The sequence below is a fragment of the Amblyomma americanum genome, chromosome 6, assembly GCF_052857255.1.
Source record: "Amblyomma americanum isolate KBUSLIRL-KWMA chromosome 6, ASM5285725v1, whole genome shotgun sequence".
NCBI lineage: Eukaryota > Metazoa > Arthropoda > Arachnida > Ixodida > Ixodidae > Amblyomma > Amblyomma americanum.
This window is the reverse complement of record NC_135502.1, coordinates 111,365,737-111,509,915: the sequence shown is the minus strand read 5'-3', so window position 1 is coordinate 111,509,915 and position 144,179 is coordinate 111,365,737. Positions and strand designations below refer to the sequence as shown.

General features: G+C 48.6%; 3 protein-coding genes across 4 annotated transcripts; all 3 read right to left on the bottom strand.

Moving 5' to 3' along the window:
- Positions 1-46,230: 46,230 nt before the first annotated feature.
- Positions 46,231-59,369, bottom strand: LOC144095450 (uncharacterized). Its single transcript, XM_077629187.1, has 9 exons — positions 58,927-59,369; positions 57,612-58,277; positions 56,403-56,525; positions 55,157-55,402; positions 52,412-52,523; positions 50,118-50,190; positions 48,885-49,038; positions 47,121-47,283; positions 46,231-46,762 (listed from the first exon to the last, which is right to left on the bottom strand). Exons 1-9 carry the CDS (start codon positions 59,222-59,224, stop codon positions 46,231-46,233), a joined length of 2,367 nt encoding a protein of 788 aa, XP_077485313.1. The 5' UTR covers positions 59,225-59,369.
- A 24,539-nt stretch (positions 59,370-83,908) lies between these two features.
- LOC144094917 (uncharacterized) lies at positions 83,909-90,018 on the bottom strand. Of its 2 annotated transcripts, none has more exons than XM_077628779.1 (5): positions 89,841-90,018; positions 89,483-89,566; positions 86,815-86,913; positions 86,224-86,300; positions 83,909-84,113 (listed from the first exon to the last, which is right to left on the bottom strand). In XM_077628779.1, the coding sequence occupies exons 1-5, from the start codon at positions 89,968-89,970 to the stop codon at positions 84,036-84,038; spliced, it is 468 nt and encodes a 155-aa protein (XP_077484905.1). In that variant the 5' UTR covers positions 89,971-90,018; the 3' UTR covers positions 83,909-84,035. The 2 variants fall into 2 exon arrangements, with proteins under 2 accessions (XP_077484905.1, XP_077484906.1); XM_077628780.1 differs by having other exon boundaries at positions 83,909-84,053.
- Positions 90,019-101,536: 11,518 nt separating this feature from the next.
- LOC144094915 (aurora kinase A-B-like) lies at positions 101,537-130,280 on the bottom strand. Its single transcript, XM_077628778.1, has 7 exons — positions 130,073-130,280; positions 123,371-123,488; positions 118,275-118,354; positions 116,585-116,723; positions 115,321-115,469; positions 104,527-104,758; positions 101,537-101,760 (listed from the first exon to the last, which is right to left on the bottom strand). The coding sequence occupies exons 3-7, from the start codon at positions 118,349-118,351 to the stop codon at positions 101,656-101,658; spliced, it is 702 nt and encodes a 233-aa protein (XP_077484904.1). The 5' UTR covers positions 118,352-118,354; positions 123,371-123,488; positions 130,073-130,280; the 3' UTR covers positions 101,537-101,655.
- Between the last annotated feature and the right edge of the window lie 13,899 nt (positions 130,281-144,179).

Here is a 144,179-nt window from a genome sequence, read left to right as displayed (position 1 = left end):
TATAAAAGGACGAGGCTCACCTGTGCCCCCCACACTTGCTCAGCGGCGGTGGCGGACGCAACATCGGCAAAGAATAACTGAAAATCCTTCGCTTTGCAGTTCTTGGCAAGGCCTACAGCGATACACCTGGTGAACTAAAGTGGCAAGAGCGACGACGATCGGCCCCGCAAAATAACGACACAAACAGCGCAGCCAGGAGCATATAAAAGGACGAGGCTCACCTGTGCCCCCCCCCCTCACACACTTGCTCAACGGCGGTGGCGGAAGCAACATCGGCAAAGAATAACTGAAAATCCTTCGCATTGCAGTTCTTGGCCAGGCCTACAGCGATACACCTGGTGAACTAAAGTGGGAAGAGCGACGACGATCGGCCCCGCAAGATAACGACACAAGCAGCGCCAGCCAGGAGCATATAAAAGGACAAGGCTCATCCTGTTGCCCCCCCACACTTGCTCAGCGGCGGTGGCGGAAGCAACATCGGCAAAGAATAACTGAAAATCCTTCGCTTTGCAGTTCTTGGTCAGGCCTACAGCGATACACCTGGTGAACTAAAGTGGCAAGAGCGACGACGATCGGCCCCGCAAGATAACGACCAAGCAGCGCCAGCCAGGAGAATATAAAAGGACAAGGCACACCTGTGCCCCCCACACTTGCTCAGCGGCGGTGGCGGAAGCAACATCGGCAAAGAATAACTGAAAATCCTTTCGCTTTGCAGTTCTTTGGCCAGGCCTACAGCGATACACCTGGGAAATAAAGTGCAAGAGCGACGACGATCGCCCCGCAAGATAACGACACAAGCACGCCAGCCAGGAGACATATAAAAGGACGAGGCTCGCCTGTGCCCCCCACACTTGCTCAGCGGCGGTGGCGACGCAACATCGGCAAAGAATAACAGAAAATCCTTCGCTTTGCTGTTCTTGGCCAGGCCTACAGCGATACAACCTGGTGAACTAAAGTGGCAAGAGCGACGACGATCGGCCCCGCAAGATAACGACACAAGCAGCGCACAGCCAGGAGCATATAAAAGGACGAGGCTCACCTGTGCCCCCCACACTTGCTCAGCGGCGGTGGCAGAAGCAACATCGGCAAAGAATAACTGAAAATCCTTCGCTTTGCAGTTCTTGGCCAGGCCTACAGCGATACACCTGGTGAACTAAAGTGGCAAGAGCGACAACGATCGGCCCCGCAAGATAACGACACAAGCAGCGCCAGCCAGGAGCATATAAAAGTACGAGGCTCACCTGTGCCCCCCACACTTGCTCAGCGGCGGTGGCGGACGCAACATCGGCAAAGAATAACTGAAAATCCTTCGCTTTGCAGTTCTTGGCCAGGCTACAGCGATACACCTGGTGAACTAAAGTGGCAAGAGCGACGACGATCGGCCCCGCAAAATAACGACACAAGCAGCGCCAGCCAGGAGCATATAAAAGGACGAGGCTCACCTGTGCCCCCCCCCTCACACACTTGCTCAGCGGCGGTGGCGGAAGCAACATCGGCAAAGAATAACTGAAAATCCTTCGCATTGCAGTTCTTGGCAGGCCTACAGCGATACACCTGGTGAACTAAAGTGGGAAGAGCGACGACGATCGGCCCCGCAAGATAACGACACAAGCAGCGCCAGCCAGGAGCATATAAAAGGACGAGGCTCACCTGTGCCCCCCCACACTTGCTCAGCGGCGGTGGCGGAAGCAACATCGGCAAAGAATAACTGAAAATCCTTCGCTTTGCAGTTCTTGGCCAGGCCTACAGCGATACACCTGGTGAACTAAAGTGGCAAGAGCGACGACGATCGGCCCCGCAAGATAACGACACAAGCAGCGCCAGCCAGGAGCATATAAAAAGGACGAGGCTCACCCTGTGCCCCCCACACTTGCTCAGCGGCGGTGGCGGAAGCAACATCGGCAAAGAATAACTGAAAATCCTTCGCTTTGCAGCTTCTTGGCCAGGCCTACAGCGATACACCTGGTGAACTAAAGTGGCAAGAGCCGACGACGATCGGCCCCGCCAAGATAACGACACAAGCAGCGCCAGCCAGGAGCATATAAAAAGGACGAGGCTCACCTGTGCCCCCCCACACTTGCTCAGCGGCGGTGGCGGACGCAACATCGGCAAAGAATAACTGAAAATCCTTCGCTTTGCAGTTCTTGGCCAGGCCTACAGCGATACACCTGGTGAACTAAAGTGGCAAGAGCGACGACGATCGGCCCCGCAAAATAACGACACAAGCAGCGCCAGCCAGGAGCATATAAAAGGACGAGGCTCACCTGTGCCCCCCCCCCTCACACACTTGCTCAGCGGCGTTGGCGGAAGCAACATCGGCAAAGAATAACTGAAAATCCTTCGCATTGCAGTTCTTGGCCAGGCCTACAGCGATACACCTGGTGAACTAAAGTGGGAAGAGCGACGACGATCGGCCCGCAAGATAACGACACAAGCAGCGCCAGCCAGGAGCATATAAAAGGACGAGGCTCACCTGTGCCCCCCCCACACTTGCTCAGCGGCGGTGGCGGAAGCAACATCGGCAAAGAATAACTGAAAATCCTTCGCTTTGCAGTTCTTGGCCAGGCCTACAGCGATACACCTGGTGAACTAAAGTGGCAAGAGCGACGACGATCGGCCCCGCAAGATAACGACACAAGCAGCGCCAGCCAGGAGAATATAAAAGGACAAGGCACACCTGTGCCCCCCACACTTGCTCAGCGGCGGTGGCGGAAGCAACATCGGCAAAGAATAACTGAAAATCCTTCGCTTTGCAGTTCTTGGCCATGCCTACAGCGATACACCTGGTGAACTAAAGTGGCAAGAGCGACGACGATCGGCCCCGCAAGATAACGACACAAGCAGCGCCAGCCAGGAGCATATAAAAGGACGAGGCTCACCTGTGCCCCCCACACTTGCTCAGCGGCTGTGGCGGACGCAACATCGGCAAAGAATAGCAGAAAATCCTTCGCTTTGCTGTTCTTGGCCAGGCCTACAGCGATACACCTGGTGAACTAAAGTGGCAAGAGCGACGACGATCGGCCCCGCAAGATAACGACACAAGCAGCGCCAGCCAGGAGCATATAAAAGGACGAGGCTCACCTGTGCCCCCCACACTTGCTCAGCGGCGGTGGCGGAAGCAACATCGGCAAAGAATAACTGAAAATCCTTCGCTTTGCAGTTCTTGGCCAGGCCTACAGCGATACACCTGGTGAACTAAAGTGGCAAGAGCGACAACGATCGGCCCCGCAAGATAACGACACAAGCAGCGCCAGCCAGGAGCATATAAAAGGACGAGGCTCACCTGTGCCCCCCCACACTTGCTCAGCGGCGGTGGCGGAAGCAACATCGGCAAAGAATAACTGAAAATCCTTCGCTTTGCAGTTCTTGGCCAGGCCTACAGCGATACACCTGGTGAACTAAAGTGGCAAGAGCGACGACGATCGGCCCCGCAAGATAACGACACAAGCAGCGCCAGCCAGGAGAATATAAAAGGACAAGGCACACCTGTGCCCCCCACACTTGCTCAGCGGCGGTGGCGGAAGCAACATCGGCAAAGAATAACTGAAAATCCTTCGCTTTGCAGTTCTTGGCCATGCCTACAGCGATACACCTGGTGAACTAAAGTGGCAAGAGCGACGACGATCGGCCCCGCAAGATAACGACACAAGCAGCGCCAGCCAGGAGCATATAAAAGGACGAGGCTCACCTGTGCCCCCCACACTTGCTCAGCGGCTGTGGCGGACGCAACATCGGCAAAGAATAGCAGAAAATCCTTCGCTTTGCTGTTCTTGGCCAGGCCTACAGCGATACACCTGGTGAACTAAAGTGGCAAGAGCGACGACGATCGGCCCCGCAAGATAACGACACAAGCAGCGCCAGCCAGGAGCATATAAAAGGACGAGGCTCACCTGTGCCCCCCACACTTGCTCAGCGGCGGTGGCGGAAGCAACATCGGCAAAGAATAACTGAAAATCCTTCGCTTTGCAGTTCTTGGCCAGGCCTACAGCGATACACCTGGTGAACTAAAGTGGCAAGAGCGACAACGATCGGCCCCGCAAGATAACGACACAAGCAGCGCCAGCCAGGAGCATATAAAAGGACGAGGCTCACCTGTGCCCCCCACACTTGCTCAGCGGCGGTGGCGGACGCAACATCGGCAAAGAATAACTGAAAATCCTTCGCTTTGCAGTTCTTGGCAAGGCCTACAGCGATACACCTGGTGAACTAAAGTGGCAAGAGCGACGACGATCGGCCCCGCAAAATAACGACACAAACAGCGCCAGCCAGGAGCATATAAAAGGACGAGGCTCACCTGTGCCCCCCCCCTCACACACTTGCTCAACGGCGGTGGCGGAAGCAACATCGGCAAAGAATAACTGAAAATCCTTCGCATTGCAGTTCTTGGCCAGGCCTACAGCGATACACCTGGTGAACTAAAGTGGGAAGAGCGACGACGATCGGCCCCGCAAGATAACGACACAAGCAGCGCCAGCCAGGAGCATATAAAAGGACGAGGCTCACCTGTGCCCCCCCACACTTGCTCAGCGGCGGTGGCGGAAGCAACATCGGCAAAGAATAACTGAAAATCCTTCGCTTTGCAGTTCTTGGTCAGGCCTACAGCGATACACCTGGTGAACTAAAGTGGCAAGAGCGACGACGATCGGCCCCGCAAGATAACGACACAAGCAGCGCCAGCCAGGAGAATATAAAAGGACAAGGCACACCTGTGCCCCCCACACTTGCTCAGCGGCGGTGGCGGAAGCAACATCGGCAAAGAATAACTGAAAATCCTTCGCTTTGCAGTTCTTGGCCAGGCCTACAGCGATACACCTGGTGAAATAAAGTGGCAAGAGCGACGACGATCGGCCCCGCAAGATAACGACACAAGCAGCGCCAGCCAGGAGCATATAAAAGGACGAGGCTCGCCTGTGCCCCCCACACTTGCTCAGCGGCGGTGGCGGACGCAACATCGGCAAAGAATAACAGAAAATCCTTCGCTTTGCTGTTCTTGGCCAGGCCTACAGCGATACACCTGGTGAACTAAAGTGGCAAGAGCGACGACGATCGGCCCCGCAAGATAACGACACAAGCAGCGCCAGCCAGGAGCATATAAAAGGACGAGGCTCACCTGTGCCCCCCACACTTGCTCAGCGGCGGTGGCAGAAGCAACATCGGCAAAGAATAACTGAAAATCCTTCGCTTTGCAGTTCTTGGCCAGGCCTACAGCGATACACCTGGTGAACTAAAGTGGCAAGAGCGACGACGATCGGCCCCGCAAGATAACGACACAAGCAGCGCCAGCCAGGAGAATATAAAAGGACAAGGCACACCTGTGCCCCCCACACTTGCTCAGCGGCGGTGGCGGAAGCAACATCGGCAAAGAATAACTGAAAATCCTTCGCTTTGCAGTTCTTGGCCAGGCCTACAGCGATACACCTGGTGAACTAAAGTGGCAAGAGCGACAACGATCGGCCCCGCAAGATAACGACACAAGCAGCGCCAGCCAGGAGCATATAAAAGTACGAGGCTCACCTGTGCCCCCCACACTTGCTCAGCGGCGGTGGCGGACGCAACATCGGCAAAGAATAACTGAAAATCCTTTGCTTTGCAGTTCTTGGCCAGGCCTACAGCGATACACCTGGTGAACTAAAGTGGCAAGAGCGACGACGATCGGCCCCGCAAAATAACGACACAAGCAGCGCCAGCCAGGAGCATATAAAAGGACGAGGCTCACCTGTGCCCCCCCCTCACACACTTGCTCAGCGGCGGTGGCGGAAGCAACATCGGCAAAGAATAACTGAAAATCCTTCGCATTGCAGTTCTTGGCCAGGCCTACAGCGATACACCTGGTGAACTAAAGTGGGAAGAGCGACGACGATCGGCCCCGCAAGATAACGACACAAGCAGCGCCAGCCAGGAGCATATAAAAGGACGAGGCTCACCTGTGCCCCCCCCACACTTGCTCAGCGGCGGTTTCGGAAGCAACATCGGCAAAGAATAACTGAAAATCCTTCGCTTTGCAGTTCTTGGCCAGGCCTACAGCGATACACCTGGTGAACTAAAGTGGCAAGAGCGACGACGATCGGCCCCGCAAGATAACGACACAAGCAGCGCCAGCCAGGAGCATATAAAAGGACGAGGCTCACCTGTGCCCCCCCCCCCCCCCACACTTGCTCAGCGGCGGTGGCGGAAGCAATATCGGCAAAGAATAACTGAAAATCCTTCGCTTTGCAGTTCTTGGCCAGGCCTACAGCAATACACCAGGTGAACTAAAGTGGCAAGAGGGACGACGATCGGCCCCGCAAGATAACGACACAAGCAGCGCCAGCCAGGAGCATATAAAAGGACGAGGCTCACCTGTGCCCCCCCACACTTGCTCAGCGGCGGTGGCGGACGCAACATCGGCAAAGAATAACTGAAAATCCTTCGCTTTGCAGTTCTTGGCCAGGCCTACAGCGATACACCTGGTGAACTAAAGTGGCAAGAGCGACGACGATCGGCCCCGCAAAATAACGACACAAGCAGCGCCAGCCAGGAGCATATAAAAGGACGAGGCTCACCTGTGCCCCCCCCCCTCACACACTTGCTCAGCGGCGGTGGCGGAAGCAACATCGGCAAAGAATAACTGAAAATCCTTCGCATTGCAGTTCTTGGCCAGGCCTACAGCGATACACCTGGTGAACTAAAGTGGGAAGAGCGACGACGATCGGCCCCGCAAGATAACGACACAAGCAGCGCCAGCCAGGAGCATATAAAAGGACGAGGCTCACCTGTGCCCCCCCACACTTGCTCAGCGGCGGTGGCGGAAGCAACATCGGCAAAGAATAACTGAAAATCCTTCGCTTTGCAGTTCTTGGCCAGGCCTACAGCGATACACCTGGTGAACTAAAGTGGCAAGAGCGACGACGATCGGCCCCGCAAGATAACGACACAAGCAGCGCCAGCCAGGAGAATATAAAAGGACAAGGCACACCTGTGCCCCCCACACTTGCTCAGCGGCGGTGGCGGAAGCAACATCGGCAAAGAATAACTGAAAATCCTTCGCTTTGCAGTTCTTGGCCAGGCCTACAGCGATACACCTGGTGAACTAAAGTGGCAAGAGCGACGACGATCGGCCCCGCAAGATAACGACACAAGCAGCGCCAGCCAGGAGCATATAAAAGGACGAGGCTCACCTGTGCCCCCCACACTTGCTCAGCGGCTGTGGCGGACGCAACATCGGCAAAGAATAGCAGAAAATCCTTCGCTTTGCTGTTCTTGGCCAGGCCTACAGCGATACACCTGGTGAACTAAAGTGGCAAGAGCGACGACGATCGGCCCCGCAAGATAACGACACAAGCAGCGCCAGCCAGGAGCATATAAAAGGACGAGGCTCACCTGTGCCCCCCACACTTGCTCAGCGGCGGTGGCGGAAGCAACATCGGCAAAGAATAACTGAAAATCCTTCGCTTTGCAGTTCTTGGCCAGGCCTACAGCGATACACCTGGTGAACTAAAGTGGCAAGAGCGACGACGATCGGCCCCGCAAGATAACGACACAAGCAGCGCCAGCCAGGAGCATATAAAAGGACGAGGCTCACCTGTGCCCCCCACACTTGCTCAGCGGCGGTGGCGGACGCAACATCGGCAAAGAATAACTGAAAATCCTTCGCTTTGCAGTTCTTGGCAAGGCCTACAGCGATACACCTGGTGAACTAAAGTGGCAAGAGCGACGACGATCGGCCCCGCAAAATAACGACACAAACAGCGCCAGCCAGGAGCATATAAAAGGACGAGGCTCACCTGTGCCCCCCCCCCCTCACACACTTGCTCAACGGCGGTGGCGGAAGCAACATCGGCAAAGAATAACTGAAAATCCTTCGCATTGCAGTTCTTGGCCAGGCCTACAGCGATACACCTGGTGAACTAAAGTGGGAAGAGCGACGACGATCGGCCCCGCAAGATAACGACACAAGCAGCGCCAGCCAGGAGCATATAAAAGGACAAGGCTCACCTGTGCCCCCCCACACTTGCTCAGCGGCGGTGGCGGAAGCAACATCGGCAAAGAATAACTGAAAATCCTTCGCTTTGCAGTTCTTGGTCAGGCCTACAGCGATACACCTGGTGAACTAAAGTGGCAAGAGCGACGACGATCGGCCCCGCAAGATAACGACACAAGCAGCGCCAGCCAGGAGAATATAAAAGGACAAGGCACACCTGTGCCCCCCACACTTGCTCAGCGGCGGTGGCGGAAGCAACATCGGCAAAGAATAACTGAAAATCCTTCGCTTTGCAGTTCTTGGCCAGGCCTACAGCGATACACCTGGTGAAATAAAGTGGCAAGAGCGACGACGATCGGCCCCGCAAGATAACGACACAAGCAGCGCCAGCCAGGAGCATATAAAAGGACGAGGCTCGCCTGTGCCCCCCACACTTGCTCAGCGGCGGTGGCGGACGCAACATCGGCAAAGAATAACAGAAAATCCTTCGCTTTGCTGTTCTTGGCCAGGCCTACAGCGATACACCTGGTGAACTAAAGTGGCAAGAGCGACGACGATCGGCCCCGCAAGATAACGACACAAGCAGCGCCAGCCAGGAGCATATAAAAGGACGAGGCTCACCTGTGCCCCCCACACTTGCTCAGCGGCGGTGGCAGAAGCAACATCGGCAAAGAATAACTGAAAATCCTTCGCTTTGCAGTTCTTGGCCAGGCCTACAGCGATACACCTGGTGAACTAAAGTGGCAAGAGCGACAACGATCGGCCCCGCAAGATAACGACACAAGCAGCGCCAGCCAGGAGCATATAAAAGTACGAGGCTCACCTGTGCCCCCCACACTTGCTCAGCGGCGGTGGCGGACGCAACATCGGCAAAGAATAACTGAAAATCCTTCGCTTTGCAGTTCTTGGCCAGGCCTACAGCGATACACCTGGTGAACTAAAGTGGCAAGAGCGACGACGATCGGCCCCGCAAAATAACGACACAAGCAGCGCCAGCCAGGAGCATATAAAAGGACGAGGCTCACCTGTGCCCCCCCCCTCACACACTTGCTCAGCGGCGGTGGCGGAAGCAACATCGGCAAAGAATAACTGAAAATCCTTCGCATTGCAGTTCTTGGCCAGGCCTACAGCGATACACCTGGTGAACTAAAGTGGGAAGAGCGACGACGATCGGCCCCGCAAGATAACGACACAAGCAGCGCCAGCCAGGAGCATATAAAAGGACGAGGCTCACCTGTGCCCCCCCACACTTGCTCAGCGGCGGTGGCGGAAGCAACATCGGCAAAGAATAACTGAAAATCCTTCGCTTTGCAGTTCTTGGCCAGGCCTACAGCGATACACCTGGTGAACTAAAGTGGCAAGAGCGACGACGATCGGCCCCGCAAGATAACGACACAAGCAGCGCCAGCCAGGAGCATATAAAAGGACGAGGCTCACCTGTGCCCCCCACACTTGCTCAGCGGCGGTGGCGGAAGCAACATCGGCAAAGAATAACTGAAAATCCTTCGCTTTGCAGTTCTTGGCCAGGCCTACAGCGATACACCTGGTGAACTAAAGTGGCAAGAGCGACGACGATCGGCCCCGCAAGATAACGACACAAGCAGCGCCAGCCAGGAGCATATAAAAGGACGAGGCTCACCTGTGCCCCCCCACACTTGCTCAGCGGCGGTGGCGGACGCAACATCGGCAAAGAATAACTGAAAATCCTTCGCTTTGCAGTTCTTGGCCAGGCCTACAGCGATACACCTGGTGAACTAAAGTGGCAAGAGCGACGACGATCGGCCCCGCAAAATAACGACACAAGCAGCGCCAGCCAGGAGCATATAAAAGGACGAGGCTCACCTGTGCCCCCCCCCCTCACACACTTGCTCAGCGGCGTTGGCGGAAGCAACATCGGCAAAGAATAACTGAAAATCCTTCGCATTGCAGTTCTTGGCCAGGCCTACAGCGATACACCTGGTGAACTAAAGTGGGAAGAGCGACGACGATCGGCCCCGCAAGATAACGACACAAGCAGCGCCAGCCAGGAGCATATAAAAGGACGAGGCTCACCTGTGCCCCCCCCACACTTGCTCAGCGGCGGTGGCGGAAGCAACATCGGCAAAGAATAACTGAAAATCCTTCGCTTTGCAGTTCTTGGCCAGGCCTACAGCGATACACCTGGTGAACTAAAGTGGCAAGAGCGACGACGATCGGCCCCGCAAGATAACGACACAAGCAGCGCCAGCCAGGAGAATATAAAAGGACAAGGCACACCTGTGCCCCCCACACTTGCTCAGCGGCGGTGGCGGAAGCAACATCGGCAAAGAATAACTGAAAATCCTTCGCTTTGCAGTTCTTGGCCATGCCTACAGCGATACACCTGGTGAACTAAAGTGGCAAGAGCGACGACGATCGGCCCCGCAAGATAACGACACAAGCAGCGCCAGCCAGGAGCATATAAAAGGACGAGGCTCACCTGTGCCCCCCACACTTGCTCAGCGGCTGTGGCGGACGCAACATCGGCAAAGAATAGCAGAAAATCCTTCGCTTTGCTGTTCTTGGCCAGGCCTACAGCGATACACCTGGTGAACTAAAGTGGCAAGAGCGACGACGATCGGCCCCGCAAGATAACGACACAAGCAGCGCCAGCCAGGAGCATATAAAAGGACGAGGCTCACCTGTGCCCCCCACACTTGCTCAGCGGCGGTGGCGGAAGCAACATCGGCAAAGAATAACTGAAAATCCTTCGCTTTGCAGTTCTTGGCCAGGCCTACAGCGATACACCTGGTGAACTAAAGTGGCAAGAGCGACAACGATCGGCCCCGCAAGATAACGACACAAGCAGCGCCAGCCAGGAGCATATAAAAGGACGAGGCTCACCTGTGCCCCCCCACACTTGCTCAGCGGCGGTGGCGGAAGCAACATCGGCAAAGAATAACTGAAAATCCTTCGCTTTGCAGTTCTTGGCCAGGCCTACAGCGATACACCTGGTGAACTAAAGTGGCAAGAGCGACGACGATCGGCCCCGCAAGATAACGACACAAGCAGCGCCAGCCAGGAGAATATAAAAGGACAAGGCACACCTGTGCCCCCCACACTTGCTCAGCGGCGGTGGCGGAAGCAACATCGGCAAAGAATAACTGAAAATCCTTCGCTTTGCAGTTCTTGGCCATGCCTACAGCGATACACCTGGTGAACTAAAGTGGCAAGAGCGACGACGATCGGCCCCGCAAGATAACGACACAAGCAGCGCCAGCCAGGAGCATATAAAAGGACGAGGCTCACCTGTGCCCCCCACACTTGCTCAGCGGCTGTGGCGGACGCAACATCGGCAAAGAATAGCAGAAAATCCTTCGCTTTGCTGTTCTTGGCCAGGCCTACAGCGATACACCTGGTGAACTAAAGTGGCAAGAGCGACGACGATCGGCCCCGCAAGATAACGACACAAGCAGCGCCAGCCAGGAGCATATAAAAGGACGAGGCTCACCTGTGCCCCCCACACTTGCTCAGCGGCGGTGGCGGAAGCAACATCGGCAAAGAATAACTGAAAATCCTTCGCTTTGCAGTTCTTGGCCAGGCCTACAGCGATACACCTGGTGAACTAAAGTGGCAAGAGCGACAACGATCGGCCCCGCAAGATAACGACACAAGCAGCGCCAGCCAGGAGCATATAAAAGGACGAGGCTCACCTGTGCCCCCCACACTTGCTCAGCGGCGGTGGCGGACGCAACATCGGCAAAGAATAACTGAAAATCCTTCGCTTTGCAGTTCTTGGCAAGGCCTACAGCGATACACCTGGTGAACTAAAGTGGCAAGAGCGACGACGATCGGCCCCGCAAAATAACGACACAAACAGCGCCAGCCAGGAGCATATAAAAGGACGAGGCTCACCTGTGCCCCCCCCCTCACACACTTGCTCAACGGCGGTGGCGGAAGCAACATCGGCAAAGAATAACTGAAAATCCTTCGCATTGCAGTTCTTGGCCAGGCCTACAGCGATACACCTGGTGAACTAAAGTGGGAAGAGCGACGACGATCGGCCCCGCAAGATAACGACACAAGCAGCGCCAGCCAGGAGCATATAAAAGGACGAGGCTCACCTGTGCCCCCCCACACTTGCTCAGCGGCGGTGGCGGAAGCAACATCGGCAAAGAATAACTGAAAATCCTTCGCTTTGCAGTTCTTGGTCAGGCCTACAGCGATACACCTGGTGAACTAAAGTGGCAAGAGCGACGACGATCGGCCCCGCAAGATAACGACACAAGCAGCGCCAGCCAGGAGAATATAAAAGGACAAGGCACACCTGTGCCCCCCACACTTGCTCAGCGGCGGTGGCGGAAGCAACATCGGCAAAGAATAACTGAAAATCCTTCGCTTTGCAGTTCTTGGCCAGGCCTACAGCGATACACCTGGTGAAATAAAGTGGCAAGAGCGACGACGATCGGCCCCGCAAGATAACGACACAAGCAGCGCCAGCCAGGAGCATATAAAAGGACGAGGCTCGCCTGTGCCCCCCACACTTGCTCAGCGGCGGTGGCGGACGCAACATCGGCAAAGAATAACAGAAAATCCTTCGCTTTGCTGTTCTTGGCCAGGCCTACAGCGATACACCTGGTGAACTAAAGTGGCAAGAGCGACGACGATCGGCCCCGCAAGATAACGACACAAGCAGCGCCAGCCAGGAGCATATAAAAGGACGAGGCTCACCTGTGCCCCCCACACTTGCTCAGCGGCGGTGGCAGAAGCAACATCGGCAAAGAATAACTGAAAATCCTTCGCTTTGCAGTTCTTGGCCAGGCCTACAGCGATACACCTGGTGAACTAAAGTGGCAAGAGCGACGACGATCGGCCCCGCAAGATAACGACACAAGCAGCGCCAGCCAGGAGAATATAAAAGGACAAGGCACACCTGTGCCCCCCACACTTGCTCAGCGGCGGTGGCGGAAGCAACATCGGCAAAGAATAACTGAAAATCCTTCGCTTTGCAGTTCTTGGCCAGGCCTACAGCGATACACCTGGTGAACTAAAGTGGCAAGAGCGACAACGATCGGCCCCGCAAGATAACGACACAAGCAGCGCCAGCCAGGAGCATATAAAAGTACGAGGCTCACCTGTGCCCCCCACACTTGCTCAGCGGCGGTGGCGGACGCAACATCGGCAAAGAATAACTGAAAATCCTTTGCTTTGCAGTTCTTGGCCAGGCCTACAGCGATACACCTGGTGAACTAAAGTGGCAAGAGCGACGACGATCGGCCCCGCAAAATAACGACACAAGCAGCGCCAGCCAGGAGCATATAAAAGGACGAGGCTCACCTGTGCCCCCCCCTCACACACTTGCTCAGCGGCGGTGGCGGAAGCAACATCGGCAAAGAATAACTGAAAATCCTTCGCATTGCAGTTCTTGGCCAGGCCTACAGCGATACACCTGGTGAACTAAAGTGGGAAGAGCGACGACGATCGGCCCCGCAAGATAACGACACAAGCAGCGCCAGCCAGGAGCATATAAAAGGACGAGGCTCACCTGTGCCCCCCCCACACTTGCTCAGCGGCGGTTTCGGAAGCAACATCGGCAAAGAATAACTGAAAATCCTTCGCTTTGCAGTTCTTGGCCAGGCCTACAGCGATACACCTGGTGAACTAAAGTGGCAAGAGCGACGACGATCGGCCCCGCAAGATAACGACACAAGCAGCGCCAGCCAGGAGCATATAAAAGGACGAGGCTCACCTGTGCCCCCCCCCCCCCCCCCCACACTTGCTCAGCGGCGGTGGCGGAAGCAATATCGGCAAAGAATAACTGAAAATCCTTCGCTTTGCAGTTCTTGGCCAGGCCTACAGCAATACACCAGGTGAACTAAAGTGGCAAGAGGGACGACGATCGGCCCCGCAAGATAACGACACAAGCAGCGCCAGCCAGGAGCATATAAGAGGACGAGGCTCACCTGTGCCCCCCACACTTGCTCAGCGGCGGTGGCGGAAGCAACATCGGCAAAGAATAACTGAAAATCCTTCGCTTTGCAGTTCTTGGCCAGGCCTACAGCGATACACCTGGTGAACTAAAATGGCAAGAGCGACGACGATTGGCCCCGCAAGATAACGACACAAGCAGCGCCAGCCAGGAGCATATAAAAGGACGAGGCTCACCTGTGCCCCCCCCCCCACACTTGCTCAGCGGCGGTGGCGGAAGCAACATCGGCAAAGAATAACTGAAAATCCTTCGCTTTGCAGTTCTTGGCCCGGCCTACAGCGATACACCTGGTGAACTAAAGTGGCAAGAGCGACGACGATCGGCCCCGCAAGATAACGACACAAGCAGCGCCAGCCAGGAGCATATAAAAGGACGATGCTCACCTGTGCCCTCCACACTTGCTCAGCGGTGGTGGCGGAAGCAACATCGGCAAAGAATAACTGAAAATCCTTCGCTTTGCAGTTCTTGGCCAGGCCTACAACGATACACCTGGTGAACTAAAGTGGCAAGAGTGACGACGATCGGCCCCGCAAGATAACGACACAAGCAGCGCCAGCCAGGAGCATATAAAAGGACGAGGCTCACCTGTGCCCTCACACTTGCTCAGCGGCGGTGGCGGACGCAACATCGGCAAAGAATAACTGAAGATCCTTCGATTTGCAGTTCTTGGCCAGGCCTACAGCGATACACCTGGTGAACTAAAGTGGCAAGAGCGACGACGATCGGCCCCGCAAGATAACGACACAAGCAGCGCCAGCCAGGAGCATATAAAAGGACGAGGCTCACCTGTGCCCCCCACACTTGCTCAGCGGCGGTGGCGGAAGCAACATCGGCAAAGAATAACTGAAAATCCTTCGCTTTGCAGTTCTTGGCCAGGCCTACAGCGATACACCTGGTGAACTAAAGTGGCAAGAGCGACGACGATCGGCCCCGCAAGATAACGACACAAGCAGCGCCAGCCAGGAGCATATAAAAGGACGAGGCTCACCTGTGCCCCCCCACACTTGCTCAGCGGCGGTGGCGGACGCAACATCGGCAAAGAATAACTGAAAATCCTTCGCTTTGCAGTTCTTGGCCAGGCCTACAGCGATACACCTGGTGAACTAAAGTGGCAAGAGCGACGACGATCGCCCCCGCAAAATAACGACACAAGCAGCGCCAGCCAGGAGCATATAAAAGGACGAGGCTCACCTGTGCCCCCCCCCTCACACACTTGCTCAGCGGCGGTGGCGGAAGCAACATCGGCAAAGAATAACTGAAAATCCTTCGCATTGCAGTTCTTGGCCAGGCCTACAGCGATACACCTGGTGAACTAAAGTGGGAAGAGCGACGACGATCGGCCCCGCAAGATAACGACACAAGCAGCGCCAGCCAGGAGCATATAAAAGGACGAGGCTCACCTGTGCCCCCCCACACTTGCTCAGCGGCGGTGGCGGAAGCAACATCGGCAAAGAATAACTGAATATCCTTCGCTTTGCAGTTCTTGGCCAGGCCTACAGCGATACACCTGGTGAACTAAAGTGGCAAGAGCGACGACGATCGGCCCCGCAAGATAACGACACAAGCAGCGCCAGCCAGGAGAATATAAAAGGACAAGGCACACCTGTGCCCCCCACACTTGCTCAGCGGCGGTGGCGGAAGCAACATCGGCAAAGAATAACTGAAAATCCTTCGCTTTGCAGTTCTTGGCCAGGCCTACAGCGATACACCTGGTGAACTAAAGTGGCAAGAGCGACGACGATCGGCCCCGCAAGATAACGACACAAGCAGCGCCAGCCAGGAGCATATAAAAGGACGAGGCTCGCCTGTGCCCCCCACACTTGCTCAGCGGCGGTGGCGGACGCAACATCGGCAAAGAATAGCAGAAAATCCTTCGCTTTGCTGTTCTTGGCCAGGCCTACAGCAATACACCTGGTGAACTAAAGTGGCAAGAGCAACGACGATCGGCCCCGCAAGATAACGACACAAGCAGCGCCAGCCAGGAGCATATAAAAGGACGAGGCTCACCTGTGCCCCCCACACTTGCTCAGCGGCGGTGGCGGAAGCAACATCGGCAAAGAATAACTGAAAATCCTTCGCTTTGCAGTTCTTGGCCAGGCCTACAGCGATACACCTGGTGAACTAAAGTGGCAAGAGCGACAACGATCGGCCCCGCAAGATAACGACACAAGCAGCGCCAGCCAGGAGCATATAAAAGGACGAGGCTCACCTGTGCCCCCCACACTTGCTCAGCGGCGGTGGCGGACGCAACATCGGCAAAGAATAACTGAAAATCCTTCGCTTTGCAGTTCTTGGCCAGGCCTACAGCGATACACCTGGTGAACTAAAGTGGCAAGAGCGACGACGATCGGCCCCGCAAAATAACGACACAAACAGCGCCAGCCAGGAGCATATAAAAGGACGAGGCTCACCTGTGCCCCCCCCCTCACACACTTGCTCAGCGGCGGTGGCGGAAGCAACATCGGCAAAGAATAACTGAAAATCCTTCGCATTGCAGTTCTTGGCCAGGCCTACAGCGATACACCTGGTGAACTAAAGTGGGAAGAGCGACGACGATCGGCCCCGCAAGATAACGACACAAGCAGCGCCAGCCAGGAGCATATAAAAGGACGAGGCTCACCTCTGCCCCCCCACACTTGCTCAGCGGCGGTGGCGGAAGCAACATCGGCAAAGAATAACTGAAAATCCTTCGCTTTGCAGTTCTTGGCCAGGCCTACAGCGATACACCTGGTGAACTAAAGTGGCAAGAGCGACGACGATCGGCCCCGCAAGATAACGACACAAGCAGCGCCAGCCAGGAGAATATAAAAGGACGAGGCTCACCTGTGCCCCCCACACTTGCTCAGCGGCGGTGGCGGAAGCAACATCGGCAAAGAATAACTGAAAATCCTTCGCTTTGCAGTTCTTGGCCAGGCCTACAGCGATACACCTGGTGAACTAAAGTGGCAAGAGCGACGACGATCGGCCCCGCAAGATAACGACACAAGCAGCGCAAGCCAGGAGCATATAAAAGGACGAGGCTCACCTGTGCCCCCCACACTTGCTCAGCGGCGGTGGCGGACGCAACATCCGCAAAGAATAACAGAAAATCCTTCGCTTTGCAGTTCTTGGCCAGGCCTACAGCGATACACCTGGTGAACTAAAGTGGCAAGAGCGACGACGATCGGCCCCGCAAGATAACGACACAAGCAGCGCCAGCCAGGAGCATATAAAAGGACGAGGCTCACCTGTGCCCCCCACACTTGCTCAGCGGCGGTGGCGGACGCAACATCGGCAAAGAATAACTGAAAATCCTTCGCTTTGCAGTTCTTGGCCAGGCCTACAGCGATACACCTGGTGAGCTAAAGTGGCAAGAGCGACGACGATCGGCCCCGCAAGATAACGACACAAGCAGCGCCAGCCAGGAGAATATAAAAGGACGAGGCTCACCTGTGCCCCCCACACTTGCTCAGCGGCGGTGGCGGAAGCAACATCGGCAAAGAATAACTGAAAATCCTTCGCTTTGCAGTTCTTGGCCAGGCCTACAGCGATACACCTGGTGAACTAAAGTGGCAAGAGCGACGACGATCGGCCCCGCAAGATAACGACACAAGCAGCGCCAGCCAGGAGCATATAAAAGGACGAGGCTCACCTGTGCCCCCCACACTTGCTCAGCGGCGGTGGCGGAAGCAACATCGGCAAAGAATAACAGAAAATCCTTCGCTTTGCAGTTCTTGGCCAGGCCTACAGCGATACACCTGGTGAACTAAAGTGGCAAGAGCGACGACGATCGGCCCCGCAAGATAACGACACAAGCAGCGCCAGCCAGGAGCATATAAAAGGACGAGGCTCACCTGTACCCCCCACACTTGCTCAGCGGCGGTGGCGGAAGCAACATCGGCAAAGAATAACTGAAAATCCTTCGCTTTGCAGTTCTTGGCCAGGCCTACAGCGATACACCTGGTGAACTAAAGTGGCAAGAGCGACGACGATCGGCCCCGCAAGATAACGACACAAGCAGCGCCAGCCAGGAGCATATAAAAGGACGAGGCTCACCTGTGCCCCCCACACTTGCTCAGCGGCGGTGGCGGAAGCAACATCGGCAAAGAATAACTGAAAATCCTTCGCTTTGCAGTTCTTGGCCAGGCCTACAGCGATACACCTGGTGAACTAAAGTGGCAAGAGCGACGACGATCGGCCCCGCAAGATAACGACACAAGCAGCGCCAGCCAGGAGCATATAAAAGGACGAGGCTCACCTGTGCCCCCCACACTTGCTCAGCGGCGGTGGCGGACGCAACATCGGCAAAGAATAACTGAAAATCCTTCGCTTTGCAGTTCTTGGCCAGGCCTACAGCGATACACCTGGTGAACTAAAGTGGCAAGAGCGACGACGATCGGCCCCGCAAGATAACGACACAACAGCGCCAGCCAGGAGCATATAAAAGGACGAGGCTCACCTGTGCCCCCCCCACACTTGCTCAGCGGCGGTGGCAGAAGCAACATCGGCCAAGAATAACTGAAAATCCTTCGCTTTGCAGTTCTTGGCCAGGCCTACAGCGATACACCTTGTGAACTAAAGTGGCAAGAGCGACGACGATCGGCCCCGCAAGATAACGACACAAGCAGCGCCAGCCAGGAGCATATAAAAGGACGAGGCTCACCTGTGCCCCCCACACTTGCTCAGCGGCGGTGGCGGAAGCAACATCGGCAAAGAATAACTGAAAATCCTTCGCTTTGCTGTTCTTGGCCAGGCCTACAGCGATACACCTGGTGAACTAAAGTGGCAAGAGCGACGACGATCGGCCCCGCAAGATAACGACACAAGCAGCGCCAGCCAGGAGCATATAAAAGGACGAGGCTCACATGTGCCCCCCACACTTGCTCAGCGGCGGTGGCGGAAGCAACATCGGCAAAGAATAACTGAAAATCCTTCGCTTTGCAGTTCTTGGCCAGGCCTACAGCGATACACCTGGTGAACTAAAGTGGCAAGAGCGACGACGATCGGCCCCGCAAGATAACGACACAAGCAGCGCCAGCCAGGAGCATATAAAAGGACGAGGCTCACCTGTGCCCCCCCCCCCACACTTGCTCAGCGGCGGTGGCGGAAGCAACATCGGCAAAGAATAACTGAAAATCCTTCGCTTTGCAGTTCTTGGCCAGGCCTACAGCGATACACCTGGTGAACTAAAGTGGCAAGAGCGACGACGATCGGCCCCGCAATATAACGACACAAGCAGCGCCAGCCAGGAGCATATAAAAGGACGAGGCTCACCTGTGCCCCCCCCCTCACACACTTGCTCAGCGGCGGTGGCGGAAGCAACATCGGCAAAGAATAACTGAAAATCCTTCGCTTTGCTGTTCTTGGCCAGGCTTACAGCGATACACCTGGTGAACTAAAGTGGCAAGAGCGACGACGATCGGCCCCGCAAGATAACGACACAAGCAGCGCCATCCAGGACCATATAAAAGTACGAGGCTCACCTGTGCCCCCCCACACTTGCTCAGCGGCGGTGGCGGAAGCAACATGGGCAAAGAATAACTGAAAATCCTTCGCTTTGCAGTTCTTGGCCAGGCCTACAGCGATACACCTGGTGAACTAAAGTGGCAAGAGCGACGACGATCGGCCCCGCAAGATAACGACACAAGCAGCGCCGGCCAGGAGCATATAAAAGGACGAGGCTCACCTGTGCCCCCCCCCCACACTTGCTCAGCGGCGGTGGCGGAAGCAATATCGGCAAAGAATAACTGAAAATCCTTCGCTTTGCAGTTCTTGGCCAGGCCTACAGCAATACACCAGGTGAACTAAAGTGGCAAGAGGGACGACGATCGGCCCCGCAAGATAACGACACAAGCAGCGCCAGCCAGGAGCATATAAGAGGACGAGGCTCACCTGTGCCCCCCACACTTGCTCAGCGGCGGTGGCGGAAGCAACATCGGCAAAGAATAACTGAAAATCCTTCGCTTTGCAGTTCTTGGCCAGGCCTACAGCGATACACCTGGTGAACTAAAATGGCAAGAGCGACGACGATCGGCCCCGCAAGATAACGACACAAGCAGCGCCAGCCAGGAGCATATAAAAGGACGAGGCTCACCTGTGCCCCCCCCCCCACACTTGCTCAGCGGCGGTGGCGGAAGCAACATCGGCAAAGAATAACTGAAAATCCTTCGCTTTGCAGTTCTTGGCCAGGCCTACAGCAATACACCTGGTGAACTAAAGTGGCTAGAGCGACGACGATCGGCCCCGCAAGATAACGACACAAGCAGCGCCAGCCAGGAGGATATAAGAGGACGAGGCTCACCTGTGCCCCCCCCCACACTTGCTCAGCGGCGGTGGCGGAAGCAACATCGGCAAAGAATAACTGAAAATCCTTCGCTTTGCAGTTCTTGGCCAGGCCTACAGCGATACACCTGGTGAATTAAAGTGGCAAGAGCGACGACGATCGGCCCCGCAAGATAACGACACAAGCAGCGCCAGCCAGGAGCATATAAGAGGACGAGGCTCACCTGTGCCCCCCACACTTGCTCAGCGGCGGTGGCGGAAGCAACATCGGCAAAGAATAACTGTAAATCCTTCGCTTTGCAGTTCTTGGCCAGGCCTACAGCGATACACCTGGTGAACTAAAGTGGCAAGAGCGACGACGATCGGCCCCGCAAGATAACGACACAAGCAGCGCCAGCCAGGAGCATATAAGAGGACGAGGCTCACCTGTGCCCCCCCACACTTGCTCAGCGGCGGTGGCGGAAGCAACATCGGCAAAGAATAACTGAAAATCCTTCGCTTTGCAGTTCTTGGCCAGGCCTACAGCGATACACCTGGTGAACTAAAGTGGCTAGAGCGACGACGATCGGCCCCGCAAGATAACGACACAAGCAGCGCCAGCCAGGAGCATATAAGAGGACGAGGCTCACCTGTGCCCCCCCACACTTGCTCAGCGGCGGTGGCGGAAGCAACATCGGCAAAGAATAACTGAAAATCCTTCGCTTTGCAGTTCTTGGCCAGGCCTACAGCGATACACCTGGTGAACTAAAGTGGCAAGAGCGTCGACGATCAGCCCCGCAAGATAACGACACAAGCAGCGCCAGCCAGGAGCATATAAAAGGACGAGGCTCACCTGTGCCCCCCCCACACTTGCTCAGCGGCGGTGGCGGAAGCAACATCGGCAAAGAATAACTGAAAATCCTTCGCTTTGCAGTTCTTGGCCAGGCCTACAGCGATACACCTGGTGAACTAAAGTGGCAAGAGCGACGACGATCGGCCCCGCAAGATAACGACACAAGCAGCGCCAGCCAGGAGCATATAAAAGGACGAGGCTCACCTGTGCCCCCCCCCCACACTTGCTCAGCGGCGGTGGCGGAAGCAATATCGGCAAAGAATAACTGAAAATCCTTCGCTTTGCAGTTCTTGGCCAGGCCTACAGCAATACACCAGGTGAACTAAAGTGGCAAGAGGGACGACGATCGGCCCCGCAAGATAACGACACAAGCAGCGCCAGCCAGGAGCATATAAGAGGACGAGGCTCACCTGTGCCCCCCACACTTGCTCAGCGGCGGTGGCGGAAGCAACATCGGCAAAGAATAACTGAAAATCCTTCGCTTTGCAGTTCTTGGCCAGGCCTACAGCGATACACCTGGTGAACTAAAATGGCAAGAGCGACGACGATTGGCCCCGCAAGATAACGACACAAGCAGCGCCAGCCAGGAGCATATAAAAGGACGAGGCTCACCTGTGCCCCCCCCCCACACTTGCTCAGCGGCGGTGGCGGAAGCAACATCGGCAAAGAATAAATGAAAATCCTTCGCTTTGCAGTTCTTGGCCAGGCCTACAGCAATACACCTGGTGAACTAAAGTGGCTAGAGCGACGACGATCGGCCCCGCAAGATAACGACACAAGCAGCGCCAGCCAGGAGGATATAAGAGGACGAGGCTCACCTGTGCCCCCCCCACACTTGCTCAGCGGCGGTGGCGGAAGCAACATCGGCAAAGAATAACTGAAAATCCTTCGCTTTGCAGTTCTTGGCCAGGCCTACAGCGATACACCTGGTGAATTAAAGTGGCAAGAGCGACGACGATCGGCCCCGCAAGATAACGACACAAGCAGCGCCAGCCAGGAGCATATAAGAGGACGAGGCTCACCTGTGCCCCCCACACTTGCTCAGCGGCGGTGGCGGAAGCAACATCGGCAAAGAATAACTGTAAATCCTTCGCTTTGCAGTTCTTGGCCAGGCCTACAGCGATACACCTGGTGAACTAAAGTGGCAAGAGCGACGACGATCGGCCCCGCAAGATAACGACACAAGCAGCGCCAGCCAGGAGCATATAAGAGGACGAGGCTCACCTGTGCCCCCCCACACTTGCTCAGCGGCGGTGGCGGAAGCAACATCGGCAAAGAATAACTGAAAATCCTTCGCTTTGCAGTTCTTGGCCAGGCCTACAGCGATACACCTGGTGAACTAAAGTGGCTAGAGCGACGACGATCGGCCCCGCAAGATAACGACACAAGCAGCGCCAGCCAGGAGCATATAAGAGGACGAGGCTCACCTGTGCCCCCCCCCACACTTGCTCAGCGGCGGTGGCGGAAGCAACATCGGCAAAGAATAACTGAAAATCCTTCGCTTTGCAGTTCTTGGCCAGGCCTACAGCGATACACCTGGTGAACTAAAGTGGCAAGAGCGTCGACGATCAGCCCCGCAAGATAACGACACAAGCAGCGCCAGCCAGGAGCATATAAAAGGACGAGGCTCACCTGTGCCCCCCCCCCACACTTGCTCAGCGGCGGTGGCGGAAGCAACATCGGCAAAGAATAACTGAAAATCCTTCGCTTTGCAGTTCTTGGCCAGGCCTACAGCGATACACCTGGTGAACTAAAGTGGCAAGAGCGACGACGATCGGCCCCGCAAGATAACGACACAAGCAGCGCCAGCCAGGAGCATATAAAAGGACGAGGCTCACCTGTGCCCCCCACACGTGCTCAGCGGCGGTGGCGGAAGTAACATCGGCAAAGAATAACTGAAAATCCTTCGCTTTGCAGTTCTTGGCCAGGCCTACAGCGATAAACCTGGTGAACTAAAGTGGCAAGAGCGACGACGATCGGCCCCGCAAGATAACGACACAAGCAGCGCCAGCTAGGAGCATATAAAAGGATGAGGCTCACCTGTGGCCCCCACACTTGCTCAGCGGCGGTGGCGGAAGCAACATCGGCAAAGAATAACTGAAAATCCTTCGCTTTGCAGTTCTTGGCCAGGCCTACAGCGATACACCTGGTGAACTAAAGTGGCAAGAGCGACGACGATCGGCCCCGCAAGATAACGACACAAGCAGCGCCAGCCAGGAGCATATAAAAGGACGAGGCTCACCTGTGCCCCCCCCACACTTGCTCAGTGGCGGTGGCGGAAGCAACATCGGCAAAGAATAACTGAAAATACTTCGCTTTGCAGTTCTTGGCCAGGCCTACAGCGATACACCTGGTGAACTAAAGTGGCAAGAGCGACGACGATCGGCCCCGCAAGATAACGACACAAGCAGCGCCAGCCAGGAGCATATAAAAGGACGAGGCTCACCTGTGCCCCCCCCCCCCACACTTGCTCAGCGGCGGTGGCGGAAGCAACATCGGCAAAGAATAACTGAAAATCCTTCGCTTTGCAGTTCTTGGCCAGGCCTACAGCGATACACCTGGTGAACTAAAGTGGCAAGAGCGACGACGATCGGCCCCGCAAGATAACGACACAAGCAGCGCCAGCCAGGAGCATATAAAAGGACGAGGCTCACCTGTGCCCCCTCACACTTGCTCAGCGGCGGTGGCGGAAGCAACATCGGCAAAGAATAACTGAAAATCCTTCGCTTTGCAGTTCTTGGCCAGGCCTACAGCGATACACCTGGTGAACTAAAGTGGCAAGAGCGACGACGATCGGCCCCGCAAGATAACGACACAAGCAGCGCCAGCCAGGAGCATATAAAAGGACGAGGCTCACCTGTGCCCCCCCCCACACTTGCTCAGCGGCGGTGGCGGAAGCAACATCGGCAAAGAATAACTGAAAATCCTTCGCTTTGCAGTTCTTGGCCAGGCCTACAGCGATACACCTGGTGAACTAAATTGGCAAGAGCGACGAAGATCGGCCCCGCAAGATAACGACACAAGCAGCGCCAGCCAGGAGCATATAAGAGGACGAGGCTCACCTGTGCCCCCTCACACTTGCTCAGCGGCGGTGGCGGAAGCAACATCGGCAAAGAATAACTGAAAATCCTTCGCTTTGCAGTTCTTGGCCAGGCCTACAGCGATACTCCTGGTGAATTAAAGTGGCAAGAGCGACGACGATCGGCCCCGCAAGATAACGACACAAGCACCGCCAGCCAGGAGCATATAAAAGGACGAGGCTCACCTGTGCCCCCCCCCCCCCACACTTGCTCAGCGGCGGTGGCGGAAGCAACATCGGCAAAGAATAACTGAAAATCCTTCGCTTTGCAGTTCTTGGCCAGGCCTACAGCAATACACCTGGTGAACTAAAATGGCTAGAGCGACGACGATCGGCCCCGCAAGATAACGACACAGGCAGCGCCAGCCAGGAGCATATAAGAGGACGAGGCTCACCTGTGCCCCCCACACTTGCTCAGCGGCGGTGGCGGAAGCAACATCGGCAAAGAATAACTGTAAATCCTTCGCTTTGCAGTTCTTGGCCAGGCCTACAGCGATACACCTGGTGAACTAAAGTGGCAAGAGCGACGACGATCGGCCCCGCAAGATAACGACACAAGCAGCGCCAGCCAGGAGCATATAAGAGGACGAGGCTCACCTGTGCCCCCCCACACTTGCTCAGCGGCGGTGGCGGAAGCAACATCGGCAAAGAATAACTGAAAATCCTTCGCTGTGCAGTTCTTGGCCAGGCCTACAGCGATACACCTGGTGAACTAAAGTGGCAAGAGCGACGACGATCAGCCCCGCAAGATAACGACACAAGCAGCGCCAGCCAGGAGCATATAAAAGGACGAGGCTCACCTGTGCCCCCCCCCCCCCCCACACTTGCTCAGCGGCGGTGGCGGAAGCAACATCGGCAAAGAATAACTGAAAATCCTTCGCTTTGCAGTTCTTGGCCAGGCCTACAGCAATACACCTGGTGAACTAAAGTGGCTAGAGCGACGACGATCGGCCCCGCAAGATAGCGACACAGGCAGCGCCAGCCAGGAGCATATAAAAGGACGAGGCTCACCTGTGCCCCCCACACTTGCTCAGCGGCGGTGGCGGAAGCAACATCGGCAAAGAATAACTGAAAATCCTTCGCTTTGCAGTTCTTGGCCAGGCCTACAGCGATACACCTGGTGAACTAAAGTGGCAAGAGCGACGACGATCGGCCCCGCAAGATAACGACACAAGCAGCGCCTGCCAGGAGCATATAAAACGACGAGGCTCACCTGTGCCCCCCACACTTGCTCAGCGGCGGTGGCGGAAGCAACATCGGCAAAGAATAACTGAAAATCCTTCGCTTTGCAGTTCTTCGCCAGGCCTACAGCGATACACCTGGTGAACTAAAGTGGCAAGAGCGACTACGATCGGCCCCGCAAGATAACGACACAAGCAGCGCCAGCCAGGAGCATATAAAAGGACGAGGCTCACCTGTGCCCCCCACACTTGCTCAGCGGCGGTGGCGGAAGCAACATCGGCAAAGAATAACTGAAAATCCTTCGCTTTGCAGTTCTTGGCCAGGCCTACAGCGATACACCTGGTGAACTAAAGTGGGAAGAGCGACGACGATCGGCCCCGCAAGATAACGACACAAGCAGCGCCAGCCAGGACCAGATAAAAGCACGAGGCTCACCTGTGCCCCCCACACTTGCTCAGCGGCGGTGGCGGAAGCAACATCGGCAAAGAATAACTGAAAATCCTTCGCTTTGCAGTTCTTGGCCAGGCCTACAGCGATACACCTGGTGAACTAAAGTGGCAAGAGCGACGACGATCGGCCCCGCAAGATAACGACACAAGCAGCGCCAGCCAGGAGCATATAAAAGGACGAGGCTCACCTGTGCCCCCCACACTTGCTCACTGGCGGTGGTGGAAGCAACATCGGCAAAGAATAACTGAAAATCCTTCGCTTTGCAGTTCTTGGCCAGGCCTACAGCGATACACCTGGCGAACTAAAGTGGCAAGAGCGACGACGATCGGCCCCGCAAGATAACAACACAAGCAGCGCCAGCGAGGAGCATATAAAAGGACGAGGCTCACCTGTGCCCCCCACCCTTGCTCAGCGGCGGTGGCGGAAGCAACATCGGCAAAGAATAACTGAAATTCCTTCGCTTTGCAGTTCTTGGCCGGGCCTACAGCGATACACCTGGTGAACTAAAGTGGCAAGAGCGACGACGATCGGCCCCGCAAGATAACGACACAAGCAGCGCCAGCCAGGAGCATATAAAAGGACGAGGCTCACCTGTGCCCCCCACCCTTGCTCAGCGGCGGTGGCGGAAGCAACATCGGCAAAGAATAACTGAAATTCCTTCGCTTTGCAGTTCTTGGCCGGGCCTACAGCGATACACCTGGTGAACTAAAGTGGCAAGAGCGACGACGATCGGCCCCGCAAGATAACGACACAAGCAGCGCCAGCCAGGAGCATATAAAAGGACGAGGCTCACCTGTGCCCCCCACACTTGCTCAGCGGCGGTGGTGGAAGCAACATCGGCAAAGAATAACTGAAAATCCTTCGCTTTGCAGTTCTTGGCCAGGCCTACAGCGATACACCTGGTGAACTAAAGTGGCAAGAGCGACGACGATCGGCCCCGCAAGATAACGACACAAGCAGCGCCAGCCAGGAGCATATAAAAGGACGAGGCTCACCTGTGCCCCCCACACTTGCTCAGCGGCGGTGGCGGAAGCAACATCGGCAAAGAATAACTGAAAATCCTTCGCTTTGCAGGTTTGTGTGCTTTCACTTATTGAAGTCATAAGAAACCTTCTGCCAAACGCCGCCGCCGCTTGAGTCTGTGCTGTTGCTGTAGTTGTTTTCTATTGTGCCGCATGCTTTTCCATCGCGAGTGCTATGGGTGATCCTGTTTGTGATATATGCCTGGTTTGTAATCAGTCACTTCCAGCAGAGGGCTCGTCCCTTACCTGCTCAGAATGCCGATATGGTTACCACTTAGGCGCTTGTTCTAATACGACGAAAACTGCCCACAAAGCAATGACAGATATCGATAAAAAAAATTGGAAGTGTCAAACATGCGTAGTTTCAGCTGCTCGAGGCTCAAAAATTGTAACAAAGGTACAGAATGAGCAGTCTCTGCCAGAAAGGATGCTAATGGAAATCAACAAAAAGCTCTGTGAACTACCGGAAATCAAACAGAAGTTAGATATCCTTTTCCAGGTCAAAGAGACAGTGGAAAGTATGGAAAAGTCTGTTCAGCATCTTTCAGATCAGTATGATGCAGTGCTGGCCAAAATGCAGCTTCAGTCGACTGAGATTGTCACTTTATCAAAAAGGGTTGAAAATATTGAGGCACAGATTCAGTCCGAGAACACTAACCCGGAAATCTGCAAACTACGACAGCAAATAAGCAGTCTGGAACAATACAGCAGGCGGAATAACTTGGAAGTACATGGACTTGCACAAACCAAAAATGAAAACTTGTTCCAAAAAATCAATGCTATAGCCCAGGACCTAGAGCTTCCTCAGTTGACTCAGCACGACGTTGAAGGCCTTCATAGACTGCCCGCTAAACGTGGCAAAACCCCGGCAGTTCTGGTTCGCTTTTCCTCACGTGTAACGAAGGACCAATGGATGGCAAAGAAGCAAAGTATGCGGGAAGCTGAATCCACAGTGTACTTTCTTGACAATTTAACAGCGCAGAACAAAAGGCTCATGTGGATGATGAAGACAAGGGCCACAGAAAAGCAGTACGAATATGCTTGGCACAGTAATGGAAAGCTTTTTGTGCGCAAGTGCCAGGGTGAAACGGCAATTCGGATCGCATGTGTTGCTGACCTGGAAAATATCATCTAAGCAGGCACCGCCACTACTTCGTCTTACTGATCAGTTTTTTTTATCATTTTTCTTTTATGGCATCACAAACAAAGCCTCTTTACTACGATGCTTTATCTTTTAACTCTACGGTGCGCAGTTGTCTGGTTCACGAAAATGACAGGATGTCAGTCTTTCATGTGACTATTTGAAGTCTAAAAAATAAGCACTTTGAAATGCAATCAGCTTTGGATTCCCTGAATCATAGATTTGATATACTAGCGTACACTGAAACATGGTTCACAAATCAAAATGATGTTATTTTCTTTCGTAGCTACAAGTTTGAAGGCGTGTTCAGAGAAAACCGTAGAGGAGGTGGCGTCGCATTGTATGTTAAAGAAAACCTTGACTATGAAGTTTTATCAGATTTTTCTCTTGTCGATGACAACTACGAATCGGTTGCTATAAAATGTCATGGAACACTGATCGCTTGTATTTATCGACCCCCATGTAGTGAAAGTGCCGAATTTATCAAATTTGTGCGTGATCTTCTTGAATATGCTTGTATCATAAATATCCCTGTTGTTTTGGTTGGAGACTTTAACATTGATCTTTTGACAAATAGCTCCTCGCGACGTCTCTTTTGTGAAGCCATTGATGCATTTCTCTGCACCAATGTTATTCAGTCACCAACAAGAATAACCTTAGAGAGGGACTCATTATTAGATTTATGTGTTACATATCATGAGTTATCAAGTGTGCTATCAGGTGTGCTTACATTTGATTTGAGCGACCATCTGCCTATATTCTGTTTTTTTCCTCGAGCGATAAGAAAAAGGAAGCAAGTACCACCTCCCCAGATAGTATATCGCAGTTTCAATCAAAAAATCTTAGCTAGGTTTAGATCCATGATGGAAAGCACTCCCTGGAGCGAAGTTTACAATGAGTTAAATCCTAGTATAGCGTACAATATCTTTCTTCAGTTAGTAAAAAGCAAATATGACACCGCATTTCCTTTGACAGTGGGAAAAACTCACAAAAAGTCTCGAAAGCCGTGGTTTACGAGAGAGTTATATCGACGAATTCAAACCCGTGACAGGCTTTTTGACAAATTCATCCAATCAAAAGATCCAGTCATACTTAAGGAATATAAAAAACTTAGAAATAAGTTAGGCTCTGATATTAAAAAAGCTAAGTAATATTCAGGCTGAGGCAAATGCATGGTTACAAGAATTGTCTTTATGGTTGAATATAAATAAACTAGAGTTAAATGTTAATAAAACAAAGCTTATTGTATTTAAGACAGGTAACAAGCCTGACAACAGTGAAATTAAGCTTACATTCAAAAATAGCGTAATTGAGCGTGTTTCTTCCTACAAATTTTTAGGCATAATCTTTGAAGAACACTTGAGTTGGACCCTGCATATTGATAAGATTCATGCCAGCATATCAAGGTCATTATGTGTATTGCATAAACTTCGAGACCTTGTTCCGAAATGGCTGAAGTGGCAATTATAATATACCCTAATTCAATCACATCTTCATTATTGTTTACTTGTTTGGGGATCTACAACGAAAACTAACCTCACGAGGCTGATAACATTACAGAAGAAAGCAATACGATACGTAGAAAACCTTGCATACAATGATCGTACAGGTTTTTACTTCTCTAAGCATTCTATTCTAAAAGTCAATTTGAGTTGAAACTGCTTTCTTATGTGTTTAACGATTTCAAACATCATCCCACTAAATATGTTCAATTAAACTCTAGTAGTGACGTGCCTTATAAACTAAGACACGTCAGTTACAGAGTACCATTCGTAAGGACTAACTATAGAACCGAAATGCTTTCATATTTAATTCCCAGTCTTCTAAATAAACATACACAGGCCATAGAAATTATTCAGAAATCTGTTTCCCAAAAGTCTTTCAATAGAAATGCTAAAGCTTACCTCCTTTCTCGTCCGAATAATTAAAGGGTTGTTCACGCAGAAATTTTTGATGTCCCTGTTTTCCGTCAACTCTGTGAATTTTCATGTTTTTCTTATTGTGATGTGCCTTGTAAACATTTACTTTATGATTATGTCATTGCAAGAGTATGCACCTTCCTCCTAGTTTTACCTTGTATAATTATGTTTTTTGCCGCTTGTCCTGAACATTGTATCGGGTGCATGGGCCCCGTCAAACAGAGTGCATCTGCCTTTTGCCCCTGTATCCGAGACCTTGTTGTCTGAAATAAAGATCTATCTATCTATCTATCTATCTATCTATCTATCTATCTATCTATCTATCTATCTATCTATCTATCTATCTATCTATCTATCTATCTATCTATCTATCTATCTATCTATCTATCTATCTATCTATCTATCTATCTATCTATCTATCTATCTATCTATCTATCTATCTATCTATCTATCTATCTATCTATCTATCTATCTATCTCTCTATCTATCTAGCTATCTATCTATCTATCTATCTATCTATCTATCTATCTATCTATCTAATCTCTGTCATGCGGACGCACCTACATTAATCAAACAGGGCGCTGTTTGAATGAACGGCTTCGAGAGCACAAAAGATCCCTAAAGGGCGCCATCAGCAGTGAATAGCAAAACATTGCAGAGAGCATGAATGTGACCTGCAGCTTAGCAACACAATGGCCATCACGTCATATTTTGATCAACGGACCAGGGAGATTGAAGAAGCCTTCAACAATCGACAAAAGAGCGACGTATATGCGTCAGCATATTTTCGATAGCGTTAATTTCGTGACAGCGAAATTGATGATCTGCGTGCGTTGTCCTAATCTTTCACCACGTGTACATCTTATGCGTTTGTCGTGCTTCTGTTCTTTCCTTATTGCACGAGCAAGATGTATATATTCGATCGAACGTGGATTTAAAATCTGGTTGTTAGCGTTGATTCCCGCCGCTCTTTTCTTTGTTTCGTGCTGCGCTGCTCCCGCCACAAGAACATTAAGTGTGCCAAAATTTTACACCACCAAGGAAGTATGAATTCAAAAAGTCGCCCGATCCCGCCCATATAACAGGAAATAGCAGCGCAATACAGATGTAATTTCACCTTATTAGATGTGCTCTTTGCATTTAAATGAATACAAACAGGAGACGCATATGTATGCACCATTTAACACACAATGTACGGAGCACTACGGCACCAGCATATAATAATGGCCAATTTTTTCTCTAGCTCTGAGAAATCTGAAAAATAAAGCAATACAAACATAATACAGGTTGAAAGTTGATGCACCTCAAGCAAACATTCTAAAGGGTACAGAAGCATATATGCACACGCAAAAGCAAACTCATGTAAAGAGCAACTTGGGTGCCAAAAGAAAAGACAATATGGGCGTACGATACAGATACGCGGTTTCAGGTCACGGATATTCTGCAGGGTGAAACCTCCCTCTGGCTTTGCCTCTCGCACGAGCCTCGGAGTAAGCTTGAGCGTGTTAGAGAGAAAAAAAGGAGGAAAAGAGGAAAAAAAATTAATTCTACGAGGCGAAAATAAAAAAACGAGCATAAACCAACATACCTTGACGACGTTGCCAACGGAAACCCGGGGATGAAATAAAATGCTGCAACTATATACATGAATTCAACGCAGCCTTCTGTCCTGCGCCTTCTCACTGCACAGCGAACGCTCAAACATACGCCTTACATCCTCTTTACACCCCCGTTTTATTTTCTTGTGACTAAGTGTGGAGATAAGACTGCTTGGAGCCGGATGGAAAGGGGGGACGTCTTGAGGTAGGAGCCCTGGCGCGCCGCACCCATGGTATAGCAGACCACGCGTGCGGCACAATACGGCGTGGGAGGCGAGATCAAGGGGATCAAGCACAGGTAATCCGGTGAGGGCGGGTTGAAAGTCAGCGACGCGAACGCAACACAAACTATACCGCTGCGACAGGACGGCAATGTAGGTAGAGCAGGTTAATCCATCGGCTCTCGCAGTCTGGTGGGCTTCCGAAGATCTCTCCCGCCTATATGACCGCAGTGGACGGCCACGCTGCCACCAACAACACGCCACAGTCGTCGGAGGCGCTGAGGGATGCAGAGGTCGCGCTAGGAGTCGCCCATTGCCTTGAAATCCGCTGCCGCGAACGACGCCTGTAAGAGCGCCATTGTGGTGTAGGGCCGTGAACCTGCGCAAAAGACGCGATGCGCCGCGCGCCGCTGCATCAGTTCCAAAAGGAATTATGTGGGCACGCCGAGGTGCGTGGGAAAGCTGCCATGAATCTGTAGCTACGAAGTCCTCTGCAATGATTACCCGCGCGCTGGGGTTTGCGCGCGAGCGGCTAGGGGCTGCGCGAATACGTGTGCGCAAGATGGCTTCCGTCCAGCGAGGAAGCCGGACGAGCGATGGGGGGCCATTACTGCGCCTGTGCTAGACAGCGGCGCAACGAGGACTGCTGGTAGTTGGAGATGCCTGCAGGGACCGCCGCACCGTGCTGAAGTTGGAAACACTATAGTAGACTGGCACGTTGGTGACCGCCGCTCCCGGCGGTGCGATGAAAAGGCAAACCGCCGTCGCCTGCCTGCAGCATGGAGCCGAAGGCCCACGAGAGAGATGCGGGGTGAAATGCGCTTCCTTCGGCTGTTCGAACAAAGCTGCTTGATCTATCAAAACGGCGAGTGCAAGAGCAAAACCTCTCCCCGTAGCTTTTGGCACGAGGGAGAGCGAAAAGGGAGCGAGGAGTCAATTTGTATTTTTTGTTGAAAACCATTGGTCCCAAAAACGTGCTCCCAGTTACCTTTCTGGGACCAAAATGCTATTTGTTTTTTTTTCTGCTTAACACGCTCGAAAAAACTTTCCTAGGACATTAGTGGGCGCACTTCCCTTTTGCTTGTTTCTGTGTCCTGCCTCTACGTCCTGGAAATGTTCGGTAAATGTTTTACTGAGACATTCCATCCTTTCTGGGCGCACCTGGAGGTACGTTGTTTGCTGTGATCAGGCTATTTCTCAACCTCAGCCTGTAGGTCCACCAGCATCAACATCACAGCAAGCCTGTGCTCAAAGTTTCGTTGCCACGTCGTCACCCAAGGTGCCGTATCACGTTCTGCCTCTCGACTGTAAGTCTTTCTCGCGACATTGTTTGCACTGATGATGTAGAAACGGCTTGTCCTACGCAGAAGCGTCGTGCTTCAACCTCTCCTTCTAAGTCCTCAGTTCCCCAGGTCAAGAAAAAAAAGGGCCTTCTAGAGTGTCTTTCAAGTCAGATACAAGAGGTCATTTGAGCCTCTATTCTCGGATAGGCATCATGGCGGCTACAAAGGTTCCCCAATGAAATTTCCGCCCTACTGCATCTTCTCTTCCTGATTTAGAAATCCTTTTATCTTCTCATAACCCAGATATTGTGCTCTTGCAAGAAACTTGGCTCTCCCCTGTAAAGTCATGTTCTTTAAACAGGTTTCGTGCTTTCCGAGCGGACCGCATGCATAACTCCTAGGGGCGGCGGGTTGGTGACCCTAATTTTGTCAAAATTGTGTCACCGGGCATTATTAACTAAAAATGTAATGGGTTCTGATTCCGAGCTTCTAGCTATAGATCTCACTTAGCCGTACTGCGCTACTGTCACTGTCGCAAACGTTTTTTCCAAATGGAGTATGCAGATCAGACCACCTAGACAGCTTACTTGCAAACTCTAGCAGGGTAAGCATTGCAGAGGACTTCTACTCACATCACGTCGTCTGGGGCTCCTGTACTGATTCGCATGGAGATATATGTTATGGGCATGTATGTCAGAAAATTATGCGCGGTGCTGCAATTCTTGGGCAGTCAGTTTACACATCCGTTTCCCTCAATCAGTTTCCACCGCAGTTCTGTACTTGGAGGCTCGTATTCCGACCTTGACTCCCGTTTTCACCTTTTAACTGTCAGGACTTTCTTGCGGCCATTTGAGTCGGCTCCTGGCGTGGCTACACCTATTTTCGTCTCGCACCCAGCCCTCTTTCTCACTCCTCATTGGCCAAGGTTCCGTGTCCTTCAAGTTGTTTTTATTCAGAACCTTTAATCAAACATTAGTGTGGATCTCAATTTTGTATGCAGAGTTGGTTCGGCAGCGTCCCCTGTGGATATTGCTTTTGATATTTTCCCACCTAATGCGAAGCATCTGCCTGCAAGGACATTAACTGGACTCCTCTTTGATCAGCTTGCCAATTTCCCGCACCATACTGTGATTGCTACAGACGCGTCTGAGCGGCACGGGAAATATAGGCGGATGAACTGGGCTGCCCGTAAAGCAGTGTCACAAACGGCGACAGCAAGTCTCGCCTGTTGGCAGCTCTACCAGGTGGCTCCGCGAAACTCGTTGGTGATCGTTCCCAGGCCTGCCGTCAAGGATTGCGCGGTATGGACCCATGGGTGTCAGCTGGTTCCAATTACCGAGCTTGGTCCGGTCGGAGTGTGGGACCCGAAAGAGCGGTGAGCTGAAGTTTGAGCTCAACCCCTTTCTGAAGTCTCTGACGCCGCCTCAGTTAGCAAGTGGTCGTTATCTTCTCCAATCGCCGTGATTATGTCGGGGAACTAAAGGGGCTCGTTTCCCGCGGCTCTTCGGCGTATTGAGCACCGCGGCGGGCTGGCGATCATCGGCCCCAACCATCACAGGCACCGCAGGACAAACGACCACTTTTCGGCCCCTCTTCCCGACCTTGCTCTCTAACGTTGCGCGTCCGTCGCCATCTAATGAAGAACAGGTGTCGACAGCACGTGGGAACCTTCGATTGGCAAGATAATATCGCCTTCCGCAGCCGACGTAAACCCGACGGCATCCTCCTCACTCCCAGGCTCAACATGTGACGTGGGCGTGTCCATACGTTCAGTGGTGTGAGTTTGTGGGAACAAGTGAAAGATTCAGGCCACTCCCACCCCGGCGAGGGCGTCCTCAACCTGGGGAATCTAGGGAAGATGAACGCTATAAAACTCGACAGCGAGTGCATTCGAATAGATACTGTTTTGCTCTCACGCTTGTAAAAATGTAAACAAACCTACTGTACAGTTTCCTCCTTAACGGAGTCCGACAAGATCCTTCGTAGACAGGACCTGCGGTGCTGAACGAGTCAGCGTACTCAAGGGCCCTTCCGTCTTCAACTCTGGTGGCACCAGTGGCACCAAAGCGCAATCCCCAACACTGGTGGCCTGCGATGGGCTTGGATTCCTATCCCCAACCGCACTAGAAGCAGCAAGGAACGCTTTCAGCGCTCTTCAGCAACAGGAGAAACGATCCAGGGTGGCGGCTCCTAAAGCTGTGAAAGCAGCCAGGGGGCTCATATATGCGCGCTGCCGACGTTGAAGACTACAAGCAAGTGAAGGCAGCGGCTTGTCCGGCAGCCTTTTGACCTGGCCGACACTCGAGTGCGGCTAACGCCATCTATAGGGCGTCTTACGCCATTTCTTGCAAAGCATTCCATCTTGACGGCGAGATGTACTACGAATTTTTTATCGAGTACCTCGCCTGTACAGCGGCCATGCACTCGCCAAGTCGTCATATTGTTCCTGACACTAGGCAGCAAACGTAGCCGTGTTCTATGATGGAGTACTTGTCCACAGCCATCTGGACACTACAATTCCTGGCGTGTATCTGTAGGGGAAAGCGCAACAAATTACGAAACGCTTACCCGAAGGCTATATGACGAGTTATAAGTGTTCGCTGGTATGCGAAATGATTAACGCATTAACGGTCCTTACATTACACATCGGCGCTGTGTTTACATTTTGCGACGTTTTGAAGAGCGCTTTATGTTTTGAGAAATCTGTACACACGAACTTGGAGGATTTTGTCGCACAGCGCGCTTCCGGGAATGCAGCGCTCCGAGGGCATTTCTACTCTGTTCGTCCCGCCTCACGTTTTTGTTCTGATTGAAAACCTGCCTTCGCACAATATTCCATCGTTAGCAAGGCAAAATCGCCAGAAATTTCATTTCATCAGGATAAGTGGCGATTGACATTTGTGATAACTTTGATGTTTTGAACTCCCTCCCTTTTTTCTCCTTGCCCCTTTTCCAGCAAACCGGATATTTTTTCTGGTTAACCTCCCTGCCTTTCCTCCTAGTTCCTGATGTTTTGGAATTGCAGGCCACACAGAGGGCATAGCGTGCTGGAAACGCTGTGAGGCATGAATCTAGAAATGCTTCGGGTGTGCCCGAGGAACATTAAATTGGATAGTAGTTTTGGAACGGCCTATGAAATGTTTTTCTAAGGAGGGTGTTAAATGCCCTCATCGCGTGTAGATAACTGGCTGTTCAGTGTTCAAAAGCGAGGTATGTTTTTTGCAAAATAGTTTCCTGCCATTTCTTTCCCCTCGACTCATGGAGACGTCTACTGCCGGTTCCTAAGGCTAACTGCGCCTTTCAACTCTGAATTCGCCCCATGACACCAAGGGCTGTCATTGGCGCGTCATGAACAAATCGCACCATGTAATTGCTGGGATAAAAAGGCAAGATATATCACTTTTGGGCCTCTTCCGGGAACCTGTGTTTTCTCGGCACGGAAAGTTGTCTTTTACGGGCATGTTTGTTCGGGCATCGTGTGCGCAGTGGCAAAAATTAGTACTGCACTTGCCATATAAACCTTGTCCGCTTTTAACGCATGTGTATCTCCTGCGGCTTCACCATCGAATCCTGGTGGGCTCAAACCGCAATTCGACTGCCATCCACGACTGAACAAGCAATCGCAGTGACGGAAAGTAAGACAGTAATTAATGGCACCACGCGACCTAAAACATGTAATGACATAACAGATAACGAAACAATAAATTTTCAATGTTGTGAACAAGTACGAAGCACGAGTTTTGCCCTTACTCATTTTTTTGCATCACAACACAACGGGATTCACTGATTGCGACCTCAAGAATGTGTTTAATGGTGTTTGTAGATCCACACATTTTACGAAAGTCAACTTCAAATATCCATATCCGAACAAAACAGAAGACGCGAACATCAAACATTACATCGGCAACCATAAGACAATGAAGTTAATTGCTAACGAGAACAGCATCACATTTATCAACTTCCAAACATGACCACCACGTACACGGTGGCTTACTTGTCAGCACTTCTTACGTCCTTCCAAATGAAATTTGTATTTCTTGTTTTTATGCAAGAATAAATTAAGCTCTGTATCAAACGGGTCCATTTCGTTTCTCCTCCAGAGGTACACGTGATGGTAGTATGGAAGGGAACATGTTACAGGCATATAACCATATGATTACTTCATTATAGTCTAAGTGACAACCACTTCTTTTCTGTTTCCTAATAAAACTTTCTCGGTACAAATAATACCCGCATGACATTTTCAATCAAGATGCATTTATACTAATAGTAAAATTCGCTCTTCGTAAGCAAACTGGCTGTTCACTTTCATATCGGAGCCACAGTGCCAAGATTCGTCGTGTGCCTTTGCCGTCTCTAATTTCTATTTTCCTATCGCTAAATGTTAACAGGTGTTAGCCTCCGATTCGTTGCATATTTTCCCCTCAATTCGCCTCTGCAACTGACGCACTTCTCTTCCCCGCGTCCCCGGGTGCCCACACCCACCTTGCGCATCATAGAAGCGCCAGTTTGTTGAAAAAATGCTTTCCGCTTTAACCAGATGATGCCACTAGTATGAGCTCATTGTTTGGCTGATTTCTAACATTAGGATAAAAATAACACAGCTAATAATACTGATAAGTGTTTATAACATAAAACAATGATAACTGGCAATGTTAAAATAAAAGTCCAATAAAAATATTGCCCGTTAATCTATATTTTAAGTACTGTTGCCAGAATTATTAACTGTGCTATTTATGTGTTAATATCACATATCAAATCTTATACACAGCACTAATTTTAACGCGTGCATATAATTAAGTTTTATTTATGCGCAAAGTACGAAGTGCAAATGGGATATTTAGAAAATGCTGTCGCAAATGCCTTGACAAAAAGAAAGTCGATTCACACCCACACTGAAACTCTCTTACTAACCAAGCAGAAGCAACAAAGGAAAACGTGTTTCTATAGCGGTTATGAGGACGTTGAAATACCCACTCACTCCAGAGCCCCTCACCCTTTGGATCCACGCACAGGGAAGATCAGTGCAGGTGGCACCTTCGACGGTCTCTGTGACATGTGCCGTTATAACAGCCCAATCACATGCTGGCCGGTTCCACTAAGGCTTTTGCATAGGCACCGGCTCGAAAGTATATCCCCTGTTGCCTTCTCCAAAATGGCATGCCACCTTTCACAGATAGTAGACAAATACTGCGAAGGAGGGCATGAGAGGTCCGGGGACAAGTTGTTAAAAATCACGTTTCGTATGTGCCCTTCTTCGTGGTACTTTCCTTTCGAGGCTTGCCGCGAGAATCGCGCTTCACTTTTCTTCGTGTATGTATACAGCTGGATCTAGTAAGGAAGCTTGAAAGCCGCCTTCTTCGTCCAACCGTTAGCAACGGTGAGGAAACCGCACGGTACAAAGGAGTTTTCTGGAGGCTCCATGCTCGTTCACTTACGGAGTGGAGCGCTCTGGATGTGTAACAGCGTTGCAGTTATCCTGACCGACGGGCTGCGCCGCCCTCTGCGCCGCCTTGGCGGGTATGACGATACTGGGGAAGCAAATGCGCTGACCGCACTACCTGCTTTAAGTTTCCGCCGCGTTTTCTGTACGACCGCGAGCTGTGCCCGTGGGTTGCATCATGTGCTGTGCTTTCCATTGTCTCAAATGGCCTTTTCTGGTTTTATGCGCATTAAAGGATTATGGCAATACGTTGTTCCCGCTGCTCTGAAGGGCTTAATCAGTTGCGTTTTATTTTATTGCGGAAATTCACCCTTTGGCATCAGTTGAACGTAGCTAATTTTCGATGAGTAGTCCATACCATGGTTGTTATGGGACGATTATCGTGTATGAAAACCTTTTATCTCTTGAAGGTTCACTGGTTGCATAGACTCGGCTAACTATGGTAACTGGCATGCGTTTCTATTGCGTTTTTTGTATACGTTTTGCGAGGTGCTTAGTGTAGATGCAAGTTGACTGTTTATTGTATTTATTTATTTATTTATTTTAATACCCTAAAGGCCCAATGCGGGCATTACATAGGGGGTGGGGGGGATTCATCAAAGAAAACTTGACAAATATACAACATAGCATATAAATGGCTGAAGACAAATAAACAAGTCAAGAAGCCAGGTAGAAGTTAATAGGAGGGGGAGGAAATGGCTAGGAACAGCTACTGAAAAAAATGCACTTGTAGCAAATCCCACGAAATAAAAAAAAATGCACCTTCAGAAGTTACAAAACATGACATCTAACATTTCATGGAACGTTACGGCCGACACGCGCACACTGAAGCAAACGAAAAAAAAAAAGCAAATCATTCTAAGTATGGCCAAAGAGCTGTTCGAAATGATGTTGTTCCAGCGATAGCCGCAATGCTAGAAGGAAGCGAATTCCACTCTTCAATAGCTATAGTACCAAAGGTGAGAATTTGTGTCGTTCTGTCCGAGTGAAAATGGGTCTAGTCTTCTTCATATGATCTACACGAACCGATGTGTGCGGTGCCGGGAAAAGATGTGAACTTGCAAATGGTGTGTTGCTGTGGTAGAGAGTATGGAAAAAAGATAAACGGGTGAATTTTCTGCGCATGACCAGAGGCGGAAGATGGAGCGATATTTTCAGTGCTGTTACACTGATACCGAGAGTAACGAGGATGAATCGAGCAGCCTTGTTTTGCACAGATTCCAACATGTTAATAAGATAGCTATAATGATGGTTCCAGATCACTGACGCGTATTCTATTGCAGGCCTGATTAACATGTTGAATGCGTGTAGTTTTGTGTCCTGGTTGGCTTGGTGTAGTCGGCGTTTAAGAAGACCAAGTTTTTTTAAGGCTTTGGTAGTGATCAGTTCAATACGAAAGCTCCAGGATAAATTAGAGCTAAAATTAACACCGAGGTATTTTACCGACGCTGCAGTTTCAATAATAGTATTATTAACTGTGTAGGCATTAGGACTCGTGTTAGCAGCGGAAGCAAACTTGAGATGTTTAGTTTTATCTGTGTTAATTACCATTTTCCACCTGCCGCACCAATGAGTTAGCTCAAGACCAGCCTGGAAAGCAATGATGTCGCAAGGGATCGATATTACTCGGTAAAGTACACGGTCGTCTGCAAATAACCGTATTGTTGATGTTATGTTCGACGTGATGTCATTAATATATATTAAGAAAAGCAGTGGACCCAGCACCGAACCCTGGGGTACTCCTTAAGCAACACCTGTACGTCTTGATAAGAAGATCCCTAACTTAACTGACTGAAAGCGGTTTGTTAGAAATGCGTTGATCCACTGCGTAGTACGTCGATCCAGCTGCAGGTTGCGTATCTTTATCATCAGGCGGTTATGAGGCTCGCGATCAAAGGCTTTAGAGGAATCAATAAAGATGGAGTCAATGTAGAGGGAAGAGTCGATTGCTTGATGAAGGTCCGTTATTAACTCAAATAACTGTGTCTGACACGATAAATGTTTGCGGAAGCCATGTTGGTTGTTATGAAGCAAGTTGTTCTGGTTAAGATGAGTCATGTTAATGTATATTATGTGTTCGAGTACCTTGCAACATATCGAGGTTAGAGAAATTGGCCTGAATTTGTTAGGAACGGATCTGTCTCCAGATTTAAATACCGAGATGACATAAGCGGACCTCCAATCTTCTGGAACACGTCGTATCGAGAGACTGTTGGAAAATGAGAGATAGCAGGAAAGCTGTGTGCTGGCAGGTAATTTTTAACAGTTTCGCGTTGATACCATCGAGTCCTGGACTAGTTTGGGGAGGTAGGCGTTCAATGGCACGAGACACGCCAAGCGCAGATATGTGAATGGGTGAAAGGGGAATCTGGATATCGGCCTCAGGAAGCAGCAGTGGTTTGTAAATGGGCAATTCGTCCGTAAAAACTTGTAAAAAGTGGGTATTGAATTGTTCTGCACACTGTTCTATACGTAGGGTGCTACCGTTTACACCCAAAAGAACAGGAACAATACTAGCGCTTTTAGGATTAACAGTGTGCCAAAATTTCTTAGGGTCGGTTTTTATCAAACTAGGAAGTGTAAATTTAATATATTTGTTTTTTGCTTCAGAAATTTGATTTTCAGCTATTTTGGAAATGCTTTTGTAGTTTTCCCAGTCTATAGTTTCCTCTGATCGAACCGCTTTCCTAAATGTTCTTTTTCTCCTATTTAGTGCCCTATTTACATCTGTGGTAAACCAAGGATCATTAATTTGTGTGCTGATCATTCGTTTTGGCATGGAGGAATCTTCAATTTCTTTGAGTTTGTCACGAAACAACTTACAATTTTCATTAGTCGTACGGTTATGAAAATTGGCCTGAAAGCTATTTGTGAAATTTTCCAGCAACAGGTTCATTTTTTCAACATCCGCACGAGCGTAGGTGTAGATAAGCTTTGTGGTTTTTGTTTTGTCGGTCCGTGGAAGTAGAAGAGAACAGTGCACAACTTTGTGGTCACTTATTTCTCCCAAGACTTGGATGTCTGAGAGCTCAGGATGGGTGGTTAGGATGAGGTCCAGGATATGTTTACCGCGAGTAGGCTCGTGAACAATTTGGGTGAGCTGGTGATATTGAAGTAAACGAAGAAAGTTAATGTTCTCCTGTCGGATACTATCGGAGCCAACAGTTAGCGTCGTCCAGTTAATCGTGGGAAAATTAATGTCACCTGCTAAAAACAGGAGGCAATTCGAGTGCTTTACAAGGATCTGCTCGATAGCGTCATTTAACAGTTCAATGAATTCAGGTTGGCTACTTGGTGGCCTATAACAGGCGCCTATAATGCAAAACACATGACCAAGTTGAGCAGAAACCCAGACTATTTCTAAGGGGGAGTCGATAGGGGTAAGATGTGCATGGAAGTCTTTGTTAATCGCAATGAGCACTCCTCTTCCTCGTCGAGAATCAGCCCTATCTTTCCTAAAAAAAATGAACGACGATGGAAGCGCGATGTCGTGACATGCGTCTTCAGTTAGCCACGTTTCCGTACCGACGATATCAGCTGAGCAGGTATGTGCAATAGCTTTAAGCGCACGTACGTATGCTGCGGAAGTTTTCCAAGACCAAGGAGATTGGTGTGGTTTTGTTACGGTTGGCTTTCTATGTGGTAGACTGTCAATTCTCGGGGGGCGTGTGCCTGGAAAGAAGTTTTTTCACGCTATCTGTTGGCGAGTCATACCGGTAAACACCATTTTTCATGTGAAGCTTATCACATCTTACAAAATAATGCTCGTTTTCTCTGATGTTCGCTTTGGTGAAGTCGCGCAGCTTTTTCCTTGCATGTAGAACCTTCGGGGAGAAGTCTTCGTAAAGCCAAACATTTGATTCTGTGAGGTCTTTCAATTTATGTGCATTTTGAAATGCTTCGAGTTTAGATTTAAAGTTCAGAAATTTAACTATAATTGGTCGAGCTTGATAAGAACGTGGCTGGCTAAGGCGATGGGCACGTTCGATGTCACCACACTGTATCTTAAGATGCTCGCTAAAGAAATCCTTAACTATTTTTTCTGTTTCTGCATAACCTTCGTGTTCTTCTTCAGTGAGCCCTTTAATGATCAAGTTGTTCCTTCTCATTCCGTTTTTCATGTCTTCGACTACACCTGTAAGTTCATCGTTTGTTTTGCATATATTTGTCTTGACGTCTTCTACAGAAGACACGGTGTCGAAGTTTTTCTTCATATCAAGTACAGCGGACATACTTTTCTCTATCACAGCAACACGGTCCAGGATGTTGTTTAGGTCCTGTTGGATTTCTTCTAGCGTTTCTGACGTTTCAGCATGGCATTCTTTTAACAGTGCGAGCACATCATCAACCTTTTGTCCGGGATTTGCTTCGACATCTCCCGCACAAAACAAAAGTAGGCTCAGGCATGTAGAAAGCAGGAATAAAGTGGGTCTCGGGCAAGTTCACGGACTAGTCCCGCCCCTGGTCTAAATCGATAGTCTTGCTCACGCACATGTACGTGACGGGAAGAAAATGAGCCGATGCGAGCGCGATACGTGCACAAATCCACACCCATTGAAGCACAGCAGTTGGGATCAGCGGCCACGGGAATATACTAAAAAGTGATCAATAAGTAAAGAGGCCTACCTAGAAAGCAATGTGCGTGACAGTGTGCGAATTCTCCACGAATTCACAGCTGTCGCTCTGACTATAAAATAAGGTAAAATAAATTGACAACAGCTAATTCGCACTACGACGAGGTGTGCGCAAGCCGAGGAACACAGTCGAACAAATAAATTTATGGGACATGGATATCGTAAAAAAAAAGCCTGATTGTTTGGCACTCGATCTAAGCATGAAGCCACAAATTGGTGCGTATTCTTTGCACTTCCCTGCCCGACCTGCACAGTGGACCCCTAAATGCCTGGCTGCACCTCGAGCAGGCGAGGAAATCCAGCTTTTTTTGTGATTTTGATGTTCGGAAAACTTTTGTGGGCACCAGTACGTTCTAAAAAAAAAAGTTGTAGCGCCGCCTCTCAACTCAGTTGCAAGGTAAAATTATGAGTGGAAGTACACACCCTGTCATACATTGGAGGTTATATGTTTGTGTGACAATTCCGAAATAATCCCCCCTTCTCGTATTCTGTTGCCTCCTGATTCCGACAGTATACATACCATCATGTTTCAGGATATTGAATTGACTGTCCCGACTCCTTCAATCCACTTCTCGGTCATGCAGCCTACCCGAAAACTTGGATCGATAAAAAAACTTGAACCTCCCGAATCAAGGGGGCAAATCCAGGTTAATCTAGTTTTCTCCACCTAGACATACAGCATTAAGACGGGGTTCATAATGCACTGGAACTGCAGAGGACTCGCAAATAACTGTAATGATGTAAAATACATTTTAAACACAATTTCTCTTGTTGCTTTATTGTTTCAAGTTCTCTATGCAAAAGTCAGTAGCTGTCCTGTTGTCACTCAGAAGAGGACTGCACACTCGTCCCACCCTTTACCTGAATGAAGTCATACTACCAGTAAATGATGAGCACAAATTTTTGCAATAACTTTTAACAAAAAGTCACATTGCTGCCACATATAAGCGTCCTCAAAAAGAAAGCTTAGTTCCTAAATAAACTCAAAGTACTCTCACAAAAACATTTGGGTTTATATGGGACGTATTTTTATCGCTCTGCAGTACGTCCTACCATAGATTATGGGTGCATAGTTTATGAATGCATAGGCACTGCGCAAATAGCCCACTCGACATCAGGCTGCATATATTTAAGACAGCATACAAAAGCGAGGATCAAGTAGTTTTTTGTTAATTTTTCGCAAACGTATGATTGTGGGTGTGTAGGTGCGCCATTAAAGAACTGTGTTTTTTTTTGTAGCTATAACTACATTACAGCAGCATTTCGAGCCTTCAGCGTGGCGGCGGCTGCCATGTGGTGCGGAGAAGCTGCCGGCGCTGTGGCTGATCACGTGGCTGATCACGTGACCAGCCACGAGGTGCAGAGCAGCTGCTGCTGCCGGTGAAACCGAGCTGCCACAGCTGTGCGCATGCGCCGTGTCAAGTGGGACGAAGATGAAGAAGGAACGTCCAGCGAAACGGAGCGGCGAAAGACTGACTGCATTTCAACTGAGCAAGTTCCACTCGGCCAGCTGTGGCTATCGCGTCATTCCAGGTTTGACCAGAGCTAATCCACCGCCAATTTTCTTTTCTTTGCGGCGCTGTCAGTGCCTGTCCTGCCTGTCTGTTCCATCTAGTAAATGTCAACATTTCTTTCGTGGCGCAACCGAAGCATTCATCTGGATATGCAGGAATATACATTGGCCTTAGGCTTAGCAGCGGAAGGGCAGTGAAGGCGCCGATGAAAGTCTGTGCATGCAGTTCTCAGCTTTCGTCATAGATATTCCGTCGTCACCTTTAGCGCAGGAGCACGAAGGATCTCAGTTGATTGCGGCTTTAGTTTTCCGTCATGTTGAGTACGGAGGTTGTACAACTTACGAGGCACGCACTGCCATACAAACAACTTCGAACATCTGGCCAGGGAGAAAGCGTCCGTCACTTCCCTTGACAAGTCCATACGTGAGCATAGGCTATTCTGTAAACCGTAACGTGAAGAAAGGAATACAGACTGTAGCAAAACGAAAAACATGATCCATCCAGGTTTCCTTTTACATGTTTAAGGGTTCAACGATATTGTTTCGTCTCTACTGCTCAATGTCATACGAAGAAAAAGCGCTGTACGAATAGCTCATACAGTTGAAGTTGGTCAGGTCATGGCAGTCAGATTCATGGTATACTCATCAAAGAGCATGTGCTTTTCATTGTTTATTCACTTTTTATTCATACTGCTAGTTACAGAGACGTTACAGGGTTGGTTGAAAGTGCGAACTCAATAAATACTGCAGGAAGTGCTCATAACCACAACCATAAACAGTAGAAAAACTAGAAAAGCTCAAATGCCGAACTTGTTGGAACTGAGTCACATTGTGAAATCTTGTTAGCAAGAGCACAGAGTCCAGAGCAAATACAGGGAACACCAAATGCAAAGCAACAGCGGGAAATCTGATGGAAACGGTGCGATAACAGCATCGGGAGACACGCTTTCTAAATTAGAGTGAAATAACAAAACAGTGAACCTTGAAAATGGTACCAAATGAATTATCCTGCCAATCCCCGCCCGTCTCGTACTTTTTGGGTGCATGCAGAATTACAACTTTTAATAAAACAATGAAAACAGTATCAACCACCACTTTTCAATTAGAACAACACCAACAACAGGACAAGGGCAAACACACTTTAGGATCAATTTACGAACAAGAAAAACAGTATTAAGCCGCCTATAGTCTGCGGAAACAAAGGCGCCTTCACTGTGCTCATGACGATGCATAGGCATGAGCGCACTGAATTCAAACGCATCACAAGAAAGTATTCAAGCAGTCAGGATTGACTGAGAACTAATACTAAAGAAGAATTTGCGCCAGTTTTTAATTTTACTCTTCTTCATGTTCCACGTTGGCTCAACACAGGTAACTGCGTCTCAGGCAATGGGATTTTCTTTTTCTGTTCAGGTCTTTCTGTACGTAAATTTTTCTGTGCAGTCCGTACAGCCTTTCTGTATATGAATATATGAAGGGTCACGCCATTTTTTTTCTGTTCTAATAAAAATCTACAGCTTAACATGTTCATTGAAAGGAAACCATTTTCCACCCTCGTGCGTATCTGTGCTCTGTCGAGTCTTCTCGACGCTGCTGGGTCTAGTCCTGCATCCTGGGAGTTCTCTCAAAACTATTCCTCGCTAACTACTGCTTAGGATGACTGCCTTGGCTTTTCCTTTCCTTGTTTGCTTTACACTACTTTCACGCCGGCTCTACGGCTGCCACACTTCCTCCCTTCCTCGCTTTTACATGACTCCACCTGCACTGAGTCTTTCACTCACATCGCTGTACTGTGGTTGGTCATCCCCAGCGGAGCCGTGGCAATCGCGCACGTGTCCTCTCATATGGGCCATGTCCCAGCACCCTCTCCTGCAGTGCGGGCAGTGCAGCTGGTACTGGCGGCCGTGCACCACCCTCTCATGTCTCTGAACATAAGCCCGTTCAGTGAACCTATTGGCGCAGTGTGAGCAGGCGTGGGGCCTCTCCCCCATGTGCTTAGTAAGGTGTCTGTTGAGGTGGCCCTTCCTGGAGAACCCCTTTCCGCAGAGGGGACACAGGTGGGATGTAGCCCGCCGTCCACACAGTGCTGCACCGTGCGGTGCAGAGACGCCTGGCTGAAGCGCTGTCCACGCTGAGGGCACTCGTGCGGCCGCTCCCCAGAGTGGACCAGAGCGGATGAGGTTGAGATGTGCTTGCCGTGTGAAGCCCTTGTCGCACACCTGGCACACGAAGGGACGCTCGCCCGTGTGGGTCTTCTGGTGTCCGACGACATTAGCTCTGCGTGGAAGCGAACGAAACGAGGAGGGAAGAGCATGTCAGCCTCATTATTTGACGGCGCAGAGTTGATAAACTAAGAAGCCCAATGCATGCATATGCTACCACACGTGGCCGCGGATCCACCCCTCAGTGTCACTAATTCGTCCGGGAGGAGAGCCGAAAGAAAAGGCGTATTTTTTTCAATTATGCAACGACATCCTGTTGAAACACTTTTCTCTTGTAACAGTGAGCTATTGCCCCCACCCCTTCCTGCCCTTTTTGAATATGAATATTGGAACGGCATTGTTTGTGCCGCAGGTGTCTCTACATATTAACAAAAAAAAACCAGAACAAGGGGAGGAGTGAAATCTTGACTAACTCTTCATTGCTTGAATAGGGGCAGTAGGTGCAGCGGTGCCTTCCCTGTGGCCTCTGCGGGTGCTTGCGCTGCCTGTGCTTCTCCAAGCCGTCTGGCGCGGAAAACACCTTGCCGCATGTGTAGCAGAAGACCAGTTTTGGTTTTGCCTCCCGATTCCCACTTTCTGAGGGTATAAAAATAGACAATTTGTGGAGAGCTCGGGAATGAATTAGCAGAAGTTTCAGCATAAATTATAAGTCATCACAAATTCACATCTATACAGACGTGTTCAGAAGAGTTACTACCGCGTTGTTTTCAACACCTTGTGCAGTTGCTTGTGCAAAGTACCACAGGCGCAGCTCTGTACTGGCAAGGACAACTGCATGAATGCTGGCCGTTCTTATAAGCTATACTACCATGTCTGGTGCTTACTTCAAGGTTCGAGTTTTCCGAAGGTGACAAAAGAGTGGGAAAAAATAAATGTTTTTGTCAGTGTTGGCGCAAAGAGGGAGGCGAGCGTGGACGGCCACCATCCCGAGGACCTGGCAGACCTAACCAGATCCTTTCACAGCGCTTCCCTGAGATCCTGATGAGGAGAGGGCTTTCCAATACTGAGGGCCTTGTTAAGTGCTCTCGCTGGCAGGAGAGCATTTGAAGCTCTCGAAAGATCAGTTTGTTATTTTGCTCCTCTTGCTTATTTTGTCTTCATGAGGAGTACTGGCACAAAACCATCATGTCTACTTTAAATCTGATTCTCCCTCCTATCTCCCATTATTTCTCCTTTGGGCTGCCCGACGACGAATATTCTGGCGCCATTCGTGGTCCATATATACAGGACGTCTCACCTAAACTGTCAGCAATGTTTTCAAACCGGCTTTTTGAATTAGAAAAGCGTCTTTTTGGCATGCCATTGTCAGCGGTGTAGCGCATGAGGATACATCTAAAGGCCAACCGACATGGAGCGAACTATGGCAGGGTGAAGTTTGCGCGGCCAGCATTAGCGCGACGCAAAGCCGGCGTGCCATCTCCGTGCTGCACCACGTGCGGCGAAAAATAGGCGGACGCCGTTTAGAAAGGAAAGCTCAAGAGATGCCATGGAGTAAGGAAAGCTCAGGATAGGCCCTCGGTATCCTAGCTGCATGCCAAAAAGAGTGCCGAAAATCAGGCACTTTCGCAAGGACTACTGGGAGTCACTCATAAAATCAGCCTGCTGCAAGAGCTGGAAATCACAATAAGTGACGTATCAGCAGTTATACTGTCCTTTTTTTTTTCAATCTTCGCGTGACCTAAACACAGGCATCGTTCGGCTGATGAAACCAGAACAGCATCAAGAAAAACATCAGTTACAAACTATGTAGCACTCTTAGGCGGATAACACGGCGTGATTACGTATATCAACCTCTGACGCATGATTTGAAAGAAGAAAGCACACAAGCAAAAATTTGGTGTCTGTACTCCTTTAAGATGTGATAACTACAAAGCTGGTAAATAAACAGATTAGTTAAATGTTTATCTATTACTGTTAGGCTCCTGACTAATTGAGAGCCGTGTAGCCCAACATAAGTAATATCCATATTAGTCTAGATTTTTGAAAATGGCTGATCTCGATCATCAGCCTCTCTTTCAAATCAGCTCACCCAACCCATTTGCAGTTGTTCATTGTTGGCGTGAAACGACGAGACCCTCACCTTCCCCGGGCGGCCCCGAACCTCGTGGCTTGCCGAGCAGCCATAGATCTCGAGCGAACGCTGTGCTGTAACACACGAGCTCCTTGCCAGCGCCCACGGCCTTGGGTGTCCGGCATGTATATGTTGCTGTAACGCCTGAAGGCCACCGGGTTCTGCGCCTGCGGACTGGCCGCGCAGTTCACGTATCGCATCCAGATGGATCTGTCCAGCGGACGACCGCCTACCAGGAACACCTCCCCATCCTTGCGAACCTGCGGACAAGCCGGGAAGAACATCGCTTTGGCGTTCTGTCCTCACCTTTAGCTTAGGGGCGCCATGAAACTATCTGACATATTTGTGAAGCTTTCTTTCTATCGTCTCCCCTGGCCATCGCAAGCCTGCTAGAAGCTACTATGAAGTAAAGGGGTGGTATATTTACTACATTTCGTTTACAAAATTTCTTCTAGTCCTTTGTAATTGGTAATGACTTCCCAGCGACCTATGCCTCTGTTGATGACCCCAATGAGAGAACCAAAAGAAATCAGAACGAAACAAAGATCGCGAAATGTGGTTCGAGTCTTTGTAACCTTCAGTCAATAACATTACCTGCTTTGCAAGTTAAAGTTCGTGTGAGGATTGTCGGTGCATAGCTACAAAGCGAATGGGTTTCATTCCTCAAGGGCTGTGCTCCAGAGCACCACATTCAGTTCCTCGAGTGCAAAGAAACCGACCAGTCTTGCGAACATTTCATTTCTATGACGTACGCAATAAGAGTCATTTTGCGCCAACAAATGCTATGAAGAATGCTGAAAGAGTGAAAAATCGAAGGAATTTTGCAAAAGAATGCTGTAAGTATGGTTTTGGCCAATCTTAGCCTAACGCTATAATGTAGAAGGCAGCAACAATGTTCACAGTGATGACTTGCGAAGCTGAATTCAACCAAAGTGCGCTGCACACAACACCATTAAAAACTGCCGTGCTTTTTAAAAAAAGTAAGGCAGATATTTCGCTAACACAAGGACTGTGGACGTACTTCCCTCCGTAAATGAAAGATCATGCGGAGAGAGATTCGTATCGAGCATTTCAAATGTACATCAGGCAATATGTAGGTTCATTCTGAAAGGTACAAGGCGTGAAAAGTTCCTTTGCATCGTATCTGACGGCAGTAGGCCAATGAGTGAATATATATATATATATATATATATATATATATATATATATATATATATATATATATATATATATATATATATATATATATTGTAACTATCTAACAGCTGTTGCTAAGTACAAAGACAAGTTCTGTAACCACTGCCTCAATGGTTCTTAAGAGGTCCTGTGTCCGACGCACCTGCCAGGTGTAGCCGTTGTCCTCTACGTTGTCCTCCACCTTGAAACCCTCGTATGGACCAAAGTAGACCCTCCTGGGATGTGTTTTCAGGGCGAGCACTCCGTACTGGGCCCCTTTAATAGTAGAGCGGCAGATGGACATGCCCTCGGGGAGGGTTTTGTTGGCAAGAAGCGGGTCCCCGGCCTCCACCTGCAAACAGCGCTTCAGTTTGAGGCTCCCTGCAATGCCAGTGGCTAATGTTTTTTATAGCACGGGAAATGCACAGATTACACTTTTCATATTCTCTGGACCTGAAGTTCTTGACTCTACAATTGTTTTCATTTGCGTTCGCTTGACTGCGGTAGTCTTTGAAACGAGCTGAAATCATAAAAAGGCATGCACGTGTTGTATGCTGGTGAGGTCAAAAAGGAAAGGCGCAGTTAACAGTGTCGCTCAAGGCGGGAACCCGAACCACGCTGTCAAGGCAAGAATGCAACAGGCGGTGAAAGGAGGGAGAGGGAATTGTCATAGTCAAGAGCTCCACTAAGATGAACGCATGGTCTTTAAGCACCACTGTCTCCGCTGGGCAAGTTCGCTGTAGAAGTTTTCATCGGCGCGAACGCAGTTTGAAAACAGTGTTGTATGATCACCATCCAAAGTACAAGTGCTTGACCCTCACCTCTGCGTCCTTGACGTGGGTCAATGGTCCGTGTTCGGGGCAGTCGCCAGGGTGTAGTCCATTCCGCAGTCATCGCAAACTACAGAGTATCCAGGCCGTGGTTTCAGAAAAGGGTGTGAGGATGCTGACATTTTGTATGCAATGCTCGCCGACTGAAGGGCCCTCAAACTGCGCCTGAAATATGCGCGTCTGGGTGTTCAAGGCTCATTATGCCACGATAAAATGAAACCTTAACAGGACGCCTTCTGTGCGCTAGACATTAGCATTGTAAGACGTTGTCTAACTGGCCGCTCCCTAGTGTGGAGCATGTAAGTAGCCAAGAGCACCTGACGTTGTAGACAAAGCACACTGCATTTCTAATGTTCATTACTTACTATATAGCTCTGCTTAAAGGCTCATTTACAACGAAGCACGCATTTCCCATCATCGTTCTGCAAGCCAGGAACCGGTTTTTGAAGACAACTCACACAGGTATTCCTCGTTTGAGTTTTCCTCGCATTCCATGTACTTGATCGCTTTTCGCTGCCGTCTCAGGTAGCGGGACCCACTGGAAGACGTCTCGGGTGAGGCTGCATTTCATCACAAGGTAGTTGTTGTAAGCGTGGCTTGTTGCATAGAATCAAATACAGCGGTTCTGACAGAACCTTACAATTCCGTGCCAAAGAAAAAAAAACAATTAAGCTGTAGCCTAATCAAGTGTCTTCTACAACATGCTATTACAGAAAACAAAACAGCAATCGTATCATCGTAAAACCTCAAACCGTTCATAATCCCTAGTTATTAATATCTGAGAACTTACAGCCATGCAATTGCCCAAAGCTCTGCTGATTCCCAGCTGGGTAGCAAGACATCTTTATTATTTTTGCTTTATTAGCATATGTCTGCTAACGGACTGTTTCAGGGAAAGTCTCTGCAGAACATTGGTTGAAAACAGTAATATAGCTTCTGTCGGAAGCAAGAAGTTGGTGCTTTGTAGCACTCTCATGTAAAGCCCCCTCCCAAGGGCCCTTTAGGTATCTGTAATAAATAAATGATTGAACATCAAATCATGCCTTTCAGCTGGAAATGTCCAATTCCAGCTAGAACTACATGTTTGTAGCTATATTATTTAACCGGAAATCGTGTCCAGCTAGAACATTTCTTGCTTTCAGCTGGAAAATTTCCACTTCCAATCCAGTACCTCCAGTTTGAGCCTCGTCCACATACGGCGAGAAAGTGTCACACCAGCGACAAATTCAGCTCAAGAAGTTCTTTTACAGAGTGAATACCCCTGAGGAAAGTTTGCTTAGTCTTCAGTTTCATCTCGCAATGCCTTACTGTGCCATTATAGGCTCACCTTTAGGTAATAGCCAAAGAGCACAGGCATACATGGACATGCACCTCAACACTTAATGCTTTTATTTTTCCATTCACACCTTTAGTTCCAAAAGATCCCGCCATAATTTGTCGTGTATGCTCCCGATTGGTTTAGACCTCGCTTTTAATGTACTGCCGCCCAGCTCTTTATGGCGATGGGTCCGTCACGTGCTTTCTGGTCTCACTAAATACCCCTCTCTTGATATCGCTTTTACGGATATTTGAGGTGCACAGGGAATAACTAAATAAGCGGGCTTCCCCCGGGAACCCGCCCACTCACGAGGGCTGGCCGGATGACCACTGGCGGCTGTCTTCGGCGTCCTCCGCGAAGCTGACTTCCTTGACGGCACGCTTGGGGTAGCGTCTGTCGTCAGCTCCGACTGCACCGGCAACTGAATCAAAGAAGGTGGGAAACGTTAGGTCCCAAACGACATGCAAGTATATGTGTTCGTTGCAAAGGCCGGGAATGGACCATGCTTAATTTTTTTGTTTGTGAAAAGAAAGTTACTCCAAAAGCATTCCTTACCATTCCTTCAGTTAAGCGTCGAGAATTAAAAGCTGCACATGTAAGCTGGCGTAATCATTCATTCACCATAATACCTATGTTTTTAATGACCACACTGTGCCAACCAAAGGCGTTCAACCCAAACGATGAAATGATAATGCAAACCAAAACAGGATAGTGCAATTCAAATTGAGGCAGAGGTAGGCAAATTAGCCTTGTGGGTCCACTTACCTTCATAGCGAGCTAATGAAAAGACAGTTATTAAACCTTAGCTTATGACCCAGCTAATCTATAGAATTTCCTAGTGAACTGACATCCGCCGCGGCTGAGGGTGTGTTCCTCAAAAGATTTTCTACTTCGAGCACACGTTTAGGAAGTTTTGAAAGTGGTCGCTAGAACACCGGTGATCACAGCAAATAAACAGATGAAATGGTCATATAATTTCTCTAGTAATCCTACCTTGCAAGGGTGAGGAGATTGGTAACTTACGTGTCTTTAAACTGTAATTATCTTTCGAAAGTCCTCTCTTCTCTTTCGGCACGATGTCCTTTGACGGCAGGAGGCCACGGCTGACGGCGCCAAGCACCAGGCTTCTTTATCTGGCTTGAGCTCGCGTTCTTTGTCTGAGGAGACTGATAATGACATGCACAAATAACTCGCGATAAACAACAAGAAATACTTATCCCGCGGTCCAATGTGTGAAGCGGGAGACAATGATGAGGCTTAAAAGGTAAACAACCACTTTGTGTAAATTGTAGGAATAGTGTATCCGGGGCACTCGTCCACGAGGGTAGGTTGAGCTTGGAAAGCATCACAATGTGCGGTTTGCGGCCGAAGGCCTTGCACAATTTTAAAAAATAGCCTTTTCGAGTTACTTAGAAGGATTTGGTGTTAGGCCAGTTGGCAGGACATCGTGAAGAGCAAAACCGCAAGACAGGACAGTACTGAGGCCCGCCCTTTGTTGTCGCCTGTCTCAGTCCAGTCCTCTTTTGCGGTTTTGCTCCTCACAAGGTTTTCGGGTTAGAACAGCGCTCTTTTTCGGAATAGCATGGCCAGCAGTGAAGTGTATCAGAATATAGCTAAGGTGTGATAACTAGCAGCTAGTTGGTTAACTAATATTGAATAGTTAAATGTTTAACCATTAATATTGCGCTGCTTAATTATTGAGAGGCGTGTAGCCCACCGTAAGTAATAGCCATACCGGTTTGCATAATTTCGAAAGCACGATTACCTTTGGCGCTGTGGCCCAACAAACTTTGGCTATTTCGGCGGGCTACGTGCACTGAAAAGGTTGCTTTGCCTGCAAGTTTCTCGAAAGCGCATGTGTATTGGCATGATAACGGCCAAATTTGTTGGGATTTGCCTGCAAGGTTTTGAAAGCATATCTATTGGCGTGATATCGGTGAAATTTTTTCGGCGACCGCCGAGGGCCACCGCATTTTCGAAATTCTAAACACTAATTTTACAATGTCACTTTTTTATTATTTACCGAAAATCACTGTGAACCTTCTTTAAAGTTTCATTTTCTGTTTCGAAGTAAGTCTGTGATTTTCATACTTTTCTTCATCATTATTTACTGAAAGCTTGCAAAAGGTCTGTGAAATTCACTTTCTGTTTTCAGCGATTCTGTTATTTTACAGTGTTTCTTTTCTATCATGTACAGAAAATCAGTGAATAAAAAGAGAGTTCAGTTCTCTGTTTTTGGCTTGCTGTTAATTTACACACATCTTTCTTTTTTGTTTGCAGAATATATGTTTCAAAGTAATGGAAAGTTCTGTTGCCTGGTTGTTCTTTTATTTCAATAATTTTTTCCCCACAAAATGCGGCTTTTCTGCAAGCATTTAAAGAAGTGCACATTAAATTACAAATGCGCTCTTTACGTCGCTTACACAATTGAAAGCGTGAGGTTCGATAGTTCACTGCTCGAGGGAACTTGCCTGCAGCCAATTTAACAATGTCTAAATATGAAAGGTTTGCACAACACACTGATTTTCATTGGTGTAGCATTGCCTGCGAACCGAAAACAAAATAGCTTGTATGAAGGAGCACTTCATTAAAATGAAAGTGAAAACATGGGGCCTTGAGTTTTAAGCAGTCTCCCTGTGTTTCATCGTTACGACACACGTGGCGTGTCTTACTGTATACGACAGTACGCCGTTCGAAGGTTGCAACATGAAATCTTTATTGCTTCCGGCTCGGGGCGTATATATACGAAACAGAGAGGGGGGGAAAGGGGAAAGGGAGAACAAGGGAAGGATATCAAACTATAAACGCACGTGCCGTCAGCGCTTGCAAGGCAGTCTGATTGCGGCTGACGTCACTTTACAACATCTCTTCTTCCTTAATAGTGAAGTCGCTGTACTGGTTTCCTTTGACGTGTAGAGCGCCGCAAGGCTTGGGGTGACCTGACGGGTTCAGCGTTGCTCCCTACGAGTTCCGGCTGAAGTTCATGCTCAGGTTCTGTTATGCCCCCTTGTTCGGCTGGCGTTCTCGGCAACAGTGGGTAGTCGCTAGGAGTACCCGTTCTAGAGTCTCGTTTTGCCGCTTCTTGGTCTTTACCAAACGGTGGCGTCGCATCTTCCCGGTCCCGCACCTGGTCAACATGTCGTCTTACTGATCCGGCTGGTGTTCGAATGCTCACCATCCGAGAGCCTGTTGTAGACTCTACAATTCCTGGAGTCCATTTCTCACCCCTTCCGAAGTTGCGGGCGTACACGGTAGCTTCAGGCAATGGCAGTGGCCACTCGTTTGCTTCGTTCGCTGGCCCTGCGTGTACAGGAGGGAAACATGCATCTAAACGGGATCGAATTTTATATCCGAAGAGCAGCTCTGACGGCGATTTTCCAGAGTGGTTAGGTGTCCTTCTGTAATTGAAAAGGAGCTTGTTTATATTATCTTCCAGCCGCCCCTCACCAATCTTCTTGAGGCCGTCCTTAATTGTCCTGACAGCCCTTTCTGCTAGGCCGTTCGATTGAGGGTGATATACAGCGGTGCGGAGATGCGTTATGTTGTTCCTCTTGACAAAAGTAGCGAACTCGTCAGCGGTAAACTGCGTTCCATTATCGGATACGATGGTTCGTGGCACGCCAAATCTGCAGAAGATACCGCGCAGGCAGTTGATTGTGCATGAAGCGTTTGCTTGTCGGAGTGGCACAGCTTCAATCCACTTACTGTATGCGTCCACGACCACGAATACCATGTTCCCTGCAATAGGTCCCGCAAAATCGATATGTACCCTTGCCCATTTTTCAACAGTAGCGGGCCAGCCTTTTGGCGTTGCTGTAGCTGGCATGGGCAGGTTTTGGACACAACTCTGACATGACGCTGTCACTGCCTCTATTTCGCGATCTAACCCTGGCCACCAGAACGACGATCTAGCAACCGCCTTCATAGCGGACGATCCCTGGTGCGTCTCATGCAAAAGGTATAAGATGCGACGTCGCGCCTCCATCGGAACGACTACTCGCCGGCCCCAGTATAACAACCCGTGGGCCAAAGAAAGCTCCAATTTCTTGTCAAAAAAAAGGTGCGACACTCGTGTTCAAGCCTTTCGCGCAGGGCGGCCAACCGTTCTTGGTGAATCGCATAACTTGACTCTGAGCAGGGTCGCCCGCACTCAACTGCCTTAGCTCCTCAACTGACACAGTTCCCTTATCGAACACACTCAAGGCCAGCAGATAGTCTGGTGGGTCCGCTTCTGGTGGCTTCGGCTCAGACGTCCGTTGTGGCAGTCTACTAAGGGCGTCAGCGTTGAGGAGTTGTTTACCAGGAGAGTATTGAAGCTGATAGCGGAATCCGCCCAAGTAAAGCGCCCAGCGCTGTATTCTGGCGGCTGCCAATGCTGGAGTTGGTCGATCCGCCTTCAGCAGACCCAGGAGCGGCTGGTGGTCGGTGACCAATACAAATTCTCGGCCTACGAGATAATCACGGAATTTGGACACTCCAAACACAAGAGCAAGGGCTTCCCTCTCAAGCTGGGAATAATTTTTCTCAGCCCTTGTTAGCGTCCTAGAACGGAACCCGACAGGTTTGTTTACCTTTCCGAATGTATGGAAAAGCACGGCACCTATTCCGTCCTGTGAAGCGTCACACTCTAGCTTGAGGGGTCTCTCGGGATCATAGTGAGCCAGCACAGCCGCTTCCCGAAGGCGTTTTTTTGCTGCACGAAAAGCTGCTTCTTGCGCATGTCCCCAGAACCAACGTGTGCTGTTCTCCAATAACTTGTACAGCGGTGCAAGTACGGAAGACATGTTGGGCACGAACTTCGAATAAAATGTAATCATGCCCAGAAACGACCTCAACTGCTGAACATTTTGAGGGTTGGGGGCTTGCGCCATTGCTTCAACATGCTTCTCTATCGGATGCAGACCTTCACGATCAATTTTATGACCCAGATACGTCACTGCCTCTTGGCGAAAGCTGCATTTCTCAAGTCTGAACTTCCCTCCATGCTCACGAAAACGCTGCAGTACTTGTCGTAATCTGTCGGTGCTACCAAGTTTTTCTGATACCAAAACGTCGTCAAGGTAAGCCTGAACACCTGTCAGGCCCTGCAGAACTGTTTCTATTTTCCGCTGGAAGATGGCAGGCGCGGAAGCTATGCCGAACGCCAGTCGGTTGTAGCAAAACAACCCACGGTGGGTATTGATTACGCACATCTTCCTTGAGTCCTCATCGAGGGGGACTTGGTTATACGCGTCTTTTAAATCCAGCGTGCTTAAGCAGTCCCCACCGTTCAGGCATGCGAAGATGTCATCAATAGCTGGCAACGGGTACTGCTCCAGTTCACAGACGAGATTCAGGGTCACCTTAAAATCAACGCAGATTCTAACCTCGCCGTTCTTCTTCATTACAGGCACAATGGGAGTAGCCCATTCGGCGTGCGTTACAGGTGACAGTACTCCAAGCGTTACGAGCCTATCAATCTCTTTCGAAACTTTGTCGCGTAAAGCAAATGGAAGGGAACGGGCCTTACAAAATTTCGGCATGGCGCCTTCCTTGAGCTTCAGATGAACAGGGTGTCCGTCAATTAGGCCCAGCTCGGGGCTGAAGACGTCTTTGAACTCTGACAGGACGGCATGCGTGGCGTAGGTATGGCTGCTTCCCGGACCAGAGTTTTGTTGCACTGATACGTTCAACACCGAGGTTCCTGCGTCATTGAACTTGGAAATCAACTCCCGTCCACAAAGGCTCGGACCTGAACAGTTCAGGACCATCAAGGAACTCTTGACCTCCTTGTCGTTGTAGGACACTGACATACTCAGTTTCCCTACTACTGCAAGTTGTCCAAGATAACAGGACAGTTTAATGAATGCGGGTCCTAATTGCGGCCAATGTTCACGGTTTTTCTCAAAAATCTCTTTGGACACAACACAGACGGGTGAACCGGTGTCCACAATCATAGGTACGTCAATGCCACACCATGTGAAAGTACGAAGAATAGGTGGTGGTAGCCGACCATTGAAGGGTGCGGTTAGTGTCCAAATGTGCGCATCGTCTCCATTTTCCTCAGTAACATCCGCTGTTACTGCAAACGCTTCTCCTTGCCTGCATTGTGAACGTGCCTTTGGGCGTCCTTTCCGCACGTCGCTTTGGCACATCTTCGCCAGATGGCCGTATACACCACAGCGGTAACACCTCGCTTTCGCCCAGCCGCAGGCGTTTCTGTTGTGTTTCTTACTTCCGCAACGCCCACATACTGACACCAGTTCATCAGCTTGTCGTGCATTGACCTTGAGTACGGGTTCAATGTCAGAGGACATCTTCTTTGTATCGTTTTCCGCTGCTTCTGCTCATATGGCAATTGTTTCAGCCTCCTTCAATAATAATATTTGGTTTTTGGGGGATAGGAAATGGCGCAGTATCTGTCTCATATATCGTTGGACACCTGAACCGCGCCGTAAGGGAAGGGATAAAGGAGGGAGTGAAAGAAGAAAGGAAGAAGAGGTGCCGTAGTGGAGGGCTCCGGAGTAATTTCGACCACCTGGGGATCTTTAACGTGCACTGACATCGCACAGCACACGGGCGCCTTAGCGTTTTTCCTCCATAAAAACGCTGCCGCCGCGGTCGGGTTCGAACCCGGGAACTCCGGATCAGCAGTCGAGCGCCCTAACCACTGAGCCACCGCGGCGGGGCAGCCTCCTTCAACGTCAAATCTGTTTTCGATAATAGCTGCTTCTGAATAGCGCTTGACCTCACGCCACAGACGATTCTGTCGCGAAGCATCCGGTCTAGCATGTCACCGAAATTAAAGCCATCCGCCATCCGGCGAACTTCAACGATGAACTCACCAACCAACTGGCAGCGATTGAAGAACCGATAGCTCTCCGTTATTTCATGACGCTTGGGGTCGAAGTAGGCATCCAAAACTTTGACTGCTTCCTCGTACGTCAGCGAGTTTGGCTTCCTCGGTGCAACCTGTCCTGAGAGCGCTTGCACGGTGCGCGTACTCAATGCTGCTACCAGCAACATCCTCTTCTTTCCCGAGTCGCTGACGCCAGTTGCCTCAAAATAAGCTTCTACCTTCGTGATGTAGGCCTTCCAGTTGTCGGACTGGTCATCGTATTCCGGTAGTTGATGATGAGCCATGGTCGGTATTTCCGCGGCCGCTGTTTCCTGCTTAACTGCCTGGCTTACATCATTTTTCACCTCAAGGGTTCTTTCTGGCCTCGTCGCCACTGTTACATCGTTACGACACACGTGGCGTGTCTTACTGTATACGACAGTACGCCGTTCGAAGGTTGCAACATGAAATCTTTATTGCTTCCGGCTCGGAGCGTATATATACGAAACAGAGAGGGGGAAAGGGGAAAGGGAGAACAAGGGAAGGATATCAAACTATAAACGCGCGTGCCGTCAGCGCTTGCAAGGCAGTCTGATTGCGGCTGACGTCACTTTACAACACCCTGCTACAAAACTATTTGTGAGTACCACATTTATCAATGCCAATAATAAAAGGCTTATTACTCCCGAAAAGAAACGTGCAGTCCTAGAAAGAGCAACACAAGCCAAAAATATAAAAGTCGTAGTCTTTGAGTGCTGTTATGACTGCAGCAACTCTCGGTGCCAGGCAGTGTTGCTTTCTGCCTGTCTTCTCAACCTTCGTTCCTGTTGCAAGATTAATAGCTGCAATAGCCCTGAAACATAGAGCCACCAGCTGCGACTAACGACCAGGCACAAAAACTAAATATTTAATTTTTACAGTTGAAAGACAAAAATATATATGTTGTACACTTGCACAACTACTCCGACAAGGGCAAAAGGAACTATGATGTGTTAAAAAAAATCAGGTCCCATGAATGATCCGCTACGTTCTGAGTAGTATAAGTTAAGCAAAAAAAAACACTAATCTTACCCGTTTCCATCCAGAAATAAAACTCTAGCTTTGCGAAGTGTCACATTCCTGCTCAAACCTTCTTGGCAAGCTCCTCATCATGATAAAGCAGCAAGATTCGTTTTATCGAAAACTGTACATCAGCTGGAGTCGCAGGTACTGCTAGGAGGAAAGAGCATATGGTGCTTCTACATTCTCACTGTTTATGAGGCGCATGTGTTGGCGGAGTTTCCGGTCATACAGGTACCATTGGAAACAGAAGTCTCTAGGACGCTAGTAAAGCCAATTATGCGCCATGTTTCTGAGTGATCACATCATTTTATCGTCACATCTTAAAGAACTTGAGATAGACTTTCATCTCCACAAGTGAGGTTTAGATCCAGTGGGTAGTAATAAAGCTGTCGGCTTCGTTCGTAGCTCATGTGTCATATAAGCTCATAGCCTCGACAGCACATGTGGCCATATGAATAAGAAGAATTTAATGATAAAACAAGGTGAAACATGTTTTATCAAAACGTTATGGTCTTTTCTGCCTTACCCCTTGCTACTATAGATTCCCAAGGCAGAACATACCCCTCTCCAATCAAAAAACAAAAGCCTGAATGCCATACCCCGATTCCATTACCTTAAGTGTGTGTGTGTGAAATGTGGCGGACAAAGAGCGGTACAGATACATTTTTTTCCTACACAGTGATATTATATACAAAGGGTGATTTTTGTCACTTTTTCAGATTTTTATTTCAAGTACTTAGTTACGTCGGTGTGGTCTTCTGAGCTGGATTGTACAGCAAGGCAGACAATACGTATACCTCAAATGCATCAGTATAGTTAAATGATTAACTTTGATAGACTTTTCTGTCTTTGATCTTAGAGGCAAGGTTGTATTGCAAAGTAATAGCCGTCAACTTCGAATGCCAGCTGTTTTCTAAATATTGTTAATGGACAGTATCGTTCAAAATATCGGCTCAAAAATATGCACCTGAAAGTTCGTAGAGTCGGCTTTCTAGCATTACATATTCATAAAATATCGCTTCTCGCACTTCTAATGCATGCATCAAATACAGGCGCAGTTAGTGCATTGGATGACGTATAAGTTAACTAGATTTCAGCGGCAATGCCATGCACAGCGATGGCATTGTTTAGTTAGGTAATGTGGGTAAGTCAACTGAAAAAGTTTCGATACTACGTACTACATTGCCAAAAAAAAAATTAAAAACAACGCTAGCTCTCTATGTTGACGAATAAATTTTGCAATATAACCTTGCCACTTTAAGCAGAAATAACGAATTTATTAGCTAATTTATGCTGATTAATCGTCTAATTACTGACCGATATGAGAGACACACCCTGCCTAAAATGAGAGGCACACCCTGCTAAGCCTCAACGACTGTTTCACATTTGGGTTGCACCGTGTAGCAGCGTGGCTGCTCCTTAAAGATTTCGCTCCTTTGGTGAGCCTCGTTGGTGAGCCTTTGGTGAGCCTCTAAAGCCTCGTTCAAAGTATGCCCTCCATGCTACTTGCTACGCGCTCTTCAATAAGTAGGCTATATACGCAGTTAAATTACACGGTCTATTTGCTGCTTTCGAGATGCTACAGATGCGCACCTACCAACATAGTACACATGATCGACGTCTGCACGCCTGGTTGCGCGGCAAGCACCGCTGACTCGTATCAGGTTGCATGCAAGCGTCGGCGACAGGCGACGCGACGGACTATGTCAGCAGAAATGCGCATTCGCTCGAAGCCTAAACTTAGCCATTAGTAAGCAGTCAAGTAACCTGCGCCCTCAATCTGCTTGTAAGTGCAGCATGCTGTCAAGCATCTACGCCGCGTGCAAATCAGCGCCAGCCTTCGAAGAGAACGGACACGTGCAGGTGATCGACGGCCCGTGGTCAACATAACATGCATCTCACCGCCCAGAACTGTCGGTAATACGTGATATAGTCCAATATGGTTGTTCTCATTACCCGGCAAACAGAGCAAACAGGATATTCGGCATTACAATTTTTAGATTATATTTCACAGCCATAGCAAAAGCCGTGTGGAACCTTTTTGACGCTTAAGCCGATACAGCGGTGGCGACCAGGCCACCGAGCCTACTGAGGCGAAGACATGCTCCACCGCGCGAAACGAACGATCCGCCTCCGGGTCGACGTTGCTTGTCGACAGCTAGGCAAGGACCCAGACCGCAGCCTTTTCTTCTCGAGAAAAAGCTGCGGTCTGCGCCAGCCGAACAGCCTCCGCTCAGCCGTAGCCCCACATGAGCAAGATGCGATGCCGCTGCATTCGGAACGACACGCTGACGCAGGTGCCGGAAACCTGCGATACTGGTTTCAGCTCGAGCGACCGGCCGGTGCGCCGGCTGCATGACGACTGCCCGCGCGGCGGCCAATCCCGCGAGCCGCAGCCCAAGCGAGAACCTGGCCCCTGGCAAATCTCAACTTCAACGCGCACACCACGCTAAAACACAGTGGGAATATTTCAGATAGCCCTTAGAGACAGTCATGAAAGCGAGGAAAATTAAGGCTTCTTGGTTGCTGTAGCGAGGCCGCCGCACGAGAAGCTAGCACGATGGAACCACACGACGCTTGCCGCAACGGCGGCGTCCGCGGCGGGAAGGCATTCGCGCGTCAGCGCTCGTCCTGTTAGTTTCAACTGCGTGTCAGAGCTGCACCTTCCACCATGAGCAGTTTACGGAGCATAGACAGCTTGAAACCACAAGGTGGAGGAGGAAAGTTACACACGGCTCGAGCTTTCCCGCCATTTTGTGAGATGCGCCCATGCCTTAACATTTCGCTACAGCAATCCACCTCCATCGCACGTATCATCTACAATACAGTTTAGAGACCACCTCAGGTGACAAAAAGCAAAACATACTATCTGTATCAAGCGGCAGAGATTGTTTTTTTTTCACTCACCTGTCCAAAAAAAAAAACGAATCAATCGACGCAGCAAGAAATCCACCGCTCTTCATTCGGGAGCCATCTTGCGAAGTGCCGCTAGTAGTTGTGCGGAAAAGTTAGCGCTGCGCTTTAGTTTACTACATTCCGGGGTTTAAAAAATAAACGAAAGTTTTTAAGGTTTTCAGGAAAATTTTTCGTTGCTTCTTTCTTACTGGAAACGCACGTGACTAGGCCACGGCGGTCAAAAACCATAGAGTTCCTTAGTATTAACTGCAGGGAAAGCTGGCGGCACTGCAGCTGAACCTCTATGGGCGCGCAAAGCATCATGGGACGATGAGCTACTTCGTGCGGGACAGTAGGTTTGTTTTTTACAGGAACGCGGAGTGGCCTTACAGAGATATTCCATTCCGTATCCACGGCGCAGACGATTTCGGCGTAAAAGTAGTGCGCAAAAGCCACAGTAGCGAAAACGCAAAAGCACATGACGCCAATAAAAGGTTCTTGTTTTCCAAAATGCTGTGGAAAGAAGTTTTAAAATGTTGAAGCGACAACATTTTTTTCAAAAGCATATCTCTTTCTAAAAGTGCGCCTGTTAAGTACGAAATATTGGCTTTTGTGGTCTGCAACGCTTGGCCAATAGGAGAGCAAGCCATCACTTATTTTGAGCAAACTTTGCATTTACATGCTTTTCTGCTCGTTTGTTGCAATTTATAAATAGAATATTGAATGATAGGACATTCTTGATTATCGAACAATGTTTGTTTTTTCATTATTTTTTGGCCAAAAGCTGTAGTTCTGCAGTCGGTAGCTCTCCGCCCCATGATGCTTAGAGCGTCAATGGTGGTACAGGTGGTCTCGATGAGGCTCCTGCAACACGCAATATCTCAGCGCCAAATTCCACAGCACCAGTGGATGTGATCTACGCGCAGCTTCGGGCGATTCGTCGGCGCGCAGAAAGAAAATACCGGAGGACAAAGGATGTCTCGGATCTCCGGGCCTCTCGACGTGCCCAGAAGCAAATACAGCGCTATTTGGAGAACCTAGGCAAACAACGGTGGCGGTCATTTTGCAGCAGATTGGATCCCCGCAAACCACTCTCCACAATCTGGCACGTTGTTCGAGCACTGCCGACATTTCCCCAGCAGAAACACCCTTTCCGTGCATTGGCACTTCATGATAGACGGCAAGAACTAGAGGTGGCGGAGGATTTCTGCTCGAGAATTGCCGGAAGCGCTTCTTTACCTCGGCAGCATCGATGTGCTCCCCCCACGATGGACGATCGACTGGACATCCCCTTCACAATTCAAGAACTGAAAGCAGCTCTTTCTGCTTGCACGCATCCTTCATCCCCAGGACCTGATGGAATAACATACAATGCGCTTCGTCATCTAGGCCCACAGGTAATGGAAGCCCTCTTAACATTGTTCAACCACTCTTGGGCCTCTGCCACTGTACCACAGCAGTGGAAAAGAAGCCGCATTGTGGTCTTGCTCAAACCAGGGAAATCGCCACTCACATTAACATCCTACAGACCAGTAGCTCTGGCAAGTTGTATTGGTAAGACGATGGAGCGTATGGTGCTAACCCGTCTAGAATGGTTCCTTGAAAAACATGGGCTATACCCTTCCACAATGACGGGTTTCCGCAAAGGCCGGTCTGCCATCGACAGTGTAATTGATCTCATGTCAACGGTAGAACATGAAAAACGCCGTCACAGGTTGACTGCTGCTCTTTTCCTCGACATAAAGGGCGCATTCGATAATGTTCAGCATGATGCAGTACTAAATGCACTCGAAGAATGTGGTATAGGTGGACGTCTACACAATTGGATTGCAAGCTATTTGACAAACCGGACAGTCTACATGGAGACTCTTGAAGGTGACACAGCAGATCATCATGTTGCTTGTGGTGTTCCTCAGGGAGGAGTGCTCAGTCCAACGTTGTTCAATCTCGTGCTCATTGGCCTTTTCAAACAACTACCGAAGACTGTTTCAATATCCGCCTACGCAGACGATATTTGCATCTGGACATCAAGTGTCACGCGTCCCCAAGTGCAAGCAAGATTGCAGCGTTCGGTGTCCATTACGTCTGCGTACTTGCGCCGTCAGGGGCTTGAACTTTCGCCAACTAAAAGCGTAACATTGGCTTTCACACGCAAGATAATGGCGTGGTATCCGGTCACAATCGACGGGCAAATTGTTCCATACGTAACACATCACAAATTCTTAGGTGTTACGATAGACCGTGACCTGTCCTGGACGAAGCACATTTCTGTGCTCAAGAAAAAGCTCGACAGCTTTGCAAACATTGTGCGGTGTATGGCAGGAAAATGTTGGGGTCCCTCTGAGCGATCTTTACTACACGTGTACCAGGCGCTGGTAGTCGGCCTTCTCAGATACAGTGCACCCGTTCTCTCGGGGGTCAGACTATCAGGCCTGCGTGTGCTTGAAAGCGCGCAGGCTCGTGCTTTAAGAGTATGCTTGGGTTTGCCATGTAAAACTTCTACATAGGGCACATTTTATGAGGCCCGCGCCTGCCCAGCACGAATTTATTTTCAACAGGAGCCACTTCGTGTGCATTTGCGGCATCTGACCAGGCATCGTCATCACCCCCTGACTAACATTAGTGCGGTGCGTCCAGATGCAGCCTTTTCCAGAGCCCTTTGGATGCAGCGCAATGCGCTGCCTTCGAACTACGCGCCACACCAGATTGCGGAGGTGCCACTTTGGGCAGTACCAAAACCATCTATACGGACAACTATCCCAGGGATAACAAAGAAAACGCACATTCCAACAGTCGGACTGAAACAGCTGGCGCTGTCATACATTACATCTATGTATACTAACACCCAGCATGTTTTCGTGGACGGATCCGTTACGACCACTTCTTCAGCTGCAGCGGTGATAGTGCCAGGAAATGCCTCATGTCACCGTTTCAGGCTCATGCACAAAACGTCCTCTACGGCAACCGAATTGGCAGCCATACGAGAAGCCGTCCTTTATATTGGTCACCAGCCAGCGCAGCAATGGACTATATTCTGCGACTCGAGATCGGCATTACAGGTCGTACAAACTTATCTAAAACCAAGAGCATGCGAGCAGCTGGTTCAACAGATTGTGCTTTTGTTAGCCGAGGCTTTCCACCGCGGCCATGTCATAAAGTTTCAATGGATACCGAGCCATTGCGGCATAGCGGGAAACGAGCGTGCTGACGCCGAGGCTCGGATGGCACATAGTGATGGTGCTTTCATTGAGATAGCCTTTTCAAGATCAGACATTGGAGCCTTGTTGGCGCATTTATTGCAGGCGGCAATGCAGTCGCACTGGCATGATCCGAGTCATCAACAGGACCGCGTGTGTAAGCTTGACGCTGGCTCACGATTACATTTCCCATCTGTGGTGGTGCGACGTCATGGGACTTTACTCCACCGGCTACGGCTTGGCGTTGCCTCCACCAAACACTATCTTCACAAGATCGGCATCGAAAGTAACCCAAATTGCGCACAGTGCAACACACCAGAGACTATTGGACACCTTCTTTGCGCGTGCCCGAAGTATACTTCTGAAAGAACAACATTGGAGGCGACCGTGAAAAACCTGGACTCTCGCCCTCTCTCTGAGGAAACTCTTCTGGGCGCAAGGACGAGACGTTCTGATTGGTGGCGTGTGACAAAAGCCCTGCTCAACTTTTTGTGTGAAACAGGCCTGGATACTCGTTTGTGACCGCCTGTGCACAACCTACATGGTTAATGACATGTGTCGGTGTTGTGTTGCAGACACCAGTTTTGAGTTTTATGTGTGTCCAGTAACCGCGATGCGAGCGCCAGCCAGTGTTGTGTGTGTGTGTGTGTGTGTGCGTGTGCATAGACATCATCCGTGAAACTCATTGTATTATGCCATCATCAGCCTTCATTCACACTTTCCTTTTCCTCCTCTTCCCTTTCCCCTGTGTGGAGTAGCAGGCCAGGGCCCTGTTACCACCGGCCGACCTCTCCGCCTTTCTTTCATTAAAATTCCCTTTCTTCTCTTCTTCGATGAGGCTCCATGCAAACTCCCATAGGCGGGGCGCCAGCATTCCCTCTAGTTAATAATAAGAAACTATGTCAGAAACATAATATGCCTGTGTTATTGCTTGATCACGTTTCTGTTATTTCCAGTAACAAATTTTTTTCCGAGGGGCAACAAAAAAATTCCGCAAAAACGCCTGTAATTTCACACACTTTTTTACAGTGTAGAAGAGAGACGGACAATACGAACGCTAAATCTAAAGTTCACCAACCAGCCTGCAGCTTTCCGCTTTAAAAACTCTTAGGTGAAACATCCTGTATATGGGGGGTACCTAATTTGACCACGTCTGAACGTAATGTTCTCGTTCAAATAGATTCACTGCACTGTAAAATAACACGGTCAGTTCCCACCAGATTAAAGAATGAGACGGATCCCAGTGACCACTCCTGGTCGAAGCATCCAACAACGCATGAGTAATGTGTAGCTATCTGCGCATGCGCGTTGACGGCTGGTGGCAGCGCTGCACACTGCTAAAACACTGAGTTCACACAATGGTTCTGTTCCCTGTCCCGTTTCCGTCAAGGCCCAATTTGGCATCATTGATGACAGTTTTCCTCTGTATTTTTTCCTCGAATATGAGCTGCCAGGAGGGTAAAAGCAAGCACCAAAACGATCGGAAAGGTGCGCAGATATTTAGCGAGCCCCTAGTAGCAAAGTTGACAGCCATTCAGAGCGGTATCAATAATAATAAAAAATTGGTTTTTTGGGGGAAAGGAAATGGCGCAGTATCTGTCTCATATATCGTTGGACACCTGAACCGCGCCGTAAGGGAAGGGACAAAGGAGGGAGTGAAAGAAGAACGGAAGAAAGAGGTGCCGTAGTGTAGGGCTCCGGAATAATTTCGACCACCTGGGGATCTTTAACGTGCACTGACATCGCACAGCACACGGGCGCCTTAGCGTTTTTCCTCCATAAACACGCAGCCGCCAAGTTTCACATTTATTTAAAATGCAGCAGCAGCAGCTTTTTTGTAGGCTGCGTTAGCTGTTCGGAATCCAAAGGCGCATGATGAGGTTGCCTTTTCAGTGACGGACCAAATCTTATGTTTAGAGCACAAATAATTACTGTGGTGCAGTGTGTATACAGTCCTGCATAGCAGCCGTACAGTACAGCACATTATTACAGTATACCTGTGCATTCAACACACACCGGTCACACTGGTCTCAAGGTTTCAGATGTTCTTACTGCTCCTTAAAGAGTCCATCTAATGTTGGAGGTGCATAAAATAAACTATTGGCCCAAAACTATTGGCGCAGTATGATCGGTCTTGCTCTATATGGTGGTAAGGCGAGCAAAAAATTGGCAAATTGATCAGTAATTGACGATTTAAATTAACAGAGAAAGTGAGGCTAAACTCGATAGGGGTGACGTACGTGCTGTGCTCAGACGTCGTCCCCTTGCTGGCAGGCGGCCTACTGTTGCCTGCAGTGACTACACTACATCTGGTGAAGTCTGAGTGCAATTTAAACATTACTATTCGAAGGAACTTCAGGCGCTTCGAACAGATTTTTTTTCATGCAGTTAGGGACAATGTACTGTGCTAAGGCAAGGCTGTACTGTGCCAGTACTGTGCGGTTTAACATATTTTAACGTGCCTTAATTTGCTTAACATTACTTCCCGCCAGAGGAGTATTCAAGGCTAAACTCACTTCATCTTCTAAAGACAAAAACAGAGGGATGAGGCCCAATATAGGTTACAAACAGAGCGCAGAATAACGGACCGCTTGCGCAAAACTAAACCCGTACCTGCGTGTCCTTGATTTTCTTGCCATAGTTTCGGACCTGCGTTGCAGAAACGAATCAGTGGAGTGGGTAAGTCTCTTTAAAAACAGGGATGCATATATTTTCTTCTTGTTGTTCTTGAAGAATGGGGACTGCGGGAGGAATTTCAGGCGCGTGTTCAAGTTCAAATATTGCGATAATGTTTCAGTAGGTACGCAATAAAGCCATAAAAAGAAAGTGTAACAAGCTCTAAAAAGTATGCGTGTGAAAAACCTAAAACCAACAACAACGCGATCGTCAAACATGCTCGAAGAAAAGTTTGTGAGATTTGATTGCTGTTTAATAATGTTGCTCTCGCCAGACATTTAGGTGAGCAAAGAATGCTGCATTATGAACTTCTCAAAAAGTATGGAGATCCGTAGCACGCCTCTCGTTTAATATTTTACCACAGAGGTGAAGATGAGTTGTAAATTTTTTTCTGTCATATACACGTGACAATTCCCGGACACCCGAGACAATGATGAAGTATGATTGTTTTCTGCAGATCGGTTCAATACCGCCAGCGGATTTGCTTTGAGAATATTGAATCTTACCACGAAACGCTCAGTATTTTTTTCCCTTGAAATACACGATACAACGTAAGCCTTCAAAATGTTGAACGTTAGCATCAGTGCTGTGTTTGACATATAAGCTCGAGTGCCACCGCAAGCGAAAAGAAATCCTTATTACCATCATACGTGTAGGCATACGGAACATTATGGCCACTCATACAACGCTTGTCGGAGTATTGGATGTAGCCATGCGCCTGCAGGAGTGCCTCGCCCAACATCAGGCACCTTATTCTGCGTAATAAAATGAAGTTAGGTGAAAAAGCAACTGGAGAAATGAGACACTGTAGCTGAAGGTCCTAACAGCTTTCTTCCGCAGGCTACAGTTGCACCGCACCGTCCTATACCGCTTATCTGCATTGTTCATCAGGTAAGATATCAAAATGTTGAAGAAACTTACGTCTTTTGAGGAAACGAGAATGATGCAGCATTTCTAGGTGTTCCTGGGAAAAGGAAGATCTTCGTTTGCAGCGAGAGCTTCAAAACAAAGTTCCTATTTTGGTTACAGAGAGAGAGAGGGAATAAATATTTAATTGTAAAAAAAAGATCAGTGCGTATTGTGCGTGGGGTCCTCAGTTCAAGACTCCAGTGGTTTCCGCCGACGCTTTGGTGATGACGGCTAGCGCCTCCTGGTCTTCCAGGGTGCCTCTGGCCAGCGTCACCTCCCACTGCTCCAGAGCCGCGTTGTGCGGCTTTAAGTGGTTCGGTTCGGCTTCTCTGAGCATTGTTAAGAACGGCGACAGCACTTCTATTAATTAGCAACGGTGACAGCAAGTCTCGCCTGTTGGCATCCGTTTCTACTGGGTGGCTTCGAGCAACTCGGTGGCGATAGCTCCCAGGCTGGCCGTCAAGCACCACACGGGACCCAGGTGTCAGCTGGTTCTAATTTCCGAGCTTTGCCCGATCGGAGTGTGAGACCCGAAAGAGCGGATGGCTGATGTTTTGAGCTGTTACAGACGGAGAACGCCAACATGCCAAGAATGTTCGACTGGGAGTCGTAAATCGACATATCCCCCCCCCACCTCCCAAACCTGTTGTTTACGGGAATGAAATGGCCATCCGCTGCGTGGGAACATTTCTCGGGACAGTAGTTATCATTAGTTCACGGTGCCGGACCCACCCGGGACGCAGCGACATGGTGTCGGTGGAGGCGGCGGCAACGGTTAATCACGGCAGACGCGGCTGTGTAAGTTTAAGGCGAGCAAGGACGCCGGAATGCTCGCGCTTCGGAAGAGACCTCGTCTTCCCCTAAGTGCCTTCCTATAGGTGGAACCATCTGCGCAAGTGCAGCGGCGGCCTTTTGTTCCCACGAGCTGTGCAGTGCAGGTGTCTGACCTTCGACGCCGATTGGGCCTCCATGGTTTTTCATCACTGCTGCAGGGACAGCACGGACCATAACTTGCCATTGTTGCGAGAGTGTGTTGTTGGGGACGTCCTGGAAGGCGGATCCTAAAGACTGGACACGTGATCGACATCACAGTAATTGGACGCATTTTAAATGAACTAAATTCCCCAACAAGGGACCCGGGGAAATGAAACCCTATTTAAGGAGAAGCTGGTATGTGATAAACCAGCTCCCGATTCACTTTTTTGAACTCTGCAAAAATGTAAATGAACCCACTCGTAACCTTCCTCCCATCACCCAGCTCCTATAACTCGTCGGCAGTCCTGTCCTGGTGGTGGCGGCGGTGGAATCGGCGTCGTCCTGAACGCGTGGTTCCATCAGAGTGCGACTCCGAGCACCACCATGCAACAGCATGTCCATTTAATGTGCGTGAATGTGGGAATTTCGCCACACTGTGACGTTCCTTGTGTGTGCTACGAGGTTCCGCGTTCGACGGCGCGGCGTAGACGGAGCCCCCAGTGGCGGCGAAAGCACAACCGAACCCCCTTTCATGTTTCTACTGTATATGGCTGCAAGCAACTTGAGTGAGATTGCTTTTGGGCCTGCCGCCGTGGACCGCACGGAGACGACCCAGATGACAGCGGCATCATCAATTACCGAGCCATACTCGTTGAGAGTGACGACCAGAACGAAGGGGTTTAAGCCCAACCGGACCCCCTTTCCATAGTGTCGGCACGAGTCGAACGCCGCCGCCGCGGGGAAACGGGCTTTATCCTCCCCAATTGCCGTGGCCGTTCCAGGGCGGCCTCGTTTCGGCGGGCCTGGCCCCGTGGCAAGACGGTGGGCATCATCAATCAACCCTCCCGAGCACATCCCAGGACAAGGGACCACTTTCCCGGCCTTTTAGTGACCTCGCGTTCCGGCCTTGAGGGGCGAGTGTCATTTGATGGAGAACGGAGGCCGGTGACCCGCGGGAACCGACAGCGGGCCAGAGCGCGCCTTACCACAGCCGACGCTATGCGCTACCTCGAAGACAACCTTCTTTCCCTCGGACTCAACACGTGAGGGGGCGAGACCATAAGTGCGGCGGTGTGTTTGTGCGCCCAAGGAAAAGCCCTAGCCCCCCCCCCTTCTGGCGTGGGCGTCCTCACCCTAGGGAGTGTGGGGATAAGAGGATATAAAAATCGACAAGCAGTACTGAAGAAGGCAGGCTCAGGACGACATCGTTCGCCAAGAGGGCCTTCAGCGCCGAAGCCCGACGGCGTGCAGCTTCTGCCAGCAACCGTCCGAGCTCAACTCCGGAGCCCCTCCATCGTCCCCATGAAGTCGTCGGCACGTAAGCTCGGACGCCCCAGCCTCTGAATCTTAATCATGTATAATTATTGAATATATCTGTTTGTTTAAACTGAGCCATACGGTGTCTCTTTGCCTCTCCGTCCTTTGTGGACCTGCGCATTATGGGCGGTCATCACACTTGTGTCAGGAGTGGGGTTTCAAAAGCAAATGTCCTCTGAATGCTGCGACATTTTTTTTTATTCCCTGGCTTTGACCCATAACATTTACACAAAAAACACTCAACAAAAAACATACAAAACGCTATGTACATACTCTGAATGCTGCGACATTCATGACTTCAAAATTGTAATCAAAAGGGAATCACGGGACTGATTGTGGGACTTTTACTCCCATTTGAGAGGCTTGAGGCACCGGAGGGCTTGAGCGAAAAAAAAATGTCGGTATCTGAGGGAGCTCCCACTCCACAGCCGTCGCTCGGAGCAAGCATGTTGGCATTAGGAAGCGTCATTCCGACGTTTACGGGAGATAAGACAGGGGTTCCAATCTGCGATTTCTTTTCCATGCTAGAAGAGATTGGGAAAATGGGGGGATGGTCCGATGCTCAAATGCTGGGAATGGCGAGGTGTAAGATGGCAGGAGCTGCTCATGATTTTGCATGGCGAGACGAAAAGGTAAAATCCACAAAATCATTTGCGGAATTTAAGAAGCTCGCGTTAGAGCATTTCGACACTGAACCACGTCACGTGCGGGTACAGAGGTTCCGTGACGCCGGACAGATGGTAGGGGAGGACGTGCGAACGTTTGCGTCGCGGCTTCAGCGCCTAGCACGCGATACGTTAAGCAGGGAGGAGGAAGGGGACCAGCTAAGGAAGAAATACGCGGAGGATCTACTTAAAGAGGAAATGACCGCTTTGTTCGAGGCTGGTCTGCAAGACCCCGTGCGCCGGTTCGTGCTCTCGCGCAAGCCGAGCAATTTCGACCAAGCCGTGGCGGCCGCATTGGATGAGGAACAAAATGAGGCGTTAACGACAGCCGCAGCGAGAGTACGCGTCATAGAGAGAGCGGTGCTCAACCCTGTGGTTGCTCTCTTGACAGAGCGGTTAGAACGCTTAGAACAGCTGCTATCTCAGCAGGTGGAACGCCAGGTTGAAGCGCGCGCTCAACAGCGCCCATTCGCGGGAAACCGGAGACCGCCACAAAGCTACAGGCGCGGTATGCGAGATTTTGAAGAAATCGTATGCTTCGCTTGCCAGGGTCGCGGACACATCGCCAGGTTCTGCCAAAACATACGCCGTGGGGAGCCACAAAGAGAAGCAGGCGAGACACGCCCTAAGCAATCCTACAGCGGGGCTCCAGATACCGAGACAAAAAACTAGATAGTCCTCCCCATCCCGAGGAGCATGGGGAGGGAGCAGTGGATGATGAGGTTGTGGTAGTTTGTGTGGCCGACGAGGCATGCCCTGTTGTGCGTTGCAAGTTAAATGGTTGTTGCATGGAATTGTTGATAGATACGGGGTCAAAGGTGACATTGCTTAAGGAGAGCAGTTTTAACATGCTTCGAAGGAAGTTGGACCGCGAGGTGTTGGAAGCGTCTGGTGGTATGGCAACCAAATTTGTAGGCATAACGGGGGATCCTCTTGGCATAAGTGGACTCTACCGGTTACACTTCTCTCTCGGCGGAATTGCATTGGAGCACCCCTGCTACGTATGCCCGGACACGGTGTCTCTGCCAAACGGAGTGTCAGGTATATTAGGGCAGGACTTTTTGAGAAAAGGGAAGGTAGTAGTCTCATTCTCTGAGGAAGAGGTTAATGCGGGCGGCTCAAAAGTTCCGTTTTTGAACAGGAGAGGGGCTGAGATTCGCATTACCGATATTGAAACCCGTCAAACAGTGGGATCATTGGAGAAGGTGTATTCGCGGGTTGCCGTCAGGCTGGTCGATGAGGCAGTCGTCCTTCCTTGGTCGGAGCACATTTTGTACGCGTTTGTGCCTTCAGATGCAGAGAGCGGCGCCGTGGGAGTGCTTGAGCTGGTCGACTCTCTCAGCAATGGCCGGAAGGCAGCCGCGTGCCTCGTGACAGTTAATGACGCCCACAGAGTGCCCCTACGGGTGGTTAACTGTAGCCAGCAGCCACTGAACCTTCCCAAGAACAAAACATTGGCTTTCTTCACCTCTGCGATAGAGAAACGTGAGCCCACCGATACGATACTCGCAACTGTAGAGCATGCTAGTCCTTCGGCTGCTCCAAAGGTGTCGTTCGATCTTTCTCACGTAAAATCCAGGGAGAGGGAGGCTCTGGCTGGTTTGCTGAACGACTACTCGGAGGTATTCGCCGCGTCCAACCTGGATTTGGGCTGCTGTGGCGTTATAAAGCACAGGATAGAAACCGGCATTTCATCGCCCGTTTACCAGCGTGCGTACAGGATTCCTTACTACCAACGTGAGGAGATGGAGCGGCAGGTGCAGGACCTGATTGATCGCGGCATTGTCGAACACTCAAAGTCACCCTGGGGAGCACCAGCACTATTGGTGGAAAAGCCAGATGGCTGGTATCGATTGGTAGTGGACTACCGCAAACTAAATGCCGTAACTCGCATCGATCCATACCCCACCCCAATATACAGGAGACGCTTTCTCAGCTGGGCTCTGCCAGGTACTTCACGGTAGTGGACATGGCGGCGGGATTCTGGCAGATAGCAATGGATCCGGCAGATGCCGAGAAAACGGCATGCAACACGTCCTCAGGGCACTATGAATGGAAAAGAATGCCGATGGGTCTGGCCAACAGCCCTGCTGTCTGGCAGAGAACCGCTGATGTTATCCTGGCAGGTCTTCTGGGGAGGCTGTGCTTCGTGTATATGGATGACATAATCATATACAGTGACAGTTTTGAGAACCACTTGCGCGATATTGAGCAGGCTTTGGTGCGACTAAGAGGAGCGGGTCTCAAGCTGAAGCCCTCAAAGTGCCAATTCCTCAAAAACGAGGTGAAATACCTCAGGCACGTTGTTTCAGCTGACGGCGTGCGACCGGACCCTGAGAAACTAAGGTGTGTCTCGGATTTTCCATCCCCGACTAGCGTCCGCCAGGTCCGGCAGTTTCTCGGCCTGATCGGTTACTACCGAAGGCACATAGAGGAGTTCGCCAAGCTCGCTAAGCCGCTCACCGCCTTAACAGCCAAAAATGTCGCCTTTCGCTGGGACGAAAACGCGGAGGATGCTTTTGGGGCCCTGAAAAGGAAGCTAATGAGTGCACCGCTGTTGCGCCACCCGGATTTTAATTTGCCCTTCGTTATGGCCACAGATGCGTCAAAGTTCGCAGTTGGTGCCGTGCTATCTCAGGTTATCGAGGGCAAAGAACATCCCGTTGCTTTTGCTAGCCGACAGCTGAGCCCCACAGAGCAAAAGTACGGAGCTACGGAAAGGGAGTGCCTCGCCGTTGTCTGGGCAGTAAAGCACTTCAGATGCTACCTTTACGGCCGCAAATTCAAGCTAGTCACAGACTGCCATCCTCTGAAATGGGTGATGAGTGTCAGGGACCCTAGCTCGCGACTCGCTAGATGGAATCTACACCTGCAGGAATACTGCTTTGAAGTTGAGCACAAGTCAGGAAAGACACATCTTAATGCTGATGCACTCAGCCGCACAGCTGCCGTGGCAGCTATAGATGAGTTTGTCCCCGTAGTCGACCCCGCCGAATTACGCACAGAGCAGTGCAAAGATCCTGACCTGAAGCGAATAATCGAAAGCTTAGAGCGCGCACCGTCTCACCCCGAGCAACTAGGTTATTTCATTGGCAAAGACGGCACCCTGTGTCGGCGCACGAGGCCAACCAGGAAAGGTATACCAGAGAAAACCGCTTGGGAGAGAGTCGTCATACCTCGGTCGTGGGCAGAAAGGGTTCTTCGCGCGTTTCACGATGCGCCATGCGCCGGTCATTTTGGCGTAGCGAAGAAACGCAGGCGTGTGGAGCGTTTGTACTTTTGGAGTGGCATGCGACAGGATGTTAGAGACTACTGTGCGAAGTGTCATTCCTGTCTCGAAAGAAAAACACCCAAGGGACGAAGACTAGCTCCAATTCAGCCGTTCCCTGAGGTTTCGGCTCCCTTCGAGCGGACAGGTATGGACATAATGGGCCCATTACCCACGACCACTTCCGGAAACAAGTACATTTTAGTATTTGTCGATCACCTTTCAAAATACGCGGAAGCGGTAGCACTCCCAGATCAGAAGGCAGACACGGTTGCAAGAGCATTTGTCGAACAGATCGTGCTCCGACATGGACCCCCGAGGCAACTCTTGACAGATCGGGGAACGAACTTCGTGTCGCAGCTAATGAGGAGAGTTTGGGAGCTGCTTAAGATCGCTAAGAAGCAGACAACACCGTACCATCCGGCTTGCAACGGCGCGGTGGAGCGACTGAACCAAACCGTGGCCGGGTTCCTGTCGCATTTTGTTTCGCGCGACCAGCGGGACTGGGACTTGTGGCTCCCGTATGCAATGTTTGCCTACAATTCCGCAGCACACGAGAGCACGGGTGAATCGCCATTCTTTCTTCTCTACGGCCGAGACCCGGACCAGCCTAGTGAAGTGCCAGAGGGCCCCCGTCGTGTTCCATACGCTTCACTGGACGACTATAAGGTTGAGCTAGAATCGCGATTGCAAGTGGCGAGGGACATCGCAAAGGAGGCCTTAAAGAAAGCGGCGAAGCGCAGGAAGGAGGTGCACGATCGCAGTGCTAGAGACGCGCCGTTTGATGTGGGGGACAGCGTGTACATTGAAAACTGCCAAAGGCAGATTGAGCTAGCTCGTAAGTTCCAGACGAAGTGGAGAGGACCGTGCGAAGTTGTCGAGAAGATTTCTCCGGTAAACTTCAGAGTCCGAGACGTGAACCGGCGCTTGATAAGGATACACGCAAATCGCCTCAAGTCGGCACCGGTTCAGTATTCACGAAATGAGGAAAGGGAAAGCGCGGATTTTTATGGGGACAGAAGTGAAGCGGAGCGCGCAGATAGTTCGCAAGAAACGCCCTCTCCTGCATTTGTTCGGCAGGCGCCAGAGGTGACGGCCGGAATGCCACCGAATTTACTTCATGCATTGCTAGAAGAAGAAGCGCGCGAGGTTGCCGCGCAGATAACGCCAGGAGAGGCTCCTGCCACGAGGTCTCGAGAGTCCCAAAGCAGACAAAGGGTGACAGACTTACTTAGTATGACTCATGAAGGCTGATATCCGCTGCGAAATCAGAAAGCTAAGTCGGACTAATGGCGTAAACAGAGCGGAGTTGTGAACTGGTTAGAATTGTGTAATGGCGCAGATCATAACATTGCTATGTGCTTATGTGTTAAGTTATCGGAGTTGGTAGTTAAACCTTTCTGTCATTAAGTAACACCTTCACATGAGAGCATGCGGAGCGCATGCAGAACCTGCCCTACTTCCTTTCGTTATCTATATTTTTGTCTCTGCCCTGATCGTGCTAGAAGTGGGAGCTCCTTTGTAACTGTGGTAAATTTATTTCGTCCAGTTTGGACTAGAAAGGAGAGGCTTGGGTGCTGAGTTTCATGTTTATCTGTAAAAGAAGATCAGTGCTGCCCCTGGAGACGCCAGTTATGACAGCTGAGGCATATGGTGTTGTGCAGTGGTGTTGAGTGCAGCGAAAAGTGTTTTGTCGGACGCACTGTGCGAGGCGATTCAGAAAGACAAGGGGAGCTGCATGGACTCAAATGTTCGGAGAACATTCTACTGGAGGGTGAGCGAGTGTGACGTTCCTTGTGTGTGCTACGAGGTTCCGCGTTCGACGGCGCGGCGTAGACGGAGCCTCCAGTGGCGGCGAAAGCACAACCGGACCCCCTTTCATGTTTCTACTGTATATGGCTGCAAGCAACTTGAGTGAGATTGCTTTTGGGCCTGCCGCCGTGGACCGCACGGAGACGACCCAGATGACAGCGGCATCATCAATTACCGAGTCATACTCGTTGAGAGTGACGACCAGAACGAAGGGGTTTAAGCCCAACCGGATCCCTTTTCCATAGTGTCGGCACGAGTCGAACGCCGCCGCCGCCGCCGCGGGGAAACGGGCTTTATCCTCCCCAATTGCCGTGGCCGTTCCAGGGCGGCCTCGTTTCGGCGGGCCTGGCCCCGTGGCAAGACGGTGGGCATCATCAATCAACCCTCCCGAGCACATCCCAGGACAAGGGACCACTTTCCCGGCCTTTTAGTGACCTCGCGTTCCGGCCTTGAGGGGCGAGTGTCATTTGATGGAGAACGGAGGCCGGTGACCCGCGGGAACCGACAGCGGGCCAGAGCGCGCCTTACCACAGCCGACGCTATGCGCTACCTCGAAGACGAGACCATAAGTGCGGCGGTGTGTTTGTGCGCCCAAGGGAAAGCCCTAGCCCCCCCCCCCTTTCTGGCGTGGGCGTCCTCACCCTAGGGAGTGTGGGGATAAGAGGATATAAAAATCGACAAGCAGTACCGAAGAAGGCAGGCTCAGGACGACATCATTCGCCAAGAGGGCCTTCAGCGCCGAAGCCCGACGGCGTGCAGCTTCTGCCAGCAACCGTCCGAGCTCAACTCCGGAGCCCCTCCATCGTCCCCATGAAGTCGTCGGCACGTAACCTCGGACGCCCCAGCCTCTGAATCTTAATCATGTATAATTATTAAATATATCTGTTTGTTTAAACTGAGCCATACGGTGTCTCTTTGCCGCTCCGTCCCGTGTGGGCCTGCGCATCATGGGCGGTCATCACAACACCAAGGACATGTATCTGTGTATAATGTTGGGTAAATGCGGTGTAGGTGGTGGAGATTGGGTTGAGAGAGGGCTTGAATGCGTCTTAAGTGGTAGGAGTTCTCCGGGGAAAGTTTCTTTATGTGGCGGGAGGTAGAGACGCCTATTACGGCGGAGGGTCTCTAGATGGGTTGAAAAATGGGATGAGAGGCGGTAGAGAGTAGAGCCAGTGTGCCCCGCTCGTTTGGTATAATCTCGAGCTAGGGCAACTGCCCTAATATTGCCATCGAGACCTGCATGTCCTGGGACCCAGGTGATGACATGGTCATACTGGAGAAGGCCGCCCAGATTGCGGAGAGCTGTGCGTGAGACACGTCCACTCGTATAGGCACCGCAGGCGGCTTGGGTGTCTGTAAAATGGGGCTGCCGTGGTTTTTGAGTGTCGCCCATTTTGATGATAATGGCTATTGCTATGGTTTCTGCACCCGCCGGACATGAGGAAACGGAATACACAGGAAACTCAACATTGGCATATGTCTTTTCGTAACCGAAGTCCTCCTTATGTGTCGGATTGGGCGCTGCCTTAGTTAAGAGTCGAAGAGTGGACATCCCCTAAAAAGCGCCCTTCTTGTAAACACAACTCGAATTTCCTTGGGAGACAGGGCATTCATGGAAAAAGGATTTACATGGACAGTTCAGCACTGCGTAGTTTTTCGTAACCGAAGGGGTCCCTTCTCCTTTTGGGCTGTATGGCGGCCACGGAGCAAGACTATCCAGGAGGTGAAACTCCCGTCAGCGCGAGCGAGCGCAGGCGACCAGATTAAAGTCACAATTGTATGCGCCGACGGGGGCGCATGCAGTGGCGGCGCCTTACGGCGCCTCGTAGAAGCAGCAGAAAAAAAAATGCAGCGCCCGGGCAGGCAGCTGCAGTACAGAGGCTAGAACCTTGTAGCCTCTATAGCTCCAGCGCGCTCTCCGGCGGCGCGCGCTAAAAGCGGATGACAAGCACACAAAACGGGTGCTTGCTTCAGCGGGCACGCCGTGACGTTGTATTTCAGTACCTTCCAGGCCGCCAGGCGCCGCCAGCAGGATAGTGGCGCCCCGGGCTTGTGACCTTTTTTGGTCGCCGGCAGACGGCGGAGTTTCCACTCCTTATAGTCTTCCTCGGCGATGGCGGCGCTACCTCGGTTAGGTTCGAAGAGTGGGTGTTGCCTAGAAAGCTCCCTTTGTGTTAATGCGACCCATGTTGCCTTGGGAGACGGGGAATTCATGGGGAAAGGTAGTTCACTGGAAGTTCACTACTGCACCAGTCTTTCGTGACCCAAGTCAACCGCCTTATTCTGGCCGAATGGAGGCTCTGCCTAGGTTTGGGCAGGAGAGTGGACTTTCCCCAAAAAGCAGTTTTTGTTAATGCGACCCATGTTGGAAAGGGAGAGGGGTCATTCTTGGAGAAATGTTGGGACGAAAAATGCAGTCGAGGTAGCACTCGTAGGGCGAAGGCCTTCTCCATGGAGAGGGCAAGGAGCCTGAGAAGCCTTTTCTTTTCCTTGTGGTTTCCCGAAACGTGTCTTGTATATATGCTACCTGAAGCCGAAATGTCATCACCATATCCGTGGACGAGAGCAGCGATGCTCCGGTTACCAGGGAGATGGGAGGCGGCTAGGGATGTCTTCCTGGTGGGAATCCTGTTCCAATGGGAGGTTACGCTCTGAGGACGGGTACCCATCGCCGCCGGGAGGACGCGCGGTGGCCCAGCTGATCTGGGGCGCCTCTCGCGGAATGTGCACGGGTGGAGGCAGAGCCATCTCAGCCACGGTTCCTGGTTGGGACCGCCTTGCGGACGGACCTCAGTCGTGTGCCGAATGCCTTGGGCAACCGGCCCAGTGGTCGTTTGACCCGAAGGAACGTTGGGGGTACCGGCAGTTATCCTCGGTCATCCGACGACCGGCGGAGGGCTGGCGCTGACTTCCCTATTCCACAGCTGCATCGCACGTGTGGCTGTAAAACGGGAGCTGCGGTCCTTTTGCAGCTTTTACAGCAAGGAAGCCACGGCAAGCGGAAACGAAAGGATTTTAACGTGATAGCGTTAAAGGCCACATTCACCAGAAAATTCGGCGTCGCGTTGTCGGCATCGTGAGTGAAGAATCATGGGCGTGCCAGGCGTGGCTCTGGCAAGCGGTCCACAGAGTGCAACCTAGGAGGCAGTTGGGCCACCCCGGTGACGTGCCCTTGCGGCGTCATCACAACCTACCCATCGTTATGTGAGAAAACTACCCACCGTGGCAGGTGGCCCAGCGTTGCCGATTGGTCACTAGGGAATAGCAACCTGGGTCGCACAAGGAGGACTGGTGGCAGCAGCTGCCATTCTGGGCAGTGACTTATCGCTTAACCGCTACGCCACTGCGCCAGAAGTGGTAGTAGGGCTCCCAGGGAACTATGAATTTGAAGTAGAGAATGACCAATTCCGCACATATGGGCATTAACTCATTAACTTTATTACGCCATACCCTTAAGGCGGAGCTGAAGTGGCCCCTCCAATTTCGCGTCGTCGTCGACGAGTCGAGATAAGCAGGTGGCCCAACTGCCACCTACGTCGCGCACGTGACCGTGTGAATTCATCATTGCGAATTCATCAAACTACACCCCGCGGCATGCGGCAGTTAACGATTGGTCGTAAGTGGTTTCTCGTCGAGAAGAGCAGCCTCGGTCTCCCAAGTCCCACCGGTGGCTGTATTTGAAACAGCCACCTGCCAGCCGGGGCAGTGACACTCCGTTTGACCGCTGCAACATTGATCCAGGAGTGGTATGGGGAGTCCCAGGCATCTATGAATGTGAGGTAGATAATTACCAACTTCGCATATATGGGCTTGTAGACAGAACCGAAAGGACAGGGATTTCTTTTGTTAAAATTCAGGCCCCAAAGCGACTCATGCGATGAGGGACGCCGTAGTGAAAAGCTCCGGAAATTTCGACCACGGATTGCTAACGTGCACCGACATCTCACAGTACACCGACCTCTATAGAATTCCGCCTCCATCCGAATTCGACAAGAGCGGCTGGGATCGAACCCGCGTCTTTCGGGTCAGCACGAGAGGACAGAGTATACTTACGCGAGCGGGATCTCTAATCCTATCGCATTGTACTCTCAAGGGTGGTTTAAGCGTTACCTGATGGTGAAAGAAAGAACAGCGTCATTGTCTGCGAAGTAATACGCAAAGAGAATACCAGGCCGCTGAATGGACCCATTAACGCTCTCGCGTCATACCCTTAAGAGCTTAAAGGGGCTCTGAAACACCACCCGAGCATGCCTTGTAAACTAGCTAACTTGCTAGATGTTGTTGCGATGAACATTCGAGAGATAACATACATCTACGCGCAGTAGAGAGCCAATAATTGCATTCTAAAGTTGGCGGGCTCTTTCCTGCGACTTTTTCAGGCTCGCTCCCTCTTTTGTGCACCATATCTACGTAAATACGGTTTCGAATGGCTATTGAACAGTTGCTTCTCTAGACGTCACGGAGCCGCTACTGGACACTTATTTCAAATTACATGTATTATTATTAGCTTATAGTGATTACAACTGAAAATTATGGATTTTCAGTGCGTGATAATGTTTTTTACAAGATTTTCGTTTTGCACTCCCGGTCTGGTGCGGGCGGTCCTCGCAGCCGTCACAGCCGCGGTTGTCGCAGTCCCAGCGCAAGCTGTGTATCATGTGTTTTTGTTTCTTGCGTTTCCCACACGACATGTGTTTCGAAGTTCGCTTGCTGGTCCACAGGATTAAGACTGGTGCCTCTGTAACCGTATGCCGACGTGTCGTACGTGCAGAAATTTTCGGTTTGCGCCGTCGTCACTAACCAAGTCACGCCGACAACTTGCGCTGGTAAGTAATATATCCTCGAGGCTCAACACAGTGCCGGCTAAAATAAGGTTTCAAGTGTGTATTGTGTTTAATTCATATGCGAGCATACACCCCTGTTATGCATCATGAACGTACACGGTTTTTAAAATCTGCCCACGTCTACCACTGGCTAGTTTGCGGTGAAACTGCGCACGGAGCTAGCATATTGCGGTAACTTTAGGCTGGTAGTAAGCTTGGCAACGGTACATATCTGGTTCGGGCGCGCATCGCAAATGAGCCGGCGGTTGAGGCGGGAAGATTTCTAAAAGTCGCTACAGTAAAGATGCATAGCACATGAAATCTAACGTGCAGCGACAGCGAAACTGAAGATTTAGGGCCTCTCTCTCAACTGCATGCGTCATGGTATTGCATATGCTGTTTTCCCCCTTGCAACGTTTCACATGATATGCAGTGATAACGAAACATCGAAGGAAAGAAAGAAGGAAAAGAACTTTATTTGAGGCCAGTACAAGGGCTTTTCTCTTCTCGGCGGCTGGCCGTGCTTCCAAAGTTCTGCATGAGCTATAGAAAATGTGTGTTGGCAAGAATAAAGCAAGGGATTCCAAGTGCAATAAATACTCCATTAGTTGGTACATAATCTTGTGGTCTGCTTTATGCTGTTGTCTTGTCAGTGCAGAGTAATTGATGGGTAACAGCGTTCTTGTGAACAGAAAGACTCATTAGTCATGTGCAGAGTTTGCTCATTTTACTATCATAGCGGTGCTTGTATATGCAGTTTCCAGGAGGCACTGCTTTTTGCCAAAAGATGATTCATCCTATGGAGCAGCAGCATAGGTTTGTGGGAATATCTGCAGCCAATTTTTATCCACGGGCAACGTGTAATTCTATCCTTTGGCACTAAGAGCTGCAGGTAATAAAATACCTTACACGGCCGTAAATATTACCTGCAGGCAAGTGCTTACTTGTGTCTGTAGGAAGGCCATACTGACCTTTGAGTTAAGGCCAGCTGCACTTGTCACCAATGAAAACATACCATTCTGAACCATTGTTCACAATCGCACATCGCTCTGCCTTTTGCTATTTGTCCCTAACCTGCTTTAATCTCTCTCCCCCACAATGCTTTTTTTCCAACAAACTTTTTTCCTGACGTTAAGAAGCGCTGTCTAGAAATTAATCGGTTTTTAAACACAGATTCCAGAAACATTTAGGCCTCACCGACATGGAATCTAAACATTTGCCACTGCCGTGCTTCCAACGCAGCGATCTCCGAACCATCTTTTACTGCGTGTAAACCAGATGCGTTCACCTTACCTTCTACCTCAATGGCCGCAGCGACAGTGACGTCAATCCCAGAAAGAGAGAATAAACATTTATTTGTAAAAAGAAGACCGGAGAGGATTGGGGGTGGGCTCCTCAGCTCAAGACTCCAGTGGCTTCCGCCGACGCTTGGGCGATGACGACTAGCGCCTCCTGGTCTCCCAGGGTGCCGCTGGCCAGCTTCACCTCCCACTGCTCCAGAGCCGCGTTGTGCGGCTTCAAGTGGTTCGGTTTAGCTGAGCAGATCCATGTAACGTCCGTGAACGGGGGAATATCGCCACACCAGGGACATGTATCTGCGCATAATGTTCGGTGAATGCGGTATAGGTGGTGGAGATTGGGGAAAGTAAGTGTTTCGATGCGGCTTAGGTGGTAGGAATCCTCAAGGGAGATTCTTATCTGGCGGGGCATAGAGACGCCTATTTAGGAGGAGGGTCTCTAGGCAGGTTGAAAAATGGGCTGAGAGGGGGTAAAGAGTAGACTCAAGGTGCCCTGCTCGGTCGGTGTAATCTCGAGCTATACACGGTATCTGCCCTAATATTGACATCGAGACCTGCATGTCGCCAGGTGATGACGTGATCATACTGAAGAGTGCCGCCCAATATGCGGAGAGCCGTGCCCGGGACTGGTCCACTCGTTTAGGCTTTGCAGGCTGCTTGGGATAAAAAAGTGAGTGCCGTGGTGTTGGGTGTCGCACATTTCGATGCTGATGGCTATTGCAATGGCTTCTGCGGCTGCAGCATCCTGTGCCGTGAAGGACGCTCCAAGAAAGGGGTGTTGGCGTGATTGACAGCAGCGCAAGCATATCTGTGGGGCTGCGCATAGGAATTAACATCCACATATATAGCAGAGCTGTCTTCGCCGTATGGCCTGCAGAGGCTGCGAAGGCGGGCCTGACAGCGCGGGGCCTGTGACTCGTGCTTCATATGGCGAAGGATAGGGTCTATGTAAAGGCGTGAGCGGACAGCATTTGGAAGAACTCCGGTCAGGGCCATGGGTCGCCTATCCTTGAAAGGATGGCCCTACCCGCCGAGGTGGTGAGGAGGCGAGTCTGTTGGGAGTTCAGAACAGCCTACTGGATTTCCGCAAACATGTTGTGAATCCAAAGTGCAACCAGTCTAGTGGTGGATGTACACATGGGAAGGCCCAGAGCTGTTTTAAAGAGGGCATAACGGATAAGGATATCGATCTTACTCTCGGCGGTGCGATCAATATTGTGGTATATGGGAGACCATACTGGATTCGACTCATGGCTAGGGTTGGATAGGGCATGGATAGGGCGGTTGTGAATTTGATTATGATTGGGCCAGGGGAACGATAGCGGGGACCATGAACACGGATGATTTCCGATTTCTCCGGTGCACACTGCATACCGCTGCTCTGAACAAAATGCTCGACCACACTGATGGCTGTTTGTAAGGCTTGCTCTTTGGCGGCGAGGAATCCTCAGGTTGACCAGATGGTGTTTTCATCCGCATAGATGGTATATCCGATGTCTCAGAGAGTGTAGAGAGCTTGTGGGCGAGAGGGGCCATGCGTTTATTGAATAGCAGTGGTGATAGGACAGCTCCTTGTGGAGTGCCCTTCTCAGGTGCTTGGAAGGAAGACTATCTAGTAGATCCGATACCTATCGTGGCTGTGCGGGCAGTGAGGAAGGTGGCGATATATTGGAAGATGCGAGAGTCACAGTGTATATGATTTAGACCTTCCAGAATTGCAGAATTGGAAATGTCGAAGGCGCCCATAATTTCAAGTGTTAGAAGAAGGTGCTCTCCGCCAGGAGGTATCCCCGTGAGGACTTCGTGTTTGATAAGAAGAAATGCGTCGTGTGCAGAAAGACCTGATCGAAAGCCGAGCCTAAAAGGGGAAAAGAGATTATTATCTTCAATATAGCTGCGAAGACCTCTCCATAAGTCCTTGGCGAACGGCGTAGCAGTTTGCGGCTGCCTTTCTGCAATGCCATTGGCCACAGCCCTGGAAACACACAAACCACACTTGCCATATTCATTGGAGATGAAGTTTCAGACTCGAAAACTCTCTTCATCAGTTGTGTTTGCATGAATCAAGCAGTCATTGCACTGTGATGAAATAATGAAAAGGAGGCCTGATATGCGGGTGGAGTCAAATAGAAAGGCGAAGTGAACGGTCTCGATCAAGGTGGGAACCGGAACCACGCAGTCAGGAATAGAATGAAAAAGGCGGGGAAAGGAGGCAGAGAGAATTGCCATATTTGAGAACTGCAATAGGACGAAGGCACGCTTTGATGCTACGCACCACTATCTCCGTTCGGCAAGTTCGCTGTCGTATTTTTCACCGGATCACTATGTGCCGGCCGAAACGAGGTAGATGCGAACGCGGTCTGAAGGCAGCTTTTCAAATTCGTCAAGCTCGCGTGCTTGCACTCACCTCTGCGTCCTTGACATGGGTCAGTGGTCCGTGTTTGGGGCAGTCGCCGGGATGGTCGACACCGCAGTCATCGCAAACTGGAAGCAGATTACCCGCACCGTGGTTTAGGAAAAAAAAAAGGTGTGCGGATGCCGACATCAGAATGGGCACTGAATCTTCCTTGGACGTTCTGCAGACGCCCTGCAGACATCCTGAACGTCTACAGGACGTCCAAGGGAGTTTCAACGCCCATTGGGATATTTTATATATGCACTGCTCGCCGATTGCAGCGGAAACAATTTGAGAGTGAAATATCCGTGTCTGGGTGTCCTAGGCTCATTCAGGCCATGATAAAAATGAATTCATCAGAACACTCCTTTTGTGCGACATACATTAACCGTATAACAAGCTGCCCAACTGGCCGCTCCAGAAAGTGAAGCATGTAAGTAGCTAAGAAGGTTTGTGCTAAGAGCTCTTGACGCTGTAGACAAGCCGCTCTGCATTTCATGTGTTCACCCCTTACGAGCTACACTAAAAGACTCTTTTACAATAAGGTGTGCATTTCCCATTCTCGTGTTGGAAGCCAGGAACCGGCTTTAGCAGACAACTCACATAGGTATTCTTCGTCCGAGTTCTCGCATTCCATGTAGTTGATGTCTTTTCGCTGGCGTCTCGGGTAGCGGGACCCGCTGGAAGACGTCTCGGGCGAGGCTGCATTTCACCCCACGATATTTGTAAGACTGGCTTGTAGAATCGTGCGCATCAAGCAGTTTTAACGGAATGCTACTATTTTGCGCAGAAAAACAAACATGCTCCAGACCAATCAAGAGTCACTTACTACACTCTATTAGGAGAACAAAAACCAAACAGCAGTCCCCAGCCCAGTAAAACATCAAACCATATATAATCTCTAGTAATTGAGTGATGTTTCAAAACTGTTTCAAAGGAAAGTTTGTGAGAAAGCTCGGAGGATAGTTTGTGAGTTTCGATCGGAATTCGTGGCGTCTATGATTGACCATGACACATTTCTTGATAGCCTGAAGCGTTTCCTGATCCTGTGAATGGGCTTGCAGCTGCCCAATTTTTATTGGAAAAGGTGTGTTTACTTGATGTACGAAATCTCTGAATGGCTGTTTGTTACTGTGTGCGTTCTGTACGTTTCAGAGCCCCTTTGATTATAAATTCTGCCACTAATTTATGCATCGTGTAGTTAAAACAGCTCTGTGCCGGGCGCATAATCATACCGAGAATCTCCGAATTTGGTTACTAGAGCAGCGACTTCTACTGACGGAAAAGGAACCGTATCGCGTGCATTTCCACGAAACTTTTGCAAAAGAGTGCGCGCATTTTTCTCTGGAACAATTTCCTAGGAAGAGTAGCCCACCCGTGCAAAGGAGCTCATTCAGTCAAGAGACCAATGAACGTATGACATATGGTTTTCCCTTTCCGGTGGCTGTGTATTTGTAATTGTGTATGTGTGGTGGGTGCGCGCGAGGCTAACGGATGTGCGTGCGTGCGTGTGTGTGTGTGTGCGCACGGGCGTGTGTGCCATTTATGAATGCCAAATTAAGTCGTCGTCTTGCGAAAACCACCGGGCTTCTCCGTAACGAAATTCAATGATTGGTCAAGAGGGGCGCGACGCCATCAGCACCATCAAATGTGTAAATCTGAGGAATTTTCTAGTACCTTCCACTGAATTATCATAGCGACACAATCTTCAACCTCAATCCACTCACTAATCCCCACCAATCCACCTATCCGAATTATTAGAGACCCATTAATCCGCACTAATCCACTTTAATACATTTTATGGGATGGGCTTACTCGCAAAATTTGGGGGTCCTTTGGAATAACTTAGAAGGACTTTGGTGTAGGCCAGTTGGTATGACATCATGAAGAGCAAAACCGCAAAACAGGACGGGACTGAGGCAGGCGACAACACAGGCGACAACAATATTTTGGTGTGGGCGATATTCCAAATGCTATCTCGTTTTATTCTCTGAATGTGGTTAAGAAGGCCCGAGGTTTTTTTAGACTACCATTATTGTAGGTGAGGTGGGACCACCATACGCGGCATGTATATGGGCCGGCCGTGGGTTCGGATCCTATCGCAGCCGCGCGATTGTCTTTTCTACTATATTTTACCCACTGGGGGCCCTCAGTGAATGGTAATTGGTTGTTGAGCCCCAATAAAGGACGCGAGATTGAATCCCGACCGAAGTAGAAGCACATTTTGATGGAGGCAAAATGCATATACGCACATATGTTCTGTCGATATATCACCGCACGTTAAATACCCTATAGCTAGGTAGGTGGTCTATATTATTCCAGAGCCCTCCACTACGGCGTCTCTCATACATAGGTAGCTGTGTAACATGATGCAGACTGTCGCTCAATTAAACGCGTGCCGTAGAATGCTTTTCTCAGCTAAACTGATGAGTTGTTCGAGCTCAAATTTCGGAGAGAAATGGTGGATATTCAACAAAGAATTCCACTAAATTCGGCAAAGAAATTCCGGCAAAGAATATTCGATATTCGAATATTCGGCAATGTAATTCCACTGAATTCCGTCTTTTTTCTTTACAAAAGACTTGAAATTTAGTGGAATTTTGGCCAAATTAAGTTTTTGTCATCATTACCAAAGCAGTTGAAAAAAAAACGTGTTCAAATCTCCCGCAAACCATCCCCATTCGCCTCCTTTGCCGAATCTCCACATCTGCCAAACGAGATGGCGCTACCAGTACATTTACTGAGATAACGGCTAGTTTCGTTTCCTCGTCGCAACAGACGATGCTAATATCCGACTTCTTTTTTTTTTTACCGATTCAGGCAATTACATCACACAAATGTATCATGAAACAATTGTACTGAGCTGCTGCCATTTATGTGCGGAATTTGAGCTCGAACAAGTCACCAGTTTAGCTGAGAAAAGCATTCTACGGCGCGCAATTAACTGCGTCGTACGCTGTATTTGTTATCATTTGCCTATCGAAACGAGCAGCTCGCACTAACAACTTGTCACGACCGTCTAATCTGAAAAGGTGTTTTCTCAACTGCAACAAAATATTGGTTGAACATATTTTCCAACATCTGTTCTAGGTCGAACAAAACTCATTCTAAGCGTATACAGGGTCACGGACCTCTGCGATATCGCTCCGAGATGCAACTGAGGCAGAGACGTGCATCTTTCCATCAGCATATGAAGCAAAAAAGTGGCCGTAAAAATAAAAGAAAGAATTATCTCAGCACCTGACACTGTGACAGCTCTTGGTATACTTACGGGAATTGGACTTTGTTGCAGGTTTAGCAGGTTTAGCTGGGGCCGGTTTTGGTTTCATAAATTCAGGAAGCAGTGGCTTCAGTCCTGTAAATATGCAGGTAAGAGTCATCTTTTATGCGCAAGTCTTTTTCTGTTTGTATCTCCTTTTATGCTAGCAATAATTGATGTCTGTCGTGGTGTGCGACTCAGCCGTTGATTCTGGCCCCACAAATTTTCTAATATGCACAGTTGCTGCGTTTTTTGAAAATTGCGTCATTCTGGTAGCCTTAAACTATATTAATCGCAGAGAACTTTTAAAGCAATTCGCGCTTTCAAAGACGCAGCTCCGAAGGAAGGCAGTACAAAAGAGTTCACTCACCCAGATTCAGCATCAGCTCGTACTTCTTTTTGAGGTTCGAGTCCGCCGTCTTCATGCATTCCGAAAGGCCCTTCCATTCTTCGTCCGTGAAATAGTGACGAAATTTTGCAAAGTCGTCTTCGCTCGCCATTCCAGTCAACGCACGAAAGTCTCAGTAAAGATCTCTCTCCACTTCTGCGCGTTAACCGCCACTCGGAAAGGCTGTCGTCTGCGTGAGCGCTTAGTGGTTCATGTAACAATTATACAGCTTAGGCACGCATAATCAGTTTAAGTTGACTATCACGGAGCTAGTAGATCTTTTCATAACGTTTTGCGATGAATATTAGTTCACATTCGTCCAGTAATTACAAACAAGTGATTACAAATGATCACACAGCCAGTGCAGTTTAGCAGGATCCGAACACTCATCTGGCCACATTGTAGTATTCCATTTTTTTTTTTGACGGAAGTTTGTTGGTGGTTTGTATGGTCGCGTTGTTGTGTGGAAGTATGTTGAGCCTCCCCAAACGCGCGAATAATAGTGCTGAGACTTCGCAGGTCTCGATCTAAATTGCAGGCCGTGAAACATAGCGCGAGCGCTATTCATAATTTGCTGCGACGAACCGCCCCGTAGCCGCTTGTTTGAAAAGCGTGCTCAATTTAATGCGCGTACTTTGCTTTCGAGTGGCGAAGCTGGCCTCCAATATCGACGCACATAATTTTGCGCTGATCGTTGCAACGCTGTCAGCCTAATGGATACGGTCCAATGTGGGCGTGAGATTTGTTTTTTTTTCTCCTCAGGTCTGTGCCTCAGTGCCTGAGGCTTTGCACAGCGGCTACAACGTGTTGATTGAGCTGGTGGGGTTAGCGGTTCTGTACATGTGCATTTTTTTTCTCCACTGTTGATGAACTTGATGATGACCCCACTGTTGACGAACTTATCAGCTTACGGGCAATAGCGCCTAGGGCAGCTCTGAAAGGTAGAACAGCTGTAGTTTCATGTGTGCATGTGTGGTGTGCATGTGTGCATGTGTGGTGTGGTGTCAGGAAGGTGTCGCGAATTGCCAGGTCTCAGGAGGAAGCAGTTGTGAGCGGTCAGGTGGTAACAGGCCTGAATTCACTTGTGAATTTTGCAGATACACATTTCCGTGTTTTGACTGGAGCACTACTATGAACTACTATATAAAAAAAAATCACGTTTGGTCCAAACTACTAGGTGCACTTCTCCAATTAAGCTAATCATTGCGTGTGGCATTTATAGTGAAAGGAGGATGTTTGAAATTTCTCTACTGTTGACATATTCTTTAAATACGGTGTTAAAACATTCTCAACAGTGTGTACATAAATTCTCTCCCTGAATGCGATCCATAGAGATGTGTTGGCATGTAGTTAGGGATTTAGGCAGCTGCGAATCTTGCTATCAACTAATGGAGTATTGTCTGTTCACTGCCTCTCGAGTTGCTTCTCCTGGTCCAGTTTCATGTAAATCTCTTTTCCCGTCTCCTACACTTTCTCTCTCACGGTGGAGAGGATGGGAGAGTAACCCATCAGTTGGCACAATGGTAGCACCAGAGTGCTGGCCCATCTTCTTGGCACAGTACAGAAGTATGTGTTTATGAACCTCATGTTGTTGAAGAAGCATTCACAATTGAGTTCTATATTACTGAAGATTGTAAAAGCTGCTGGATGCATAAAGATAAAGCAGGCCAGAAGACTAGAATGGCAACTGCAATGCAGTGTAGAAACACCAACACATTGCAAATTAAACAAAATCCAATTTTTATTCAGCTTACTGATGCCATCATGCTTGCTTGCAAAGAACAGATTTTGTTTGAAGAGGCGCCACGTAACGATTAGGACGGCCATAGCAGTCTCATGCTGAAGTCTATCTTGGTGCGACTAGGGGCAGAGCATTCTGGCGGTTGGTCACAGGCATTATTTTGAATTCTCGCTTCCTATGCTACACAGCAAATTGGCAGAAAAAAAAAACTGTCTCATTAATTACTGTGCATTCGTCAATGTGGTTGGTTGCATTGAGGCATAATTCTGGAATAAATTCTTTTCACCTTTTGGAAATGGACCAAAGACAAAAGAAACACACACTATGCAGATGACTGATTTGTCATTGCTGATCCTATCTTCACTCTTATTCTTTGTGCCCATTGTTTACTCCTTATTCTTAATTATTTATGTGTTATTTTTATTGATTGTTATTCTATGCTTAATCTTATTCTTTGCTCCAGGCCTGTGTCCTGAAGGTAGGGTGAATGCAATTCAAATATTAAACAGCCAGCTCACTAACTGCGATGATGGCACTGATGAACTGTGTGCATGTCATTTGTAATGTTACTGTAATGTCATAACTGGCCCAGCTATGCCTACTTCAGAACAAGGGCCTCTTCCAGATCCCTCCATTTAACCCTGTTCTGAGCCACCTGCAGCGACCTTAGCCCCGTAGACTCCCCAATATAGTCTGCTGCTTACCTGACTGTTGGTGCCCTCTTGTATGTCTGCATTCGCCTGTGTTACCCAAGGATCTCTTGGGTAATGTGACTGCATGATAGATTGTAATTAGAGCTTGCTCCTCTGTGAATTTTTTGGTGTGAATAACGCGCTACACACTAACAAAATGACAAATGGAAGAACAGGAGACAAAGGACAAGCGCGCACTAACAACTGAAGTTTATTCTGGTACGAGGGTACAGAAATACATTCCGTCACATGCTGAAGCAATCAATTCATTGTCAACAGCTGTGTGTTCTTCCAGTTGTCGTTTTGTTAGTGTGTAGCGCGTTATTCGCACCAAATGTATAACCAACTAGCCCACATTGCTGTCTTGCCTCTGTGAATATTGAACATATCTGGCCGCTCATGCTTTGCTATGCCGTGCTGCGAGTGAGTTGGTACAGTGCAGTAAGTATGCCTTGCAAACATCGGTGCAAAATTATATTAACAGTGAAATATGCAATGGAACCATCTTTTCTAGGTTTTCGCTTTGGACCAAAGTCATCTTTTGTGTTCCTAAAATGGTTTTGCCTTTCTATCATTGACTCAAGGCTGATCTTACAAATTATATTCTGAATAAGGAATAAGTGGGCATCATTTGTAGTGTACGGTGATCGCTGTTTTTTGTTTGCCCTGTACACCGTGTGTTTTCAGAATTACAATTCCATTACTCTTTCTGCTAATGTATGGCACCATTCAGTTCGAGCTGAAACTCTTCTCCTTCCTATATCACCGTGTATGCATTGTTCTTTTGTTTTCTGATTCCAACTTGAATTTACTCTTAGCAAGATGAAAAATGGACGCATTTTTAAGCCGGCTCTCTCTATCATCCATGGCTTTTTTCCTTCCTCCCTGTCTTTGCACTGCTTTTCCGTTTTGTCAGTCATGCTGAACCAACTAGCCCAATGCTCAATGTTTGTGAGCAAGCCAAGGGATTTGCCACTGCTCCTGTAGTGTGCAGGTAGGTTGAGAGACCATGGTCCTGAGCATAAATGGGTTGCATCCACCCACCCATGCTCTAACCTGTGTATGGTATGCATTATGTGCCCTTCTTTGTCTCTTTCCGCTCTTCACCTCCGTCGTCCCTTCCTCCTCCTGGTGTAGTTCAGGCTTGTACACAGTGTGAAGCAATCTACATTGCCTTCACTCTCTCCATAGCTTTCTTCTCACTACAAAGAGGACTGTGTTTCATTAAAAATGTCTGCACTGAGCTGAGGGGTCTCCATCACTCTCATATTCCTAATTCCTGTTTATCTCCACATTCCTGATGTGATACCTGCGATCTTGTGATCAAGCCCAAAGCACTACAGCATTCTGGCAGATGGAACAAGCTAAGTTGTGAGCTTTGCAGGTTGTGTTAGTGCCTGAAAGAAGATGACTTCTTTGGCTTTCAGCTATGGGTTCTCCCTGTTGATTCAAATTCCTTGTCCTCTGTTTCTCTTGAATAGCTTCTTCACCTTCTGTTGTTCTGTGTGTGACATGCATGCTGCCTTTGAGACCATCAAATGGTGCCTGAAGTGGTTTCTGAAATATTTCCACAGTCATGGTGAGTTGAATAATAACAATAATAATTGGTTTTTTGGGGAAAGGAAATGGCTTTATGGTGCAGTATCTGTCTCATATATCATTGGACACCTGAACCGTAAGGGAAGGGATAATGGAAGGAGTGAAAGAAGAAAGGAAGAAGAGGTGCCGTAGTGGAGGGCTCCGGAATAATTTGGACCACCTGGGAATCTTTAACGTGCACTGACATCGCACAGCACACGGGCGCCTTAGCGTTTTTCCTCCATAAAAATGCAGCCACCGCGGTCGGGTATGCAGTCAGCTTACTTTGCTGCTCCAGGACACGACGCTATTATGGATCCATTCATCAGATTAAGTTTGGAGATGGCGTCCAGCACTAGTGGTGAGTGCTTCTCTCACCACAGTGTTTTGTTATGACTCTCTGCATCAAAGCATACTCTGAGCTGATAAGGCTTCTCTCTTATATCTTGTTTTGGTCAGGTTCCTTCACCCGGCTCTCCGTGCACTTTCTAGAGCTTTTCCTTTATATCTTTCAGGTGCAGCTTGCTAATTTCGTTTCAGAATGATAATGTTTATTTATTTTATTAAGCTTTCAAGACAGTCGCAGATCTAGAGCAAGTAACATTTTTCTTCTTTGTGAAAAATCTTGAAACAGTCAAGCGTGTGAAGTTCACAGTGGCACCGGCTGCACTCCTGACAGCTTACGCTGTTTTAATGCTGTAGCATTGAAAGTCCCGTGTCGCAGAAAAGCTGGCATCAGTGTCATTGGCCATGGGCGATGGGCCACAGGAAAAATGCCTACCGTGGCAGCTGCAGATCAATTAATAATTGTTTGCAAGAGGCTGCATGGGAAGAGCAACGTGGGCTCACCGCCTTGGGGTCGGTGAGCTGGGGTACCTTGTCAACTTGGCTGGTGCCGGAGATCGATTCCTTCTGGTCTTCCCGAGTGGCTACCACGAGCTGGGTGTTACCCGGTGCCTGGACATTGCCGGGCCTGCGGGTGGTGTCAGCTCGGGGCTGACGGTCGCCGAATTCTGTCGTGCTGCAGGAGTTATTTTTTTTTGATGGTCCATTGGGTTCTTCGGAAGGGCGCAGACCCTTCCAAACGTTGTTGTTCGGCGGTGATGAAGGGAGATGTGCAGCTGAAGGTCAAAGAGGGAATATATTTACAGGATGTACAAGGGAAAACTGCGTTACAAGTTGAGTCACACAGACAGTGAAGCTTCAACTTAGAAAGACAATTCTCACACAGGGACACTCGCTACAAGCCCTTACTCATCGACCCGAGGTTAGAGTCTAGGGTTGTCGAATTACGTGTCACTGCACGGAGCCTCTAGCTCAACTAGACAGGAGTGCTCTCCAATGATTTTACATGCAATTTTAAAGCTTTTGCAAACAAAGAAGTTAGGGCGGTCATATTTCGAGGCCCGCCCTAAGCTTCGATAACCAATGCAGGTAGCCACGGCCCCTGAAGGTTGGACCCAACTTCGAGCCCGGGGGCGTGGCTAAAAAGGAAAAGGAACACATACCAAAAACATTCTGAAAACCCTCTCACCTGCGCGTCGCCTCTTGAAGGATGAAAAGTTTTTTTTTTTCATCTAATTGGCGGGACCACTAATCTACTAGCTCGCCGCAGGAATGTCAGATGGCGGAGACCCGCGACGCTTCGGTGCCATCGAGAATGCCAAAAAAATGGGGGCCCATCACGGAATGCGACGCGGTTTGCATATTTCCGTAGACGCGCAGTATGGCAATCTGCCGCCGTGGGAGTGCTGCCTAAGACCAAGCGGCACCACGTGCTCGTTGTGTGCGCCTTGCATGCTTTCTTGGGGCGCTTAACAAAGCTAGGAGTCTTCGACCCTCACAGCGGTGCTGTCAAGCGGCAAATGATTCCTGTGCGTTTGCTGCTGTTTGCGGGAGAGGGGCACGCAGGTAGGGGGGAGCTCGGAGCTTCACTGAGAGCTCTCCACGCAGACCGGAGGCTCACAGTGACCGCAAGCTAAGGGGGAAAAAAATGTATGCGTTGATGAAGCGCGGCGTTACAATAGCCTTAAGGTTTTGTAATATGCACGTGTTGGGTGACAAGGTTTTTTCGTGTTTGCTTTCTAGCTCTTTTTGTTTTTACACTTGAAGGCACGGATCTAGGGCTACTGTACATCTTGTTGCACATGGTTGACATTATGGTCTATTTTTATGCTCATGTCTCTTCCGAAAAATAAACAGTTGCTGGTAGCACTTCGTCGTGTGTGTGTGTGTTTCGTGCCAGTTAGCGCGTTCCAAAACCTTACGATTAAATATCAACCAGCCTCCCTAGTAGGTCTTCAAGTTGGGAGACAGCCACTTTCCCCTCTCTAGGCCTGTGTACTGTGCACAATTTTTATTCTATTTATTTCATTACCCTTAGGGCTCAAGGGCATTACAGAAAGGGATGGGTTACATACGAAAGTGAAACAAAAATACAGCAGTATATAAACATATAAATCAAAATAAATGAGTGTCACCAGAAATGAAGAAAGGTTACATCAGAACAGTCAATAAGAGAGACTAGAAAAATAAGATAAGCATAGAAGGCATAATAACAACTTTTGTAAACATTAAAAAAAAATGGTACCACTCTAAAAAAGCATCAACATGCACATATACAGAACAAGAACAGGAACTGTTTTTAAAAAAATTGGCTGGATCAGGAAATTAACTATAAAAAAGCAAAAATGGCAGTGCTGCAGTTTATTTATTTATTACGAATACCTCAAGGGCCCTTGGGTGAGGGCTTTACATGAGGGGTAAAGCTAAAGGTGCTCCTTTGAGGATGTAACATAGGGGGGGAAGGGTCACTGTAAAAAACTTGTATAAAGAGCATAATTAACAAGCAAAGGAGCAAAAAACAGGTAAGGTATAACATGAGAATATAATTAAGCACCAGAGAGTAAATAAAGAAACAGGCAATAGGAAACAATACAATACAAATTATAGGTTTAAAGAAAATGATAAGGCATAACAGAAATTAAGAATAATACAGTGTACGTATAAGGCACGAAAAGAACAGAAGTAATCGCAAAAGTACAGCAAATAGAAAACATGGAAACTGGAAACATTTCAAATGCCAATGTCTCTGCAGATGAGATCAAAAAATGCGGAGGCGTTAGATTCAATGGCTCTATGTGCTGGTAAATTGTTCCGCTCCATGATAGTGCGTGGCATGATTGACTTGGCAAATGCAGATGAACGACACTTGATGCGTTTAACTTTGTGGGGATGGTTGAGCCGCGGAAAGAAGGCTGATGGCGATTGGAAAGAATCGTGGTGAGGAGATGGATGGTGATGCAGTTAATAGAAAAGTGGTAGTCGTGATAGTTTATGGCAGTGAGACAAGCCTTCTAATTCACCGCGATTTTTTAAAGCAGTGACGCTGGTAGCATGTGAGTAGTGTGAAAAAACAAAACGCGCAGCATGGTTCTGCAAGGACTCAATGTTAGCTATGAGGTAGGCTTGGTCAGGATCCCAGATGGCTGATGCATATTCAATCTTCGGACAAATGACTGTTATGAACTTAACTTTCTTCAGGTGCGAGGGAGCCAGTCTGAGGTTATGCTTTAGCGGGCCGAGTGAGAGGTTGGCGGATGCTAAATTCAGATTAATGTGGTTAAGCCATGTTAAGTCTGAATGCAGGTGACTTCCGAGGTACTTGTAAATAGTTCCAAGTTCGAAAGAATCGTTATTTAAGAAATAAGTTGTGGGAATGCAAGAACTGCAAGTGATAGACATAAGATTAGTTTTAGAAGTATTGAGCGGCATAAGCCAAGATGTGCACCATGAGGTTACTGCATCAAGGTCAGTTTGCAAACATTGTTGATCAGTGATAGAAACAATATTACGGTATATCACATAGTCATCAGCAAAGAGCTGAACTTGATAAGACACAGAGTTAGGTAAATCATTAACATATATTAAAAAGAGGAGTGGACCAAGAACGCTCCCCTGTGGTACCCCAGAACCGACTAGATTAAGTGGAGTTGTAGCTGTTGATGGAGGTAAAATGAAGTCTAGCGTTCCTTGGGTTTATGACAGCAGCAGGTTACAGTGAATGCAGACTTGGATGCAGAAATATCAGAAATTTCGTCGATAGATCCGGGGGCATCATCATCAGCCTGACTACACCCACTGCAGGGCAAAGGCCTCTCGTATGTGTCTCCTATTAACCCTGTCCTTTGCGAGCTGCGCCCACCCTATTCCTGCAGACTTCTTAATCTCATCCGCCCACCTAACCTTCTCCGCCCCCGCTACGCTTGCCTTCTCTTGGAATCCACTCTGTCACCCTTAACGACCAGCGGTTATCTTGCCTTTGCATTATATGCCCTGCCCAAGCCCATTTCTTCCTCTTGATTTCAACTAGGATGTCATTAACACGCGCTTGTTCCCTTACCCACTCTGCCCGCTTCCAGTCTCTTTAACGTTACACCTATAATTTTTCTTTACCTGGCTTGCCGTGTTGTCCTTAACTTAAGCTGAACCCTTCTCGTTAGATCCGGGGGCAATTCCAAATAATGTACGGACCCCGTAGAGTATCTGTTACGGGTTCAGTTGGACTTATTTTTGGAAATGTGGCGGAGAGTTTGAAGGATGCTTCACTCCCGCCATCGGTTGGCCTGGTATTGCACTACCTCAGGGATCGGCCTCGTCTTTAGCGCCTCTTTACTATCCTGTCTTTCTATCCCATCTTTCAACTCTCCTACTATCTGCACGTGGTAGCGATTGTGGCTCGGCTAGAGCCAGTGAGCAGGCCTGTGCACTTTCCTTTTCTTCCTTCCTGGCAACAACAGACAGACAGACGCACTTGGGATGAATGAATTGTTTCATTAGCTTCTTTCTTCCTGTACTGCAGTTTTACACCACGCTTGCATATGTGCAGTACCTGAAAATGATGCATTCTAAATCCACTTCTGACGAGTTACTGTATCCTACAAGTTACTACACTACAGTGACTATTTTAGCACGGCACAAATAGTAGTGCACTATTTTTATGCACCGTGCAAAGGCAATAAGTGTTATTATTCTTGGTAAACCAGCGCAATGGCACGAAGCCAAAAAGGAGAAGAGGGGACAAGACACAGTACTGATGTGTTCCCTCACAGCTGAGACCCGCAGGACAGTGGCGTAGCCAGAAATTTTGTTAAGGGGAGGGGGGCTCATGTTGCAGCACGGCCTTCTCATAGAATTTGTGGAAGGCTCAAACGCAACAATAATAACTGCATTTCCATTGCAATGCCATTGTGTATTAGATAACGCTACATACTGTCTAGACAAGTGAAATATGTATTTTTTAAAATAAAAGAATGTATTCGTATGTCTTAAAATCATGGCAGACATGATTACAAATTTGCTTAAAACATAGTGACTGGCTAGTTGGTTCTGCATACTGGAAAGGAACCCAAACTCAGGGGAACTCGCCTTACACTGTAGCCAGTGCAAAGGCTGCACCCCTGCCCTTGAAAGCACAGTTATTCTTCGTAAGTGTCGGGACACCACCACGAGGTTGATAGCAGAAGCTCTGGCGATATCAAAATGCGCAGATAAGTGTGTCAGCAACCCCTCCGTGTGCCTTAGTGAAAAAGAAATGTCATTTCTGAACACCAATGATAGGACGAAAGATTGGAGGAACGGGAGACAATTCCGATAATCGTGCCACGAATGCGTGAGGTGATGTGTTGGTTTCTGTTTTGTTGTTTTGTACCTAGTTCCTATATAGGCTGGCTCAGAGCAATAAAACACAGTTGTTAGTCAGCGCTTGTGTTTGCGTCCTTCTCGTCTCGTATTTGTTACTGCTGCGCTGCAATTTTTCCAGTATGATTACAAAACATAAGACTGAGCAGGGGACAAGACAGCAGGGAAGGAAACAGGACGAGCTCGTCCTGTTTGCTTCTCTTCTGTGTCTTGTCCCCTGGTCAGTTTTATTTCTTGTAATCAAGTCATACCAACTATGTATCCCTTTATTGTTCACTCGTGGCAGACATAACTGATACCAATGCTTCCATGTTTTTGCGTATTTAATAAGTGAAGAAAATATCCCACGAAGTATAAAACTATATCAGTCTGAAACCAGCAAAGCAGTGCATGCCGCTGATATGAAAAACGTAAAGGCATGAAATTAGCAAGTAGAGGACAAATATTTTAATGAATGTTTGTCGTTGAGGAACCTTTACATGTTTGTACATATGCAACGGCCAGGGATAAATCTCGATGACGCTGTCCTTCGTGCCATTGTACTGCGCAGCAGCAGCTGTCACCGGTCATGTATTGCGAGTAATTGCACCGAAATTTTAGTCGCAACAGCGAGCCATCGATAGGCCCTTGAAAGTTTGTGCTAGGATGGGGCCCCTTGCGTTGCATTACTCCAGGTGCATGGGAGTTTCCACAAAATCAAACCAGAGTTAGCAACGTTCGTGCCAAAATGACTTCTCTAGTCTGAAAAAGACACTGTAGGTGGCAAAATCCAGAATGACTTCCAGAACCGGTCATTGTTTTGGTCTGCGGTGCGGGACAGTTTGAAAAAATTTCGGGAGGGGGGGGGGGGTTGAAACACCACAAGCATCCCCCCCCCGGCTACGCCCCTGCCGCAGGATGCAGACACCTGTAGTGGCCCAGTGTTATCAGCATTTGCCTCAAATGGAAACTGTGGAGCTTGATCCCTAGAGCTCCCAGCTACCCACCAGTGATAAATGTATACAAGATTTTCCTTAGCTTGGTGCCCGGATTCACTGGGTGAAAAACTTTGAATTTCTCTCAAGTTGTCTCCACCGTCTGTAGATCAAAAAGATGTTAGCTACTGCACTCTTCAACTGACCTGCTCTTGCACCATTGAAATTTTGCTTGCACATGCTTACTGCCCCAGCTTGTGAAAGAAGCCGTCTTGTAGAGGGCTGGTGATAGTGGTGTAATGAAACTGCTTAACAATCGTGTGCAAAGGGACTTGTAGCTTTTCCAGTGAGTGTGCCGCACCTAGAAGCGATTGCTTTGTTTCAGGTGAATTTTGCATCCTTCATGTCGTAAATAATGTGGTTCTTTTAATGCCATATAGTGAACGCTGCAAATAATATTTCAAAAAACAGTGAGAGGGGTAGCATGTCAGGCACCATTGTCGTGCAGACTTATTTTGCCACCAGTAAAAACAGCAATTTTCTTTCACATTTTGAAGTGTTACGTGCACCTTCAAAATAGAAATTAAAACTTCCATGGTCATCCAAATGTTTACTTGATAAATCACGGGAATTTGATGGTGCTATTTGCATCAATTATGACACATTTTACGAAATTTTACACATCCCTGCAAAATAAACCACCATTATTTTGCGCTCAGAAGTTAACAAATTATCTTAATTAAGACATGGATATACTATTTAGGCAGAAAAACATTTAATTTTGATGGAAACAACAAGTGGAATGAATGGATTAAGAAAATCCTTTGAAAGGATAAGAAATTTTGCTTCCCTGGATGATGCCGAACTACTACAGTATAAAAACCATCGACCACAGGTTGATTAGAGCCCTTCAAGGAGATTCCAAGGTGCAACAACGGCAACCAGGAGCCAGATGCAGGAAGAAACAGCCCTTCTAGCTGCATGGCTTGATACAGCTCATCTGTGAACACACAGCTAGACCATCACCTTGAGCATCAAACTTTAGCCGGAAGGTCAGAAATAAAAGCATTTATTAAAAAAGCACAGCTCTGTCGGGGCTGTCAGATAAAATATGCTGCACACACAGCATGTACAGTATTTATGTGCAGGTGGGCTCCCGGCGTATTCTTTCTTCACAGTGTCTTGCACTCTACAGTGGTGTCTGCATTTGTGGTCACCCAGGGGTGACTCAGTACCTCATCAAGGGAAATTCGGTCGGCAGGCCGTGTCTTCAACAACTGTTGAAAAAAAGAAAAAGGAAGACTATGCTGAGTGCAAGCACTCCCACGTGATCAAATGAATAAGACCCGTTTCATTCATGGGAAGTGCTTGCGGATCATGGAATCCCCAGAATAATTTAGAGTCCACATTTTTTTTCAAATGTGGTGCCCTCTAGGAAGCATACCAAAATTTGTCCGCTCCACAACTGGTGGGAAACAAATGCATGTGGCCACTGCAGTTCCCACTACTGGCACAATCCGCTTCAGCAAGGCACCAACTGCTCATGTGATGCAGCAGGTGTGCACATTTAGCTGTTGACTGCTTTTGTGGCTAACACGAATTGCACATGCGTGGCGTAAGCTGGCAATTTGTTTTCAGCCAGTGGGTTGCAGCCATCTCTAAGAGACTTGGACATTCCGAGTTCATAATTGCATCATATCCTTCGAAGTCCCGTTTCTCCAGCATAGCAAAGCATTTTATCAGTATATCGAGTGGAACTATTTTAAAACAGCAAACTGAAACCAATACTATATGGCCAAAGACTGCACTCTCTTCGACTCCATGACGACGTCACAAACATTCCTGAAAAAAAATTGTGCACAGGTTAAATGGCTGAAACAGTGATTGAACGGTACCCCATGCACAAAATGCCTCAGATGATCTGACACAAAGTGCGAAAATTTGGTGCAGCGAGTATAAGTCAATGTGTTGGCAATGTCTGCGACATCCCAAATATAGTGTTGCCCGTGGAAATCACACGAAATGACACATTGCTGCTAAACTTTGTGGAAATGACCCATGTGGCGAGGGGAACCTACAGCAATTGTTTTATGTGAATATAGGAACCTTGAGAAGCCCTCGGAGTTGCTCTTTGAGAGGTCCAGTCGGTGCTTGTGCAAGTGACCACCACAATCTTCTTCCAATTCCAGCTTTCAATGCTGTCCAAGAACAAGTCAAGTAACAAAATTTTTTTTGCGTGTGTGTGGCTCTAGTGGTCATTAATATTTCGTCCCCAATAACCCACGGCTGCGCAGTCCAACAAAACGTGTACATGGCTCACTCTTGACATCCCAGGTTCAACTTAGAGGCATGCGCACGAGGTACAAGAATATCCATCACAGGATGGCAAGAAAGGGCTGCACTTATGGTTCCAAAAATAAAGAGGAGGCCTGGTGTTGCACTGGACGCATCTGAGTGCAGCGCAATGCTATTTTTCTCCTGCAGTACTTTTCCTCATTCAATGTCTTCAAATGCAAAGCTTTGCGCTGTCACAACTTGCAGCTTGTCATAAAAGCCAATAAAATTGCCATCGCCCAGATGAATGAGCCAGGAACATGTAGTCCAAAAAAAAAAGACTTCCTTTTGGGTTTCTGCTGCTACTGTGCGAATTTTAAATGTTTAAAGGAGACTAAACTGAGACATTAGGCATGCAGAAAAAGGCGATCTCTCACACACACACCCACCCACATTTGCGTGCGCGCGCACAATTAGAAAGCACATGGGTATTAAATTACCAGACAGAAGAAACGCAAAAGGACACAGTTCCATCACGTAAAGCTCAAGCGAGCGTGACTGGCAAACTTTTCTAGCTTGTTTTGTGAGCAAGCACCATGACAATTTCTAAGTTTTGCTTACCTGTAGTGCTATATGCAAAAAATACGCTTCTATTTTTGTCACTTGCCAGTTGTACAACAGCCTTCATCGTCGATGTCACTGGTCTCAGATTCTCTACAATGCGCATATTAGCCGTCTGCCGAGCCACTTTCAAGCTGCCTGTTTACAAATGCAAGATGGTGATTTTTTCATTGTCTCTCATTTACTATGTTAACAGTTGAAAAAAGAAACGGGTATGTTTGGCTCCCATGATGCTGGCAGCATGGGCAAACAAGCATGAATTTACAGACAAATTTTAAAACAAGCGCGATTTTAGGTAGGCAAGCTATAAGCGAACGTCCCCAATGCCGCAACATTAGATAAACTGAGGCGCCCCTTCTAGGTTGTAGAAATCTGCAAAAGACACCAAATTCTGGTTGAGGGTATTCTTTGAAAGGATACATAACACAACAGCATACGTGGGTATTCTCTGTAACATGTGGTATTCTCTTATGACTGTGACTGCTACACAATAACTGAATTTCGTCACATCATGCTTCGGTTTCAACAGTGGAATGATGGCTGCGATGTCAAAGGTCAGTACAGGTCACATGAGGCATAAAAGCATTGATATAATATCTGCTCCATCTTTCTTTGCGATTCCCGCTCTGGAGACAGGCTGGCTTTAACGTTGCAATGAATTAAAATGAGAGAGCGGAAATTATATCGCAGTTTTTTCATGCTTCAGGTGATCAATATTGAACTGCTTCATGACAGCCATAGTTCGGCTGTTAAAACTGAAAGCAAAACAAAATAAGAAAAGAAACTCAACTGTAAATTATTTTGCGGTTGTTGCCGAATGCACTGGGATGATCCATGCATACCGATGTCTTATGTGTTCTTAAAAAGAAGAAGATAGGCAACCAAAAATTTTATGTCTACACTCCTTACACACATTAACCTTCCAACTCCTTACCGACACAGCAGAGTCGATTTGGTCACTGCATTAGCCCATAAACTTCAAGTGTCCAAGTGCAGCATGTCACCAGCATGTCACCAGGACGTACTTCCCAGCTAGTTATCGTTATGTGCCAGTTCAGTTTCCCCAAGCACATAGCGCTGCCATCACGGGAGTGCACTAGATGTCCCCTGTGCAAGTCATCACTTGGCTCAGAGGCAACCTTGCTCACCTTTCCAATGATGTCGCGGGCATCAGCGCTGACGTATGGTGGAAACTGGACCCTTGCGTTACGAATGCGCTGGTACGTCTCCTGCGTGGTCTCCGATTCGAAAGGCGGCTTGCCGACCAGGAACTCGTAGATGAGTATGCCCAGGGCCCAGTGGTCAACCTTCTCATTGTACACAGTGCCCTCGATCATCTCTGGTGGCAGGTAGTCCAGTGTGCCGCACATGGTCGCTCGCCTGCAGACCGGGTTGCAAGAACCACAATTAAAGGCCTATGAACCGCAATTAAATGCATGACAGGATGCTAAAGCAGTCTCTTTGCTTCTGCTGCCAGAGGATAAGTCTTACTGGCCGATTGGCCAGACCACACAAACAGAAGGGCATTCGGAACAGAACAAGAAAAGAGGATGGCATTGCAATTCTGTGGCAATGACAGAAGGCTATTTGCGAAATGTAGATAGAAAAACAAGGGGGTTCTGCACTGTTACTTCCTATGCTCAATATTAACGAAAATGGCGGAAAAACATGTCGACCATCTGAAATGAGGGCAAGCACTGAAATACAAAACTTTGACATGAGCACACCATGTATATTTCCCTGCGGGAAACTTCTGTGTAGACAATGCGGTTTAGAACATTTTAAAACATTAGGAACAGTCAACTGAATTCCCTCTTCAATTCTGGGTTAAGCAGTGCACCTTCAGAACTATTTGAAACCTTGGAGACCTAATGAATAAATCTTGCACCGTGGAAAAATGCTACCAACATGGCCCGAAGCTATGGTTCAATACAACAGTCGATAATGATCAAGACACTATGCTGCCTTACACAATGGCCAACACAAAAATACTTTGAGGACACTTGCGCTCACCTTACGACTATGACTTGATAGCATTAAAATGTCCCTATGATTGCTTCACAGACATCGACACATTTGCTGCTATAACAAACTGCTTTATTACACATCATTGTCCATATTAACTGGTAATACTAATTCGTGACCCTAATTACCAATTTCGCTTGACCGCCTGTTTTCAGCAAAACTACTTTTCTGTGTCACTACCCTCTTTACCAGGTCAGGATGATCCAGTCACACCGACACAGACACCAGGGTTTTTGTCGAACGGGGCCTTTGAACCTTGAGAGTTAAAAGCTGGCCATAGGAATAGATGCCACCTGTAGCTACTGGTGGCATCAATGATTGATAATAGCCAGCCTCCCGCATGTTAATGAACGTGACCTTTCACGCGGCAGACGTTTCCTCTGCTTCGTTTCTTCGTGCTCTGCACTCCCCAGTTCTTTGCCCATCAGTCCTTTTTCCCTTTCTTACCCCTCGCGGCTTCTTTCAATGACTTCTCTTTATCAACAACCTGCACCACGTTCTTTCCACATTTGCAGCAACTCTCTTGACAATGTGTGCTGGGTGCTTCACCTCAATGACTCCTGTCGACAAGTTTGCTTTTCCTCACACCTCTCAAATTTGGTGGGAGCTTCTGTGGTTATGAGCAGAGTTGTGCAACTGCTTTCCCCAAACCACTGTTAATGCTGCTTGTGGAGCGCCAATCACATGATCCTGCAGACGTCGAACAAGTCCAGGATTCTAGGACATCAATTTTAATTTTGAGGCAACTGTGAAATATTGTAAGGTACTGTTATGGAAATGTTGACAAAATGGTCCATTCTTTTCATGCATAGTAAAATTATCTTTTAAGATTGTCCATCGCTTGCATAGAGTAGTTCAGACTGCCACAGAAAACAAATAGGGATCTTTTTTGACGATAGCGAAAACGTTAATATGTAGCAAAAAATACAAGCCTGTAGAGGGGAGATCTACTGATATACGGCCAGCAGCGCTTCCAGGGAGGATTGGCAGCTGATAGAAGAGCCAACACCGCTGTTTGTTTGGCTGATGCGACTGCCGGCTACGCTTTTCTTGGTGGCTCTGACGGCTTGTGCTTGGCTGTTCGGTCGTGTCTTGCGATGGGATATCACAACTATACGGCATGTTTCAAACTGCTTGTCAGAGCGGAGCGGCGAAGCCAGCGAGGATAACCGCGTGCACACAAGTTTGCCCATAGACGACAATCGTTGTGTCGGCAAACTTGTGCGCACGTGGCTATTCTCACTGGCTTCTCAGCTCCGCGCCGTGATAAGGCGCCGACAAGCGGTTTGGTCGACGCTCGTGTGGTACTGTTAAAGAATTGTGTGGTGTGGTAATTGATTCGCGGTTGCTTTCCCGGACGAAGTTGCGAAAGCAAACTTATGGAATCCGGAACTACCGAACAATTCGCTGGGCCGCAAGTGATGACGCTGTTTTAGCGTCTTACTCAGCTTCGTGCGTGCACCTTCATGCCATCCTGCAAGGGGGTGGGGGAGGGAGGGGGGGTGCGCGTGGCCTTTCATTTAGAGTGAACTTTTTTCGGGGGCCGACCAGCGTAGGGTGCGGGTCCGGGTGGTGACATATACGCAGCAACATACACTATACCTATATTGCGAGTTATGACCTTTGTGGAGTTTTTTAAGTCGCGCTTGCGAAATCAATGCCTAATTTGCGCACCCCCTTCTTAGAGCCCTAATTTCTGAATAAAAAGTGCGCAAATTATGCACTTAAATACGGTATTGATTATTACAGTGGAATCCTACTATATGAAAAAACTGAGTTCACGAACTTCCCATCGAAAAATGCACTAGTCCAGAATTTCTCGGTATGCGTTCCATTTCACTGTAACACAGATGACTTCACAGCTGCAGTCCTGGCTCTTCACATGCACAGATTGCCAGCACGTGGCAGAGTCGCTGCTGGCAAGTGGTCGCAATATACGCCATGCGAAAATTCAATTTAGCATAGAGTTTCCTGTGCTACAACTGCGCATGAGAGATTTACTGGATGCGACGACGGCAGTGAGACATTTTTTTCTGCAATACCCTAATAGTCAGCACCTTGTTACTACCCGAACATAATTTTGAAAAGCAACTCAGGTGGGTCTTCACAAACATTTTAAGTTGGTAGCCACATCACATTCCTTCGAGTGCTCTCGAAGGCCACCACAAACCATTTTTGAAACTACACAGTGGAATATTTTTAAAACAGCGGAAACAGCAAATCGAAATTGAAACACAGCCCGCGGCCAGAGACGAGAAAAGCACTCATACGCGTGCTGAATAACTGCAGTTGTGACTGGAAATGACGAGTCTTTTGATAAAATGCTTAAGACGACCTAGTACAAGCCTCAGAATTTTGTTAAATAAGAGAGGAGCACGTATGAATGTGCTGAAAATGTTTGAGACGTCGAAAATGCAGTGTTTCCCACAGATAACAACTGAACCGAGGCTATGGAATGACAAACTTTAAAAATCGATTTGCCACGAAATGAAATGCCGCATGGCTACCAAGCTTAACGGAAGTAATCAGGAACAAGAGAAAAACCTACAGTACAAGCTTCATTAGAATAGGGTAACCTTCGAAAACCCACTAAACAAAACTGTTTGAACACATAGCGTCTGAACTACGGTTCGAAGCTGCTACATGTCTAGGTATGGCCACACATGTTGCATGAACAAGGCGACTACTCCGAGCTTAGCATGGCAGGTTGTCAAAGGGGTGGACAAAAAAAGTCTCTTAGGCCCGTTTGTGAAATGACAAGCAACTTGAACTTAAGGCTTAAGGAGGTTTAACGTCCCAAAATGACTAAGGCTATAAGGGACGCCATAGTGAAGGGCTCCAGGAATTTCGATCACCTGGGGTTCTTTAACGTTCACTAACATCGCACAGTACATGGGCCTCTAGAATTTCGCCTAAATCGAAATTCGACCGCTGTGGCCAGGATCGAACCCGCGTCTTTCGGGTCAGCAGCCGAGCGCCATAACCACTGAGCCACCACGGCGGCCAGCAACTTGAACTGTAGTTTGCCTTTTAACAACTTTCGTGAGTTTAAGTTGTTGCTATAAATACTCATTTCAGAGTGAATAAATGCGTTCAGATAACCAGAATTGACTATCAATTCACAGGGCACGATCATAAAAAGTTATAGCTTTGTAATTTACCTAATGAGAGTTCCTGTAATAAGGCCAACAGCTTTATGCAGAATAAACACGAATTATGCAGCCGTTGGCTCCTGAAAAGGCCAAAAGAAGAGAAAACATGAATGATGTAGAAACAGCCTCCCATGTCGCAAATATTTACATGCACTGCATGCAAAGTTTTGGTCGAGTGGTCGAGACGCCTTGGGCTGCCGTGCCAAGGATTTCAGGTTTGATGCCTGCACTTGGGCAGATATCCACTTTTTCCTTTTCTGGGCTACTCTTTGTATCAAAGCGAAAGAAACACCTGATAGTAAATGGCTTACTAAAGGCTCCAGCAGCATTGGCCTGCAACAATGGTTGAATTTATTAAAGACCTGCAAAAACAATAAGTGATTGCTCATTTATGGTTTTTCTGGCAGAACCACTGATAAAGCTTTTCCTTAGACCCCTTAGAGCAAATGTAGCTGCCAATGAAATGACTATCATCTGCTTATTTTACTGCCCCGAATGCGTGCCCGAGACGAAGAAGGCGGATTCGCAAACATTCAGCGATGCAAACACTTTAAAATATAATGTTTGCAGAAATATATTTTTTTCTTACCAGTGCTTAGAGAATAAACAGACATAGTTCTTCAGCATGACATGTATATCAGTGAAGTCAATGAAGTTCAAGCCAGGCTGCTGTAAAACCTTACCAGGTTTAAAATCTTAATTACTCACCATAACAACGGCGGCCACTATCTGGATGTGGTGCCACATTACAGCACCATGAATAATTGTGACTTCACAGCAGAGCATTAAGAGTCAAATTTGAGCTCTGCATGAACTAATAATCAATTAATTATTGAAATTATCAATACGTCTGTGCAAATTTTCACCTGGTTCTACGCAAGAGATATATCAGGCGAGTGTGACGTCAACTCTGGTGAGCCCCGCTATCCAGGTTACCCAAGCGATGCTGCCAATAATTCCGAATAATTATGATGTCTAGTTTTTTTCTAGAAGAGAGACACTGACATAGGAAACAAGTGTGTTGTCGCACTAGTGCAGCCCTGCAAACAGAGTGAAATCTTTAGGCTCACAAACTGCAGTCCGCTCCCAGAGCTGGTCATATCATTGCAAGTTTTCCGGCCCTCAATGAGTCAACCTTGCTGTATAGGGGGCTCCAATGCCTTCCCACTTGCCGACTAACCTGGTTAAGCCTGTTTAACGGCTGCTCGCATGGAGCGAAGGGTTGCAATACCATGCATAACACTGAATGGCTGGAAGCCCGTCTTTGCATTAATATGGCACAGCTGCACTTCAGGCTGTGGGTTCATGGCAGGGTGCCAGTGAGTGCTGTCCCAATAGAATCAAGTTGCTTGGCGGGCTTGGTTACAGAGGTGGTTAGCATGAGTTGCATCGCCGACTGGCTAGTAGTTCACTGTTCATCCTCACTCGGTTTTAAGTTTACGATTTAGTACAATGTCCATAGACCCTGGCACAATCAGGTTAGTACAATGTCCATAGAACCTGGCACCATCAGGCATACCATTAAGGCTATAGAGACCATCTGGCTAAAACAGAGTTGACCTTTGGGCGACCTCATACACTTTTATGTCCTTTGTTTAGCAGCTGATTCACTGGACCAGCATTACCCAGCATGCCAGCTGCACCAAATTTATGTCATTGCATGTTGAACATGAAGTGCATTAGGCCACGTAGCAAATGGTTACAGCCCAGCAACCTGCACTGTTAAACTACTACTGTTAAACTACAGCCTGTGTTGTAACAAAACATGGCAAACTGCTGTAGTTCAACAGAGCTGTACAGTCTGTAAATTAGCTACAGTTCATGCAGCAGAGAGGCCTCCATGTCACCAACAGACCAGTGCAACTGTCATGCCACAGCAAAAGATGTGAAAGGCCCCTGAGCAGCAACTCACCTTTACCTTCAATTTAGCATCGAATCCCAATATCTTCTGGGCCACTATGGCATATATCTGCCGGAGAGACTGTGCTAAATGGATGTTGTTGCCTACCAAGCACTGCACATGTACAGCACCAAGAATGTGCATGCACATAACACATTTTTCTATTTTCGAGTGTGTAAGTCGTGCTTTTTTTCTGAATTTTCCATCCGTGAGTCATATACCTTGAAAAATCATGCACTGCCACACGCCATCTTTTGGCATGACCAGCAACTAACATGAAGAGGAAACCAGTGCCTCTCAGCCCACTACACCTCTGCCCTCGACATCTAGGCATAGACACGATGGCCTCCAGTGACGGCACCAAGCGCAAGCTCAGTGCCTTGCTGGACATTGTTTCAGAGTCTGGCGTCCTAACCCTTTCGGCATCAAATTGCTCACTCATTCACTCACTGTTCTTTCTTACTGAATGTGATGGCACCTTGCGGTGGCCCACGGGTTAGGGCGTTCAGCTACCGAGCCGGAGTACCTGTGTTTGAACCCAACTGCGGTGGCCGCGTTTCGATGGAGGCGAAACACAAATGGTGCCCGTGTGCTGTGCGATGTCAGAGGGCACACTAAAGATTCCCAGCTGGCCGAAATTATTCTGAAGTACTCCACTGCAGCACCCATTTCCCTTCTTTCACTCCAACCCTCCTTCCCTCATGGCGCAACTGTGGTATCCAACTTGAAGCAGGACAGTTACTGCACCATTTCCTTTTCACGCCGCCTGAGAGGAGAAGGAGTTACGATGCAAAATTCAAGTTGTCTGCCATTGAATGTGTGCTGGAGAATGGGATCAGGGAAGCAGGGAGATTGTTTGACGAGAGCAATATTACCCAGGACTGGCGTAATTCAAACCTTGCAGGTGCAAACCTGCAAGAGCACCCCAGCTGACAAAGCTAAAAAAAAATAAAAAGCACTCCATAGGAAGAAAGCACCCTGGCCAGTGCTCGAAGATCGTCTGCACATGGCAGCTGCCGCAAGAGTAGGTATCTTCATCACACTTCCCGACGAAGGGATCCTCAGTATGTTTATAGCACTCACAGAATGAGCAGGTGTGTATTATACACTAGTGAGACTTGATGATTATGGATTGTTATGGTGCAAGGGCATCTATGGCAAAAAGCGCCATGGCACAGGGTATTTTCGATTACTCAATGTGGGGTCAAAGACCCATTTTTCAAGCATTTCACCACTTACTAACCGAGCACCAGGCCAAGGGAAAACTTGTACCCACTGCAGCACCGGTGGGTATAGGGCGGCACGGGAGATCTAACCTCGCACCTCCCAGATGTGAGCAGGATGCTCAACCACTCGGCCACTGCTGTGGTGCTAGTGAGACTTGTCTGAGGCTTTTTGAGAAAAACTGCCATTTGCAGGGGGCGCAACTTATGCACAAGTGCAACTTGCAGACTGAAAAATACGGCAAGCCCGGTAGCGTTGCCCCTCTTTCAGGTCTAATTTTGTTGTAGCATCTTTCAGGCAGAGATGTTGTGAATGCTCACATCACAGGCTCACACAATGTTCTCTTAGCAGAGCACAGCCTCGGCTGGCATCTGTGCATGCACCAAGAAGGAAAGCCATTACATGCAAGGGTAATTCTAGAACTCTTGCCGCTCTCCTAACACAGCACACACAGGAGGATACTCCATGACAAAATGACTGTCATTCGTCACAATCAAATCAGCTAAGATTTAATCCCCCAAAAACAAAAGCCATGCTTTTTTGAGCTTGAAATAAAGGATTCACTACAGAGTGCCCAATTAAAGGCGGCAGATAGGACATCAAAGTTGTTGAGCAGCACACCATTCTTGGAGTTATGTCCTCTTATTTAATCTGGGATTTACTTGCCGAGAATATACCGTAAAAACCGAACTATAAGTCGGACCAGAATATAGGTCGACCCCCTAACTAACCAATTCTAAAAATGAAAAAGATCTTTTTCAATGGAAAAAGTACCGAAAGACATCCTTACTTTGAAACGAATGCGACTCGAGAGGTTGCACAATGGTGACAGTATTTAATTTCATTTAAATGCTGCTTGTATGTACACTTGGCAAATGTTTTAACAATATCGCGCACCAATCGGCCCGCGTGTTTGTTTCTGGCACAGGCAAGTATGGCGCCGTAGAGCAAAGCCCTCCTCTTCATGAATCGCCGCAACCAGGATGGCGAGCCTTTGAATTGCGCCCTCGTGAGTCTAGAGGCATGCGCGATCTCTGCCGCTTTCACGCGGATGCATTCCGCAGTCACGGGCAGCGATCTTGCTCGCAGCGCAACGTTTCCTTCCTATTCTCGATACACTATGGTCTGCCCACGAAATGATGTTTTCTTCTGGTTGCTGCAAGTTGTAATACGTAGCCTCTGCCTCCGCCAGTACTGAATGCTCTTTTCGGATACTCCAAATTCGCGCTGTGCCGCCAGGTTCCCGTGAGCTTTCTCGTACTTAATCGTGTTTTTCTTGAAGGCGACGGTAAATTGCCGTTGGCTTCCGCTTTGCATCTACTGAAACGCAAAATGGCGGCACTGCTGCTGATGGCGATGGTGATGGAGGCTGTTGACTTCAGCCACCCATTGTAGCAAGACTTCCGTATTTTTTACGCCAATGACCGGTATGTAAGACCGACTTTTCACCATGGTTTTTTGAAAAAAAGTTCGACCTATATTCCGGTTTTTACGGTATACCCGAAGCTCTTTCGTAACTGGAGCAATATCGCTAACCCGCACTCTTCTTCCACAAAATAAACAAATATATCCCACATTGTTTGCCTAGAAGTTATTACAGTCTTGTGTGGCTGACCATTAATTTAAACAAAATTCTAGTTTTAGAGAAAAAGGCTAGCCATCACATATTGAAACGAAAGCTCCACTTTCCAGCCAGGCTTCACATGCCTGATGTCATACCATGTGACTGGCCACAGCTGAAGCCGAGCTTCGCCCGCGCCGAGCCTCCACCGTACCACATGACATTAATACTTGATTAGCCGTATATAGCGAGCGCCTCGCCGCGCTCGCTTCAGTCGGAGCTGTTGGGGGCTTGACTTTGCGGAGGGATGGAGGCCTGTGTTTTGCTCGTCTCATTAGGTAGAACCAAATTAAACCCGAGCCATTTTCCGATGGGTAAACCCCGATCAAGATCTAGCTATGTTCGTAGGTAGGTGCCAAGAGCATAGAATAATAAATAAATTATAAAGTGAACATTGCCACAACTAGGATTCGAACACATGGCGCCACGAACAGATCAGCTTCGCTGACCAGTGCATGATAGCATTATGCTATCATCGCAGCCTATCACGCCTCCTGTTAAACTGCACCACACTCGCACGCTGTGCATCACACATCCTCGTCTTCATCAACTTCCATCTGCGGCGCGAACAGATCAGATCAGCTTAACCTCGATCAGAGATTTACCCGGTTCTAATTTTGTTGCCAGACGTGCCAACGACCCAGCAAAGGAAAACCATGAGCCAGTCAGGCGAAACACATGCTTTCGCATTTTAGCTGCGTTAAAACCCTGAAATTTTTTTGTTTTGCTGCTGATCTCCTACCGTACTTTCTTCAGCTGTATAAAATTCTTCAAATAAATCATATTTATGACAACAGAATTTTGCACCCAATCATTCATCTGCTTTAAACAAGCCTTACGGTTTTATGGGGTTTAACAGCCCGAAGAGACTCTGGCTGCGAGCTACCGTAGTGGAGGGTAGTACACGAGCATGTAGCATTACGCCTCTATTGAAATGTGACTGCTGCTGTCAGGATCGAATCCGTGTCTCTTTGGTCAGTAGCCGAGCGCCATAACCACTGTGCCATGCCAAATTTTCACATTTGTACCAGCAAAGAATGCGTAGGAACCTTCCGAGACAATGTTGCTCTTGATGGAAATGCAATGCATGATATTGTCATGTAGTGGTGAAGGCAGCCCAGGCAGTGAGGAAGACAGTAAAAGAAAGCTTCCAAAAGAAACTGTTATTGGGGCTGACCTGTGCCCACAATGAACCGAATGACTCGGCGGTGGCGAAAGCAGCAAATATGCTCAGTGGTCGTTGGTGTGCCCGCAGCTCTTGGTCGTGCTGTATTTAAATCTGATAGCTAATTCGGAGATATGACGCGCAAAGTTACCACGACAGTTTGGAACAACGCAGAATTGGCTCTGCCTGGATGCGATCAATCGAGATGAATCTGGTCACGTCTTGCATCACAAAGTGATAAAGCCATGTGCTGCCAGATTTGAAGAACAAACAAATAACGAGTAAAAAGATTAGTGGCAATATAGGCATGCGTGGCTGTCAGCAAAGTAGAGTATCACCATACACCCTGAACCCAGCTTTAAAAACCTATTCCATAATCAGCCTCATTTATTTTCCATCTTGTAATTAAGATGTTCAACTGGGTTATCATAATACACTGAAATTTAGAGACATCACTTGCGTAGCTCACTGATGAAGCATGGCGTGAAAGTAGATTAATGTGTTTTAACTTTTACGTGCCAAAAAACTGCCATTTGCTATGACATAGTAGAGCAAAAGGCCCCAGATTGATTTCAAATACTGGGATTTCTTTAGAGAGCACCACAACTCACTACAAAGGTGGTTTTGCACTTTGCATCTGTTGAAATGGAGCAGCAATGGTTGGAAATGAACCAAGAGCTTGTGTGCTCAGAAGCCAAATGCTATGGCCACTGCGCTGCTGTGCCAGGTGCACAACAGGAGAAGCAATGATTCACACAAAACAAGGCTGGAATAGAGTCTCCTTCACCGTTACCGACCCCCTAGGTACAAAGAAAAGAGACTGCAAGTAGAAAAAAAATTGGTTGATACACTTACTTAGAAGAGGGCGCGTGTACAGACCAGCCAAAGTCTGCAATCTTGACATCGCCATTGATTCCCAGGAGCAGGTTTTCGGGCTTGATGTCCCGGTGGATGACATTTTGGCTGTGGCAGACCTTGAGAGCGTTGCACAGTTGGTAGATGTACTGCACAAGAGGAACGGGCCCCTAAGAACCTCAAGAGCAAGGCAACCTTGCGCTGTTTTGCACAGCACCGCCAAGTATGTCGTGGTGGCTTTTACCTCATACTGCACAGCATGGACTAGTCTATCAGGGTCATGATGAGTACCTAAAAAAGTCCCTACACACTACAGTGTAAGAAAAACAATGCACAAAGAGCTGTCTAAACCATGCTCCCTGTTAACATTTAGCAAAAGCACTGTTTGCAAAGTTGCTGCCAAAACACTGGAAGAGAAACAGGCAGCATGTGCACATTATTCAAGTGATTCTTTTCCACAGAAAGTGGCCACAAAGCCAAGGTATGCCTGTGCTCATCAGACAGGTGCCTGGTGGCAGTGCAGTTGAAACCAAGAATCTCCCACAGATGAGGCAGGGTGTTGCATGTGCTTGCATGAGGAGGCAAATACGCACCGCACCCTGCCTATTTTCATTTCTGGCTGGCCTTTGCCCTGGTCCTACGTATTGTATTCACTCCCTGATCTCACGCCCTTCCTACTTTTGACATCCGTCAGTATTGAAGTTGGGGCTCATTTGCCCCAACTTCCACAACAATTTGTCCACAACAATAAGGCTATGGAAACTAATTATGGCGAACAGTTCACAAGCTCAGAGAATATGCACAAGCTATGCAACAGGAGATTATAAAGGGCTCAAGAAGAATCCGAACCACAGTCGCCTCCAATGTATACGAAAATCTCTGCGTGCAGCTGTTTCCACATCAAGCCTCAACCACCGTCGGAAAGCTAATTTCTATTTATACTTTTTGATCTGATAACACTCTGTGGTGATGCAAGCCAGTGCAAGTGGTTAACACAAAGCAGAGCCTCGTTCGTTGTGGGTGCAGGATACAGCTCCAAACAGAGAGGGCACCATACAAACGACCAAGCGAGGCTGAGCTCTGGCAAGCCCGAAACCGTTGAATCTGAAACAAGAGGCAAATGAAACAACAGACAGCGAACAACAATACTGAGCCTGTATGGAAGTATGTATTCCAAGTAAACCAGTTCAGTGTAACAGCACTTTGTCTCATTGGGATCACCTAGAAGGCATCACAGTGGCGCAGAAGCAGGCAGGGTGCTTACTGTCGCAGCTCTCTGGTCGGTGAATCTCTTTGCTCTGGTGAGGTGGTGGTACAGCTCCCCCTGGGGTGCATACTCCAGGATGAGGTAGACACGTGTCTCATCGTGGAACCAGTTGTACAAGCACAGGATGTTTGGGTGCCTGCATCAGGGACGCCATTTTCCACCAGTTGTTTACCTCTGCAGCTAGCATACAGTTACAGCTAGGGAACCTGGGTGTGGCCATTCCAAGCGCTAAATTCAGTTTGGGAGCAGAAATGAACCAATTTTACAGAAAAACTCTAATTTGCAGCAACATGCAGCAGGTTTAATACAATGGTGCAGTTTGGTGCAAACAGCATGGCATTCCCATGACTGGCCTAATGAGTAATACTAATGAGGAAATTTCAGATACCTTTCAAAAACAAAGCACCACACTTACCAAATAAATTAAAAGGCCAAACGCGTTCATCGAAAAATAGCAAATGCCCAAGGGCATACAATACAAGAATCTTTGTGCACTCAAAGCACAAGTGCACTCTCAACACGAATACTCCTGTATGGCAGTAAAAAAGAAGTAAGCTGTCCTCTAGCATGCTCCCTTTTTACTCCTTTCTGTTTAGAGTGTGGTGACCATACCACTAAGCAATGCACTCGCAAAAGAACTCATGACACCAAATTCAAACGCTTCTTTGAACACAAAAGCAGCAAGCATGTACGCCCCCGTGTGTGTGGGAGTCAATGCCAAAATAGCTCAGGAAACAAGTGTGGCGTGACGTCAGAAGGAAGACTCCGGCTTCATGGGGTTTAATGTCGCAAAAAGACTCCGGCAACGGGGGATGTTGTGATGAAGGGCTCCAGTATTTTTAACCACTTGGCGTCCTTTAACATGCACTGACACCGCACAATACACAGGCCTCTAGCATTTCGCCTCCATTGAAAGGTGACTGCCATGGCCGGGATCGAACGCGTGCATTTCATGTCAGCAGCCGAACACCATAACCACTGAGCTACTGCGGCGGCTTCTGAAGGAAGACTCAGAACTAAACCTCACTCAAGAATGCCGTTAGGAATAAGCTAGTGACATACTATTGTTCACCTTGCTTTACTTTGACAGCTTTCACAAACCTTGAATGCGTTGCACATACTACTAGAACAGCAATGTTCTGTAGCCCCGAGCTACCGTTCTAAAAAAATGATTTATTCTCAACAGCAGTGAAAGGAAATAAAAATTGGCGGTGGTTTAACTCTGGTTAAACCTGGAGTGACGCGATACCTACAGCTGGCCGAGTGGAACTTGGTCATGTGACCAACCCTGTGACGAACCATGTGATCAGCCATGTGATGAACCATGTGGTCAGCCATGGCGCCACTCCGCCGACACCTGCTCTGCACCACCTGACCAACCACGTGACAGTGTGGCGGTGCCGCCACGCTGAAGGCTCGAAATGCTACCGTAATGTAGCTATCGCTACAAAACTCTGTAGCAACAAACCCACTAAACACCAGCACGATCTAATGCTTCAATACCTATTCATGTTTCTCCATTCTGTGAAATATGATCGGTCCTGACTCCCGCCATTCCAAGCTGTTGATGCCTGTGTCGGCTGTCTTGCTTGTGTTCAGTTTCAGTTATTGTTCTGAATGCAGCAAGCGGTGCAACAACCTTCATGCATCAAGTGCCATGCAGTGCAATATGAAACAGCAGCCTCACCTGAGGTGAGACTGAATCTCGATCTCCCTCCGCAGCTGGTGCTCCACGTTGTTCTTCTGCAGCTGTGACTTAAACATCACCTGCGTGGACATTTTTCGCAGTTCTTTCACGGGGACTCTTTGTGGGCTATGTGTGTTTTCAGAGCAAGTCATAACAAAGAGGTTGCGGTCTCTGCCAGCTACCAGCAGCTCTTGCTTTGCATTGCATTGGTGGTGAATACTCTAATGTAGTGACACCAGAACACCCATTCTCCTGCTGGCTAAAGGAGTTACCCGGTAGACCAGAGTCGTAACAAACGCGCATGCCAGAGAGGGTGGTCTTGAGAACCGGCTACTTGTCATGCGATGTAGGTGGAACCTGGAAAAGGCGTGCTTATGCGAGTGGAGTGGGAGCACAAGAGCACACAGCTATCACTGCCCCTTCTTTGTTGTCTGGGAGTTGGCCATTGCCTTTGAGCACACAATGGAATGAACTGAACGAACTAAGTAGCAAGTAAGATAACTTCACCTCTGGTTGTAAATTTGGTCCGTCGTGACATGAACCGTTGAGGCCGTCTGGCATTTTGGATGGTGCAGGGCAAGTGGCAACTACTACACCAGCTTGTAATTACATAAGAATGAAATAGACACATGTGCCAGCAGTTTGTCCTGGCTAGATAAGGAGTAGCACCGGAGTAGCCAGTTCAGAGACTTAAATGAGTTGTAACAAACCAACAGGAATGCCGCAATAGGTACGTTCAGTTGCCAAGCCAAAGCTGGCCTACAGCTACATCACAGACCCTACAAGCAGCAATCAACAATGTGGAGAGGTCATGTAAATGGTAGAACAGGGACTACTGTAACCTCAGAAAAGTACAAGCTACAGCTCTTGCAAATGGATAGCAAACAGGAAAGTGAAGCTTAAACTTAACTTAATAAAGACAGCTGTTGCTCAAACTCTTTAGGTGCCACTGGCCACTTCTACTACAGATGAAACCTTCGATAAATTATCTATGTCGACCAAAAAAAAGCAAACTGTTTGTGTACATGCCTGCGACACAGCAGCACACAGCTGTGTACAAAGCGTCCCGGTGGTCGCAACATCACAAGCTGCTTCAGGTAAGGTAGGACCACAGACGCTGCCAACTTTCGACCTGCAAGCAGGCGAAGCTCCGAGAACCACCAAACTTGCTCTAGTGAATTTAAAATTTGTGATCAGTAGCTTACACTCTCATGGCATATGTTAGCGTCAGGCTGGGGCAGATGCAACTTCTTTTCTACTAGGAGATTGTCCTAGTCATGCAGCATTATCGTCCTTTCAAGACAGTGCACCAATGCACTCATGGCTTACACAGCCAGCTGAAAATGCTCATTCCTTTCTTACAGTGTTCACCGTTGTAGTAAGCACATGCTCTGTACTGTGCCTTACAGGTTGTAGTTAGCACATGCTCTATACTGTGCCCTACAGCCTAGCTCCTTGGATATATTTGCTTTGCAGTTAAACGTAGCCAGGAAGTATGCCAAAAATAAAGCAAGAAAAATTTTTTTTTAAAATTGGTTTTGAGAGAAGGAAAGGGCGCACTGACTTTTCAGTGGGCATCAAAACCATACCAAGAGGGAAGGTATGAAAGATGGAGTAAAATAAGAGAAAGAGATGGTGTAGAGGAGAAGTTCAAATAAATTTCGACCACATGGCGATCTAATGTGCACAGACATTCTAAAGCAAACGAACACCTTTTCCTTTTCACCTACATTAAAACGGGAATGGCTGCTGGGTCTGGATTGAATCCAGGATCAAGTGAGGGGCAATGGAAGTGTTATGCTGCAGGACTTTTCTCTGCATGCAATGTCAGCATCGGAATAGCAGACATCATCCTAGCCATTGAAAATTGTTTACTGTAGTCCCCATGGCACCACTGAATATATCACTTCTTTCACTTTTGAAACCTCATCTTCAAAGCTGCCGAAAGTGTTATAGTCACTTTTTAATCGTTACCTTCAATTTCCATGTGGCTTGGTTTTCAAACCAATTTCAGATGTCTGTCAAGCATACACTTCCATCATACCATGAAACTTTGACCAAAATAAAAAACAAAGCACCACAGAAAATTGTTAGCTCTAAATACCAGGGATTAATTTGCATAAAAAATTGCGCATTGCTCAGCACTGTTCAATGTGCCACTTGGCAAACAGCGCACATATGTGTTTCATTACATTAGTTTGTGCACAGCTGTGACCATGCATAAATTGAAGTTATAAAAAGTGCCGCTTGCTTTCAGTCATTACAATCTCTCAAACTGACACAAGATTGAGAAATCAATTATTTTTTTCAAACCTGCACCTAGCATCAAAAAAAAATATGTGCAGCCGCAGCACATTCTTTATGTAGAAAAAGCCTCAGTTTCGCTATCTATGAACATTTCTGTACTAAATGTCAGAACCTTTGAGGCTGTGATCATATAATCAGAACTGCCTTTAACTCTGAATGCTTCCATGTGACCAAAGATAGTTCCTTAGCAGAGATAAGAAAGGCTGCTATCACCTACCAGTTAGCAGAGCAAAATGCATTTCAAGACATCTGCCCATGGAGAAGATATGATAAAATCCTATGGAGCTACGGGTAATGCTGCTGTAAGTACAATACAACTTATACATGTTTGAAGTTTGCACGTTGAGGAATGCATAACCCCCTATCAGACTTCTTTTTACGAAATTGGTGCTGAAATGATCATTTAGTACTCATGCAGCAATCTGTTTGCAAACATATAAATCCTTTGGACAAGCTCTGCTTGTCTTAAACCATTTGTTGGTTTGCAGACAGATTGCATTATGGGTGCTTAATGATAATTTTGGAAAAAAGCATGTCTTCTAGGGGGTTAAAAGCTCAGGTCTCGAACTACTTGATGCACCAGTTGTGTGTAAATAGGATTTAGTGAAGGTAACGTCCAGGCAAATTCGGTGGAGGCAATTTTGATCTCGTCTAGCAATACTGCGTGGCATGCGGAAGTCACAAGTGGGGTCGGTATGAAGAAGGGGTCTATATTGATGCTGCGGATCACACCACACAGAGTGTTGCATCTGCAAGATTTTGTAGTTAGAAGCCTCGCGCCATCACTGCGAGAAAATGGTATAGGTAGGAGCAAGGTGGTGTCGCCATGCGCCGACCTCTCTGCACCATCAGCGTGATCGTTGCTTGCAAGGCCACAGTGAGCGGATAACCACTGCAACACAGCACGGTGGCCAAGCTCACAGATCTCCGAGTGGAATCTGTTTAAGTCATCGCTGATTGGCTCTTGAAGGCTTACTGATGACCTTATATAGATTGTAATCAAGCCCGGGAGTCACTGAAAATAACCCACGCTGCTGGCGGTTGTTGGAGAATGTAAGTAAATGCTACTCTCAGAGCAGCCAGCTCGGTAGTAGTAGTCGGGGTGCGTGACTGAGTAACGCCGAAATTGTGGTGCGCGTTGACGGAACCCAGCCACCAATCACTGATGAGACGGATGAGACAGAGCCATCAGTCACATCAGACAGTACACACTGTAGCATCGATAAATGTGTTCAAGAGCAAAATATTTATGTGCAGGACCGGGGGTGTTTGTTTTTATTTTGATGCCAGGCACTGTTGTCTCATTTGCCATGCTGTGTACCTTCAAGGTGAGGAGGAGGTCGTGTCCAGCCTGCAAGATAGGCATCAATTTCATCACTCACAATGAAGTGGCTTATCAGTTTGTTAAATATGTTCTTGATGTCTTCCATGTTTCATCTTTTTTACCAAGCATGAGACCATGCATGCATGTGAGGACAGGCAGGCGCAGACTCAACATTGTGAATGAAGAAGAAATTCACCAAAGCGAGTACCTGTCCCACTTCTTTTCCATTACTGCCCGTATGCCTTTTGCAACGCTCTTCCATGGGTCATTATCAAACCTCGCAGCTTGTCATCTCCACAACATTGAACATAAAATTTTTATTGAAAGTCTGAAGACAGGTGGCACTTAGCAGCTGTTGCATGCAGGCCAGAGGGTGCAATATTTTATGCCCAATGCCCTTGCACAACATCAAAATGAAAAAAAAAAGATAGTTGATTTGCGTAGTTAGGCCAGATGCAATCGAGGTGTGCCAGTAGTTGTTTTCACTTTGGTTTCAGTGTTTAGATCGAGTGTTCACGGATAGCAGTTGGACGGAGTTAATGTTCATATATGTCGAACTGGTCATTGCGGTACCAGACACCTAGGCTTGTATACAACACCTCGTAGACAACATACATGATGGGAAATACCTGTAACATGGTACATAAAAATCAGCAAGCATCCAGCAGTCATGGGTGTGCCATCCACTGCAGTCAGACACAAGGAGTCCTTACTTCTTGAAAACAGTGCCATATGCTTTAAAGGAACCATGAAATGATATTTACTGAGGTTACGAAAAGTGCACAAGCGATCGGTATTCCATCACTCATCACCACACTACAAAAATATTTAAGCTAGCTGGCTTTATTAATACTAAAGATAGATTAAAAATGATGCTCGCCTTTCAACCCATACATCATGGCCTGCCAAAACAAAAAAAGAAAACTGGTCTGCACTGCACCTTGCTACACCCCATCCCACCTACAGCACATCGACACACCCAACAGGAAGGCTCGCCCAGATTCCCCACCATTTCACGTGGGTAGGGGCAGCTAAGAATGGGTGCCAAAGTGTTGCCCTAATCAATTCCAAGCAGTAATTTTTAAGAATTATTTGTAAATTATAGGGTCCACCGAGAGCTTTTAAACTTGACAGGAATATTCACAAAAACCACCTATATAGGTTTGTTGGTTTAGAATATGCCTATGGCAATCATTGCAGGGCCCATTTAAATGAGACCAGTAAATGATAAATAAGAGCAATGGAAGAAGACACCGCAAGGTAACTAGAAAAAGCCATCATTGCACTGGAGGGTTGACTGCGCCAGAAACATGCCAGTTTTCATTTGTTCTTGTGGCACCATTGCTGTACCAAACTGACAGCTTCTATTTGCGCTTCAGTTCTCTTTTCATATTGTGTTCTTGTGTCCATATTCGTCATATGTCCTGAAGTGGTGCAAAAACTTACTATGAACCCTGCAACCCACCTTAAGAGCCACAATGAATTTTGTTTTCTTTTCTCGGGCGAGGTACACGTTGCCAAACTTGCCCTTCCCCAGTGGCCGGCCAATCTAAAAGTCCTTGAGGCACCACTCCTTGACAGACCTGCAAGTAAAGAAAAAGACCACACAGGGCTGAAAGTGCTACTCCAGCAATGCCACATTCTGAGCATTACATCAATCAAGAAACCCATGCCACTACCCTGCAATTTCAATGACAGCACTACACTGCACTACTCCGATTAAAGATCAACCATCATATGTACAGATGCAAACACAAGCAAACAAAGCACACTATTTTGTTTGTGAATGATGCCTGTCCTAGCAGAAATCAAGAACTATACTGTCTTCACGAGAAACTACAGGTTCGACCACTATTAGCATGCACATGCCAAGCCTCCGAATTTCTATTAGGGCATGCGCAAACAGGGGTACAAGACTACTGTATCCGTTTACTTCTGTTTACACTTGTGCTTATTGGATAGTTATACATTTTTGCTCCACGAAGAAATAGCGCATTGCTTGCACGTTATAATATATGTAGTTTGGTCAAGCATCAGCAGGAATGACTTCTTGACAAGTTGGTGACACATTCTGAATTGACAGTGTGAATGATGAGACAAACAGAAGGAAAAAGACCGCAAGACAAGCCATGTTCGGATTTATAAAGAGGTGGGGGCAATGGGAACGGATGGCCCTTCCCACAAATACAGAAATTTTACAGACGAAAATTATGCTGGACCTCACTGCTTTGACGAAGAAAGTCGAGAGTGATTGATGGGTCACTCCAAGAGACCATAAATACCCCCCCCCCCTCCCCCATTCAGAGAAAAGCGCTGCCTTGCAGTTTTGTTTGTTTTTCATCATTTGCACTACTATTTCAGTGATGACAAGCATGTCCAAGTAGCCAGAGCCTGCACAGCCACCTTCCTTAACACTCTGCCACTGCACTGAACGCTGGTGCACGCACAATCTGGCGCAGAAACACTGCGCACGCAAAATGTGACAGAGAAGGCCTAAATATTAAAGGGACACTTGGGAGAACTCTATCATTTTTTTTTTGTTAGCAAAATCTGATACTTCGGCATTTCATGGCTTTGTTGCCGCTTGTCCGGGCGCGAAAGGTGCATTTATTTCAAATAAATTTGGATTCGAAGTTGAGAAAGTTTTTCCCGCCGCTCTGATTCAAACTCGAGAACTCTTATGACGACACGGAGAACTCTTATGACGTCACAGAACGGAGTGACGTGATACGTGACGTAAGCGCAGACTCCGTGATTTCTGACGGCTAGCGGTGCGGTGCGCAACCTTCCTTTGCCAGCCTCAGAGATTCGTGGCTTCCATGAAGTAAGGAAAATTCCTCCAAGGTGGCGCCTCTTGTCCTAGGAAGTCAAGTTAATTCAGATATAGGTTTCATTAACATGCAAGGTGGCAGGAATAGACTGAAATGGGAGGAAATAGAAGAACAGTTAAGACAGGAGGAATTAATGGTATATGGTTTAGCGGAAACACATCTTAGAGACATGGAGCAACCACCCTGTAACCCAGACTACGCATGGGAATATTGCAATAGAACAGAGGGCAGCAGAAAGGGAGGTGGAATTGGGGCATTCATTCATAAAAGTATGAATTTTCAAAGGGTTAGACTGGGATGCAGGGAACATTTATGGCTAAAAGGAACAGTGGCAGGCAAGCAAACACTCCTTGGCTTTGTATACCTGTGGACAGGGGTTAATGCCAAAGAGGAAAACAGGAAAATGTTAGAATGTATTGCAAGCGACATTGATGAGCTAGGAGGACAGGGCGGGATAATTATATTAGGCGACATGAATGCACACATAGAAGACCTGGATGGGTACACGGATTCGACAGGAAGCATGCTGCAGGACATGTGTGACAGGCATGATTTAGTTGTATGCAACAGCACCGAGAAGTGTGAAGGGCTCATAACATGGGAGGCGGGGAGTCTGCACTCGACGATAGATTATGCACTAATGTCACAGAGGATGTATAACAGATTAGGGGTAATGAGCATAGATGAAGATGGTTCCAGAAGTCTAGATAGTGACCACAAGCGTATCAAGTTGAGCTTCAGAAGAAAAAGCATTGTAGGACTGAATCAAGATAAACAATCAGGGGGAAATTTTTACTCAGAAAAGCAATTGGAAGTAGCAGCCAAACAAATCGAGAAAGTAATTTTTGAGGATAGTGAAACAGAATGGACTTATACCAAATTAACTCGATTACTGGAGCTAGAGCTAGCTAAGGTGCGAGTAAAGCTAAAAGGGAAAAGATGCAAACCCAAGAGTTGGTGGGATGAGGAGGTCAAGAGGGCAATAGAAAAGCACAAGGAAGCATCCAGGGAACACAGATATTCCAAGAAGAGGGGGGAACCAAAACCCGAAGTAGACAGAAAATGGGATACCTTCATAAAGCGTAGAAGGGACGCATCCTATTTGATTAATGAGAAAATTAGAAGAAAGGGTGCCCAATGGATGTCAAAAGTAAATAAAAAGGATAGAAAAGCAGCCCAAAAATTCTGGAAACATCTAAATGCAATGAGTAATAAAACTAGGCTAGAACAAAGGTTTATTGTTACAGATGAGGGTATTCGACTAGAAGGGGATGAAGCAATAAAACACATAGGAACAAGGATGACGGAAAAATTTTCAGCAAAGCACGTGGTACATAATTTATCGAAGGAGGATAGACCGGTTACAGCAATAGCTTCACTTGAGCAAGGAGAGTGGGAAAGGGCATAGAAGAAGGTTCCTAGTGGCACATCAACAGGACCAGATGGTATCCCGATTATGTTGATAAAGAAGTTAGGACCAAAATCCAAGCAAACATTAATACAGGTAGTGAACAAAATGATAGTGGATGAGAAAGTCCCCGATGAATGGCGATTAAGTAGAATGAACATGATATATAAGGGAAAGGGGGACAAAGCAGACGTAAGTAACTATCGCCCCATAACAGTGACGTCTGTGGTTTACAGGGTGGTGATGCAAATTATAAAGGATAGACTGCAGGCTTGGGTGGAGAACGAGGGGGTGCTAGGGGAAGTACAGAATGGGTTCCGGAAACAAAGGAGGTTGGAGGACAATCTATTTTCATTGACACAGTGTATAGAAATTGCGGAAAAGGAACATAGGCCCTTATTGCTAGCATTTCTGGATATTAGGGGAGCCTATGACAACGTTACTCAGGAGCATTTGTGGGACATATTGGGCACATTGGATGTGGAAAATGGAGTAATTAATCTTTTAAAAGATATATATAGAGGTAACAGAGTGCTCATAAAATGGGAAAAAAATGTATCAGGGCCTGTAGAGATACAGCGGGGGCTTAGACAAGGATGTCCTCTGTCCCCTTTGTTGTTCATGTTGTACCTGCAAGGTTTGGAGGCCAAGCTAGAGGGGAGCGGACTAGGTTTCAACCTATCTTTTTTCAAGCAAGGGGAATTGATTAAACAGACATTACCGGGACAAATATATGCGGACGATATCGTGATAATGGCTGACAACAAGGAAGACCTGCAGAAGTTGTTAGACATATGCAGTACAGAGGGAGATAGATTAGGCTTCAAGTATAGTAAGGAAAAATCTGCAGTCATGACATTTAATGAAGAGGGCGGCGAGCATAGAATACAGGAGTTCGTGCTAAAGGTAGTGAATGAGTACAAGTATCTTGGGGTGTGGATAAATAACAGTGTTGAGTATCTGACAGAGCATGAAAAATATGTAATGAATAAAGCTAGTAGGAATGCAGCTGTCATGAAAAATAGGGCACTGTGGAATTACAATAGGTATGAGGTGGTAAGAGGGATCTGGAAAGGGGTGATGGTCCCTAGCCAGACCTTCGGGAATGCGGTCCTGTGTATGAGGACAGATGTTCAAGCAAGGCTGGAAATTAGGCAACGGGGAGTAGGGAGGTTAGCTTTGGGAGCACATGGCAATACACCAAATCAGGGGGTACAGGGTGATATTGGATGGGCGTCTTTCGAGAGCAGAGAGGCTAGCAGTAAGATAGCATTTGAGGAACGATTGAGAAGGATGGAGGAAAAGCGGTGGGCTAGGAAAGTTTTCAGATACCTGTATATAAAGAATGTTGACACGAAATGGAGAAAGCGAACTAGAAAATTGACAAGCAAATATCTGGACAGCAGTAAGGGGGCAAATCAGCAATTATCGGTTAAGAAAAAGGTTAAAGGAACAGAGAGAGCTTTGTGGAAAACAGGGATGCTGACGAAATCGGCACTAGAAACATACCGGACCTTTAAACAGGAAATTGTCAAAGAAAATATCTATGATAATTGTAGGGGAAGTTCTTTGTTGTTTGAGGCCAGGACTGGAGTTTTGCGGACTAAGAAGTATAGAGTCAGGTACCAGGAGATAGACACTTTGTGCATTGCGTGCGGAGAGGAGGAGGAAACGGCTGAACACTTGATACTTTTCTGTAAAGGGCTTCACCCTACAGTGGAAGGCAGCGGGGCTGACTTACCCAAGGCATTGGGGTTTAGGGATAGTGAAGGGAAAGTGGATTTTAAGAGGTTAGAAATAACCAAGCGAAGGTTATCTGATTGGTGGCTAAAAGCAAGACAGGAGTAAAATTTCACAAGACATGGCTAGGTGGCTTGAGCCACCGCCCGATGTAAAGGGTTCAGCCGTATCCATCCATCCATCCATCCATCCATCCATCCATCCATCCAGTCATCACGCTTGTACTTGCGAGATTGGCCTGTGGCGGCGACACCTGTATTTTGGTTCTTGCTATTTTCTACATTACAAGAGCTTTGTTTTCATTAAGAGTGGCATTTTTGTGATCATGAGCTGCTATTCTATTGATACAAGCCAACTTCAATTTCTCCTCAGTGTCCCTTTAACATGACAGGCGAACAAGCTCAGGGACCACTGCGGTTTATTGATAACTTGGCATAGCTGTGGTGTCATGCAACAGCAAACACAATTTTCTTTGTGCCTGTTATATATCATTGTAACGCAGTTCACGGCAGTGATTGTGAAAAAACGTTCCATTTGGGTATGGTCAGACGACCAAGAAAAAGCGGCCGAGGCAAGGCTGGCGTTGCATATGTCTACTCGCCCACCGTCGCCTCTCCTCCTCTCCACTCCTCTCCTTCGTTTCACTCACCCCTTGGCCAGACAGCACCTCTCCTCCTCTACATCGTTTCGGGGGGACAGCGGCGCTTCCTACCCTTCCGTCCTCCTCTCCACCACCCATCCCCTCGGGACCCGCCATACCCCATCGTAACTCCAGCTGCATGCTAGTTCGGCTGCCGCTTTCAGGGTGAAGAAACCGCTACCGGCGGGGACATGTTGGGTCTCACCCTCCCGTTCAGTACTTGCAACTGGGCTTGTTGGTGTCTTTCACGAATTCTTCGGAAGGACACGCGCTCGCGAAAGAAAGCCGACCAACACGAAACAGCCTAAAGTGACTCCGGTGGGAATACTTCCAGGTTTTGCGTACGTCGTGGTAAAGAGTGAGGAGGGCCGCCGAAGGGGAGCAGGGGAACGCGCCGACAAAGGGGACAGGCTCTCAGAGCGGCGTCGTCCTTTCTGACCCAGCATTAAGTGCCGCTCAGTACTGGGCTGCACTCAATCTAGGTTCATAATCACGATTGTTAATGAGTTTGTTTTACTATGGTGAAATTTATTTGGTCTTGCGGGAGACCTGGCGCCGACAGTCGGCCGACTGTTTTAGTCGGCGCAGTGTGACATAGAGCCAGACATCACGGCGACATGGTTTTCGCAGACCAAGTCGGCAGACTTGGCCTAGTTAGTGTGTGCGGGGAAGTTGGTTGGTGGCAGCCGGACAGATCGGTCGTGTGCGGCCGGTGGTGGTCCCGGGGTCACGGAGTTGGAGAAACGAGTTGCTTGAGCGGCGGCCGGGCGAGTTGGCTGTGTAGTGGCCGACGGTGGCCCGGAGTCGCGAGAGTTTGGAGTTTAGTTTTTTTGTTTGTTTGTTAAAGCGAAGAGGCCGAAACATTTCGGCATATGTAAATCAGTTTTGTATTTACAGTAATAAATAACTTTTTGAAGAAAGGCTGTCCAAGTGCCAACATCAGAAGACCTGCACGCCTGTCTCAAACTCACCGGTCGCTATGTACGTCCCCCGGGTCACTCACGAGACCCGCCCTCTACCACTCCACATCAACATCTGGATGCAACAGCATCGCACCACAAGAGAGAAAGAGCGAAAAATCAATATCGTGACTGAACAAATGAGCTCAACAAAAAGCTGCGACGAGAGCTTCACATACGCGCTTACCCACAAGAGCGCATAAATAACACGGCTGCCTTATTGCGAAACGCCTTTGCGATCAGGTTCAATGCAACTGAACGGGAGGGTGAGACCCAACATGTCCCCGCCGGTAGCGGTTTCTTCACCCTGAAAGCGGCAGCCGAACTTGCATGCAGCTGGAGTTACGATGGGGGTATGGCGGGTCCCGAGGGGATGGGTGGTGGAGAGGAGGACGGAAGGGTAGGAAGCGCCGCTGTCCCCCCGAAACGATGTAGAGGAGGAGAGGTGCTGTCTGGCCAAGGGGTGAGTGAAACGAAGGAGAGGAGTGGAGAGGAGGAGAGGCGACGGTGGGCGAGGAGACATATGCAACGCCAGCCTTGCCTCGGCCGAAAAAGCAATACCGCGACAAGTCCTGTGAACGATACTCACATGACGATGTTTCCGACAACCGTAAAGAATATCAAATTGACCTTGGCAAATCCTCGACAGCCGCAGCAACAAACTTCAAAGTCTCACAACACACGCAGGTGTCACGGCGACGGTGTTCAGCTCTGTTCAGTGCCACAACTTCTAAGGTTTTCACAGAACGCTGACTGCTGCCCGCAACTACCGCAACTGTCGCGCCGCGGAAATTAAATTCGCGGACATGCGGACGGGTGGCGCAGTGCATGAGGGCGCCGCTTGGGTACGCGTTCATCAGCGGAGTCTTGAGTAAATCGAACCAATTTTAAGTGTAGCACACAAGTTAACAACAAAAAGAACCTTTTTATTGTTATTAAATATTTGGAAATAATCTACACATTTTAGCGTGCGACTTCAGCAGTTTCGGTTTTATTCATTTCTTAACTGAGACAGAGTAAGAATGGGACACAAAACTCCACGAGTTTCGTCCTCCCATCCTTGCGCTGTTTCAAGTATGATCGGTGACCTGCAGGGTGACCTAAACTACTTCACTTTTTTTTGCGCTCGTAGTGCAAACTGCTAATAACTCTATGCTGCTAAGTGCTACTGGTGTTATTCACTAATGATTTCAAATTTGTTGTCGAGTTTTTTCGATGTGCATGTCAAGAGAGAGAATTAGGTTTTCGCGAAGGGAAATGGCTCAGTACCTGTCTCGCATCTCGGCTGACACCTGAGCCGCACCGTAAGGGAAGGGTAAACGGAGGGAGTGAAAGAAGAAAGGAAGAAAGGGGCCGTAGTGGAGGTTTCCGGAATAATTTCGACCACCCGGATATCTTTAACGTGCACTGACATTGCACACCACATAGGTTGTTGTTATCGTTAGTGGCTATTTATTAATAAAATAACGATGGAAGGAAAAGATGTTGCTAGCCGCGGCATCTGCGATCGAAATCTGAATCCCCTAAATTGCGGCTAGCGGGAATAAAAGCCCCGCCGCGGTGGCTCAGTGGTTAGGGCGCTCGACTACTGATCCGGAGTTCCCGGGTTCGAACCCGACCGCGGCGGCTGCGTTTTTATGGAGGAAAAACGCTAAGGCGCCCGTGTGCTGTGCGATGTCAGTGCACGTTAAAGATCCCCAGGTGGTCGAAATTACTCCGGAGCCCTCCACTACGGCACCTATTCTTCCTTTCTTCTATCACTTCCTCCTTTATCCCTTCCCTTACGGCGCGGTTCAGGTGTCTCAAAGATATATGACACAGATACTGCGCCATTTCCTTTCCCAAAAAAAACCAATTATAATTATATATATATATAAAACGACAGAGAGAGGACAGGAAGAAGAAAGGGTGGAGTGATAGTGAGAAAGGATAGCTGTAGGGGGTAATATACGCTATGCAAGTACAAATACTGAATAAGAAATAAATGTGGGGGGCAGCACCGCGCATCATAGGAGCACTCAGCACATGGGAGCCTTTTTTTTTTCGCGTTTCGCCTCCATCGAAACGCAGCCGTCGTGGCCGGATTCGAACCCGGGTACTCCGGCTCAGTAGACAAGCGCCTTTACAATTGAGCAACCGAGGCCTTTTTTTTTTATAGTCACTGGAAAAAAAGCTTCCAGTGACTCTAGAATGTTACCAGGGCCTCGAGGAGGAAAAGCGAGGTGGGACGGGAAGGGATTAGAAGGACCGTAGTAGTACTAAACAGTTATTGACGCGAAAACATTATATGGCTCAGTTGTGCCCACAAAATGTGTCTACACGATGACGTCACTCCAGGTGTATTAATGTGTAAAAGTAATTAGTGGGTCACTTGACAAGATCACTTAAGAAATGAATCACGTGTCAAGGTAATGACGTCACTCCAAAGTGGGTTACGGGATGACGGCAAACTTAGAGGGATGACGTCGCACCAAAGTGATGACGTCGCATCCGAGCTGAGTAACAACTGCTACCACGTGCAGACAGGAGAAATTATGTGAAAAAGACATGCGACGCAAAACCGCGTAGGCCGAAGTGACGACGCTGGTTTGAGCAATAAGTATCGCAGGTGCAGACGAAATCCCAGCGACATCACTGGTTGACCTCACTGTGGTGGCAGTATTCCCGAACAAATTAACCAAAATTCTAAGCAACCGTTCGTCTTACAACATCTGGGTGGTGTCATAGCATTTCTCCTTGCATGCAGCTTTCATGTTTTAGTCAATTTGGAGGCAAGCTCTCGACAGGGGTTCGGACCAATGATATATGCACCTTCAATTGCATGCTTTCTGAGACTTGCGACAGAGGTTCGGACCGTACGCTATCCCCACTATACGAGACGCTTTCTCATGTGTGCTCTGCCAGATACTTCATGGCGTTGGATCTGGCGGCGGGATTTTGGCAAATAGCAATGGACCCGACAGATGCCAATCAAACGCATTCAATACACCGTCGAGGCACTATGAATGGAGAAGGATACCGATGAGCCTGGTCAATAGCCTTGTCTGAAAGAGGACCACTGATGTTTTCCTGGCGGGCTTTCTGGGAAAGTTGTTCTTCGTGTATATAGATGACAAAATCATATACAGCGACGACATTGAGAGGCATTTGCGCATTTTTGAAAAGGTTTTGGGGCGACTGCGAGGAGCGGGCCTCAAGTTTAAGCCTTCAAATTGCCAATTCCTAAAGAAGGTAAAATACCTCGGACACGTTGTTTCAGCTGACGGCGTCCGACCTCACTAGGAGAAACTAAAATATATATATCTCGGATTTTCTATCCCCGTCTATTAATTGTCCACCAGGTCTGGCAGTTACTCAGCCTGAGTGGTTACTACCGAAGGCACACAAGTCTAGGAATTTGCCAAGCTAGCTAAGCCGCTGACCGCCTTATCCTCCGAGAATGTCGCTTTTCGCTGGTCGAAGGATGCGGCGGATGCTTTTGGAGCTCAAAAGAGAAAGTTTATCAGTGCACCACTGTTGCGCCAGCCAGATTTCAATTTGCCTTTCGTTATGGCCACAGATGTTAAATTTCGCGGTTGGTGCCGTGCTTTTCGCAGGTTGTCGTGGGTAGGGAACATCCTGTAACTTTTGCTAGCCGACAGACGAGCCCCACAGAGCAGAAGTATAGAGCCACGGACAGCGAGTGCCTCTCGGTTGTATGGGCATGTAGTAAAGCAATTCAGCTGTCACATTTGCGGCCGCCAGTTCAAGCTAGTCACGTACCATGCTCTGAAATGAGTGATCAGTGTCAGAGACCCGAGCCCGTGGCTGGCTAGATGGAATTTACAGTTGCAAGAACATTAAGGCGAAAGCCTTTAATGGCTCATACTGGCGGTGTCCTTCCGTCCGTCCGTGACACTCTTCAACTCGGTAAAAAAAATCCCTTGCGCACGATGGGAATCGAACCATCATACTTCCGTTCTGCAGCTCAGCGTGCTAACGGCTATGCTACTTCCTGCCACCGCGCATGTAGTTCTCTTTGTCTATAAGACGTTGGAGAGTATTTGCAGAAAGGCATAGAATCAGATGGATGCCTCCCAAATGCCCTCCAATGTCTCCAGCATTTAAGATTCACAAGCAATTGTGTACTTAACGTCTTAACCACACATCAGTGACACCAGCAGCAACACCGCGCTAAAGGCTTTCGCCTCACCGCACTTTAGGTCAACAAAGTGCCCCTTGAATTTTTTCTTTGAGATTCGAGCATAAGTCAGGCAGAGCACGCATGAACTCTGACGCGTTAAGCCGCCAAGCCAACGTCTCAAGTTTGTCCCTGTAGTTGACCCAGCCGAGTTGTGCGAAGAGCAGCGCAAAGACCCCGACCTCGAGTGAATCATCGAAAGCCTAGAGGGAAAACCATCTGACCCAGAACAATTAGGCCACTTCGGAAAGGACGGTACCCTGTGCCGGCGGACAAGGCAACGAGGAAAGGGAGACCAGAACCAACCACTTTGGGGGAAGGTCGTCGTGCCTATAGGTCGTGGACAGAAAGGGTTCTTCGTGCGTTTCACGGCGCGCCCTGCGAAAGCCATTTTGGCGTAGAGAAGACGCGCAAGCGAGAGGAACGGTTCTTCTTCAGGAGTGGCTTGTCATGGAACGTTTGGGAATACAGAGCAAAGCGCCATTCCTGTCTAGAGAGAAAAACACCCAAGGGTTGCAGGTCAAAATCAATTCGGACGTACCGTGAGGTTTCGGCTCCCTTCGAGTGTACAGGTATAAACGTAGTTGGGACATTGCCCACAACCACTTCTGTAAACAGGTACATACTAATATCTGTAGATCACCTTTGGAAATTAGTGGAAGCGATGGCACTCCGAGATCAAAAGGTAGATACGGTTGCGCGAGCCTTTGACGAACTGTTCGTGCTCTGACGACCTCCAGGGAAACATTTAACGGACCGAGGAACAAACTTCGTGTCGCAACTACTGAGGAGAGTATGCGAGCTGCTTGAGATAAATAAGAAGCAGGCAACACGATACCATCCTGCTTGCAACGGCGCGGTGGAGCGGCTAAACCGAACCGTGACCGGGTTCCTGTTGTCGCATCTTGTCTCGCGCGACCAGCGTGACTGGGACTTGTGGCTTCCGTATGCAATGTTTGCATATAATTACGCAGCGCACGAAAGTACGGGCGACACGCCATTCTTCCTCCTGTGTGGCAGAGACCCAGACCAGCCCAGTAAGGTGCAGAGGGTCCCCGTCGTATCCCATAAGCCTCACTGGACGGCCGTAAGGTGGAGCTGGATGAAAAATAGGGCACTGTGGAATTACAATAGGTATGAGGTGGTAAGAGGGATCTGGAAAGGGGTGATGGTCTCTAGCCTGACCTTCGGGAATGCGGTCCTGTGTATGAGGCCAGATGTTCAAGCAAGGCTGGAAATTAGGCAACGGGGAGTAGGGAGGTTAGCTTTGGGAGCACATGGCAATACACCAAATCAGGGGGTACAGGGTGATATGGGATGGGCGTCTTTCGAGAGCAGAGAGGCTAGCAGTAAGATAGCATTTGATAAACGATTGAGAAGGATGGAGGAAAAGCGGTGGGCTAGGAAAGTTTTCAGATACCTGTATATAAAGAATGTTGACACGAAATGGAGAAAGCGAACTAGAAAATTGACAAGCAAATATCTGGACAGCAGTAAGGGGGCAAATCAGCAATTATCGGTTAAGAAAAAGGTTAAAGGAACAGAGAGAGCTTTGTGGAAAACAGGGATGCTGACGAAATCGGCACTAGAAACATACCGGACCTTTAAACAGGAAATTGTCAAAGAAAATATCTATGATAATTGTAGGGGAAGTTCTTTGTTGTTTGAGGCCAGGACTGGAGTTTTGCGGACTAAGAAGTATAGAGTCAGGTACCAGGAGATAGACACTTTGTGCATTGCGTGCGGAGAGGAGGAGGAAACGGCTGAACACTTGATACTTTTCTGTAAAGGGCTTCACCCTACAGTGGAAGGCAGCGGGGCTGACTTACCCAAGGCATTGGGGTTTAGGGATAGTGAAGGGAAAGTGGATTTTAAGAGGTTAGAAGTAACCAAGCGAAGGTTATCTGATTGGTGGCTAAAAGCAAGACAGGAGTAAAATTTCACAAGACACGGCTAGGTGGCTTGAGCCACCGCCCGATGTAAAGGGTTCAGCCGTATCCATCCATCCATCCATCCATCCATCCATCCATCCATCCATCCAGGCTGCAAGGGACATATAAAGGGAGGACTTATTGAATGCGATGAAGAGAAGAGGCTCACGATCGCGCGGTGCCAGAGAGGCACCGTTCCACGTTCCATGTGGGGGACAGCGTGAACATCGAGAGCGGCCAAGGACAGACAGGGTGGGCTAGAAAGCTCCAGAAAAGGTGCAGAGGACCATGTCAGATTGTCGAGAAGCTTTCTCCAGGAACCTCCAAGCTCCGTGACCTGAACCGACACACAATCACGATGCATGCAAATTGCCTCAAATTTGCACCAGCTCAGTATTCGCCAAATGAGCGAGATGAAAGCCTACACTGAGATGAAGACGGCACTCAGACGGAGCTCGCAGATCGTTCGCAGGAAACGCCCTCCACTGCATTTGTCCGGCAGGCGTCAGGGGTTAGGCAGAAACGCCACCTGACCTATTTCATGCGCTGCAGGAAGACGAAGCGCTCAACGCTGCCTCGCAGGTAACACATGGGGATGCCCCTGTCATGAGCAGCGCCAAGTCCCAACTTTAAAGTACACAAAGGGGTACACACCTACCCGGTACGACTTCCCGATGCCGATACCAGCGAAGAAGGTACAGAGCTTGTAGCGGCGCCGCTGATGAAGAAGATCTCGCTCGCGCAAGACAGAACGCTGTCGACAACCAGACTCTCGCGCAGCTCAGCGCCACGCCGGCTCGGGTCGAACAGCTGTCTTCGTCACCACCTACCTGCTTCGTTTCATGGTCGTTTCTTTTGGTGACGCCGTTCCACGTTCGTGGGACATTTGCCAGGGTTCAGGGTAGCTCTGCTGACTTGGGTGATGTAAGGTTGTTGTTGCCTTCGTGACATGGCACATACCCACGACGAGGGATTGGCCAGGGTTCAGTGGGGAACTCCATATATATAGAATAGGGTAAACTGGTGTCAAGCTAACTATTGTGCCTTGGGTGAAATTTCTGAGTAATTAAAAAGAAAAGGAAACAACAAAATATCGGGAGAGAACATCTGAGAATTTAATATCAGAAAATAACCAAACGCTCTTTTAAATGTGGAAATTTTGGAAACAATTAGCGAGGGAATCTGCCGGTAGCTGTTATATAATTGCGGAGGTATTCGCAAACTTGATGCGATGCAAAACCCCTGGCGCTCGCGCCGAAAGAGAGGGTGAGGGAAACCGACAAAGTGAGACCCAACTTTGTAATGGGAATTTCTATAGGTGTGCTCTCCTCTGATGTGCAAACCTCCGGCAAGAGAGTAGGAATTGCTCCAATGTCTCGACTTCATACCACAAGCCGCACAAAGGTTTGTGAGAGTGAACCCGCATCTATAGACATAAGTAAAGGTTTAAACGGGGAATCTTGCACCGCATGAGTGTCATCGCTACCTCACACTGCCGGGTTTTACACGCACGAGCCTTCCATGGGTACATGAGATGTTGGTAGTCAACAGTAGAGAGTAAGGGATTTGCACTTGGCGGTTATAAACTGAAAACGCTGAAACCGAGTCATTCCGAAAAGAACAAGATTAGGGACGCTACAGGCAACAGGTGCAATTTAGAGCTGATTTTGCCAAAAAGAATGCTGCTTCATTTTGTAAAATAGCGCAGTGACCTGGTATCCAAACGAAGCGCACCTCTATCAGCCATCTACCATCCTCTATCAGAAATCACAGTATGGTGCGGGAAATTGGCAAGGTGATCAAAGAGAAGTACAGTTAATGTCGTTGCAGGCAGTTGCTTCGCATTAGGTGGGTAAATATAATAAAAGGCAATATCCACAAGGGACGCTGCCCAGCCAACACTGCATACAAAATTCAGATCCACAAAATGTTGGATAAGAGGTTCTGAATAAAAACAACTTGAGTGAGGCGGAGCCTTGGCCAATGAGGAGCGAGAAAGAGGGCCGGATGCGAGACGAAAATAGGTGTAGCCACGCCAGGAGCCGACTCAAATGCCCACAAAAAAGTCCTGACAGTTAAAAGGTGAAAACGGGAATTAAGGTCGGGAATACGAACCTGCAGGTGCAGAACTGCGGTAGAAACTGGTTCAGGGAGACCTAAGCAGAGGCGCAGTGCGCAATTTCTAACAGCAGCAACGGATGAGGCTTATATTTAGAGGAGCCAGAAAAAAGTATGCAGCCAAATTCCAGAATGGGTCTGACATAGGCTTTGTAAAGAAGTACAAGCGTGTCCCGGCGCATGCCAAATTTGCTATTACTTATTCATAGTAGCCTACTACGCGCTCACCTTTCTCAATGAAGGTTGTAAGGTTGTCTGCGCGCTGTGTGGAGGCATGTCTTTCACCTCGCCGGGAGTAGGCTCGGCAGCCTGGTTCACCAGTCTGCCGGCCGAAAGCTTGCCTTTGAATTCATTTCTAAAAAATGGTGTCAGTTCAATTCCCGTGGCGCTTGTAGCGATAGGAGATGGAATTCTAAAAATGAAGAATCCGAAAACAATGCAGCATCATCTAAAAAGTCTAACCAGTCACTATCTCGACATTTCTGAAGTGCGACCTTTCGGGAGGCGTGGCATTGTTTGTAAGTCAGCAGACATAGTGTGTGTCGGATCTGCTCCGGTGTAATACCTTTACTTCTCTGCCTGTTAAAGGCTTCATTCCTGAGCAGCTTGCATGCACCAAGGGCATTGTACGTGGAGTGGACCCGTCATCTTCAATTCAATAAGTTTTGGAGGAGTTCCAGCTAGGATGCCGGGGCGGGAATTATTTCTGTACACTGCCGTTCTCGCGAGATGGCTGTAGTGCGTGTTGCAACGGAGTCAGGCATCACAACTTTTACTGGTCGCACATGCTCCTCGGAGTTGAGAATTTGGCCAATTGACTCCCGCGTGGACGCGCTGCATCCTCGACCCCTGCAGTGCACCAACTGTTGGAGATTTGTACATAGGGGTACAGCCTGTAAGTGGGTGACTAGATGCCGAGTTTGTGGTGAAGGTCACTCTTCCGACAGCTGCACCGCTGAACAACCAAGCTGTTGTCTATGCAGTAACAGTCACAGCGCCGATGATACCACTTGTGAAAGTCGGTCACAGGAGCTAAGTTCATTGGAATTGAGCAGAATCGCAACTCACGAGCAGACGCTTATGCACTACTTAACCGCAAAAAACACTCATACGTCAGCCCTGAGCGTTCCTCTACTCCTGACCTCGATGCCACATTGTCTGCCTCAACATTGTCAACCGTCGAAAAAGCACTCTCAGTTGTATTTGAGCGCTCTCAGCAGCTTCACGCAGGCGTTGTGATATTGTCGCAAATCCCAACACACACAAAACCTCCTCAAAATCTCCCAGAAATATCCCATCAGGACATTTGGAATGTCCCCAGGAGGTCATTTTTCCCGAAGACCTCCAAAAAACGTCCCCACAACTAGCCGTGTCCAAAAAGTTGTGCATCCCAGGGACGGCCCCAAAAGGTTAATTCTGGATTTCTCGGCTCTGGCTCAATCAAGTTATTTCTTTTTCATGCAGACTTCAGGCATCTATGCGCACATATGTCAAATTTCAGGCACATGCTTACGTTATAGGTGGTGTAATACATCAGTCCATTAGCGTGAATGCTTGCTGGCTAGGCCATTCAGACTTACCTGTTTACATGAAATGTGCTTTAACAAGGTGAAAATTTGGGTTGGTTTGTGCATGATCTTGTGACGGGAGCAGCGCAGCACGAAACAAAAAATAGAGAGGCGGGACACGACGCTGAATAACAACCATATTTTTAATGCTCGTTCGTCGAATATATACATCTCGTTCGTATAAGAAGGAAAAGAAAAAAAGGATTAAAAACGCACAAGATGTACACGTGGTGAAATATTAAGACATCGCACGCAGATAATGAATTTCTCTGTCACAAAGCGCTATTGAAGGTATGCAGACACATACGTCGCTGTTTGGTTGGATGTTGAAGGCTTCTTCAATCTCCCTGATTAGTCGATTAAAATATGACGGGATAACCATTGTGTTGATATGCTGAGGAGCGCATTCATGCTCTCTGCAAAGTTTTGGTAATTCACTGCTGATGGCGCTCTTTGGGGATCTTACGTGCTCTCGAAGCCTTTTATTCAAACAGCGCCCTGTTTGACCATTGTAGGTGCGTCCGCATGACAGAGGTATTTCATAAACCTCGCTTTTCACACATTTCACGTGTTTTTCCGGTGTTTTTTCTTGCATTGATTTATTATTTAGCTCGCTGTTGACTTTGACGCACATGTCTTATTAATTTGTTGGGTACTGACATGAGCACTTTTACACCAGCTATTGCGCCTACCTTTTTGAGACTGAGGGGAACGCCATGAATGCAAGGAATGTCCGCGTACGTCTTCGTTTATTCTGATGTGGTTGTGACATATTTTCTGCCAAGCGCTTGCAGAATCGCTTCTGTAACACTGGATAGCAGTCTCGTCGGGCAACCTGCTGCTTTCAGCCGACGGTTCTGGGTGTAAAAACTGCGTTGAACTTCATGTAGACAGGATCTCGTCAATGCGGCTCTCACTGCTGTTTTTTTCTACCCCCACTTGATGATCTTGGAGTGCGCAGGTGTGTAGGGGAGCAGTCCCTTCTAGCTTCGTGGTCCGTACCGCCAGTATATGTGAGCGCCTAGAAAGGCTAGCGTAGTCAAGAAATTGCATAACGTTGTTTTCTGGGAGTTCACTTGTTATTTCTAGTCCTTAGCAAAAGTAGCAATGCTTTGCAGTTCTTGGCCAGGCCTACAGCGATACACCTGGTGAACTAAAGTGGCAAGAGCGACGACGATCGGCCCCGCAAGATAACGACACAAGCAGCGCCAGCCAGGAGCATATAAAAGGACGAGGCTCACCCAAGCCTTGGCTCACCTGTGCCCCCCACACTTGCTCAGCGGCGGTGGCGGAAGCAACATCGGCAAAGAATAACTGAAAATCCTTCGCTTTGCAGTTCTTGGCCAGGCCTACAGCGATACACCTGGTGAACTAAAGTGGCAAGAGCGACGACGATCGGCCCCGCAAGATAACGACACAAGCAGCGCCAGCCAGGAGCATATAAAAGGACGAGGCTCACCTGTGCCCCCCACACTTGCTCAGCGGCGGTGGCGGAAGCAACATCGGCAAAGAATAACTGAAAATCCTTCGCTTTGCAGTTCTTGGCCAGGCCTACAGCGATACACCTGGTGAACTAAAGTGGCAAGAGCGACGACGATCGGCCCAGCAAGATAACGACACAAGCAGCGCCAGCCAGGAGCATATAAAAGGACGAGGCTCACCTGTGCCCCCCACACTTGCTCAGCGGCGGTGGCGGAAGCAACATCGGCAAAGAATAACTGAAAATCCTTCGCTTTGCAGTTCTTGGCCAGGCCTACAGCGATACACCTGGTGAACTAAATTGGCAAGAGCGACGACGATCGGCCCCGCAAGATAACGACACAAGCAGCGCCAGCCAGGAGCATATAAAAGGACGAGGCTCACCTGTGCCCCCCACACTTGCTCAGCGGCGGTGGCGGAAGCAACATCGGCAAAGAATAACTGAAAATCCTTCGCTTTGCAGTTCTTGGCCAGGCCTACAGCGATACACCTGGTGAACTAAAGTGGCAAGAGCGACGACGATCGGCCCCGCAAGATAACGACACAAGCAGCGCCAGCCAGGAGCATATAAAAGGACGAGGCTCACCTGTGCCCCCCACACTTGCTCAGCGGCGGTGGCGGAAGCAACATCGGCAAAGAATAACTGAAAATCCTTCGCTTTGCAGTTCTTGGCCAGGCCTACAGCGATACACCTGGTGAACTAAAGTGGCAAGAGCGACGACGATCGGCCCCGCAATATAACGACACAAGCAGCGCCAGCCAGGAGCATATAAAAGGACGAGGCTCACCTGTGCCCCCCCCCCACACACACTTGCTCAGCGGCGGTGGCGGAAGCAACATCGGCAAAGAATAACTGAAAATCCTTCGCTTTGCAGTTCTTGGCCAGGCCTACAGCGATACACCTGGTGAACTAAAGTGGCAAGAGCGACGACGATCGGCCCCGCAAGATAACGACACAAGCAGCGCCAGCCAGGAGCATATAAAAGGACGAGGCTCACCTGTGCCCCCCCCCCCCACACACACTTGCTCAGCGGCGGTGGCGGAAGCAACATCGGCAAAGAATAACTGAAAATCCTTCGCTTTGCAGTTCTTGGCCAGGCCTACAGCGATACACCTGGTGAACTAAAGTGGCAAGAGCGACGACGATCGGCCCCGCAATATAACGACACAAGCAGCGCCAGCCAGGAGCATATAAAAGGACGAGGCTCACCTGTGCCCCCCACACTTGCTCAGCGGCGGTGGCGGAAGCAACATCGGCAAAGAATAACTGAAAATCCTTCGCTTTGCAGTTCTTGGCCAGGCCTACAGCGATACACCTGGTGAACTAAAGTGGCAAGAGCGACGACGATCGGCCCCGCAAGATAACGACACAAGCAGCGCCAGCCAGGAGCATATAAAAGGACGAGGCTCACCTGTGCCCCCCCACACTTGCTCAGCGGCGGTGGCGGAAGCAACATCGGCAAAGAATAACTGAAAATCCTTCGCTTTGCAGTTCTTGGCCAGGCCTACAGCGATACACCTGGTGAACTAAAGTGGCAAGAGCGACGACGATCGGCCCCGCAAGATAACGACACAAGCAGCGCCAGCCAGGAGCATATAAAAGGACGAGGTTCACCTGTGCCCCCCCCCCCCCCGAACACTTGCTCAGCGGCGGTGGCGGAAGCAACATCGGCAAAGAATAACTGAAAATCCTTCGCTTTGCAGTTCTTGGCCAGGCCTACAGCGATACACCTGGTGAACTAAAGTGGCAAGAGCGACGACGATCGGCCCCGCAAGATAACGACACAAGCAGCGCCAGCCAGGAGCATATAAAAGGACGAGGTTCACCTGTGCCCCCCCCCCCCCCCCACACACACACACATGCTCAGCGGCGGTGGCGGAAGCAACATCGGCAAAGAATAACTGAAAATCCTTCGCTTTGCAGTTCTTGGCCAGGCCTACAGCGATACACCTGGTGAACTAAAGTGGCAAGAGCGACGACGATCGGCCCCGCAAGATAACGACACAAGCAGCGCCAGCCAGGAGCATATAAAAGGACGAGGCTCACCTGTGCCCCACCCCCCCCCCCCACTTGCTCAGCGGCGGTGGCGAGTGCTATGGGTGATCCTGTTTGTGATATATGCCTGGTTTGTAATCAGTCACTTCCAGCAGAGGGCTCGTCCCTTACCTGCTCTGAATGCCGATACGGTTACCACTTAGGCGCTTGTTCTAATACGACGAAAACTGCCCACAAAGCAATAACAGATATCGATAAAAAAAATTGGAAGTGTCAAACATGCGTAGTTTCAGCTGCTCGAGGCTCAAAAATTGTAACAAAGGTACAGAATGAGCAGTCTCTGACAGAAAGGATGCTAATGGGAATCAACAAAAAGCTCTGTGAACTACCGGAAATCAAACAGAAGTTAGATATCCTTTTCCAGGTCAAAGAGACAGTGGAAAGTATGGAAAAGTCTGTTCAGCATCTTTCAGATCAGTATGATGAAGTGCTGGCCAAAATGCAGCTTCAGTCGACTGAGATTGTCACTTTATGAAAAAGGGTTGAAAAGATTGAGGCACAGATTCAGTCAGAGAACACTAACCCGGAAATCTGCAAACTACGACAGCAAATAAACAGTCTGGAACAATGCAGCAGGCGGAATAACTTGGAAGTACATGGACTTGCACAAACCAAAAATGAAAACTTGTTCCAAAAAATCAGGACCTAGAGCTTCCTCAGTTGACTGAGCACGACGTTGAAGGCCTTCATAGACTGCCCGCTAAACGTGGCAAAACCCCGGCAGTTCTGGTTCGCTTTTCCTCACGTGTAACGAAGGACCAATGGATGGAAAAGAAGCAAAGTATGCGGGAAGCTGAATCCACAGTGTACTTTCTTGACAATTTAACAGCGCAGAACAAAAGGCTCATGTGGATGATGAAGACAAGGGCCACAGAAAAGCAGTACGAATATGCTTGACACAGTAATGGAAAGCTTTTTGTGCGCAAGTGCCAGGGTGAAACGGCAATACGGATCGCGTGTGTTGCTGACCTGGAAAATGTCATCTAAGCAGGCACCGCCTCTACTTCGTCTTACTGATCAGTTTTTTTTTTATCATTTTTCTTTTATGGCATCACAAACAAAGCCTCTTTACTACGATGCTTTATCTTTTTAACTCTACGGTGCGCAGTTGTCTGGTTCACGAAAATGACAGGATGTCAGTCTTTCATGTGACTATTAGAAGTCTAAAAAATAAGCACTTTGAAATGCAATCAGCTTTGGATTCCCTGAATCATAGATTTGATATACTAGCGTACACTGAAACATGGTTCACAAATCAAAATGATATTTTCTTTCGTGGCTACAAGTTTGAAGGCGTGTTCAGAGAAAACCGTAGAGGAGGTGGCGTCGCATTGTATGTTAAAGAAAACCTTGACTATGAAGTT

Coding starts and splice junctions, on each gene's coding strand:
- LOC144094915 (XM_077628778.1), bottom strand. CDS start 118,351: ATGTTTAAGTCACAGCTGCAGAAGAACAACGTGGAGCACCAGCTGCGG. Junction 115,470..116,584: donor CCGACCAGAGAGCTGCGACA/GTAAGCACCCTG, acceptor CCTCTTGTGCAG/TACATCTACCAACTGTGCAA. Junction 104,759..115,320: donor GTACACGCGCCCTCTTCTAA/GTAAGTGTATCA, acceptor CCCGGTCTGCAG/GCGAGCGACCATGTGCGGCA.
- LOC144094917 (XM_077628779.1), bottom strand. CDS start 89,970: ATGGCGAGCGAAGACGACTTTGCAAAATTTCGTCACTATTTCACGGAC. Junction 89,567..89,840: donor CGAGCTGATGCTGAATCTGG/GTGAGTGAACTC, acceptor GCATATTTACAG/GACTGAAGCCACTGCTTCCT. Junction 86,301..86,814: donor CTCGGACGAAGAATACCTAT/GTGAGTTGTCTG, acceptor ATCTGCTTCCAG/TTTGCGATGACTGCGGTGTC.
- LOC144095450 (XM_077629187.1), bottom strand. CDS start 59,224: ATGGCTCATCATCAACTACCGGAATACGATGACCAGTCCGACAACTGG. Junction 50,191..52,411: donor TGGTCATCCGGCCAGCCCTC/GTGAGTGGGCGG, acceptor AACACATCCCAG/GAGGGTCTACTTTGGTCCAT. Junction 47,284..48,884: donor CATGCCGGACACCCAAGGCC/GTGGGCGCTGGC, acceptor TTATACCCTCAG/AAAGTGGGAATCGGGAGGCA.